The sequence below is a fragment of the Stigmatopora argus genome, chromosome 14 (assembly GCF_051989625.1).
Source record: "Stigmatopora argus isolate UIUO_Sarg chromosome 14, RoL_Sarg_1.0, whole genome shotgun sequence".
Lineage (NCBI taxonomy): Eukaryota > Metazoa > Chordata > Actinopteri > Syngnathiformes > Syngnathidae > Stigmatopora > Stigmatopora argus.
The window spans coordinates 5,602,343-5,746,521 of NC_135400.1; the positions used below are offsets into that span (position 1 = coordinate 5,602,343).

The window sequence follows — 144,179 nt, forward strand, 5'->3', positions numbered from 1 at the left end:
ACAATGTCCTTGTCTTTTTCTCTCTCATATTTGGATCCCTCGCTTCACTCCTGCCTGATTTGCTCCAAATTACCCAGAGACATTTTGCTTGACTGCACTGTTGCCGTCCTTCCCAGGCTTCTTCACATCATTTCTCTCTTTTGCCTTCTCAACCCAGACTTTCCCACTTCTACCATTTGTCATCATTCATTTTGCTTCCAAGTCATAATGGAAAAATCCTTCTGCAATGTTTCTTTTGATGAGCGCCTTGAGCACCCATCATGTAATAGTTCTTTTGTTTTCCGGTCACATTTTATTCTTTTCAATTGTAAGATGTTTGCCCTAACGCAGAGCAAGATTGGTGCTTAAGTGATCATTTGAGTGTTCGTTGACTTGTATTGTGAGGCTGGGCCATTTCAAACTTGAAGAGACAAAGTCAAAGTCACACTTGATTTTATTTTGGTGACTACTTCTTCATTGAATCCAGAGCCTGTCTAAGTATGTCCGCCAACCTGCTGGGGACAGCCAACAACCTGGCCGGGTCACCCATTTGGAATCACTTATGCTAACATCTGCTGTGAGCTCCTTATCTTTGTCAAGCCAAAGCCACGACCTTGCATATTAAATACATAGATGCATAAATAAAGAGAGAAATGTGAACTGTCCTCGAGACCTTCTGCCGCATCACTCGGCATTCACTCTTATTTGCCAGAATGCCCTTGGCTCGGCCCATCTGGACGCTGCTGGTGAGGGTGCGTGTGTGCATCTGCCTGACTGTTCGTACTTGCGTTTGTTTGAGTTTGTGTGCTTGGAAGACAAGATCTATGTATTGTAGTTGTAGGAACCCTGCCACTAATTTGATTAGTGTTGCAGCAGTACCGATACCAGATGATGTCATTCATCGGTATTTGGGGTGCTAAGAAATAAGGTGCCAATGCTGTAGAATGTGTAATTTTCGAAATCTAGCATCCAACCAGTGGTCGTCCTACTCAAGATGGTTGCTAGGTAGGACCAGGTGATGCCTTTCCCAAGACGACTATATGCTTATATATATATATATATATATATATATATATATATATATATATATATATATATATATATATATATATATATATATATATATATATGTATATATATATATATGTATATATATGTGTATGTATATATGTATATGTATATATGTATATATATGTATATGTATATATATGTATATGTATATATGTATATATATGTATATGTATATATATATATGTATATATATGTATATATATATATATATATATATATATGTATATATATGTATATATTTATGTATATATATGTATATCTTTATGTATATATATGTATATATTTATATATATATGTATATATATACTATATATAATTATATCTATATATACTTGGCTCAGCGGCTGACTGGTTAGCGCATTGGCCTCACAGCTCTGGGGTTCAAATCCAGGTTAGTCCATCTGTGTGTTCTCCCCGCGCCTGCGTGGGTTTCCTCGGGGTACTCTAGTTTCCTCCCACATTCCAAAAACATGCATGGTAGCCTGATTGGACACTCTAAATTGACCTTAGGTATGGGTGGGAGTTTGCATGGTTGTCCATCTCCTTGTGCCCTGCGATCGGCTGGCCGTCAATTCAGGATGCCCCCTGCCCCTGGCCCGGAGTCAGCCAGGATAGGCTCCAGCACTCCCTGTGACCCTAATGAGGATAAAGGTGTTCAGAAAATGAATATATATACAGAACACCCAGCCTGGTCGCCCACAATATATATATATATATATATATATATATATTTTTTTTTATAAAATATATATTTTTAAGTTGCAATGAGCCGTGCAATTGATCAGACAGCAAGAGTGATCCATCTGTCTGGCTAAATATTCCTCCAAACTTGAAAAACAATCAAATTTCATGGAAAACAAGATGTTTCTTGCCACAAGCTTCCTTTGATGCAATGTGAGAAATGTCAAAGACATGACAACAAAATAATCCTCCAATAGAAAGATACCTTGTGAATTGGGTCTGCATCCTAATGTTATTCCTCATTAGTGGGCACTGTTGTGCTACCCCAAGCATTGAGCAAAGCAAGTTGAGGTCCAGAGAGGTGAAAAGGAAACATTGAGCTGAGGTAGTAATAAATTGCATAAAACTGGAACACTTTCGGATCACGTAGTAGCTGGTCAAAACAACATTACAATTACATGACGACTGATTGCCGTGCACAAATGGCCTACTGTGACAAAAGCCTTGCATGTCATGGTTTTAACAAGGCTGATAGGCACTGCTTTTAGGGAGCTTCTGCCCTGCCGTTATAGAGGCTGTTTTGATTCAGACTGTGACACACTAAAATTAGAACAAGCCTGGGAGCTTTAAATTCCTCCAGAGCAGCAGAACTATTCCACTTTGTTTGATCCCACTTTCTGCACTGGATGGCGCTATTTTGGGGTATCATTTAAACGTACACATTATCCATGAAAAATATGGATGGCTCTGAATATGAATTCTTCTTGAAATACATCACGGAAATGCAACCCTAAAAAAAATCAATTGAAATGGAGGACAACAAAATATTTTTGTTGTTGCTGTTAATATAGATATGTTTTTGTCATACCCAAGCATACCGTAATTTATTCATGCAACTTTACTCGTTGATTGCCATTGACGTTTATAGACAATTTGACATAAGGAGAGGCTAGCAATTTTGACTCGTAATTAGATTCTGCAGGTGCCAGCTATAGATGAGGTGAAATGTGCCTGATTGAAAAGCAGGAATGCATGATGAGTGGGAAGAGTTTAAGTATCTTCTAATGTTCTCGCATCAAGAGACTAAATGGAAGTGTATTTAGAATTTACTGATATTCGAAATTTGTCTGAAGCAAGTCAAGTTAGGAGTCATATTTTCACAAATATTGTTTTGGATCTTCTAAAGGAGGGTTGCCTGGTGGACGAGTGGTTAGTGCATTGGCCTCACAGTTCTGGGTTCGAATCCAGGTCGGTCCTCTTGTGTGGAGTTTACATGTTCTTCCTGGGCCTGCGTGGGTTTTCTCCAGGTCCTCCGATTTCCTCCCACATTCCATAAACATGCATTTTTAGGTGGATTTCTAATTCTAAATTGCTCCTGGAAATAAGTGAGTGTGAATGGTTGTCCGTCTCCTCGTGACCTGCGATCGGCTGACCACCGATTCTGGATGTCCCTCGCCTCCGGCTTGAAGTCAGCTGGGATAGCTCTAGCACCCCCCACAGCCCTGTGAGGATAAGCGGTTCAGAAAATGAATGAATGAATCTTCTATGAATTCTGAGATTTCCTTCCCCCAAATTTGGGATGGATTTTTAACCTAAGATGAGATGTGCTTCATGGAAGTGGGAAAATTGATATGGAATGGATGGATATGTGTGGCCTTGCACTTTATAGTGTGATGAAGTTATTCAATGTAACTTATTGTAACTTATTCGTAAGGCCCTTAGTTGTTTGTTTTCAAATAAATTATGCAAAGAATAAACCGGTGATGCAAAAAAGAAACATGTGCTCCATGGAGTGATCGTGTAAATGACAAAAAAACACAATGAGCAAATGCATTAGTATTAATATTACATTTTATGTTATTTGTGTTTTTGTTGGCTCCTATAAAGTACTTTAATATCATCTTCAGTGTAGCTTCATTAGAATGATTGCATAAGTAAGAATAATTAGTCAAGCTAAGCAGTTGCCATCAGCAGTATGAAAACAGATAAATATAGCTAATTGACTGGAACGTGCAGATTCCACAGCTGCGAGATACCCTAGTGAGGTTTTATCTTATTAGAACTGATGTGATAGAACTCAAGATATTATTATTATTATAATATTATCTCTCTCTTGCCACATATATATATATATATATATATATATATATATATATATATATATATATATATATATATATATATATATATATATATATATATATATATATACATACCTTGAGTGTCCCAACATACGAGATATTTGAGATACGAGCATACGAGACAGTTCCCGATATAGCCGCCAAGTGGGGGAGTATGTGAGAGGCTGCTTATGAGAACAGCATCACTCTGTCTCTCTCGCCGCATTTCCCTCACGTAAAGATATCTACGAGCACCGGCCGTACAGGTTGCATTTTTTTGCACTAATAAGTGCAAATTTAAGGAAAAAACAGATTATAACCACTAAATCGGTATTTGTTACTTTGTGAGTAGGGTGGTGAATTAGAACACATAAAAAGATGTTTTTCCTTTGTAATATCCTGTTTTTGGTGTTTTTCTCAGAGGCTGGGAATGGGTAAGTTTGTATTTAGTTCATTTCTATTGGAAAAATTGATTTGAGATACGAGTAAATTGACATACGGTCTCGGTCTCAGAAGGCATTTAGCTCGTATCTCAAGGTTTTACAATATATACATACATATATTATATGGAATAAACTGATAGAATAATCAGATCCAATAATAGCTTTAAATACATAGAACATCAAATCTATTTACTGCACTTTATATTACAGCTGCTGGATTCTTTTGTGTCATATTATTGGTTGTCTTCTTTTTGAAAATCGGGTCTCTCAGCTCTTGACAAATCAAGATGTGAAAAAATGTAGGCGTGCATGGTCAGCGAAACGCTAACAAAATGTGTATAGAGTGAAAGCCCTCTCAGCTGATTGATGGTGCTGAGTTTGGAGGTCATTTTAGGTGACTGCCCAACAGTACAGAATGAGCACCCTGTTTACTCCAGACTGAATCTTTTCCTTTTTTTTTTTTTTTTTTTTAAATAACTTTCTGGCTTTGCTTACAAATGGTTTGCACCCACATACTCACACTAATTATGGACCTGTCAAATAAGTATGGACTTCCGTACATAAGTTTAATTAATTTGGAGTGGTCTGTCTTGGCTGTACCTATCCATTAGCTTTATGTCCTATCTGCTGTCCAGCGCTCTACTGCTGATCAGTTCGACTTCAAGCAGCCATATTGATTGGGTTTTGTCTTCCTTTTATGAAGATGCTACTGCTCTCTCTAGATCAAGGGTGTCAGACTCGGGTTGGTTCGCGGGCCGCTTTAACGTCAACTCGATTTCATGTGGGCCGGACCATTTTAGATATAATATTTAGATTTTTTTTAAATAAATTGATTAATTGAACTGGATTAAAGGGCCTGAATATTCAGTTTTTTATAGATCTAAAACAATGTTTATTTTAGCTATTTTATATATTTTTAGATTTTACAAAATGATTTTTTAACTAAAAACAAAGAAAATATGGATTAAAAAATAGCAATTATCGATTTAAAAGGGGGAAAATCAGGAAATGTAATATACATCTATACGCTTCATTTTAATTTGATCCTAAAACAGAAAGTCGGCACTCATGATTGACTTTCCCGGGCCACACAAAATGATGCGGCGGGCCAGATTTGGCCCCCGGGCCACCACTTTGACACCTGTGCTCTAGATTGATAACATCTTTGTTACTCTGAAGCGAGAATTGTAATTTCCACTCAAGACATTTGCCTGTGTATGGCTTTAATAAAATAAAGGTAAAATTGCCTGTCTAAACAATAACAGTAACCCATCTTTCACCCACTGTTAACATGCATTACAATAATCTATACAATAAATTGCATGAAAATTATTGACCCCTCTCACTACCATTGACAATGATAGTGGCCTTTAAAAACTAAATTAAGTCTTTTAGAACTAAACTTTTAACGTGGATCACTGGGGAATGACTGGAACGTCTTTGGGACATTTATGGGGATTTTTGTGAGAAAATCAATTTTTGCACCTCTACCTCATTCTCGTCTCCATCGATGGAGCACCACTTTCGGTTTAGAACCAGGGGTAACAGCAATAAAATAATAAAAAGTGTTGTTTCTAAACTCTCTTCATTAAGGGTAACTGACAAAACAGAAGAACATACAAAAGGCAGAATAAAAGGATTTTAATGTGTGCTAATAAAGCCAACTATAGGAATGTACTGCAGCATGGAAAGGGAAAGCATGGAAAGAAATTTCTTTTTCATTCATTCATTCATTCCTCTTCCGTACCGCACATCCTCGTAAGGGTTGCTGGAGCCTATCCCAGCTGACTTTGGTCGAAAGGCAGACTACACCCTAGACTGGTCAGCGGTAGGATAAATAGAGAGAAAGACAACCATTCCCACTCACAATCATACCGCCACTAGCGGAAATCGAGCCCCCGCCTGCCCGCACCGAAGTGAGGCGAATAAACCACTACAGACTACACCATCACCTTCTTTGTTCTAACGTGGCAAAAAGACACACAGCAATGAATAATGATCTCTTTGCTACCTGGAAGAAATATAGTCTCTTTTTAATGCTTCAATGACTCTATCGTCAAAATATTCTCTTGCATCAAATTTCTGACCTTTTAGACTGAAAGAGGTGATCTTTACACTAGTCAGTGGTTCTCATATTCCTGCATCAAGTCAATACACTTCTCACCAAATAGCTTTCAGAGGCTATGTAACAGTTTCTGATCATTAATCTAAGTTATTTTGCTACGGGATTTGCGCAACTTTAACATTAGTTTTAATTCATTTTCAACATTGCATGTCATCATTTTTTTAACTGAACATTTTTAACTTGAAGTTAATTTCCAAAAATGCTTAATCATGTTGCCTTTACAGAACTAACAAACACACACCAATAAAAACAATGCACTCTTTTTCATGATTGCCTATGTGCATTCACCACAAGATTTCTAACATTTTCCCCATGAATTTAAAAAAAAAGGTCTGCAAGTAAAAATTATCTAAAATTTCCCCACAAAATGGGACTCTGTTTTGGCCCACAGGATGTATGGTTGATACCGCTATATTGTATAACAAGTAACTGGTGTGGAATGTGTTGCATTGTGCTGAAAGAGGGATGTTTAATCCTTTCTGTTATATTTGTGAGACCGTAGAGAAATTTGCGATGTTGTTAATTGCAGAATGATTCACAATGAGCTTCAGAAAGATGGGGAGTGCTTTTCTATTGAGTTTATGAAGCGTTGAATGGTGCAGATTGACAGGAATCATTTATTTGAAAGTACCCTGTATGGCAAGATTACAGGAGCACTCACCTCATCTTCTCACCCTTCCTCCTTCAAGGTCATTCAAATTTCTTGTAAACTGCACTTCCCCCAGTTATTCCCACCCAAAGTCATCATTTGATATGTCCCTTTCTCCAACTATTGTTTTAGTCTATGGTTTCCCACCCATCTTGTATCTGTGACATGCTAGAGTATTTGATTTATTGGCGATCGCGTGTTGAGGATGTGCGGCTGGTTTGGATTGGATGTGTGTCGATGTTCGATTGTTGATGCCTTGATCCACATGGCAAGTGTGACGTGTTAAAGTGTATGTCGGTGTTCGATTATTGATGCCTTGTTGCACATAGCTTGGAACACGGGAGATTTGCCTCACAACAGTAAAGTTGGATTGAGAAGCAACAACGAATCACCGTTCTGATTATTTCTCCCTGTGTTTCAAGGTATGCTGGTTGTTGTCGAGGCCGGTTGAGTTTGTGGTTTGCAATATACACTGTTTAGCGTGTGAGAAAGAAAATAATGTTTAGTATTGTTTATTTACTTTTGAATTGCGAGCGTGAATGTGCGAGTCTCAGGTCATGCACATGGCTATAACATTCAGCACACTACCTTCGGCCACCATTATTGTTTATGACGGTCATAGCAAGGAAGTTATGTTATTGATATTTAATTTTTTGCCCTGTTGAATAGTTGAGAAGGACTTCTCGAAGTTGTGAAAAGAAAAGATAAAACAAGTTATGACCGTATATTGAACGGGTGTAATTGTATATTATGTTTTGGGTTCTTATATCTATATATATATATATATATATATATATATATATATATATATATATATATATATATATATATATATATATATATATATATATATATATATATATATATGGGTGTAATTGTATATTATGGGATTTTGTGTTGATAACTGTTCTGATTATTTCTCCCTGTGTTTCAAGATAAAATGCAGGGTGTAACATAACTTTAGGGGAAACATTTTTGGATTATTTGTACACACGCGTGGAAGAAGCACAACGCTTTAGTGCTAGTTGACTGTCACTAGCAGAACCTCCAGCTTTCATCTGCATTTGTGTGTTGTCAGTATACTTGTCTGTACACTTCTCTGTGTGCACAGAGGCAAAGGACCAGAGGGAAGGAATCAAAGAAACTTTTGATTTCATATAGGGAAAATGCTAATTAATGCATGTGGGAATCAAACTGCTGAGTCTGATTATGTGTACACATACTATAAAGAGGGGAGGACGTTAGTTTCTTTTCGTGTTCTCATAAATTGATAGGCTCCTTCAGAGGCGGTGTCAATGTGCACAGGGGGGCCCGGGTGCATGAAAATTAATGGGCCTCTCAAATGGACTGTCGGACGGGGGGGAGGGTCAGTCGCTAGTGGTAGATTTTTCTTGGACGAAGTCCAATCCAATTGAATTTAGGGAGTGTCAGCGATCACATGATAACTGCAAGTCCTCCAAGTCAAAATGAATTGGACGTCTATCACTGCCAATGCTCGCTAATGAGTTGATACATAAAATAAATGAATACATGCATTTTGAAATCCCTATCTATGTTACCCGATGATGATGGTCTAAACATTAAATGTTTGGTTCCTGATTATCAAGTAATGGGAATGGGGACATCCCGACTTCTTTTTAAATGGTGTTAACTTGGTATTGAACAGTTCGGTACTCGGTCGTTTTGTCGTCGGTCTTTTGGTCGCCAGTCTTTTGGTCGCCAGTCTTTTGGTCGCCCGGAAGGTTATTGATAATTACCATTTAAATCGTTGCTCAAATTCCCTAAATACAAACTGCGAATTATTATTTAGTCATACTTAATGCCCTATTAATTATTAGGCTAAAGAAAAGCTCCAAATTTCCCGTACTTTTATTGTGTTTTGTTGGAGAACTTGTTAAGACCCTGACTGACGTCCCTTCCTAAGGGGACAACTCATGTACATACAAACTCTTATACACTCATGTACGCCCAGTGAAACTGCTCAGGGCCATTGTTGGCTTTTATTGATGCGTAGACCATGTTGTTTTACCTTGTTTTGTCGCCGGTCTTTTGGTCGCCCGTTGTTTGGGTCCGGGTGACCAAAAGACGGCGACCAAAAGTCCGGCGACCAAAAGATGGCGACCAAAAGACCGGCGACCAAAAGACCGGCGACCAAACGACCGCACACGGAACAGTTCAGTGCTCAGAATTCACATTTGCTGCTATGAACTTTTTATCAACAATAAGAAAAACAAGATGAACCATCACCCTAGCTGTCTTACCCTGTTTGTGCACCCTCTTTGCAGTAACAAACATGCATATGCCCTTTGGTTCTTCCTGCCTCTTTGCCTTTGGATGCTTTATGTCTGCACCTTTTGCAAAATGTGCACATCTCCCGTCTTCCTCCTTTCGGCCCCATGCAGCTTGAAATGTCATCTCCTTTTTCTCTCAAGTCTTTTGTCTTGCCCTTATTCTTCCTGTATTATCTGGGACAGTCTTATTCATGCCAGCATTCTCCATTTGACAATGTTTCTTCAGAGAATTCATACACCCCCTTACGTCCTCTTTTCCCCTCCTCCTCTTTGTCTATTATTTTCTTTTTCTGTCTGCTGTCTGTAGTTGAATGGCTTTGTGTGGCAGCCCGTCTTATCTAGCTTTGTCAGGTGACAGTTAAAATCCAATCATAGCCAGGGTGCATAGGGTGAGCTGGTAAAATGCCATATTTTTCTCTATTTTGTTGCATTAGGAAAATATTTTTGGGGGGGGATACAATGGTTGGTTGATCTACCCTTCTGGTAGCGCAACGTCGGAATTAGGTATATTTTATTGTTACTGGGTTGGTTTAGGTGAGAAGTTCTAGAGATGAAGTAACTTTGGTAGTGACCAGTAACTCTATGTTCAATTCCACATTGGATTCTAAATGACATATTTTGACACAAGTGGAAATTTAAGTGTTTGAAATAATTAGTTTTGATTGATTATCCTAGTTATTTCCATTGACACAGCTTCCACAGTCACCACAAAGAGATACACTATTGAATATGATAGATTGGACTTCACTACCTGTTGTCCATTTATTTGTAAATTAAACAAAAAAAACCTCATGGAGTTATTATTACCATTTTGCTCTTTGCCAGAGTCATTAACTGGAAGTGATTTAAGCAAAGGGAAGCTTTTTCATGTGCAGCACCCTCATCTGTGTATTTTTGCTGTTATGTTTTTTGGGTCTTATACTTACTCCTGCAATCCACTTTTAATATCGCATTTCGACTCAACACAATTTTAAAGTCAATGAGTCCCAAATACTGTTTTCTATTTATATTTTATATCCTCCCTGCCTGAATCCTTCCTAATGATACAAAATTGGTTTCAACCCTAACCCATTTTTCATAGCACAATTTGAATTATTTTGGAGGTGTGTGAGTCTCGGTAATTCATTTTTTTAACTTACTTTTGACAAAAATCAATGTTGTGGGGAAAAAACAGTAACAGTAGACTTTAAAAGAATAGTCATATATGTATATATATACACATACATATATATATATATATACATATATATATATAAATATATATATATATATATATGTGTATATATATATATATATATATATATATATATATATATATATATATATATATATATATATATATATATATATATATATATATATATATATATATATTGTGCCCTGCGATTGGCTGGCCACCAATTCAGGGTGTCCAGCACCCCCATGTCCCTAGTGAGGATAAAGTGGTTCAGAAAATGAGATGAGATGAGATGAGATGAGAACCTTCATGTGAAAGAATATGAAAAAGCAAATCAGGAATTCATTTTAAAATATGATTATAGAGAAAATAATGTTCATACACAGAAACTGTCAATCTAGGGTCTTAACTATTGGGCCAATTTTGACCTCCAATCGGCTCAAACTCCTTTTTATGTGACTTAATTAATGGATTGTCAGCCAGGATGTCAGAACACTAGAAAAGAATTATTAGTTTTGGGCCGAGAGGCAAATTATATATGGAATATAATAGCGGCCTGACAGTTAGAGCAAACCCAAGACAACCATTGGATTAAGCATCTTTATTGGGAGAAGAAACATCATTGAAATGGTGGGGACCAATCGTTTATCATACTTCCATACTTCTACACATATCAATTACAATTATTATGATTTTTTTTCACAATGTTAGCAGGCATTGTTAGCCGACAGCACATAAATGTTGATTGCCTCAAACATGGGTATGAAACAAGCAAAAATAATGAGGTTTTTCTTCACTATTATACAAAGTAGAAACATTTTGTATAAAACAAAATTCTGGGATGCACTTGATCAAAAAGTTTTCAATTCCTTTGTATAACTTGACTACAAAAAATGCCTCTGTGACAATTCTGGTTCTGGTGTGCCATCTGCTAATAGGCCACAACTTTATTTTACACATCACAAATCAAATGGATTCCATCAAATATCCGAAAAGCATCATACTGTGTTTTGAATAATGAATTAATACATGAAAGACTGATATTAATGGCTTTCCACTCCCTTTTTCATCTACAGTTTTGCTGAGACGAATTTCTTATTTGATATACTGCATTAGTAGAAGTGCAAAGAAAGCTGAATAAGTAATGACTATGTAATATTGCAGAATTCTTTGACCTGAATAAGAGCATTTATTTATTGCAACTTTTTAATGGTCCATAAAAAACTCACTATGGCCATCATAGACCAAATCTTTTCCATATGCCTTTTTTTGCATTAGACTATGAGCCCAATAGGATTAGGTCGAACCCCTTAAAAAACAAATATAAACCAATGACAGATGCATAGTTCACCGACATTTCACCTTTTAACTATTTCACCGCCATTGACAATGATAGACATCCAACAATGTGACTTTTTCCTGTCTTCTGGTGTGAATTTAAATGAGTTTATCACTAGCAGATGTCCAATCCATTTGAACTGGGAGGGTTCTGTGCCAAGGTTATTTAATTCTCTGCTAATCCTCCTGCTTCAAACGATATGATGTCTTTTGCTGTCAATGACTGCCACTGAATTAAGAATGCATTTGATATGTTTTGAACAATTGAATTAAGATAACAGGAATAATCATTGCCTCAAATCTGAGCTTTATCCACACTAGGGTCGCGGGGGGTGCTGGAGCCTATCCCAGCTGTCCCCGGGCCAGAGGAGGGGGACACCCTGAATCGGTGGCCAGTCAATCCCAGGGCACAAGGAGACAAACAACCATTCACGCTCACACTCATAACCAGGGAAATTTAGAGTGTCCAATCAGCCTACCATGCATGTTTTTGGAATTTTGGAGGAAACTGGTCTACCCGGAAGAAACCCACACAGGCCCGTGGAGAACATGCAAACTCCACACAGATGGACCGACCTGGACTTGAACCCAGGACCCCAGAGCTGTGCTAACCACTCGCGCCCCACCGGGCCGAGTTGGAAATGATTGCTGATTGAAAATATACTGAGAACATATGAACAACAAAACAAAACCATTTGGCTCGTTTTGTAATCCTTGACAAAACTATTGTCTCTTCACCTCTCACTGTTTTGTTTTAGATGTAGATACTAAAGGACTTGACAATACACAGTGCCAGCTCATAAACCACAGGAAGCACATCCCGTCGAATCCCACATTATGTCAGAACAAATCAAGAAGCAACATGCCTCTTTTTACACTCAATACCCACGGCTATACATTACAAAGAGAGAGAGAGAGAGAGTGAAAGGACAATAAGGATGCAAAATAAACATGAGGAAGTGCAATGTTTTCATGGTTTTATTTCAGAGGCATTATTAAAATTACTACATCCCCTTCTTATCGCTTTTTATGCAATACATCAGGAAGCCAGAACATTAAATCGGTCTCAGAGAATCTTAACATTGCCTGAAGTCATAAAAAAATAATCGCTAAAAGACCTAAAAGATGAAAAAAAAAGAATATTTTCACTCTGCTGATAAGATGATATACTGTACATTACTGCTTGAAATATCAACATTATCAATATGCATTTTGATCCGAGAATCAATTTTAGAGCATACATGTCTGGTGTTGGAGGAATCAATATTTTAGTGTCAACCCAAACAACAGCTGCAGTATTGAACTGCGTGCAAACTACATTAAAATCTGCCTTATCACGTGTGGCTCCAGGAGCTATATTTAGTAGTAGAGGGCAAAATATTAACCCTTTCTTGCACAGTTTTTTTTAAATAACACATACAATGCACTATATATATATATATATATATATATATATATATATATATATATATATACATATATATATATATATATTCAGTTTCATTGACGGTACTATATTTGCAGTCAATGACTGCCACTGAATTAAGAATGCATTTGATATGTTTGAACAATTGAATTAAGACGACAGGAATGATTATTGCCTCAAATCTGAGCTTTATCCTCACTAGGGTCGTATATATATAGTATATATATGTATATATGTATATATATGTATATATGTATATATGTATATATTATATATATATATATATATACACACACTCTGGTTAGATACTTGTGCTCGTAACCAGTAGGTATGTCTGTTTTAATTGATTGTAATTTCAATAACTTAGTCTTGTATTCATGTATCAATTTCGTTATAACAAAGTAATAATAAAATACAATCATTATTAATACAAAAAATAAATTATATTTCATATTATATTCACTAATATTTCACTTTTTTTAATAAATGACCAAAAATACTTGCCCCACAAAAGGGAAAAGGTCTAGAGTGTCAAAACAGTTATACATGTATATAATGTTGTTGTATATGTAAACACAAAAAAATATAATATTTTGTGTTGCATATGCAAAAATGTTGGCTGAAGAACAGCATGCTGAGAAATGTTTGTATGACTATAAACATGGAGGTATTGCATAAAATCACAAACCAAAAAACAGCAGCACAGTATTACAGCTGTATTTCACAAAGATTTATTCAAACAGGATACACAGGCCATAGCCATTTGAAATTTGTTTTAGAATTTTGTATGCATGAAAATTCTTTTAATATCTCTCCATCCTTACAAAAACCACCAAAGATTTTTAACTTCAGTTATAGTGTTTGACATCATATTACCCAGTCTTCTTTAATATCTATAAAAAGCCCTTATTTATATACTGTAAGCTGAGTACTCAACACATTTCACGGCAGACAAGTGGTACAGCATACATACTGTATATACACATTTAGTACATAGCAATCAAAGCCAACCTACTGCTGCCCGTTAAGATGTATCATTAAATAATGCACAATATTATTTTATTATTACATTTTTTTTACTTTTTTGCAGATAAAAATCCGAATCCATCTCCCACTTTCCAGCTAATGTGTTGGCAAAGCACTTTGATACAATGCAATATGTTATCACATTAATTACATAAAGACGCGTGTACCATACAATGTCAAAAGATCACAAGCTTCAAAAATTTGACATCCTCTAGTAAGATTGGAATGCGAATCGGTACGGGTGGAAGAAGGTCGTGCAGCCATGAAACTAAAATCTGGAAGCACTTCTAACTTTCATTGGTCTGATGGGCATATATATTTTTGTTGTTGTTTCAATTCTTGAAAAACACAATACAAAACAACTCAAAATAAAGAAAGTAAAACAGACAAAAAACAAAAAGAAACCACACACCATATTCTATATATTGCTAGGGATCATGTAGCTAAAGTATGTCTACCAGGTCGCATTCATAAAAACCTGAAGTAGAATACTTTTATTCTTGTTTTATTATTTTTTTTATTTTTTTTTAAATTTACGAACAACAGTCTGTTAGCTCCAAGCTGTATCAGCATAGCCAAGTTTTCCATTCATAAGGAGAAATTACACTCTAAACTGATGATCCAAAACTATCTCGCCACTCCCTTTTCTCCCATTGAATGCGTTTGGCCCAACGCTGCGAACAAATATGGAAGATATTATTAGTATTGCACCCCAAGTATTTACATTGTCTTATCCTTTACAGGCCTTAAAAGGGTGTGTCCAGCAGTGTTTTTTTTCTTTTTCTTTTTTCCAAATCAGTCCAACATTGAAGAAGATTAAACATGCTGCAGTACTTCCTAGATCCTTGTTGGAACTACCAAATCTTCTCTTTTTCGGTAGTACATCACATATCCAGTGACATGGTAGGATAAAGGTCTTCCTCTGCAATAAAATCACCTTGAAAAAGGGAGGAGGAGCCCCCTCTCAGCCCTAAAGGGCACTGAGTTTGCTGCAGGTTCAAATCCGTAGAGGTAAGCTTATTCCAAGGTCCACGTTTTTAGCTCCAGTGTCCAAACCTCAGCGGTCAGCGTTGTTTGAAAGACTTTGCTTCCAACAATTGATAGAAATGCAGAAAATGTGCAGGTATAGTCACAATGTGTCATTGGTGGCTGTTTAGAGAGAAGGAACCAAGACATCATAAAGGTAAAATCAAGAATGTCCCTTTTATTCATGACACCCCCTTTTTAATGTTTTCTTGCAAACCCTCATTAACCAACTAAACTCTAATGATGCCAATCGTGCTAGGACTTATTGCTTCCCTGGCATATATTGCTTGTTTGCTTGCTGTCATTCCGTGTTTGGTCTAAACCTCCAAAGCAGCCGGTTTAGGACAGATCTCAGCAGGATGTTTTGGCGAGGGCTATTTCCTATGGAGTGACCCACTACGAGAATGGCGCCTAATGGGAATAAGAGTCAGTTAGAAGGGGAGGCCTTGACAAAGGAACCTGCAGTATGGTGGTTACATAGTGCGCGTCGTTGGCAAGAGCACAAGCGGAAATGTGTTTGATGCACATCCCGTTGATGCTTTTGTATTCATGATCCCATTCTCAGCTGATCCCTTATTACAAAAGCATGCCAGCAACACTGAGCACCACTCTAACAGCTTGCCTAACAGGTTTTTCACGTCTTCGACTGGTACAGTGTAAGAGCCATTGCTGGTGCACAAGCAGGACATTATATTGCTAATTTATTCTCTCGCATTAAAGTTTAACTCTGTTGCTCCTCCACTCACTCGTGTACATTTGTGGCTCCTTAATACAGAGATGCAAATTGGAGAATCTGGCTGACTTACTTCGGCAACACCAAGCAGTATGTACACTAGAAATGTGGGGTTCTAGTAAAAAAATGACATATCCCTCATGGTATCGCAACAATCAGGATCCAATAATTAGGTTTGTTCAAAATAAGTGAATTGTTTTGTTAGTAACACTAAATGTTTGAGAAATCATAATATTGTCATGACAATTATTAAAAATAGTTTTTTGGGGGGGGGGGGAATTCTGGGTACATACAAAGATACCACATGTTGGCCGTGATATGCTGAAAATTTCATATTGATTCAGTCTAGGAAATTATTATTATTTTTCTCGAATAAATGTCATTAAAGGATGCAGGTACATTAAATTCACATTTACTCACAGTTCATGCACAGAACATAGGTTGCAGTTTTATTTGGCCCATGCTAAAATGAGTGCGTAAATGAATGAATTACATATTTAAGAGGGAGATTATGGGGGTGCGAAGTGAAACAGGTGCTCAATTGAATTTAAAACAGCTAAGGATCCTGTTCGAATATGGACCAATGTGATGTATCTACTAGCATGTAGCAGCCATATGGGATGCTGTGTAGCCCCAGGGTTGGCAAACTATTCCACAAAGGGCTGCAGTGTGTGCGGGTTTCGTTCCAAACCATCAGGAGGACACATTTTCACCAATCTGGTGTTCTGCAAGTGCAATCAGTGGATTGGAATTAGGTGCTTCTTGTTTGTGTAGAAACCTAATTGGTTAAACTGTCTGTGCTGGAAGGGAACAAAAACCTGCAAGTAAATTCATGTAATAAGTTGGAAATAAGCGGATTGTTTGTCTGTAGTGTGAAGTTCATTTGGATTGTGTAGCTGCTAAGAGGCTTGGTAAAGCTTTGGTTGCGGCGCAATAAAGTGCTCAACTGCATCTTCACTAGGAGAGTATGCATCACTAGAGTCTTTTGACAAGGACAAAGTCATGATTTTATCATCAGTGCTGATGAAGAGTTCTCTGGAAATGTCTGTTGACCTCAAACGCAATTTTGTAGATTTGCGCATGGTTTATTTCAGGGTTGTTATTGTTTATGGTTGACCTCAAGGTAAGAGTTTTATTGAAAGTAAAATATGGATTTTTTAATACATTTCAAGATTAAATTATTCATGCCATTACTACTGCATCTATTATTTGGACAAGTATGTATTTAAATGGATTTAGTGGTTCTCCTCCCCCAAAAGAGAATATATTAACGGGTGTTTCAATTCAAACATTCTACATGTTTTAAAAAAGTACAATAGTATAGTTACTGATGTGAATACATTTTACTGTTAACCTCTGGTGTTGATTAACGCTTTGGGCTGCCATTTATGTTCATTCGCTCCTCAGTAAAAAACGGGTTGAATTTCTGGTGCCGTCAATGGCACAGAAACATAAGCATCCACAGCTGTTCTTCCCAGTTTAAATGAAATGGATGTCTATCGTTTAATTTAATAATAATAACTTTAAAAATACTTGATACTTACTTTTGTATTCCTCAGCCATTGTGGAACAGTCTAGACCACATGTGTCAAAGTGACGGCCTGCGGACCAAATGTGGCCTGCCGCATCATTTTGTGTGGCCCGAGAAAGTAAATGTTGAGTGCCAACTTTCTGTTTTATGATGAAATTCAAATGAAGATTGTAGATCATTTCCTGTTTCCTCATTTTAAATCAATAATTGCAAACAATTTGTACTAATTTGAATGTCCTAAAAATGATCTATCGATTAGCACGATCGAGAAAGCTGTCAATTTATTAATCGATTAATTTTGCCAGCCTAGTTGGAAGACATAACGGCCCTCCAGATGTAATTGAAACTACCACGTGGCCCGCGACAAAAAATGAGTTTGACACCCCTGGTCTTGACTCTAGAGTATGTTTAACAATATCAGGAACACGAGGGAGGTTGACACAGCTAAACACAGTCTTATTATTCCTGTGCACAGTTTCTGAGGTTGTGTGATGAGAAGAGAATATTGTGTTTTAATCTGCTTTAGGGATGGAGAGAAATGTGGTCTCTGGTGCTCCTGGGAACCCTCTGTAATTTTTGACATTTACTCTGTACCATTGTTGTGGTTCACATCCCTTACATCCTTCTATTTGCCCCTGGAATCAAGCAAATAACGCTCATGCTCCTCTGGTATGAATTCCCAGCCTGATCTCCCACCCTTGCAGAGGGCTAGAGGGTGGTGAGAACTGACAACATGATGGGATTGTCTCTGGTGATGGGAAGCTACAGTCTGGGAGAGGGGGATACTAGCCCTAGCAGCCTATGTGATGCTGTTGTCATGATACTTACATTTTCAACTAGATATTGATACTCAAGAAATAATGGATGTATTTTTGATACAGTATAAATGAGAACCCCCCAAATTTAAATAATTTCCTTTTTTTTAAATTTCCTTCAGTGCCATTGACTCTTAAAAATAACTTTAAAACACTTAAAATAACTACATTACTACTGGACATCCAATTCATTTTAACGGGAAGGTGGCAGCAAATGTTTGCGCGTTCATTCGCTGCGAACCATTCTACTTCAGATTGGAAATCTATTGGCGTCAATGGCCGAAAAAGGATTAAAAAATTAAATTTGTTCTTCTTCTTACCAAGATGACCCATCTCATCAATTGGTTTATCACTAAAAGGCATCCAATACATTTAAAGTGGGAGGTTGACACCAACTAAACAAATGTTAATTTCCACCCTCCCACTTTAAATAGATTGAAGGTTTAGCGCCATTAATGACATCTACAAATATAATTTGTAAATATTCGTACTATAAAGCATAGTGTAAAATCAAATTTACCCCATGAAGATACATTTCTGGTGACAAAACTAATAAATAACTGAGTATCAATACTTTTTTCAATCAAATATGCCAACATTTCAGTATCGATACTTTGATACTTAACTCTAAACTTTTAACAATCAAGCTCTCCGGGGAGGGGAAAAAGGTCTAGTTTTAGCTGGTGCATGCTGGGTAACTATAGCCATCACGAGTAAGATGAAACGATGTTGAGCGCTATGCCAACACACTGACAAGCCGATCAATTATTTACATTACTTCTCAGGTAATCTGCTGTTTTGATTCAGTCATCATCTAAAGTACACCCATTGACAATATTAATATTATCAACAATGATAAGGAAAAGGCAGTTCTTAAAAAAAATCTTATCTTACACGATATTTGCCTGCCCCTCCTGCAGTTAGGCCATGGATATAAAAGATATCGGAGCACATCTTTTAAAGTGTATTTTTACCCCCTAATCTTTTCATGTTCAAACAGTGACTTCTGTCTTGCTGTTGGTTGGCAGACCCTTGTGCTTGGGATGCACGTGTGGCGAGTGGCCGTAGCCAAGCGGCTGGGAGAAGAGCTCGGGCAGCGTTTCAATGCTGAACTGCCTTTTGTTGGAGTAGGCTTGGCGTCGGCTGTTGGGCTGATGGTGCAGCGGTTGGTGATGCTGCTGCTGGATAGTGTGGTGATGCTGCGGGGCCTGAAGTACCATGTGGGACGCGGCCGGACGCTGGACATGGCTCTTGGCGGGGTCCCAGGCTTTGAAAGCCGAGCCTGACGTCAGCGGGTGGGTGTTGGTTTTCGATATCTTGGGCTTGGGCACCTGCGAGGCATTGATCGTAATGGCCAGCGGCGCATGGATGTCGGGTGGTGGGAGGAAGGATTTTTCTTTTGGGTGAAAGTTGATTGGCTGGAAAGTGGGAGGAGACTGGCGGTGGGTGTAATCTACCATTGGGTAGCTCTTGTAGTAGTCTCTAGGCGTTGTCTCTGGATTAAGAGGAGACAGAAAAAGCCAGGAACATCATGAACAGAAGTTTTAATGTGACTTTTTTTCTATTCTATCTGTTTTTGTTTGAGATGTAAAGAGCACAGATTTACTCATGACCGGATGTTTCGTCGAAAGAGGTTTGGTCCCCGGACGTTTGGTCCACGGACGTGTGGTCGACCGGACGTTTGGTCGACCGTCGGGTTCGCTCGCTGTCAAATTATGACGGAATTTACTGTTGATATTTTGATATTAGATATTTAGATATTAAACTCACCCTCTCTCTCATGATTATAATTTTGAGAGCTGGTTTCAACAGTAACAACCCGGCGACCAACCATCCGTTCTACCAAACGTCCGGTCGACCAAACGTCCGGTAGACCAAACGTCCGGTTGACCAAACGTCCAGGGACCAAACGTCTGGGGACCAAACGTCTTTCGACGAAACGTCCGAGTACCAAGTTACTTAGTGTTGAATTGTGCCATACAATTTTACCTTGCCTTTGGTTTATGAGTTGAATTTCTTCTTTGACCCAATTTAATTCAAATAATAAATAGGGTGCCCTGGTAGACAAATCTGACGTGGGGTTATGCCATCAACCCTACAGCGCTGAGATTGAGGGTTCCATCCCAGGTTCGAATCTTCCTGTGGTATGTTCGCATGATCTCCGCGAGTTTGCGTGGGTTTTCTCCGGGGACTCCGGTTTCCTCCCACATCCCCAAAACATGAATGAAAGGCAGGTTGAACACCCTAAATTGCCCCTGGGTATGAGTGGGATTGGAAATGGTTGTCTGTCTCCTTGTGGCCTGCGATTGGCTGGGCACCAATTCAGGGTGTCCCTTGTCTGATGCCTGAAGTCAGCTGGGATAGGCTCCAGCACTGACCATGACCCTTGTGAGGATAAGCGGTATGGAAAATGAATGAATGATTATAAATGCTATGAATTAATCCTAGCACCAAAAACTAACTGTAACATACTTTTATCTGGAGCGTCAATGAGGCACACCGCGCAGTGAGCTGCGGAGATGATTTGCAGCCCTTACATCAGAAGCAGAATTGAAAAAAATCCAGTCTGCCATTTTTTTAAAGGGCCCCGATGAATTTGAGTGTGTTTTAAGAGAGAATGAAAATAAGAGAAACATGAAACAGGGCAAAGAGCCACAGTATATATACAAAATATGAAAAGAAGCAAAAAGCCGCATTCATTTTGGCAGGGAGCCGCACACGGCTCGAGAGTTACATGTTTGTCACCCCTGCCCTAGACCGAAACATGCCTTTAATGATGAATAATTGTTTAATTCAAACAAAATAAAACATAAACGATAATGCAATTAAAATCATTGCATTGTGTGTATTACTGTATTTAGTGGAGTAAACTTCTGTATTGGAAATGTGTGATTACTCAGTGGCTGCCATTGTCAGAGCTAGACGTCCAATGTATTTGGAGTGGGAGGGTTGTCAGTTAGTAATGAACGAACATTATTTCACCGCAACCCTTCAACTTCAAATGCATTGGATGTCTACATGTGATTAACTCATTTAAAGAGTTTTTATTTAGATTTTAAGAGCCACATGGTGGTATACACAACAAACAAAACAAGATAAAATATAATGAACAAACATTAATTTTCTGCCTCCCTCCCAGTTTGAAATGGATTGTCTGTATACCAGTGCTGAATTCCCAAAAATTAACAGCAGGATGAAAAATGCAAACAGCATGAAGAAAAAATTGAGACAATCGCTTCTTAAGAAAACAGCACCCCCCAAAAAATGATGTAGAACATGATGATGAGGGAGTAATGCACAAAACTGTAGGGATTGAAAGTAGAACGGGTTCATCGTGTCATGTTGGATTAGCGCAAGTTCTCTGAGAAGAACGCAACTCTGCTGCTGTTTGGTCATCACCGCTTCGGCCCCTTCACCCGGCAACACACACATGTGCATCGCACGCAGGCACAAACACCCACTTGCCTAAAGACACCATCAACCTTGTTTTCCCCTTTTATGAATAATTTCCTTCCTCAAGAAAAACAAGCAGTTAGAAAAAAAGGTGTAAAATGTCACTATCCTAATACACAATGCTGCAGTGTGATTTTGTGTAACCATCTTGTTGTTCTTATATTACACTGTATTGTAAAATATTAATATTCTGATATAAAATGGACCGTATACAGCACTACCGTGTGCATAGTGCACGTGTTTGTGACTTTGTCTGCACAACCTGCAACTCTCAACTCAATGGAAGCCATTGTTCATTTTGTAGCTATTCATCTTATGTAGTAAATAATTTAAACGTGTGTCCAGAACTGTTCATTGGTCTTCTTGGCACATTTTTTAGTGGGGAGTATTTTCTTCCTTCCTCACTCTGTACTTTTTCTCATGATATATTTATATATTTTATTATAGTTGCTCTATAAGTGCATGTGTAAGTCTGCTTATATGATCGTATGTTTAGTTTTAAATAAACCTTTGCACAATGCGCAGGAGCGTCTCGTTTGTCCCTCCTGGCTTGCCGTTAGGTTAGAGCAGCTGCAAGTGATCCTTGATTACTTCCGGATGTGTGTATTTAAGCACCACGGAAGTGGTTAGTCATGGTCGGATCGACCTGCGTGACACTGGTGCGTGACATCGCCGCAAAAATACAGTTCTCCCTGCTCCGGTTTTGTTTCGTTTTGGGACGTACAAGTCCTTGTTATTTTGTAAAACTTTTGAGTCATTAAAGTTACTGTCATGAGCTCAGTTCGTCTCGCCTACTCCTGCTTCCCCGCTACTGGGTCCAAATCCCTCCGATCACGCCACAACGTCTCGGCGCGATCGTAACAGGTGAAGCCAGAGGGGGAGTTGCAGGATACCCGCCTCACCCTAATGCTGTCTAGTCTGCTGTTATTCACCATTAATACCTCACCTGAGCATACATGCAAAGTTTTGTTGCAGTGGCACAAACAGTATGCAATGATTTGTTTCTGAATTGATTATGTGAGTAGTATGTTTTTATTTATTTATTTTTTCAAATAAATCCATTTTGTCATTGTTGTTTCCTTTTTTTTCTTTTTCCCAGGCTCACGTTTCTATTTAGAGAAAGGTCAGCTGTCAATAACTGTCAGCGTTACAGTGGCTGAGCTCAGGACAGATGAGTGTAACCCATCTATAAATATGTGTTGATCCCAGTTGTAATCAATGCTGGACATCCTTGGTTTCATAATGCTAATGGACTATTAATGCAGTTCAATGTTATGCATCACCAAATTTATAAAAAGAGAAATTACAGTGGATATAAAAAGTCCACCCACCACTGTTTCACTGCCATGTTTAATAATAATTTCCAAACCCATTTGTTCATTTAGATGACATAAAAAAATCATTTTTAATTACTTTGCTGCTTATCTCGTGTACAGTATGTTCTTTCCATTTGTATGATTAGTATGCATCATTTACTATTTCAGCTTGTCATGCATGCAAATATCTCAGTCTGACAGCCTACGAATTTAAAGCCAGTGAGCAAAAAATACTTACCTACACCCTTGAGTGAAGAGTACTTATTGAAACCAATTCCCAGGTTGTTATGAGGGTGAGACAAGGCCATGGCTGGACCCAGAGGAGACAGGGCTGCATTATTCAAATGGTTATGATCTAAGAGAAAAACACAATCAGAGAAAATAATTACTACATAAAGTTAATGTACCATGTATTTTTAGTTATGACTTGAGAAAGCTTGGTCACTGTATTGTACTGCTACAAGAAAAGAGCTTTATTGTTGGCATGTCTAAAATGATGATCTAAGGCTCCATAGCCATTTGTACTTGTGTGTCAAGCCTATTACATCATTCATCTGGAAATGATAAAATATAGGCAAACAGCCTTTGGAGTTGAAAACAACCAAGGACATAATAAGAACACGTCACACACTTTGACAACTGAGAGGCAAAATGATGACTGTGTCATCATTGTCAAGAGGCTTCACAGATATTTGACCAATGTTTGTAAGTAAATAATAAGCACTGTCACGATTTCTGTTTTTGTTTTAGTTTTTGTAAATGTTTTTTTCTTTTTTTGGGATGCTGCAAGGGTGATGACTCCTCAGAGTCTCCGAGAGTTCAACCCCTGGTGGGTTCCGACCCTCCGGTGTGGAGTTTACATGTTCTCCCGGGGCCTCTGTGTGTTTTCTCCGGGAACTCTGAACACTCTAAATTGGTTCTAGGTATGAGTGTGATCATAACACCTTGTGTGCTACCCATAGTCCCCTGGGAGAGGTTCCAGCACCCCACCATGAAGCTTGTGAGAATACGGTACGGAAAATGAATGAAGGATAAAGGTTTTTAATGTGTCAAGAAAAGATGTGGATCCCACAGAGGTACACATTCATCTTTTGCGATCTGCTAAATATTACATTGCTTTGATGAGCTAAGTCTATTATTTTTAATCAACACATGCTGGAACTGATAGAATTTAAGCATGATCTTAATATGACACTGAAAAGTGCACATTTTTTCCAATTTTACCCATTCTCAACTTTTGAACCTTGTTGCTAATGTTCACTATAGCTGTTTTCATCAGTTGTTTTACAACCACGACAAGCAGCTGTTACCACCAATAAAGCTCTCAAAGTCTCCGCATGCTACCTGCACATCACCAAACACTCGGAAAACAAATGCAGGGACTATTTCATGGACATTTATGGAGCATATAATAGGTAAAAAGCTCTGGGGCAAGAATTGAATTAAAATGACACAGAATGTTGTAACCCATGAAATGATGTTACGAGCAGTTGTCATAGGCAAAATCGAAATAAGGTGTATTTAATTTAGTTTTTTTTATTTAATTGTAAATTAATGAAAGTGGAAAAAGTTACTTCCAAGAGAATGATTCACATTTTCAATACACATTGTGGCTGTTTTCTAGTTGCCTGTACTTGCAGCTTGTAACATGCAATGCCACACACGCTAAACTATTGTGGGGGGGAGGTACTACGAAATAGTGCTCCTGGCCCGAATTTAATTGTCTTTGACAATCTTTGTGCAGTCTAAGGTGCAGGACTTAACAGTAGGATAAGAGCAGTAAAATAAGATTGAGTATAAAACTATGGTTGGTTGTTTTCATGCTCTGTTGGAAATTACATATCACACAGGATCAGCATGTCATTTATTACTAGTACTCCAAACTATGTCATTTTTGTGCTATACAGGTACCGATAGTAGTATCGGTGAAACACAACTTGTAGATAAAGCAAATAGAAATGATTAAATATTCCTTTTAATCCCTTATTCCTTCTAATTGGTCTCACTAGAGGCCTCTGGTTGGCCCATCCTAAAGAAATAAATATTTACCAAATCTGTTATCATTAAACCTGTGATTGAACCCATCAATTTCAGAAATGTGAGGCAGAGAAAAACAAGGAGTTAATTAAACCATAAATGTTGCGAGTGACCGAGTTGCAAAATTCTCAGATGATATGCTGATGTAGCATTACTAATATTAACAAGTTTTCTGAAACATTCATGTTACTATCTTCATGAACATTTTAGTGTAGGTCAGAACTGCAGAAACATTGGGGAAAATAACCTTAGCTTATTCCACTTTATTCTCTACATTTATAGACCCATAAACCTAAAACCTATGTTCACCTTCAGCACAGAGCCTCAAAATCATATTGTTTGGAAAAGTGGTAGGGCACAGGTGTCAAAGTGGCGGCCCGGGGGCCAAATCTGGCCCGCCGCATCATTTTGTGTGGCCCGAGAAAGTAAATCATGAGTGCCGACTTTCTGTTTTAGGATCAAATTAAAATGAAGAGTATAGGTGTATCTCAAATTTCCTGATTTTCCCCCTTTTAAATTAATAATTTTAATTTTTTAATCATTTTTTTCCTGTTTTTAGTTCAAAAATCATTTTGTAAAATCTAAAAATATATATATAAAAAGCTAAAATAAACATCATTTTAGATCTATAAAAAACTAAATATTCAGGGCTTTTAATCCACTTCTTTAAATTCATTTATTAAAAAAAATCTGATTATTATATCTAAAATGGTCTGGCCCACATGAACCCGAGTTGACATTAATGTGGCCCGTGAACCAACCCGAGTCTGACACCCTGGGTAGGAGGAGATGCAGGAAAACTCCATAGAGCGAGCAATGTGACACCAATACTGACTGATTGAATTCAAAACTCAACTTCTCGTGTAATTGATATGCAGTGATGACACGCGGTGTGTGGCGCACTGAGCTGCGGGGCACAACTGTGTGATGTAATTTTCTGTATAGCTTGTTGTGTGGGTAGTGGGACCTGCTCTTCCAAAATACTAGGCATTTAGCATCCACAAATGAAGTACTATAACAAAAAAGTTATATCTGACTGCAGTAAGAGCTCTTTGAGTGCTTTTAATACCAGTCATGGAAGGAAAGGATGGGCTTTTTGCTCTCTAACTGTTCTACATTCTCAAGCATTCTTCAAGTAAGCCAGGAGTGGAAATAATGGGACAGAGGAAAAGACAAAGATGAACAGAATCAGAGCGGGGTTTAGTAAGAGCGAGAGAATACAGGGGAAAAAAATCAACTAATTGATGGAAAGATCCTTGGCTAGTCTCCAGTTTGACCACAGGGCTGTTCCCAGCCACCAGAGAGCTTTAGAAAGTGTGGCAGAGTTATGTACGGGTCTTTTTTTTTTGTGTTTCCGGTTCTAGGTGCTCCTACATTCTCTTTTATTTTTTATACATCTGTTGAATTATTTCACTACAACTAGTTTTGCAGCAGTGCACTTTAATATAGTCAAGCTAAAAGCCAGAAAAGACAAGCTAATGATTTGACTGTGCAATAAGCATCTTGTGTGAAGTCATTTGAGTTAAATATGTTATGACATGCCATGTTTTAAGCATTTATATTTTTATGTGTGTGTGCTTAAATGTATCTACGGAGTCTTACATTTTAAGCATGCTTTTAACACTCACCTGATAGCAATCTACCAAAAATTACACTAGGGGACACACAAGAGTTTCTGATGTAGAGCAGTAAGAAGTCTTATCATGTACAAAATATAGGCAAAAATAGGATTCAATTATAGAGGCTGTGACATCATTCAATGTCTTTAAACGTATTGGCACACCAAATTATAAGAACACGTGCAGGATGATTTGTCACTACCAAGTAGCAAAATAAAGTTTATCATGATTATGATATATAACATTATTGTTCCCACTACTATAATGACAAAAACTAACCATACTAACTATAGTTTAGCTAATATTAAAGCACTTTAATTGAGTAATTACAACTTACACATGGCATCACTACATCTGCACTTTTGGAGCATAGACACATTTTACACAAATTTGAATTACAATATAAAAATTTGAAGTAATATGAATTAACTGTCAGTCAATATGATCAAGACTGTTCATTGGAAAAACCTTTGTGGTTTTATTTATTCAATAATGTGAGCTTTTAGTCATTATTTGCAACATCAAAATAAAAAAAAGGAAGTTAATCATTTAGATTTTCATTAGAAAGATAATAAGTAAGCAGTGTCTTCATTTTCTGATCGTAATACATCTTAAGCTTCTTCTACATTTCTTGTGCTTTAAAGTGTATTTCCAGATGCCTCCCTACTGTTTTTGTCAGTGTGGTACCACTGTAGAAATAATGTAGAAGTAAGAGAGGGCAAAAGAGAAAGAGGAGATTGAAAGGAAACTGTTTCCTGTGTTTTGTATTCTTGCATACATTTTCTGCAATGCCCCATTTTTTATTGTATGTGTGTTGGTGAGTGTGCGCCTCCTTTTTGATGTGCTATAAAGTATAGGAGCCCTCCAAGGAAAACACTCATACTTATTCAAATTTATGTTCATTAAAAAGAGGCAGAGAGGCCAATGAGAAATTAATCAGTGTATGAATGTGATTCACAAATTACGCAGGGCATGGACAAAAGAAGAAACAGCCATTTGGGAACATGTTTTAGTACAGAATAGATGTGTCCCAATTCAGGGTCTTCACCCTTTTTGACGTGGGTGACAGATGAAAAAGATTACAGTCTAACTTTGATGTGTTTCATGGTCACATCGTGTAAAAATGAAATTCATGTTCTTTTGGATGAAATAAAATCTAATAAAATAGCGTAAACTTATGAAACAACCTCTGAACTTCGAACATTTTTATTGTATCAAGCTAACCTTTACAAAGCACAGTGACAATTTAGTATAAATTTATACCTTTGATTCAATACATGGCACTGGACATTTAAAATGAATGGGAAAACTAGCGTTAAAAATACATTTTTACTTTCATTTATAAGTTATGTCATGGGTATATTCTGCCATTTTTAATATGATTCCTTTTCGCCATTAAAGTAGCAAAAAAAACATTTGGCTGTTAGCCGAGTTGAATTGTGCGGCAGAGTCCGAAATTGGCTCAAAATGTCCCACAAGGAGGACCTGTTCTAAATGTGTAACAGGCGCACCTTTGAATGGATTTGGACAGTTCTTCACGCAGTCTTGACACACTCTGAGTGTGCAGACCCTGAATCGGGACACAGCTAATGACATCATTTACATAAAGCACTGTGAAGGTAAATGTGACTGCCGAACTACGTGAGTTGGATTTTGAATGCTTTGCAAATGCATGCACTTCAACCTGCATGCATGTGTGTAGACCAGCAGGGTTCACCATCAAAGATGAGGACTGCTGCAAGGGCTCCTATTAGCCTCACTCTGACATGATAACTGAGATGCAGACATATACGGGACGCAAAGAGGAAGATAGATGCATGAGGGTTGAAATGCGTAGGTGGCATCGAGATGGAAAGAGCGACCTGCACTGTTTAATGCATTAGAAATGAAGAGATGAGCCCTGCTCTCCTCGCACTCATGACCACCATTGATAATAAGTCAAGTGGCTTTTATCGTATACAGTTGGAAAGTGGAAGCTCTCAGACTGAAAACATTCCGTGGCTTATCTCTGCAAAATAAAAGAATAAAATAAATAATATTGATCGTTTTGTGGTATCACAATAAACCCAATCTTGATTTTCAAAATATATGGCACCATATTTTGCGCCATTTTTACACAATACACCACATAAATGTCGAAAGAGGTTCATCTGTGGCAAACATAAAAACAGAACAAAAATCCAAAAGGTAGAAGTTGCCGTTTTTCGATGTTGATTGGGGAAAGGTCACACAGTGGAACAAAACAACAAAACCAATCCGTAACAAGATACATACATTCATTCATTTATTCATCTTCCATGCCGCCCATCCTCGAAAGGGTTACGGGGTTTGCTGGAGCCTAACCCAACTGTCTTCGGGTGAAAGGCAGACTATACATTAGACTGGTCGCCAATTAGTCGTAGGGCACATAAGGTACATAACATACATTTGAATACATATTTCGTAAAAAAATACATTTAAAAAAAGGCACGGCGGATGAGTGGTTAGCACGTCGGCCTCAGAGTTCTGGGTTCTGTCAGGAGCGGCTCGCTTGTCCCTCCTGGCTTGCCGTTAAGTTATAGCAGCTGCAAGTGATCCTTGATTACTTCCTGATGTGTGTATTTAAGCACCACAGAAGTGGTTAGTCATTGTGGGATCGTCCTGCGTGACACTGCATACATCGCCGCAAAGGTACAGTTCTCCCTGCTCCGGTTTAGTTTAGTTTTGGGACATACAAGTCCTTGTTATTTTGTAAAGCTTTTGAGTCATTAAAGTTACTGTCATGAGCTCAGTGTGTCTCGCCTCCTCCTGCTTCCCTGCTACTGGGTCCAAATTCCTCCGATCGCGCCACGACGTCTCGGTGCGATCGTAACAAGTTCCTGGGTTTGAATCCAGGTCGGTCCACCTGTGTGGAGTTAGGTTACAACTGCATAGATTTTTGGATGGGAAATGTTTTGTTAGAATAGTTTTTGACACAAATTTAATTCTATACCAACCCTCTCATTTCAAATTGATTGGACATCTAGCACCTTGGATGGCAGCCAAAGAGTTAACTACCGCACTATATTTACTACTCATTAATGAGTAGTATAATAATATATTATAAATATGCTTTGTACCGAGTGCTGGTGCTGTATTTTAGTCACCTCTGGGCGAGTTTGAGTACAGCGTTGTCCACAAGTTATTTAAATTCTCCAGGGACATACTAATCAGAGAGACTGAATGCAACGCAATATTTCTTCCATATTTATGTTCAGGCAGCAATGCCTCCAGTGAAACACGGAATTTACGTAATTCAAAAGGCAACCTGAGTTTACCTTGCACGTCGACAGATTTCTTATTCTCTATTACTTCCTTTGCTTCTGGATACATACTTCCACCATTTTTAATACATCTGACCATCTCACTGTTTAAGTGCGTCAAATAGAGTTAATGGAGTCTTTTTAGAAACTTTGCTTTTTTTGTGTTTTCATGTGATGATTAAAGGCATAACCATATGACTTACAATGAGATACTCTACTCTTTTGATTTCACCGCTGACGTTCACAAATCCGCCCAATGCAGGTTTTTGACAAAACAGGGCAAAAATGTAAACTTCCATCAGAATTTGACAAAATATTTTGCATGCCTCAATGGCCCCATTCACATTCCTCTCAATCATGACCATCTCAGACCAGGTGCGGCTTAAAAATTGGTGTGCCTTATAGTGTGGAAAATACAGTAAGAGAAAGTGACTACAATCAACAGGAAGTGAGAAAGCATCCCCATACATTTTTTCACCCATAAATTCCATCTTGTAGTTGGAATTTATTCATTTTAATTAAGTACAGTTGCACCCCTACTTACAAAATAAATTCATTCTGGAAGTGGCAAATGGGAAAGCAACCCTATCATGACGATTTCAAAATAAAATACAGGATTTTTTAAAATTTCACCTTTAGTAACTTTGAATTAATTTTATATCTAAAGACTAAATATTTCCGTTGAGGCTTTCATAACCTGAATATTTTGTCTGTAGAGACATTCGTAAGTCGTGGCACCACTATATTACATTATTGTTCCTGTTAAAAAATAGCCCAGGTAAGCAACAATCTTATTTTAAGACTACTACAAAGGGTGGTATTTTTTATGTACTCTGCATAAATTAATTCTTGACTGTCACTTCTCATTCTTGATGTACAAAGAGGTACCAAAGTCCCGGTTGTTTTCCTCAAAGGAATCCTGACTTTTTATTTCTCCCTCCTGCTCTTTTCTTTACTCTTTAATTCTCCATAACCAAACAACAAAGTGATCCTATATAGACCAAAGCCTCTAATCTCCAAATTCAATTGGTCAACAAGGAAACATTCCAGTATCGTCATTCGCAAAAGTACATTATGTTTAAGCATGCATAAATTATTGGAAGTTTATATCAGCGTCATATGTAGTGTCTACACGAGTGTATATATAAGCCAGTGTTGTATAATCACCGTGTAATCATCTCTTGCTCACTATAACAGCTGCAGATATTTCAAAGGGGGGTGGGGGGGACCCTATGTTATGCAACAGGGCTCAATTTGGGCCCAAAATTCATAAGCCTCATTTGCCCCGATTAGTTTGCTAGGAAGGACAATGACTTAAGATTTCTGATAGAATGGCACCATTTCTATCTACAAAACTATTATGCAAGCTATCTCACTAAAATTTGCCCATATGTGTAAACTTCCCTAAAGTGTAGCTTTTTCAGGGTCTTGTCTCCTACAGACTTTTGGTGCACATCCAAATAGATAAAATTATATATTATTATCTATCATATTTTACACTACACTGAACATGATATTGGTCAAGCTGTATTATAAATGTGCTGACTATGGGGGCTTGTGTAGATTTAAAATGTCTTCTTTACAAGGAACATATGGGCAGCACTAATAAAGAGTTTTCTGAGTCACATTATATATAGTCTTTATGTATTCAAACAAGGGTTGACAAGGAATTTAAGATTAACGTTCTACATGTACATAAATTAATTCCACTCACTTTAAATTTTGCTTGTAACATTTACGGATGAGACAAAAAATCCCTATTCATGTCCAATGTAAAAAACAAAGTATATTGCCCTATGTTATGTATTAAATTCACATAAAATCCTCAAAAATTCTGAAGACCTAGCTTGACAAATATTGTCTACAGATTTTGCAATATATTTCCACCAAAAACATCCCACTTATTTCCATTTAAATGAATGGGGAAATTGGAAATTTTCCAATGTCCCCATTCATTTAAAATGGGAAGAAATTATATATGAACAGAATGTTACCTGAAAACCCCCCCACAAAATCTATAAAAAGTGACCCAGATTACCAGAAAGTGACATTTAAGTAGCCTAAAATGCCCCAAAATGTATAGTCATTTCCCAACATTGGTGACAGGTAATTTATTGAAACTAGAACGTCGTATTAAGGTGGCCTATGAGTTAACAAGTAACCCCAAAATGCCATAGAAATTTAATACAAAGTGTGTTAAAATCAACAGGAAGTAATCAATGAGTAAGAGACTAATGCATCCTGACACAATTTCTCAAGAAATTGCACCTTTTTGGTGCAAAGTACTTTATTTTGAACGCTATTTGTAAATTATGACCAGTGCCAGGGATTAAAAGCCTCCTTGTTCACAAACCCACCCAAGCTTTGACCAGAGGCGTGTATTGTATCCATAAAAGATGTGAGCAAAAAACTAATTGAGGACTATTGCCTATTCATATAGTCTCTTTCATTTTTCTTCAACTAGGTTTCTCCATATTCATGGATGTAAGGACTGTTGAAGAGAGATAAAGCAGTTTGGCATAATTTTCTGCAAGTTTGCTTCATTTTTCAACCAGCATAATTCCTGAAATTGAAGTTTATGACAATAAATTGTCATATTTTGTTATACAATTATAAAAAATACCAATGAACATTAATCCAACAATAAAATAAAACCAAAATAAATACATTTGGTTGTCTCATGAATATCAAATGTGTTGAATGGCAACTTTGAAAGATTATTAAACAGGAAATTTTAATTTATAAGTCAATGATATTTGTGTCCTCCTCCATAATCTGTTAATTTTGTGTAGCTAAAAACAAATAATATTATAACAACAACAAATGTCTAATTAAACTAGATCTTCTTTGGACAGAAAATAGTTTCTTATCCATTTTAAATGAAGTGTTTTTAACAGCAATGAAACTTTTGAATATTACTGTTGACATGATATGAAAATGTTCAAGTAGATGTCGATAAAAAAATGTCAATGCCACATCTGATACTACATAAAAAATAAAAATAAATCACTGTTCTGTAAATTAAAACTTTAAATTAGTTCATCACTGGTAGACATCCAACCCATTTGAACTAGTAGAGTGGCAATGTTATGAACCATTCCAGTCAAAATGGATTGGATGCCTAGCACCAACAAGGAGAGCTAGTGAGTTAAAAAGGGAAAAAAACAATCCTCTTTCTGGTGATCTGTGGTCATACAAAATATATAATGGTGTTTTAATACGTTTGTAATCAAATATCGTATTCGGATACAACATTCTAGTATAGATACTATTCGACAACCTTATTGACCATACCAGTTCATAATATTGATGATTTCATCACATTGTTTAAATATGTTTTACCGTGCTATCCATTTAACCGAAAGAAGGTGGAAATTATATGCATCTCCTCATTCCAACACAGACGTTTTGAACAAGTCTGCTTCAACATTTATCAACGAGATGTAAAATCATGGAGTCATTTTCCCCCATTTTACGAAAGTAAGAGGCTAGAGTGGTTTTATTTATGTATTCCTTCAGACAAGAGATAAGGTCGTGGGGTGAGCACATTACGTTTCCTATGAAAAATTACAGTAAAGACCTTTGATGCAGCCAATGGATTGCAATAAAGTAGTAAAAGTAATGTCTAGACCAGGGGTGTCAGGCTCGGGTTGGTTAGCGGGCTGTGTTAATGTCAACTCGATTTCATGTGGGCCGGACCATTTTAGATATAATATTTAGATTTTTTTAAATAAATGGATTAAAAGGACTGGATTAAAAACCCTGAATATTCAGTTTTTTATAGATCGAAAACAATGTTTATTTGAGCTTTTTTTAAATATATTTTTAGATTTTACAAAATGATTTTTGAACTAACAACACAAACAGAAAAATTGATTAAAAATTATAATTATTGATGTAAAAGGGGGAAAATCAGGAAATTTAATATACATCTATAGTCTTCATTTTAATTTGATCCTAAAACAGAAAGTCGGCACTCATGATTTACTTTCCAGGGCCACACAAAATGATGCGGCGGGCCAGATTTGGCCCCCGGACCGCCACTTTGACACAAGTGATCTAGACGAATGAAAATTGAGTAATAACAAAGGAAGAGGGTCACTAAAAGACAAAAGAATATATACTAAAATAAATGCATTGCATGTTATACGTAGTTTTTGAGTTACACAATAGTCTTACCTCAGTGCCGCTTTGATAGTTTTGAAGTGGGAGCAATCTTGTGTAATGTAATTTGATGTGTAACACCCAATGACAGTGACACTATACTGTCTATGGGTGTGTGCGTGTGTGTGTGAGAGAGAGAGAGAGAGAGAGAGAGAGAGAGAGAGAGAGAGAGAGAGAGAGAGAGAGAGCGAGAGAGAGAGAGAAAGTCTGAGAGAGATAGATGGAGAGAGAGCAGAGAGAGAGAGAGAGAGAGAGAGAGAGATAGCAGTGTAAAAAGTAAGCCAACATACAGATACAAGCTCGAATCAAGACAATCATTGTCATGCTTGAAATGTTCTTCAATTTAGGACTCTACATAAAATCACTCTTTCTACAAGCCAGACTTGAATGAGTGTAATGAGTCCATGCATGTGCACCTGTATGAGTAGGGGTGGTCTCATTCGTATTCTTGCGATGAACCACAGCGGCTCAGCTGGCTGACTTTGCAAAGGCCCATAAAGCCCTCCTTTGGCCTTCCAACATTGTCTCCCATAACAAAACTTGGCAAGGTTTATAGCAGATATTAAGTGATTAAGTGTGAGCATCAGTGGGGAAATATTCGTTCAACTTCACAAAATCAAAATTCAAAAGACACTGAATAACACCAACTTCTGTTTTCTGTTACAAACCTGTTGTTGTGGAATCAAGTTTAAAAGCTAAAATATGTACAAGTAGAAAATGTAAGTGTCAGTGGCCCAACATTTTTGGAATTTCAAATTTCCAATGGAAGGGGACTTTTAGACATATTAGGAATCACAGGCAATTTACAGTCTTCCATATATGTTTTGGGAATTGAGTAGGAAAAACATGAAGACTCCACACATCCAACTTCAGAACTTTAAGACAGATGTGACATCCACTAGGTCGCCATGCTGCATCACAAATATCAGTCTGCCTTTGTGTCTGTCCCTTTTTTGGATCAAGAGCTCTGCTTTTGAGTTTTTAAAGTATAAATCTCTCTCCAGTCTGCCCACATACCATGTCTAACAGAGATTTATGCTACACAGACATAAACTATGTGGGCGAGATTTCGGTGTTATATGTGTGTTTGACCTTCAGATCATTTCCCAGCCCCTGTTACCACCTTTCAACACCCATATTTTTGCTTCCATTTTGTGAAGAATACCTGATTATCATGGTGGTTTGGATTTGTCATGTAAAAGGCTATCTGGGACTGTCGCCTAAGGGTGTGTCAAGGGGGAAAAAGCTGATTGATCGATTCTCTGGGTCCAACTTTGAAATGTTTCAAAAATTCATGCGATGCAAGCACTCTTGCGATTTTGTGTCTTACGTCAAAATGTAGGTTCTGGCAAAATGTAACAAAAACATCCCTTTGTTTCCAATGGCCATATTCATTTATAAGAAAAATGACCCAATATAAATGGAAATGCCCTGATATCTACAGGAAGTCACAAAAACATTGGAAATTTTAGTAATTTCATTGACAAAAGCTATCAAAAGTATTTTTTACAGTGCACATAAACCTGAAGTGCTTGACCACACTTCTAAAAATAAAAATGAATATTAGTACATTTAAAACCCATTTTTTTGTCCATCCGATTCTGACCCTCTAAAAAGGATGTGATCGGACGTTATTTTCGATCATGTGATTAGATAAGGGAGTGGGTAAAATAGGAAGAAAGATCAAGGAAGGAGTGGAAGACAAATTTCTTTTAATAACAAGACGTCTAAGAGTGTTTTTAAGGCAGCAAATGACTTAGAATAATGGTGTCAAACATATGGCCTGCACTAACTTCAGCAAGAGGCTGGGGTTGCGTAGAGGTCATACTCAGACGCAAATGATCCAGGTGGAAGGTGGTCTTCCAGTGCTCACATAGTAGTGTCCATTAAGTCTGGTTATAATCCCTAATGCCAAACTCAGGTTAATCTTCCGCTGAGAAATCTAGTGTAACCTTCGGTCACGTAGAGGATAAGCGTTGCTACAAACGTGAAGGGATTGTAAATGAACTTGCTCACTGTGGCGGAAGAGTCACGGGTGTTTAGTCCACTATGCATTTTGCATAGTGATTTTGCATTGATGAAAAAGGATCTAAGTGTATGTCATAATCATACAATATTGAAAATTTCCCCAAAATTGAACTATATATTTCAATCTAACGTCAACTCGATTTCATGTGAGCCGGACCATTTTAGATATAATATTTAGATTTTTTTTAATAAATGGATTAAAAGAACTTGATTAAAATCCCTGAATATTCAGTTTTTTTATAGATCTAAAACAATGTTTATTTTAGCTTTTTTAATTATATATTTTTAGATTTTACAAAATGATTTTTGAACTAAAAACACAGAAAAAAATTGATTAAAAATTACATTTATTGATTTAAAAGGGGGAAAATTAGAAAATTTAATATACTTCTATACTCTTCATTTTAATTTGATCCTTAAACAGAAATTCGGAACTCATGATTTACTTTCCCAGGCCACACAAAATGATGCGGCGGGCCAGATTTGGCCCCCGGGCCGCCACTTTGACACGTGATCCAAACCAACACAATACCTCACTTTAACCTGAATTAAATGTATTCATTCATAAATTTTATGAACTCTCACAATGGTCGCGTAGAGTGCTGGAGCCTATCCCAGCTAACTATGGGCACCAGGTGGGGGGGCCACCCTGAATTGGTGGCCTGCCAATGACAGGGCACAAGGAGACAGACAACCATTCGCGCTCACAAATAAATATATAAATGTATTCATGTACACATGTATTTGTGACAAGCCTGGAGATTTTTTTTAGATGGCCCAGTGACACACACTCAAGCAGTGTACGGACACGCACGCTGTGTGAAGGACGTCAGCTGTTTTTCCATGCTTGACATTTCTGTTGCTCTGCAGCCAACACATGGACGCTGTCCACTGACATTTTCTTTTTGTCTGTCTCTCTCTGTCTGTCCTGTCTCACTATCTGTCTCTGCACACAAAATAATTACGTTGTTTATTTATTTTTACACTTTCTCTACTACCAGACTCTCGCCATCTGGCATCCCCAGTATCATGCTTCAAACCTATTTAAGATTTTATTCCCTAATTCCCAAAATGTTTCTCACCTGGTTGTAGGGTTGTCAAAAGTGTGTAAAAGTATGTTACAGAAATGTATCCGGATATGGTATTTGATTGCTAAAGTATTGTATACTCAGCCATTTATTTTTGCACAGCAGCAAGTCAACAAAAATGTTTTCACATAGGGTAAATTTGATTTTGCATTACTCTTGATATTAAGGAAAAATATTTTGTCCTGGGGGCCCAGCGACTTGAGTGGTTAGCACGTCGGCTTGACAGCTCTGGGGTTCTGGGTTCAAATCCAGGTCGGCCCACCTTTTTGGAGTTTGCATGTTCCCCCGGGCCTGCGTGGGTTTTCTCCGTGTACTCTGGTTACCTCCATCATTCCAAAGACATGCATGGTAGGCCGATTCGCCGTAGGTTTGAGTGTGAGAGTGAATGGTTGCCCGTCTCCTCGTGCCCTGCGATTGGCTGGCCACCAATTCAGGGTGTCCCCCGCCTATGGCCCGAAGTCAGCTGGGATAGGCTCCAGCACCCCCTGTGAGCCTAGTGAGGATAAAGCGGTTCAGAAAATGAATGAATAAATGAATATTTTTGTACTTCCCTTGTTAACTAATTGGCTGCCATTGACGATACTAAAAGTCCAATCCATTTAAAGTAGGAGGGTTGTCAGCATATGAACGAATGATTGTTCGCCGCCACAATAACACTTCAAATGAATAGACCTCTAATAATGATAAAGTATTTTAAAGAGTTTTAATTTTGTTTTCACATGATTGTCTGTCAATGGTCCCCATACATTTACAAGTTCCCCTATGTCTTCTCAGAATGAGACATCACAGCGAGTGACTGGCTGTGATTGAAAATCCTGTTTAGCCATGTTTCATTGAGCGCCTCTATTAGCCCCTGTCCCATTTTCTCTTCCCTCCATTTTTTCTCTATTCCCGCGGGCGTCAAAGTTCCTGCGTGGTGGCCAACACTGGCCTCTCTTTGATCCCACATAATGCATTGTGATGGCTGTGTCAGCACTGGCCCTGATCTCACAGAAACTCTCCAAGAAACAAGCTAAGATCAATAGAGCAGTGCCTCTTGGGAAAAAGACTCTCTTCTCTATCCGTGTTATTATCATTATTTTAATATGTATTCTTTTCTTTTGTCATAAACTTTTTTTTCTAGCTCTTTTTTTCAGATCTCTGGTCCTTTTTTCCACTTTTTTTTTTTTACAATTTACTTTAAGACTTTGTTTGCGCTCATACTTGTAACTGGAGAAGTCCCCGATCGTTATAGAACAAGGTCCACTTACTTAAGGAGCAATAGTATAGAAAATACTTTTGTGAATTGCTTTTAAACAAAAAATTGTATCCATGCTTTTATAACCACCAGGTGTGAAATTGAACAACCCCGGAGCTGTTTGCACACCAACCTTAATAGTATTGTCTGGCCTGGACAAAATGCACATACACACCCAGAAAACTTTCCTAGATTTCCATAGCATTGACAGAGATTCTGTTTTGGAGGTCTGAAAACACATACATCTGTAAATTATCCCCAGAGTGGAAATCTTCACAACACTCCCCCCTGTTTTCACCATCTAAATAATTGAAAATGCAAAAATTTGTTTTGATGGCAGCAGGCTTGGCAGAACCTAAAGATTCTCTGAGGCCCAATCAAACTCAGTTCAATAAGTAACAGTCCAAATTACAACTTTCCATCCAAGATAAGACTTTGTTATAGTAGCCAAAATTTTATCAACCCAATGGATTTTCCTTTTGTCCAAGTTTTTTAAAATAACCCAATTTGGAGGGAACCCACTCAATCTGCCACACTGGCTGTCTCCATACTTGAACTGGAGCAGAAGGGATACAAGCAAGAATCCAGTTTTGGTGGTCCTGCCACGTAAAAACTGAGCCTGCATATCTCGTATACAAACTGGAAATTTGACTTTTGGATCTCCACGTGCACGCAGATTTCCCCAACCACAAAAATAACAACAGGATGGCACTTTTGCGTTTTTGCTTCAGACCGTTGTCGTCCAAGTGTGGCTAAAATTGAATAATTCTTAGACAAACTACTCTTTAGTACCGTGTGACTGTGAGAGGCGTGTACATATATGCAAGTCGTTGGCTTCATAGATGAATTTACCACTTAACACTAGTTTCATTCAACTCATACAATCCCAAGCACTAATTACATGATGAATCTTGTCCTTGAATGTGAAAAGGAGCTTGATATCATTGTGTGGGATTCTCTCAACTGGGAGCTTTATACAAAAGGGACCACAGAGACCAGTGTCAAACAACTTCCCCGAGTTAGTTTTTACTAAAGAACACGTGACTCCCCGCCTAGGTGGCCTGCATACTGAAACAGATCCCAGCACTGAGAATACTTACTCGGTTTAAATAAATAGTTTATGGGTGCTTTCAAGGTTTCTTTTGAAAAAAAAGCAATCCAACATTCATTAGATTTGAGGATGAAGACTGAAAAACTGTTTTACATTGTAATAATTCTACTTGAATTAAATTGAATTTGGATAGATAAAATGTGAAACAATGTTATCTATAAAATATTATCTACATTTTACTCTGCATGTTAACAGCCTCATGTCTCTTCAATGTTGTGGTATTGCTGAATCATTTACATACTGTATGCACATAGAATGCAATCTTATATTTTTAGACCTTCGTTTTTCTTTATAGGCAAAGTTAGCAAAGTCTTTTCTGTTTGTTTGAAATCCCGAGTGAGACTAGTTTGGTAAAGCTTTTATTTTTTTATTTTTTTTTACCATATCATATGATTAGTAGAGAAAACACGTCAAATAGTATAGGCTTTATCTCACCTGTCACCTCCAGTGTAGTCGGTTGAATAACAAACTCCACATTCTCATGTCATCTCATTTTCTGAACCGTTTTCAAGGAGGGTCGCGGGGGGGCTGGAGCCTATCCCAGCTGACTCCGGGCCAGAGGCGGGGGGTTAGGGTTATTGCTAGGGGCGATTTAGAGTGTCCAATCACCCTACCATGCATGTCTTTGGAATGTGGGAGGAAACCTGAGTACCCGGAGAAAACCCACATAGGCCCTGGGAGAACACGCAAACTCCACACAGGTGACCGACCTGGATTTGAAGCCACGTCCCCCACTGTGAGGCCAACGCGCTAACCACTCACCCGCCTGGCCGCCCTATTGGGAAATGATTGTAGAGAATTAAAAACATTGAAGATTTCAACTGGGATGACTGGCTTTGAATGCTCAAGTTCGCTCAAGGCTTTGAAGTGTGACTGATGGGTCAAGACGTCCAATTCATTTTGACTAGAGGGGCCGAGTGAACATTTGCCCTCTCCCATGTATCGTGATACTTTGTATCACGAAAGGTTATCTATATGCTCCCGCCGAGAAATGATTAGTTTAAAAAGATGTCACTGTTTAATGTAGGAAATAACTGCTTGCTCCCAAAATGGCAAATTTGTTATTTCCTTGGCTGCCTTTGACAGCACTATACGATTACAATTACATCTTTTTAAAACAATCAATTCTCGGCAAGAGCGAATCAATTACCAATTTTGAAACATAGTGTCCCGATATATCACTATACTGTCATACCCCTTTTCTGTACATAGTATGTATATGACAACACTCGTTTGCTCACTGTTACACTAACAATTTAGCTAGACACAAAGTATTTTACTAAAAGCTTTTCAAACGAAAAATATATATAGCATTCAGGGACCTGGATCAAATTCTGTGTCTGCTCACCATTTTCCATTGTACAAATGGAACATATAATTAGTCACTCTGTGTGCCTTTACGTCTTGACTCCCTGCTTCTACCCACATCTCCGCCTGTTTCGTTGTCGTGTGCGAGTTTTGTGTTTTACGTAGAGTTCAACCCTGTACATTAAAAAGCAGGCTGTCGGTCGGTGCTCTCAAAAGCCTGTGGCCGTCACACAGCACATTGGCTGTCATAACAGACCTGACTCCCCCATCTGAGGTTCACGCATGGCTGAGTGTGATTAGGTTAAACACGCTTGCTGAGATGATTTGATGTGATGTCGCGTTGTGCGTGTGCCTGACAGATAGAGAAACGAGAGAGCGCGGATGTGGGTTTGCGTCATATGAGTCCATGGGCTGCTCACGTGTGCACAGATTGCGGAATGTTGGGCAGTACCCAGCAATAATATTAGATACAACTGAGTACTCCAAAGAAGTTTTTTTCTATAATATATTTTACCTGTTTTCTGACTGGCAAAATATTCCCATTTTAGAGAACTAGATTCACCGATGCCATTTTTGTGCATATTGATTGTAAATCTAACAATTGTATATATATATATATATATATATATATATATATATATATATATATATATATATATATATATATATATATATATATATATGAATCAGTGGCCAGCCGATTGCAGGACACAAGGAGACGGACAACCATGCACACTCACACCCATTCCTAGGGGCAATTTAGAGTGTCCAATCAGCCTACCATGTATGTTTTTGGAATGTAGGAGGAAACTGGAGTACCCGGAAGAAACCCATGCAAGCCCGGGGAGAACATGCAAACTCCACACAGTTGGACTTAACCTGGATTTCAACCCAGGACCCCAGAGCTAACCACTCAGCTATATATGTGTGTCTATATATATATATATATATATATATATATATATATATATATATATATATATATATATATATATATATATATATATATATATATATATGCATATATATGTATATATATATGCATATTAATGTATATATATATATATATATATATATATATATATATATATATATATATACACAAATATATAGAGATTGTAGATGTACTCATTATCCTTTTAACGATTTTTCATTTCTTTTAATAGCACATTATTTGTTGGAATTCGCCTTAATGTGCCTGTCTTCCCTCCAACTCTTCATCATCCCGCTTTTCTGCAAATCAGCACATTGGCCACCCTTGGCCTGATGCATTAAGTGGGAAGTCGTTGAGTCGTCAATGAGTGTGGTTATAGCTCATTATAGCTTGATAACGATGCCAGAATGGAGCTCTATCCCACCCCTTCCCTCCATAACATTAACACTATCAGTAGGCCTGCAGCAGCGGATAATCCTGGCAGTTTAATGTATCACCACATGCTGCACTGCTCAGAAGCTCATATTGGTGTCCATGCGCACACACTCATGCACACCCCTCTTGTATATGCTGTCTTGCCCGTGACACGGATCACCTGCCTGCACGTGCAGTATGTGAGGGACATAATTCAAGCTTACCTGAAGCACACACTACTGACATTTTTTTTTGCTCACCCAAGCACTTTTTCACAGGCAAAACTGAAATTCTCCCAAGACCTTTTTCATACTGTAGTGTACTGGTGTTTATCACATTTTTCTGAAATCATCGAACCAAACCCTTTCCAGTTGGATGTGCCCTCTATCTTACTGGATGGATGGATGGATGGATGGCTGGATGGAAGGCATTCCATCATTGAGCCCTTGCTGCATTAAGGAGTGGGTTTTTATGAAAAGGCTTTTACACATCATACCCATATGTGCTTAGAAGATCCACATTATTCTGAAATATGCACGTAATATACAGTGGTCAAATTGTATTCTTTTTTAGAGTTTGTAGACCATTTTTGCAAAGCATAAAAGGGTTACTTTTGTTCTATCCCCATTTTCAGTTTTCTTTGACTGATTCACACAGCTGCAACCTCTGTGAAGATAAATGCAACGGAAAGGGAATGATTCTCAAGAGCTAAGAAACGTAAAAAAAATCCATGCGATATATATTTTTAATGTACTTTTTTTTCCACAAGAAAGCCACGTTCATTTCAAATGGCAAAACATTTCCAATTTCAATTAAATTGGTGATCATTCTGGCAAAAAAGTCTGCCTCTAGATCAACAGGCATTGACCCAAATTGTATAGGAATTGAGATGGAAAAGCTCAAACATCATCAAAGAGTCAGCAAAAAAGTAACAAAGCTTGATAGGTAAGTGTCCCAGAATAACCAGGAAGTGACCTGTAATGGCCCAAAACCAAAAGGAAATGATCCAAAAGAAGTGTAACCCGTATGCCTCTAAAATGTACAGAAAGTGACCCAAAATTAACAGAGGAAAAATGAGTAACAAGAAAGTGGCCCACAATTAACAAAATGCCTGCCATTCGATAGAAGTCCAATTCATTTAAACTTAAGAATTTTGGCTGTGAATGCTCACCTTTAAGTGGTATTGACGGCACCACACGTACAGTTTTAATTTGTACCTGGATGGAGGACAGAATGACTGATCATTTGTCGCTCACAGTTGAAGTGGTTTCTATTGCCGCCAATGGTAGCCACTGCGTTAACAAAAGAGTGACCTGAAAATGCTCCAAAATTAATAGGGAGTCACTGAAGAAGTGATCCATACGAAATTAAGGCATTCCCAATGCAATTTCTCCAGAAATAGCTTTCTAGTGAAAGTATAAGAGAGTTTTGGTAGTTTGCATGAGAGCATTTTGGCAGTGACTCTGAGCAAAAGTATTTCACTAGTTTGTGTCAGAATGTTTTAGCCAAATGGAATTGGGATGAAAATCTTGAGCGGGTGAGAGCGTTTCAGTAGTGCAATCCTGCATTTTGTCTTTGATGGGTTTTTACATTGAAGCTAAGTGCCATTGTGTGTGTGCACACACATCATTCATCATTGTCAAATGTGCTGTCAATGTAAGGTTCTGAACTCTCAAGATTAATGGCATTGTTGGAGATTCACAAAGTCTCTCTCCTATACGAACAAATTGTGTATTAGACGATGTGCAACCATCTCGTGTGTCAAGATAGTTGCTGACCAAGTGTGTCCTCTATGCTGTCATTTGTCTCTATTGAGCTTCATTTGTCCACTTTCTATCATGGCTGTCAATGGATGTGTCGCAGGTGTCTGGCTATACCGCATAATGTCTGTGGCAGTAGAGTGAAGTCTTGGTCCTTGACATGCGTGTAGAAAATAGACAATCAATACTTTCACATAACATACTACAAGTAACTTTTGTTTTGCTTTTCTATTATTTTGTTTTCTTTATCCTCCAATAAAATCCCGTTTACTCTTAAATTAGAATTTTTATGATGTTTTAACAATAGTGTTGCTATTTTGATTGGCCCAACATATTACATTGCAAATTGCAGTTAATATAAAGTATAATAGAATTATACTGCATTTTTCAGACTATAAAGCGATATTGTTCATCAAACAGTATTGTGATTTTAAGAGGGCTCTCGCTGCTGCAAGCTAAGAAGCAAACTGGATTAGATTTTTTTTTCCTTCTTTGCAATTGTAGTGACCTGGTTTTTAAAGATAAGTGCTTTTGTGGATCTACACTGACTGTCAACAGACCAGTAGGATTTAATATATAACATTGTCTGCATTTGAATGATGATGTTGCTATACTGCATTTAGATTAATAACTTTATTAATAAAAAGATTTCTATCTATCAAACATTTCTGGGTAAACACTTATTTGGGCCTCAGTCTTGTTCAAGTTATGTTTGAAAAGTAAATGTTTATAGGTATTATTCTCTGGAAAAGTAACCAAATTATGTTACTAGTTACTCAAGTATGACAGTAACTATGGTATTTTACTTAATATAAAAAAAGAATTAAATTATTTATTATGTGTCTGGTCACCAATTCAGGATGGCCCTTGCCTGGTCCCCATAGATGGCTGGGATAGGTTCCAGCACCCTCATTAATGTGTGTATTTTCACCCTGAAAAGCATTTGTTTATACAGAGTATTGTGTGTGTGTGTGTGCCTAAACCGGGTTTGTGCGTCGGTTAGTAAACCATACTGGTAAGACCCTCCCAGCTCTGTCAAACTGTTTCTGATTGGCTTACTCTGAGATTTTGCCCTATTTTAGCCAATCATTAAGCTCTTCCATGACGTGATTCATTTACATTAGAATGAGAAGAGGCGTGTGCACTCTGGAGGGTTGTACAAGAGCCCAATGCTGCCAACTGAGACACCATGAAGAGAGAAAGCAGCAGAGACGTCTGGAAATGACAGATAGACTCATGTGCCAGTGCACATGTGGCCTTGAACATTCCCTGCAGGCTGAGGGATTGGGATCATTGAGGTTTGGGGAAGATCCTTTCATTCATTCATTTTCTCAACCGTTTCATCCTCACAAGGGTTACGGGGGGTGCTGGAGCCTATCCCGGCTGACTTTCAGGCACGAGGCGGGGTCACCCTGAGTCGGTGGCCAGCTGATCTCAGGGGCACGAGGAGACAGACAACCATTTACGATTACACTCATACCTGTCCAGTCAGCCTACCATGCATGTCTTTGGAATGGGGGAGGAAACGGAATGCACAGAGGAAACCCACATGCAAACTCCACACAGGTGGACCGACTTGGATTTGAACCCAGAACTGTGACGGGGCCGCCCAGTTTGGGGAAGATGTTCATTTGAATAAAAGTTAATTGTGTTTACTGACAGTGTGTTTCACGTTCTTTCCTAAGTACAGATATACGTAGATATTTTGTTTTGGATCATGCGAGGAACAAGGTAACGCTTGTAGAATAACTATAGGGCCATTATAGGTTAAAAATGTAAGGCATTACTTTAGAAGTTATACCAAAAAGTAGTCTCGTTATATGTAAAGTAATACATGTAACGCCGTTCGTTCCCGTGACCGGACGTTTCGTCGAAAGACGTTTGGTCCCCAGACGTTTGGTCCCCGGACGTTTGGTCGACCGGACTTTTGGTCGACCGGACGTATGGTAGCACGGACGTTTGGTAGAACAGACGTTTGGTAGAACGGACGTTTGGTCGCCGGGTTCGCTCGCTGTCAAATTATGACAGAGTTTACTGTTGATATTTTGATATTAGATATTTAGATATTAAACTCACTCTCTCGCTCATGATTATAATTTTGAGAGCTGGTTTCAACAGTAACAACCCGGCGACCAAACGCCCGTTCTACCAAACGTCCGTTCTACCAAACGTTTGTTCTACCAAACGTCCGGTCTACCAAACGTCCGGTCGACCAAACGTCCGGTCGACCAAACGTCCGGTCGACCAAACGTCCGGTCGACCAAACATCCGGGGACCAAACGTCCAGCGACCAAACGTCCAGGGACCAAACGTCTTTCGACGAAACGTCCGAGTACCGTTAGTTCCAATACTGATTGTACTTCCTTGAATGTTTTAAAATTTCACACAAAATTCCATTACATTCTCATGAGAACAGAGTTTGTATTTTGCATTTAATATGGAGAATTACAAAAATGACGAGATGGGAAAGGACACTCAGAAAATGAACAGAATAATGAAATATACACCAATTGTACAAAGTATGCTAAACAAAACTAGTTTCCATTTGACTGCAGTATGCAGTAATGCGATTATGTGGGGATGCTATCTCAATAACAACAAAAGTTTTCTTTGAAATCTCATTCATATTGAGAGTCATCAGACCTATTCATCGTAGCGCTGTAATCATTTCTGGGCGACCTTGGCGTTCCCTCAGAGTGAGAGATCAGACAGATCGGTCTCAGTCAGACAATGAGCGAGAGAAGAGGAGAGTTGGGAGCAGCGGGAAAAGAGCCATGCCAGTAAAAGAGAAAAGTATGCAGCAAATGCCTGCCAGTGAAAAGCAGAGGCAGAGGAGTGATGAAGGGGTTGCTAACGAGAAGGGAGTGGTGAGGGCAAAATGAAACATGAAAGAGTAGGAGAAAAGAGCGAGTGATGGATACTAACAGGATTGCAATTCTGATTTACACCTTATTTAACTATTCGTCAGCATGTAGTTGACATCCCTGTAGCACTGTGCTCTTCAGCTATAGTAAGTAGTGATCACACATTGATCTAGTCAATAGTGCAACAAAAAGACCAGAGACACCATCAACTGAGATGAGCTGTGTGTTTGAGATCATATAAACAAGCGGGACGGCACTTATCCTTGCAAATTCATCTCAATTGCAGAAAAATATTTACTGTTAATGAAAATGCATTTACACAATGTAGACTTCCAGTATACCTAATAACAATATGTTGTTGGCATTGTGTTGCGGCTTCCATCTTCATTTAAGCATAATACACTTGAAAACGACACCAATTAGCACACCAATTAAACGAACAATTTACTTTGAGTAAAAGAAGGCATTATTATTGATTATTGATATTTTTAGTTTGTTTTTAAAAATGTAATTTTACTCTTAAATTCTCGTTTATATTGATTTATTTTATAAATATATAGTTTTTATTTTTTAGTATTTGCATTCTATTCTTCATTTGTTTCGTGACAATACCATAGCATATGTTATATGCCTATTGAAGTGCAGGACATCCAATTCCAATTCCAATACTACTATCGGTATTGGTGCAACACTAGTAACATTTTTTTTCTAAATGACAATACAGTAATACTTTGCGATATGAGCGTAATGCTCGTATATCAATTTACTCGTATCTCATATCAATTTTTCCCATGTAAAATGACAAAATACAAATTAATCCGTTCCCACCACAGGATAATACAATGGAAAAACATCATTTTATTTTGCATAATTCACTACCTACTTACGTAGTAACAAATACCTATCTTATGATCTTCAATACCAAAATGTGATATTACTAAGTACCGATTTAGTGAGGAGTGCGCGGACAAGAGAGAGAGAGTGAGAGCGAGAGAGAGGGAGAGAGAGAGAAAGACAGAGAGAGAGAGAGAGAGAGAGAGAGAGAGAGAGAGAGAGAGAGAGAGAGAGAGAGAGAGAGAGAGAGAGACGAAGGAAGAGGAGAGGGACTTGGTGGAATGCAACGTGTTCGTAACATAACATAAAATTTAAATGTAACTTACATGATGTTAGATTACTATACACACACTTAAAAATAAGTTTTAATCTTACGTTACACTAAATTTAAACTTTCTTGTGCGATTACCAAGGAAAATATTTTAATGTGTTCCACGGCAGTTTTCGGCTTCTTGATTCTACTGCGTAATGTGTATCTGATGCTATAATTACATCCAGAGACTCAGATACACTTCCTGGTTGTACTGCTCATGTGACTTCCTTTTTGAATTCGTCCACATACAGGCAACACTCTTTCAGAATGTGTAATCCAGCAGATGATCCTTTTGATTCATACAGTATCTCAGAAATACCACGTGCGATGATTTTTCCTAAGATTTTCCTTTTAAAGTAGCACATTTGTACTCCCTATTAAAACCATAAATATGGAAGTGAAAATTGTGAATCAGGGGGTGTCTTATATGAGAGAAATCGTAAAATTCAACAATTTTAAGTACATTTTAAGGGTATGTCTTAAACGTGGAGCTGGTCAATATGCGAGAAAACACGATAATACACATGCTGTACATGGAGAAATAATATATTAGTGCTTGGTTTGATTGTCATTCTTTTCAATCTCAAGCTGTCTCTACGGCAGGGTGTCATTGACAAGCTCACAGAGGATATAATTGGCACCGGCCCCATGTGGCATTCTGATGACACTCCATGGTATTCAAGGGCGCACAGATGTAAACAAACACTCTAATGCTTTACCACACAATAACCCCCTATGTCTTTTCACTTAATAGCCGCTCTCTGGGATCCCATAATAGTCATTTTCTTATCACACTGGTTTCTAGCTCAAATTTCCCCCTCCTGGTCCTCTGACAAACGCATATGCCCACCAGTTCTTTTCCTCATGTTTCTTTCATGTGTTTTGTACTAACATTCCAATCTTTCTCCCATTTTAACTGGGATTGTATGCAAATTATGCCCCACAAATGCAAATCTGTCTTAAAAGAGTTTTTCCAGTGAAGAAGTGGAGCACATCTTTTCACACCGTGACAGAGGCGGAGTTTTGTTTCATTTTGAAGGTTACTGGCAAGAACATCTGAAAAGGGAATATCAGGTGCACGCTACCTTATAAACAGCCGCATGACGGTTGAAACAAAAACATGCAGCGATTCAAATTACCATTATGCAATTATTCATGTTTTATTTGTAGAAAACAATGGCTATGTTTAATTGGTTTACCATGGCGTGACTGTTATTCATGTTGTCTGCTAGATGACGTTTTCCCATTTTAGACAGAAACAACATGTTGCACAAAGAATATCACATTTTAAAGGCCTTTTAGACAAAGGCCGACTCAATGATTTACACATTATTTTAGTATAGCCTCACCTTTGCCTCCAATTCCATTGCTTACACCTATCTTGTACAGCCAAGGGGATAAATCCACCGTGTGCGGTCGATTGGTTGCCGGTCTTTTGGTCGCCATCTTTTGTTCGCCGGTCTTTTGGTCGCCGGTCTTTTGGTCGGGGCAACCAAAAGACCGCGACCAAAAGTCCATCGACAAAACAAGGTAAAACAACACGGTCTACACATCAATAAAAGCCAACAATGGCCATGAGCAGTTTAACTGAGCCGATGTGTGAGTGTATAAGAGTGTGTATGTACATGCGTTGTCCCTTTAAGAAGCTACGTCAGTCAGGGTCTTAACAAGTTCTCCAACAAAAAACAATAAAAGTCCGGGAAATTTGGAGCTTTTCTTTATCCTAATAATTACTAGGGCATTAAGTATGACTAAATAGTAATTCGCAGTTTGTATTTAGGGAATTTGAGCAACGATTTAAATGGTAATTATCACTTACCCTCCGGCGACCAAAAGACTGGCGACCAATCGACCGTGTACCAAAAGACCGGCGACCAATCGACCGTGTACCAAATCCACTAAACTAACCAGCAATGAGCCATTCTGTTCCCTCAGTATTCCACACATAATTACAACAGCGTTCAAATAAGAGGAAAGTTTGATTTTCAATGTTTATGCGCAAGTTTTTAAGAGTTGTGTCATTTTTAGGTCATAATTTGTTCATTCCATTTTACACTGAACCCTTCTGAAAAGGCCATGTTTACGCTGCAGCTGTGGACGGCTGCATTTCCTCCAAAAAAGGAGAAAGGAGTGCTATCCGTGGTGCTGAAACGATTAGAACTGGGTGAATTTAAGTTGGAGTGTCGCAAAATATATCAATTTGGAGTTTTAAAAAAAGCTAAATGTAGAATAATTTCAGCACTGTCCAAATGTAGTATAATTTCAGCACTGTCATTTTTTTAATTTCACCATGTTTGTATGGCAACTAGGATGCCCTCCTCCCACCTACTTTCCCCTCAAACTCTCCATTGGAACCCCGTTACCTTTCCATTTACCCAATATCTCCTTGCAATTTATCTACACAAATCTGCTCTGTTATAACCCTCGTTTTACCTGAAGGCAAACTTTCACCTCACGCAATTATTTCTCTGATAAGTTAAAAGTAGTGCGTGCGCTTCTGTACCCTTGTTTGTGATGTGACGCAAGCTTGACTGCCGTTTGTTTGTAAGTATACATGCAACCATCTGTGAATGTAGGACTGTGTTAAAAATGTGAGAGCAGGTGTGTCTGCTTGTGTGTGTATGTGTGTGTGTGCATGTGTGTAGAACAGGGTGGCTGTCCTGAGGGCAGCTCTCCCTAGTAGAAGCGAGTGCAGTAGCAGCTGACCAGCTGTCCCCCTCGCAGCTAGCAGCATGTTGGCTCTTCTATCTGTTCTCTCTTTACTTGTCTCTCTTCACCTCTCCTGCTTGACCCTCTCTATAAAAGTCCCTTTTTTGCCACCTTCATCATATCTGTCCTGCTTCAATCCAATCAGGATATCACATAACCTTTTCCTTTCCCCGCTTTCTTCGTCTTATCACTCGCCCCTTCCTGTCTCTTGGAAAACATTAATCAAATTTTACATCCTGCAGGTTTCAAGATTCCTGTCATCTTTTAAGCAGTATCAAAAATATATAAGCCTCAAAATGAGCTCAGCAGAGATTGAGAGGGAGAAGAGGAGGATTTGGCTGTAATTAAAACTTGTGGGGAAAAAAAATAGGTTCATTTTGTTTATCGTATGGTTCTTGTGTCAGCCATGAAAACATCCCACCTAAATCATCAGATATGGTCATTCCATCATGAGAGATGGCTGTAAATGTTATCTTTTGGTTATTTGCATTCACTATAATGTACAGTGTGCAGAATTATAATGATAATAAGTGGTAATATTCATGTCAAGTCAGGAAAATAATTTCTGGGGAATGCTTTTCCTGTAGATTTTCAATCACTTCCTATTAATTTTGGGGCATTTTATGGTCACTTCCTTGTTAACTAAGCAGGTCTCATTGAGGGCGCTAGATGTCTAATCTATTTTTTAATCAGGGATGGGCAAATTAACAAATTCAGTTGATCATCATAGTGTGCTTCAATCTTATTGCTTTTCAGTTACCTTAAATGACAATCTCCAAAATAGTAATAAATTGTGTGTGTGTGTGTGTGTGTGTGTGTGTGTGTGTGCGTGTGCGTGTGGGTGTGTTACTCCATCACCCTCCATCTCTTTACTCTGGAGATTTAAATTAGTTTAATTAAGAGGTAATTATGCATGGACAGCTGACACAGCATGATCTTGAAGACTTCTTGCCCTCACTGTCATCACTGTGAAATTCCATTACTGCTACCAACAAGCTTCCATTCTTGCTCCTCTATATTACCAGGGTTTCCCAACCACTGCGCGGCACAGTGGTGTACCATAAGCGATGGTTAGGTGTGCCACAGGAAATTACCTTCCAAGAAGTTATATATTATAATATTCCGAGAGAAAAATGTTAATATTACAATATTCAAATTGTAATATGACAAGATTCAAGTTTTTGAGCCTATCCCAGCTGACTCCGGGCCAGAGGCGGGGGACACCCTGAATCAGGCAGCCAATCGCAGGGCACAAGAAGAAAAACAACCATTCACGCTCACTCTCATACCTAGAGTTTCCAATTAGCCTACCATGCATGTCTTTGGAATGTGGGAGGAAACCGGAGTACCCGGAGGAAACCCACGCAGGCCCGGGGAGAACATGCAAACTCCACACAGATGGACATGACCTGGATTTGAACCTAGGACCCCAGAGGTGTGAGGCCGACGCGCTAACCACTAACTCCACCGGGCCGCCTGACCACAAAACATTTTTTTAAAATACAATATTAAGAGATTGAAGTAATCTTGTGAGGAAATAATTCAATCAATATACATTTTTACATCATGTGAACTGGAACTTGTGGGACGTAAGGTCGGTGTAAAAGCCCGGTGAACGAGTTTTTAGCATGTCAGCCTCACAGCTCTGGAGTCGAGGGTTCAATCCCAGGTGGGTTCTCATTTTGAGGAGTTTCCTTTCACCCAAAGTCAGCTGGGATAGGCTCTGGCAAATGACACAACTATTTAAAGGATGTGTGGAATGGATGATGAATGCATGACTGAATGAAGTGGGAGGATTGGCAGCCCCCCACTTCAAATGGATTGGAGATCTACTTGAGACAACCTTATTTAGAGAATTTAGGTTTTAAGATTATATGGCACTGAAAGAGATCATAAAACAATAACATCATTTGGGATTATCGAAAATGGCATACGGAATAATTGGGGTATCAAAATCAATAAAAATAAATTGCACGTCATGAAGGTTTCTCGTGGTATCATTATCCACCCCCATTTTCTTGACTTATTGAATAAACAAATAAGAGAAAAATCAGGCTGTCGTCCTAATGGGAAAATGCGCAATGCTGAACTTTTTTTCTTCTAACAAGATAAAAATAATACAACAAATTGGTGTGAGAGAGCGGGGGAAATAAAGAGGGTAGGATTTAATCGCTGAGGAAGAAAAAATAGACCCACAAAATGGAGGAGCGCTAATAAGCGCAGTATGGGGTGAAAATGAGGCCAAAATGTTTTTATAGCCATGATGGGAAGATGAAAGTAAAGTAAGTCTTCTTTTTTCATTGTCTGTATGCACAAGTAAACATTGCATGTGGTTTTGTGATCATGTGAAGTGGAAAAATAATACTACAATTATTTATAGATGAATCACCGTAATATACAGTTTCTGTATGAATCATTTTCTGTGCGTTGGTGTTTGAGTATGAACTACCTTTGGAGTGAAATGCACTATGATCCGTTTTTCTGGCACTTACCATACAAGCCGAACATTCAACAAAAAACACATTTACATGCAGCAAATAGCTCATATTCTAATGCGTATGAAAATACGGGCAGATGTGACACAGCATGGAGCTTTTGTCCTTTAAATAAACATGTCAACAGTTATTGCAAATGAGTCCTAGGGCAATCTACTATACTAATGTATGTGTGTGTGTGTGTGTTTGTGTGTGTGTCTGGAGCAGGGTGCGTATGTATGGCGTCAAGCAGTCAAAATAAAGAAAGAAAAGATAGGTTACCCTGCAGAGCCGCCTCTAACTACTGAGGAGACTACGGTCCTCTGGAGTGTGCAGGACACTGCTGAGGACTTTTTACGACACTGTGGTGGCATCTACAGTGTTTTATGCAGTGGTCTCTTGGGGATGCGGGAGCACGGAGAGGGACAGGAACAGGCTGAATAAGCTGGTCAGGAGGGCCAGCTCTGTTCTGGGCTGTCCTTTGGACTCTGTAGAGGAAGTGGGAGAGCGGAGGATGCTGACCAGGATGATGTCCATCATGGACAGCACCTCCCACCCCCTGCATGAGTCTGTGGAGTCCCTCCAAAGCTCTTTCAGCAATAGACTGCTGCACCCTCATTGCAGGAAGGAGCGCTTCCGCAGATCCTTCCTCCCATCACCTGTCAGGCTCTTTAACAAAACACATGCCTGAGTGTTACGACCTATCGTATGCATGCATGTACATCTTAGTGCATGTATGTATATGTGTATGTACACGTATGTGTATATGTATGTATATATACGTATATTGGACAGTTTTTTCCCAACATCCATCAGAACTCTAAATTGCGGTAACACAACACACATTCCCTTCTGAGGTATTATGAAAAGATGTTTGGGTGGTGATCTGCCTCCTACTAGCTGACTCAAGGTAAGTGAAAGACAGTGAGAGGTAAGTGACCTGTATCCATAACAGCAGAATGCCAATTACAAGTCCGTAACTATCACTTATTTAGGTCTTTTGCCGAGTAAACGTAGCTTATGGAGAAGCACCACCAATTTCGTCACACGCAGTTTCTGGGTGTGATGAGAAGTAGGCTTTTTTTGTTGTTGATAATGACGACAGGGCCTATGTCCGATTATTATTATTATTATTGTATTTCAGCAACACGCTTATTTATTCATATATTTATTCATGTATTCATTTATTAACTTACTTATTACCTATCTATTTATGTCTATAATGCCTTCTGCATCCTCACCCTCTTGCTACTGTGACAACGAAATTTCCCGAATACGGGATGAACAAAGTTATCCAATCCAATCCAATTCACTATGTGAGTAGGAGAGAAAGATAACCTGTCTGGTGGTCTTTTGTGTGTGTGTAATCAGACATATTTGTGAGTGACACCTGTGGGTTTATTTTCATGACGAGTACCAAGATATACTGTCGCATTGTGACTCCTGGTGAGAAGCCATTTTAGACTATGTTGGTTATTTGGTTGGTAATTTAAGGAGTCAAATTACAACTTGCCGTATACATTTACCACTGTCTTATTTTTGTTATTATTCAACTACCTGTAGTTGTCTTTACATTGACCTGAGTTTGAGTAGAACCATGGCTTTTCATGCCACTTTGTGACAAAAGCATTACTCATGCTATTTCTGGACACATTCAGTGTATGTTTTGTTCTTAACTCTCATTTTTCTGCTCTTAACACCCATTGTTGTTCTTTTTTATTCTCACCTAAATGTCCTATTTGAATTTCAAATCTTTGCTTTGCGTGTATGAGTTGTTCCATTTTGGTGTCTAAATTTGTGACACCAAATTTATAGCAATACAGAAAAATGCCACACTCTATCTTGTCAGTTTGAGGGTAAGCTTTAGTGTGAGGACTGACCGTTGTTGGAGCGTAACGCCCTAGCCGAGATACCGTTGGTCCCTATAGGGTGATGTATTCCGATCCCATCCACAACTCCTGCCTCGCCTGGCTGCTTCAGCAACTCTGTCAAAGTCCTGCAGAAAAGAAGAAGAGCGCTGCATAAAGCAAAGTGGAAAAACAAAGGAAAACGTGACAATTACTGTGTCTGCTAACTTGCAGGTCATTGTAAAATTCCAGGGCAGTGAACCTGAAGCTAAAATGAGGAGTCCTCTTACCATGTACATAGTAGTATTAGCAAAAATTCTGTATAACTGCAAACAGTGTTTATATAAGCAGATCACTTTTCATGTGCAAAAAAACTAACAGAGAACTCTTTTGAGTTTTCATTACAGAAGTGAACTCAAAGATGAAAACTAATATGTCGGTGGAAGTTTGCCAACGGGGATGTCGAACAATGAGTTTTCCCTACTTGCCAACTTTTATTGTTTGATGCCTTTGATCAACTTCGGATGCCTCAAAAGTAAACAATTTGACGAGAAAAATCTAAAATCTGTGCCAGATGGTAAAAGCTGATTTTTAACAGAAAGTTCTAATTTTATAAAAGCATTTTCATTTTCTTAGTGTGCTCCTTTTTCAAGTTATATTTATGGAAATAAACAGATCTTTAAAAACCATTGCGTCTTTCCCCTGTCTACTTTAGTCGAATGATAGAACTCCGGTGGTAAACCATGTTATTTTCACATACTATCTTTAAATGTAATTTATAAGATGGTAATATTGTATTTAACAAGGTTTAGAAGAAAAGACTCCCATATAAGTTATCAGATGGCTTTTCTAACTATAATATATAACGTTGTTATATATCAGAATATTATTTTCTAGAATAATGTGCTTTTTTTAAATTCCCAAATTGAATTTTGTTGTGGTTGTTGTTGTTGTTGTTTTTTAAACCCATCCACTAATTTAACTCATTGGCTGCCATTGATGGCACTAAAAGTCCATTAATTTTACCGACCCTGTCAAAATTGATTGGACATCTAGCGGTGTCAATGGCACTGAAACGTCTTCCCGATTTTAATTAATTAGACGTCTGGCGCATCAGGCGTCAGGCAATGAGTTAAATACTAAAAAATAAATTAACTTTAAGTTACTTGGGTCCGTAACCAGTGTGTAATTTAGTTTTTTTTCTTTTAATTTCGTTAATTTATTTTTTATTAACATTCTAATAATTTATAAAGTAATTTGTAATTAACATAATATATGGAAAAAACTGCAATAATAATGATTTCAGTAAATGCAGTATAGGGCAGCCCAGTAGTCAAGTGGTTAGTGCATAGGCCTCACAGTTCTGAAATCGAGGTTTGAATCCCAGGTGGGTTCCTATATGGAATTTTCTCCCAGTACTCCGGTTTCCCCTCACATCCACAAAACATATATGGTAGGCTGGTTGAACACTCTAAATTGCCCCTATGTATGAGTGTGTTGAATGTATGGTTGTCCGTCTCCTTGTGCCCTGCGATTGAATGAGTGGCCACCAATTCAGGGAGTCCCCTGCCTGTTGCCCATACTTGGCTGGGATTGGCTCCATACCCCCCACAACCCTAGTGAGGACAAGTGGTATGGATAATGAATGAATATTTGCAGTATATTGCCATTCATCCTCTTTTTTCCTGTTTGTCTTATATCCCATGTTATATTTTTATATAAGACCTTTTTTCTACTAAACCTAAAGTATGTACCGCTTCAACTGACAATTTATACCCGTAATTGCCACAATATTCTAATCCCACTATCAAAAGTTAGGTAACCTCCTGTAAAAAACAAAGACTAACTAACCCTAACTCCTCCCCTAAAATGAGACCTGTGGTTATGAGAGTCCTAACAATAAAACATGAGCAACCACAGCAGTTAACTGCTGTCACAACAGTGAGATCTCTCTTAGGTAGCCTTGCTCTCACGCCAGGATGCAATAGTTGCATGCTTTGTCCCACATACACACAGGCGGCCTGTGGTATTTTAAATGCACAAAGTGCAGAATACTTTTAAAGATGGACCAGTAGACCTTTTCCTTTCCAACATGTATGTGTATTTATTTATCAGTTCGTTCATTCGTTCGTTTCGTTCCTTCCTTCCTTCCTTCCTTCCTTCCTTCCTTCATTAGTTCGTTCGTTCGTTCGTTCGTTCGTTCATTCGTTCCTTCCTTCTTTCCTTCCTACCTTACTTTCTTCCTTTGTTCCTTTGTTCGTTCCTTCCTTCTTTCCTTCCTACCTTACTTTCTTCCTTTGTTCGTTCATTCGTTCCTTCCTTCTTTCCTTCCTACCTTACTTTCTTCCTTTGTTCCTTTGTTCGTTCATTCGTTCCTTCCTTCTTTCCTTCCTACCTTACTTCCTTTGTTTGTTCCTTCATTCATTCATTTATTCATTCATATTTGGAACCGCATAATTCTCACAAAGGTAGTGGGGTGCTTTAACCTATCCCAGCTAATTATGGGAAGAAGGCAGGAGACACTGAATTGGTTACCAGCTAATCGCAAGGCACACGAAGACGAACAACCATTCATGCTCGCACTCATACCTTGAGACAATTTAGAGTGTTGAGTCAGCCTGCCATAAAAGTACAAAAAAAATCAAACAGTTGCGGCATGTCAACAAAATATACAGTTAGAATCGGCATGAAAGCATGATTCCAATGATGCCAAGATCATTATTGTATTTCAAGTAATAGGAAGTGAGATGGGTGTCTTTTGAACTGTCAGATTTGCAGTGATATTAACATAGTAAATAAGCTTTTTCGGTCGCCTGGAAAAAAAAAAGAAATAATAGATCATGGGAGGTGGGATTCATGAAAAGTAGATCTTGGAGCAAATAGTTTGTGCACCCCTGCTTTAAATCATAAACGATCTATTGTTTTTTTTTCCTGGAAGCTTGAATGCCAAAAATTTTACCCACTCAATAATTGTTCTGGCAGGTCAGAGGTCATTGTGTCCTTCCTCTCACTTGATGTAGTTGAGTGATGGATGCATATAAGCACAGCAAATGAACACACTATTTCTATCACAAATACATTTGACATTTTGTCATAATTCATTTAATTGACTTTCTCCCCGACTACTACTTCTCAGGTTTTTTTGGGCCCATAATTAATTTTATCCAACAGCCTTCCACTGATCTCCTGATGGATGGCTAAATTATGTATTAATTTCCCGAATACGGGATGAAATAAAGTTCTAACCAAACCTATTCACCATTGTATATATTATAATAAAGATGGAAATTCACATCTTAAAACGGGCAAAGCGAGATGTGCAGGCAGAGACTAATGTGTATTGATAATGCAGGCTGCATTAATGTAAAATGAGAGAAAGACAAAGAAACACGCATCTCCTTCATAATTGTATTTTGACTTGTATGGTTCAAACATGCACAATTATAATGACAGATTAAACATATTATTTGAAATAGCATCAATTCTAGCAACTGCCAGTAGTATTATTGACAGTCGGCATGGACATGCCAACAGAATCCTAATACTGACAAGGCAACTCATTTTTCTCCCTTTTAAAAGCCTTATTCAATGAAATATGTCGGAATTGTTAACACCAGTCTTTACTTTCGGCCAATCCAACAATTTATTAATTTTTCCTTTGACTTTACAGCACCTTAAACCTAGTAAGAATTTGTCACGTGCCAACAAATCTTTCTTACTTGTTCGCTGACATATCAATAAATAGACAAGAAGAAAATCACTAATGACAGAACTGACAAAAAAGGCCGCAAAAACATCCTGTTTTAGACAGAAGGGATGATGGATTACTTAAGAATTTGGTTGATGGGACATACATCAATTATTTAAGGCTGAAATCTGCAGTGATTTAACAATTAATAATAACAACCTTTCACTTCAGTGTCAAACAGAGTTCATCATAAAATTAATATGAACTGAAAAGGAGCCTTTTAATCCCACTTTAATGTTTGTGATACATTTCATTATATGGTAGCTGATTCCGAGGTACCAGTTGGTAATTGAGACAATTATGTGAAAGTTTGCAGTTAACAAGGTCTGATGAAGCCAAATGTTGGCGGCAACAGTTATGAGGGAAATACGTGCAAGGAACTATGAATCTAATCTGCCAATTAATTTGATTAATTAGATGTTCAGCCAACCATTTCATCCTCAGTGGAAGAAAGTGGACGTGAGGTAGCCAATTTATACATAGATAACTAAAAATAGAATACAGACCAAAGGTTGACTAAGCATTATAAAATGCTATTGTGTCTCAAAGACCTGTGGAAAATTTCAGTCTATCCCTTCTGTGAAATAATTTATACACTGTATTCACAATTTAACAATTTTAAACTGTACCTCAGGTATCATTTTCATTAAGCTATCAGAAAAACAAATACAACATTCATTCGTTTTCCGCACAACTCAGCATCATAATAGTGCTGGACCCAATCCCAGCCAACTATGAGCACCAGGTGGAGGACATGTAGACAGCCTTTCACACTCATACCTAGGAGTAATTTAGAGTATTAAACAAGCCTACCATACATATTTTAGAATGTAGGAGGAAACCGGACCACCTAGAGAAAACACACACAAACCCAGGAGAACAAGCAAACTCCACATAGGAAGGTCGCAACACACCTGGAAATGAACTCTCGATCTCAGAATTGTGAGGCCAACGCACTAACCACTTCTTCAACCCTCGCAACAAATACACATATACAAGGGTGGCCAACAAGCTAGACACGAAGAGCAAAAACGTTAAACTAAGGCAGAGAAATAGCATCTAAATGCTACTTAAGTTGTTTGTAGTTTTTAGGACGTGACCTGCACAATTAATTCATCGTGACCGGACGTTTCGTCGAAAGACGTTTGGTCCCTGGACGTTTGGTCGACCGGACATTTGGTCGACCGGCCGTTTGGTAGAACGGACGTTTGGTAGAACGGACGTTTGGTCGCCGGGTTCGCTCGCTGTCAAATTATGACAGAGAGTTTACTGTTGATATTTTGATATTAGATATTTAGATATTAAACTCACTCTCTCTCTCTCATGATTATGATTTTGAGAGCTGGTTTCAACAGTAACAACCCGGCGACCAAACGTCAGTTCTACCAAACGTCCGTTCTACCAAACGTCCATTCTACAAAACGTCCATTCTACCAAACGTCCGGTCAACCAAACGTCCGGTCGACCAAACGTCCGATCGACCGAACGTCTGGGGACCAAACGTCTTTCGACGAAACGTCCGAGTACCTTAATTCATTTACCCACATTGCCTCCTCCCATTGACGAGTAGAGGAGGCAAGACAAACACACTTTTGTTTTTAAAATACCTATTAGAGAGGCTGAAGGAGTCAACCACTGTGAAAACAAACAGCTGCAGCATTGCAAGTTGCACATTATTCCAAGATTGTGGCAGCACAGTGCTTATTTGGTAACTAAATAGGCTTCCCTTTTACAATTTCTAAAGATGCTAAAAATAAAGTGAGAACATCCCCCTCTGGCCATTGAATAAGAGATTCACTATTGTACACACTTATACCATTTCCAAGGGGGCGCCTAATATTCGTAACACAGTATTTTGGAGCTGAATCACTCCTCACTGTCACAGCAGGTTAGTGTGGAATAAACACCACCCACAGATCATTCCAAGGGCCACTAAAGTAATCTGAATGGAAACATGGAGGCAGAAACAGTCCTGCTGGTTTTCTATAAAACAGTCAACTCTCTAAGGTCCAACACAATCTGTTCTGGGACACTGGTCACCACCGAGTTCTTCAGATTTTAAAACCATTTAAAAAATGGTGGAAAGGCCTTGTTATGGTATATTAGATAATTGTTGATTAGAGAGAGGATATCCGCAGACATATTTCAGTTGACAGCAGTTATTAACAACTCATTTAATGAGGGTGCCTGCTTATGTTGGCTGTTGACACACCAGCTAAGCGCACTGACAACGTTCTAGTTATCCACGGGTTGCTGTGTCCTTGTACGAAGAAATTTTGTCATGCGACGTGATTTTGCCATTTTTAAAGGGAATGATATGTCTTTCTTTTATTTATGCCAAATAGAATGGTGAGTGGTTAGCACATGGGCCTCACAGCTCTGGGGTCCTGGGTTCAAATCCAGCGTGGGTTTTCTATATCTATATCGGACAGTATCAGATTTGGTCACACGATTTGATTCGAGACAGTATTCACATGTGTTTTCAGCACCATCACACTTTTCCTTACTGTAAGTCAAACCACTAGGAGAACATATTCGCTATGTGGGACTACTTCTCTTATAAAAATAATAATAATAAAAGAATAACAAATAATGTTTGTCAACATAGCATTTTTTAGAGCTCACCAACACAAAACATGATTTGTCATTTACTGGTTACATTATTTTTTCCAGTCTAAAAATATGGCTATCAAATCAGAAGTGGTAAAACATTTCGAAAAATCGGAAAAAAACATCAGCGAAACAGCCCTACTTTTTAGCCAAACACTGTCATCCGAGCAAGACCTACAAACACAACCATATGTAGTTTGCACACACAAGGTTAATTTAAAAAAAGTAGGTTAAATAAACACTCATCTTGGAAGGTTTGATACACTGGTCTCTTGGGGCAAACCAACATTTTTACACAAACACACGCACACAGACACCCCACGTCTATGCAGCCGACACAGTTGTGCTATAGCTGCCAGATAGTGCGCCCTTTTAGGCTTGGTACAGAGCCTGAATCTGTCTCCCACCCTGCTGAATTCCTATTAGAGCTGACAGCTGCCAAATAATGTCCCTTGGCATGGCTGAATGGCCGCCATGCCAGGGCCTGTTTGTGTTCATGCACTGTCTCTGAGCCATTTACATGATGCACTAAAAGAGATGCCAAAGCATGGTCTTCCTTTGGGAATCAAATGGTTAAATTAATAGAACATTAACAAACAAAATAGTTTAAACATGCATTAATTCAAGTGAAAGTGTATTGCTAAATTGATCACATCGCTTAATTCATTCTGACCTGTCATAAAAGCATAAAAAATGTTAATTATTACAAATAAATATTGCTAAACATTCAATCAATCGCACAGTAATTAACAATCACTGTAAATTTTAGACTATAAAGCACACCTGGCTATAGGCTACATTATTCACTCCTAACGGTCAAGATGATACTTAAGTTTTCAACAACAAATACTACATATGTACTTTTTTTTAATACTACATAAATGAAAAACCCTAAATTAAATGTTATTTTTCAATTAACTCTTTCAGTGCCATTGATATTGAGATATACCCAGTCATAAAACCTCTTAAAACTAAAATAAAGTGCTTTGAGTGAGTTAGTTTATCACTAGTAGATGCCCAATCCAATTGAAGTGGGTGAATGGCAGAAAATCAATAGTGCAAAATCAAATTCATACCACGACAACAAATTTATGGTGACCTCAGCTGTGGCCGCGTGAAAACAAATAAAAAAATAAATATTGATATTTGATCGATAATTTCTTGTATCCACCCGTGACACTTGTGAGGATAAGAGGTTTGGAAAATGAATGACTGAATGAATGACGTATCCAAATGAAACAATTCTATATCGAAACCACAATGAGTTAACACGGAAAATATCCTTCACTACTATCAAAAAGAGTGCAAAATCAAATTTACCCCATGCCAACAATTTTTCAGGCATTATTAAATAAATAACTGAGTACTAACTAATTTAGTGTATATTCAGTATTTTTTTTAACTACAATACTTTTGACATATTAACTAAAGACATCCAGCTCTACAGCCTGTAAAAATCTATATATACGCAACAACTGTCCATCCATCCATCAATTTCAACACCGCATATCCTTGTTAGATCTGCGGGGTGCCGGAGTTTATTTCAGCAGAATACACCCTCAACTGGTCACCTGTCAGTTGCAGGACACGGACAGAGATAGACAACGCTACCCACAATTAAATCAGCTGGGATAGGATCCAGAACCCCACGACCATGACAAGGCTAAGTTTTGAAAATGGATGGATGAACTACAACCTGCAGGGTTCATTGTTGGAAATGATGGTAAATCTCAAACCCAGTCAAGGGTGAGCATTTCACTCTCTTATTGAATTTCATTACAATATTGTCACGAGCAGCTCGTTTGTCCCTCCTGCCTTGCTGTCAGGTTCGAGCAGCTGCGAGTGATTCATGATTACTTCTGGATGTGTGTATTTAAACAAAATTGGTATTCATTTGTCGGATCGTACTGCGTGATACTGCATACATCGCTGCAAAGGTACTGTTCTCCATGCTCCGGTTTTGTTTCGTTTTGGGATGTACAAGTCCTTGTTATTTTGTAAGGCGTTTTGAGTCATTAAAGTTACTATCATGAGCACAGTTCGTCTCGTCCCCTCCTGCTTCCCCGCTACTGGGTCCAAATCCCTCTGATCGCGCCACGACGTCTCGGCGCAATCGTAACAAATATAGATGGGGTGTCCTGTTGTGGGCAATGGTGTCAAGGAGTGATTTTTCAAATCAATGTTCCTAAAGTTACAAATGTTGCTAAGATAACTTTTCTGCAGTTTAAACCAATGTTTTTTTATTTTTTATGATGCTTGCATCGTGTTGTGACAAATTTCCGAAAGAAAGCCAGCATACTGCGGGCCTAGTAAACCAGTTACTGGCAGGCTTTCACTGCAGAGAAGGCAGTGTTGAAGATGATGTCATAGAAAATACCATATGTCATATTCTGAGTCACTGCCCCATCTCATTATTTTTAGGGTATAGGCTTATTTTAGAAATGACCAAAAGCACTTGCAAATATTCATTTTGCTCAAGGGAATTATTCTCAAACACGCAGCATGACACACACACAGCCCGCACATAAATATGCCTACACGTAGACACAAACGTAATCCTAGACACGCACAAAATATACCTACATAGGTGCACACATACACATTTGTTAAAGGGCAATCAGTCATATTGCTATTCTATTAGTAGTTTTAAGATAATCAACAATGATATCATGATGCTCTGGTGCAGCATCATCCATTGTATTGTATTGATCATTTTTCATCGTTTATTAATGTTTTAACGACTTAAATAACTCACTGAAAATCGCCGATATCCATACTGTTGGATGTTAAATGCCAGTACACACTGACCTTTTCTAGCCATCATCTATATTTCCATTCATTCATTTTATTTCGTCTGTCATCCTGGTAAGACAATGAAACTAAGGCCACGTTGAGCCAGAAATAGTCCAGATATCCATATGGAGATGCCGAAGTGCATGAAACTTTCAATTTGGCGATGTAATATGTACATGCCCTATCTATAAGTGGCAGCACCATGAAAACCCCATTTCTGCACGTAACGCCTTTGCTCTTGCTGGGAAGTACGGGAGGCAGATAGTGTTGCACAATTGAGCTTTTTCCAGACGTAAGAAAAATATATTGGACAGGCTGATAAAGGTTTGGGCTACGTTTAACAACATGTTATCTTGGAGACGAGGTTGTATTTTTTTTTCATTGAAAAGGGTTGTTTTAAATATGTCATTGTGCTGGAGATCATCTTATCTACTCTGAAAATACTGGAGACAGACGCTAATAAAATTCAGTTTTGTGTCTTCAATTGAGAGGCCTGGTGGAAAGTGCACCGGCCTCGCAGTTCTGAGATCGAGGGTTCGGTCCCGAGTCTTGACCTTCCTGTGTGGAATTTGCATGTTCTTCCCGGGCGTTTGTGGGCTTTCTCCGGGTACTCCGGTTTCCTCCCACATCCCCAAAACATGCAGGGTAGGCTTGTTGAACTTTCTAAATTGCCCCTAGGTAGCACATATGGTTGTCTGTCTCTTTGTGCTCTGCGATTGGCTAGCCTTCAATTGAGGATGTCCCCCGCCTGGGGCCCGTAGTTAGCTGTGATCCAGCACCCCCTCTGGCCCTTGTAAGGATAAGCTGTATGGAAATTGAATGAATGAATGGATGAATGTTTTTAATTGTTTAGTGGTGATGACAGGGATATGCGTTTTTAAAATTTCCACCCTGGAACCAATATTTAGGTTTTTGCAGTTTTAGCACCCCAAAATGTCATCTCGTTTAAAATAATCTGGACATCAGAGAAAATGTTATGCACTTCCTCCGTTACAGTTGTCATGTAAACATTCCCTGAATAAATCTAGCTACAAATGTAGTGCTTAGGGGATCATTCACATAGTGGTCACATTTATGTCTCGGTAGCCACTAACTTTTTGAAAATCTAGTTTTTGGCCATAACGCGGTTATACAGAGCCATGTAAACATCTTTCAAACCGTAATATATTTGTATTCTGTTTTTGAAAATCTGATTATTCTTCCTGAGTTAATGGTTTTGTAATGCGAATACCTTTTTATGTAAACACGTTTCAAGTCGCTGGCACTCTCTAATACATTATGAAAAATGAGGACTGAAGAGAAACACATGATTTCATTAGTGTAGCGAGTGTTGGAGAATGTTATGTACAGTAAAGAGTACCATGAGAGCAAGATTTCAAAATTTTGACTTTAACCCAAATATTAGTTGCACGTAAACATACCCAATAAAAATACAGATAATTTTGACTGGGAGGGCCAAATAAACGTACACTCATTCGCCCCTCCCTGTCAAGATCAATTAGATGCCCAGCATCCACAAAGTTAATAGGAGCCTAATTGATAAATATGTTAAAAAATAAGTGCTGTTGAATTCTAAGTATCCTTACTGGCATATTTTAATTTAATGGTACCACATGTCTATTAGAAGGAGTCCAGTAGATTTCTGTAAGCATGTGCGCTTTGATTCTGATTCTAATGAGAGAAGTGACTTTTGGCTCTATCTTAACCAGCCTATGACTGGTCAGCCTTACTACATGTACTACTTCTTTTACTAATACTAGTTTTAGTTTTTAAGGGCAAATTTTGTTTTCATGCAGGGGTTAATAAAACAGGGGAAATGTCCATGTAATTGGATTACAACACCACTTTTGGTAACGTTTAGAAAGGAAACAAGAAAAAAAATCACAATTTTCTCTCACTTGTGAGGGTCATCATCGCAACCATTCATCGTTTTCACAAGACTTCAAAAGATCATTTCCCTCTTTCAATCCATTTATGAAGGCAAATTGTTGACCCTCACAGACAGGCTGTACATGTCATGTGAAATGTTTCAAAGTCAGGGTCACAATAATAAATTAATAGCCACACAACACTCTGTCATCGGTGCACTACAGAATACAGTGGATTGTGAAATGCAGAGAGTTAAATGACCTTGGATGACAACCGCTGGCGCCGATTCATGTGACCCACACGTGGCGAGCGCTTTGATGGTTATTAACCAAGGGTGCATTTTTTAAATCCTCAGGCATGGCTTTATTCTTAATGTAAAAAGAATGTCAAATCTGTTTGGTACAATTCATTCATTCATTTTTTATACAGCTTATCATCACAAGGGTCACGGAGGGTGCTGGAGCCTATCCCAGCCAACTATGGGCACTACACGGGGGACAGCCTGAATTGGTGGCCAGCCGATCGCAGGGCACAGACAAGCATTTACGATCACACTCATACCTAGGGACAAAGTGTTGAACCAGCCAACCCCGCATGTTTTTGGGATGTGGGAGGTACTCTGAAGAAACCCACGTAAGCCCAGGGAGAACATTCATACTCAACACAGGAAGGTTCCAACCTGGGATTGAATCTTCGATCTCTTAACTTTGAGGCCGACACGCTTACCACTGCCCCACAGTGCCGCCTGGTACATTATTATTCTTTTTAATTCTGGATCCTCGAGCGAAGGAATATGGCAGTCACCCAGAGTGCTTCTATTTGAGGTTGGGGAGAGGCAGCTGGTTAGCAGGCAATGTGAACTAAAAGTGAACTTTCAAGCAGCTTTGCTAGTATTCCCAAAGAGTTCAACTCATGATTTGAAACAAAGTACTATGTCACTTTTTTGTCACAAGTATCTCCAGCAAATTCAAAATATTGCTCAAGCTTTTCTCTAGTTGACACTGTAAGAAACATTAGATGATACGCAATGTGGTGAAACTAAGAGCAACCTCGCGAAGGGGAGGCCCAACTGACTCAACAGCCAACCCCTGTTTAACTCATAGCACACATTCACATACGCACACATTGCTTTCACAGTGCATTTACCTCACAGTTCTGTAAAGGCGCAAGAGATGATAAATAAAGAAATAGAAGTTAGTAAGGTAAGCAAGTAAGTAAGATAGACACACACACAATGCAGGGAAATTGCAGTGTAACATTTTGTTGGATCATCAGGGGATATCCCCGATTTGATCACATCACTAGAAATCGGCCCCGATAACGTAATTTTTAGAGGAATGAATCAGCAATTGTTTAATTACTGTCAGCCCCCCATTCATATTGGATTGGATGTCTATCTTCTGTCAATGGCAGTTAATGTGTTAAGAGAGGCAAGCAAGAACAGAATCCATGCCACCTGATGGTGTGGTAGTTCACTAGCCTGATATTTTTGCAGAAAGGCGTGAGATCGATTCCCAAATGTGGCGGTTTGAGTGAGTGTGAATGGTTGTTTGCCTCTATGGGTGCCCTATGACTGACTGGGGGTCAGTCCAGGGCAGCGGTTCTTAACCTTGTTGAAGCTACGGAACCCCACCAGTTCCATATGCGCATTCACCAACCCTACTTTACTGTAAAATAAATTAATGTTTTTTTTTTTAATTCAAGATATATAAATTCCTCGCAGTACTGATTGACCAAGCAATGTCATGTGATCATCTGCAGCCAGTGATGGTCAAGCGCGGCATGTTGTCGTGTATAGACATGATGAGTCGATGTGTCTTGACCTCTGCGGCAGAGGCTCCACCGAACCCCTGAGACCAACTCACCGAACCCCTACGGTTCAATCGAACCCAGGTTAAGAACCACTGATATAAGGTGCAGTCTGCCTTTCGCCCAAAGTTGAATGTTATAGACTCCAGCACCTCACAAGCCTGATCTGATATATATATATATATATATATATATATATATATATATATATATATATATATATATATATACAAGTACATATTCATATTATGCCGCATAACTCATTTGCCAAAACAAAGTAAAGTTAATTTTTCGATTCATTGAAACCACTGTACATTTTTAAAAGACATTTTGAATAATTTCTTTTATATGGCTACAATGTAGGGCTAGCTTTGTTCAAATAGTAAATTATGTTATTGAACCCTCCCTTATTACATCTATGAGGAATTGACAAATCCTCAGAATCACTTGGTTTAAGAGGCCTTGAAAATTAATTAACATCATCCAGACATGCACAGCAAGTGTTGTCTCCCACTCCTCACATAGACACGTAGAATCATTGCAATCCCTCAACCTGCTCATTCAATTGCTCCCTACTGCACAGTTCTCCCATATTTAGCCTCGCTCTTTACTTTCGTTCCATCTGTTCAGCTGGACTTACATTTTCACAGCCACAATCGAGCTTGAGCCACCCTTCAAAATATATCACCTGATGAAAGGGATTCATCTTTTGACTGAGATAATGTAGATGAAGTTGCTGTATGTGTCATTCTAAGCCATTCACAGGAGTTTTCAGCTCTACATTGGGCATTTAGCCTTTTGGTCGAGCAACGGTCTGTGGCTTTCTCATAGCAGGCAAAACATTTTCAATTAAGAATGGCTAAAATGGGTTGGGATTGTATTGTTTACTGCATATTGTGACCGTTGATTGATTATGCAACTGGATGAATTACCAAAACATTAAAGTCTATAGTAAGTATTCCAAAGTGGCCTCCTGTGAGTCCTGATCTAAATCCAACAGAACATCTAAAAAGGAGGTAAATGGTCAATTGAATTGAATCTTGGGAAAATGACTCTTTTCACTTTATTCAAAATTTCTTTTAAAATTGTGTTTCATATTCAACTGGTACCATGTTGCGCAAGCACATATGAGAGCGACTGCTAATTGAGTTAGAGTGGATAAAGTGGCGAGTGATAGTGCTATATTAATGGACAAATACAAAATGTAGCCACTGGGTTCTCCTCTTTTTGATAAAATGCCCATTTTGGGCAATCTTTTCTTCTGTCCGTCAATTTAAATCTTTTTATTTCAACAGATTTCTGTTTTTTGCTTCTTTCCCTCCCAATATGATAGTCCTCTTTGTTCTCTATTTAATTGCACGCTAAGTCTGATACTGCGATTTCTCCTTTTCTCACACATTTGTCTCTCTTTGCTTGTCTCCCACACTATCCTATTGTGTCACTTCTTTGTGTCTTGTTTTCTATTCTCTCTCTTCTGTCTCTGTCTCTCTATCACTCTCTCCCCTGTTACGTGTGCTGTTTAGCTGCGCTTAGCTTCACCTGTCAGCTCAGATCAGAGCTGTGGAGCAGCAACATGACAAACTGCCCTCTGATTCACTCACACACTCATAGACAACACACTCAAGTCCACGTACACTTGTAGGATACATACTTGAGTCATTCATTCATTTTCTCAACCGCTTATCCTCACAAGGGTCGCAGGGGGTGCTGGAGCATATCCCAGCTAGCTATGAGCACCAGGCAGGGGACACCCAGGGGCTAGCCAGTCGGAGGGCACGAGGAGACGGACAGCCACACGCTCACACTCATAAGTAGGGGCAAATTAGAGTGTTCAACCATCTTGCGATGCATGTTCTTGGGATGTGGGCAGAAAGCAGAGTACCCGGATAAAATGCACGCAAGCCTGGGGAGAACATGCAAACTCCACACAATGAGGACCTACCTGGAATCGAACACTCGATCCCAGAACTGTGAGGCCAACGTCCTAACGATTTAGCTGCCGGTTCCGCAGACATACTTGATGCTTTACTGACTTTTACCGTGGCTTATTACTACTGAGCATGGATGCATGCACTACACCAAAGACGCCCAATAAGTCAATCCTGAGCGACTAGTTGATTATTTCAAAGATAGTATCAGTTGAGAATGGCATTCCTCATTTGGAAGGAGAAAAAAATGATAGTCCATGGAGAAAGCTATGTATTATTTTATTATCTTTTAATTGACAAACTGGTAAAACAGTGAAGTTCCAGCAGAAGAACTAATGTCAGCGCACCTTACGCCTCTCAACGACCCCTGGGAGTAGTTGGAAATGATTAAATTGAGGCTTCAAACCCTTCCCAGATTAAATGTATTGGGCTATCAATAGGAGTTTTCAATACCAATTTCCCTGTTTGACTAACTACCACTACACATACTCTGTGAATAGGCTGGCAGGCAGTGAGTTTAGCTAATGAAAACTTTTAAGAGATGTTTACTGTAGTGACCACAGTCCCTGAAAGGGTTAATGGCAAAGTATTTTATTGAATTATTCCCATTTCTCATTTAAAGAAGGAGACAGACGTGTATCAAGAGAATGAAATAGGCTCTTTGCAATGTTCTTATAGCTGTCACTGAGGGGAAACCTCATAAATCCACTTAATGGCTGCAGCTCGGCTGGTTGGAAGCTCATCACGTAAAGGGATACGGGAAGCTGGGGTAAATAGTGAGAGACAGATGGCGGCATAAAAAGATTTATAGGCAAAGTGAACAGTAAACAACAGCTCATGATATGCTGCATGCGTATGTGAATGTGTAAATAGTGTGACATAATATGACTGAAGATGTAACCCTTACTCACAAAACAAACTCAACCAGGTAGGCACATTTATTAAATTATTTGGGTTATCCATCGAGTTCTTCTCTAGACACTAACAGGATTGGTAAAACGTTTTTAATGACCAAAAATAGTCACTTGTCTCATCAAGGGTTAAAGCTCTTAAGTTTCAACTATAAATAGCTGTGACCACTGTCCCTGAAAAGGTTGAATAATAGGAAAGGAATTTTACTAAAAAGTATATTTACCATATATTTGAGATTATAAGTCACACTGGCCAAACAATGCACACTAAAGAGGAAAAATATGTATATACCAGTGGCGGGCCGTCAGGGCCTTCAAGGCCTTCTCTGCTGGCCTAAGAAATATCTGAATCATATATTATATTTTGTCCATCAATACTTATTAAATAATTCCAAATTGTCTGTTAGCTTCCTTTCATTGCTTTTCCCCCTGGTTGCACTGCTTCCAGATGTCTGTTTTCATATTGAAGCATTTAACCAATCACATTTCAGCCATTATTTGTTGCCAGGGTTAGAAATCTGCCTCAAGGCCTTCACAAGCAGTTTTGCAGGCTCTGCGGCATTAAACAAGCGTCAATAAGACTGTTGCTTTAACCAATCAGATTTCAAGTTGGCAACACCACAATGCCTTGTCGCAGGCGTAAGGATACGTCATTGCCTTGTCGCAGGCGTAGGGATACATCATCGCTTTCACCAACTATGATTGGCTAGGGATTAGCCAGAGCTACCAAACTGTATTTGGAGCAAGCTGCACAAGCAAATATATTGTTGTGTTGATTTAAAGCCATTTTCAAGACGGACTATGCCAGAAATACGACAGGACAGGCTCGACTTTCAGCATTAGCTTCGATGGCGATAGAAAAGGAGGAAAGAAAGGAGGATGGATATTGTGTACAGTTAAAAAGGATTTTTGGTGAGTAAAATATGGCTATATTCCTAAATAATATTTCAATTGTATAAGGTTATTATTGATGATTTTTTATGTGTCGCAGTTGTAGCTGCCGTAGAGGTTTTATAGCCATAAAATAGTTTTGGAGGGTTGGATTGATTCCGATAGCTGAAGGCGTCACTAGGAAATTCACGGACCTCCACTGGTATATACATTGCACTGGAGTATAAATCAGATTTTTGGGAGGGCAAATTATTAAAAATTGATACTTGTTGGGTTTAAATTGACAGACATGGGTTGACGAGACAATCAGAAACACCTGGGTCACAAAAGAGGCAGCAAGCAGGACATATACAAGCTGCGGGGAAACAACAGGTGAACTCAATAAGCAATCACAGGGACAGGTCACACGGGGAAAAAAACACAACAAAACCAATCCCTAAAGAAATAAAAGTGCCTGTCCATTTGCAAAAACTTTAGGACATCATCCAGCCTAAATGAGAGGTATTCTATCGTGAATTGGGTTCAGAAAGTTGCATTCTAAGGTCACGCTAATCCTCTCCTGCCACTAAATGGAAGCAGTTAACATCTGTTGGAACATCCACTGCCTTTGAGCCACAATGTGTGTTCAGCATACAGAGAGGAGTGCATCCTTCTTAAGATTTATCACGGTCATTTGTGCAAAGAGAGGCAGGAGCATTTGTATATGGGTAGAATGCAAAAGCAAAGGGAGGAACAAACAGGTGAAATGAGGCACATATGAGGGTCAAAAGAGTACAGACCGCAGACTTTGACCAAGGTTGAAATCGGAGCAAAAGAGTAAAAGCAGTTGAAAATATTAGACTGTGACATTCATTTCATTCTGGGGCAGTGGAAATATTTTAAACTATTTTTTGAAAGAAATCAGATTTTTTCAGTGGCAAAAATCAACAACTTTAATTTCCTTAATTTACCAATCTATCAACATTTTCAACTGAAACGTTTGATTCATCTTGTTTTGATCCTGAAGTGAAAGTTAAAGTACCTTTCTTGTCAATTCTACACAAATGTGTGGACTGAAATATATTTTATTTCAAACCATAAGTCCAAAAAACATTAGATAGCATTAAATACACGATGCTGCAATTTTTTTTAAAATGGTCAGAAACTATTTATAAATTAAGAATACAGTGGTAACTCTACATACAAAATTAATTTGTTCTAAAAGTGTTTTTGTAACTTGGATTTTTTTTGTAAGTGGAAATGCTTTTTACATGGAAAACCCCTAATTCATTCCAATTATTTTAAGATCCCCAATACTACTAATTCACTCGATTTCTCCACCCTTGCTATGGCACTGCTTTGCTGAATGATAAATATAGGTCATTAAAATAAGTTTTGTGATTCTTTGGAGAAATAGCATACCTATAGCAATGAGGATGTCAACAAGACACAATGCCCCAATTTCTGTTGGTACTCTGCATTTTCTTCATCACCATATGTTGTCCTTATTCCCTTGTCTTCCATGGCACCTCTCTATGAGCTTATTTGTCTTCAGCGTGTTTTCATGCCAGCTGTCTCTGCCTGGCTTACTTCCGCACATCTATCTTTTAACAGCCGAGGCCCATTAATAAGCTAGATTACTTTGTTATGGTGAGAGTAGGCAGTTTCTAAATCATATTTTTGCAGCCTATAGAATATTCTGTACGAGTGATTCATGCTACTTTTAACATCAAATGGAGCAGTGATTGGCCTAATAAATTGATAATTGTGGTGATGTTTTACAAAATAAAGCTCCCCATAGATACTGTTTTTCCCCGTCTGCTTTTTGGTCGCGCTTCACCGCCTCCATTCTTTGACCAATTCACACCGTTGCAACTTTAAAATGTTACAAAAATTCATGCAACAGAGACAATTCGGCATCTGGTGTTTTAGTTGATAAATATACTTGGCTTATTAAAAAAATAAACAACTTTAATTTCCTAAAGTTAAATATTTAAATTTTAAAATTTCTACATTTATTTCATCTTACATTTTCAATTCCAATAATTTACAATTACTTAACAAAAAAAAGGAAATAAAGCCGTGCAAAAGTTGTATACAGTTTTTGCCCAAAACATATTGTTCAGCCTAAATTTGACATAAAACATGCCTGCTTATTTCAAAAGGCCTAATTCTTTTGCATTGGGAAAAATGAATAGGAGGTGATCTGAAAAAGTCCTGAAATCAAAGGAGGTGACCCAGAAATATATATTTTACTGGAAATGCACTCAAATCAGCTCAGGAAGTGATATTGAAATACCCCAAAATGTGTCGGATGTGATTCATAATCAGCATGAATCTGTAAGCACCATAAAATTAACTATTCCAAAATTAACTCATTGCCTGTCGTTGACAAGGATGGACATCCAATCAATTTTTAACTGTTAGGACTAGCTGTGAATTCTCATTTTTCAGTGTCATTAACGGCTCTAGTCATCCAATCCATTTTGATTCAAAATGGATTATATGTCAAGCGCCTTTCAGTGGCAGCCAATGAGTTAAACGAACAAATGTTCGTTCTTCTCTCGGAAAATGGATTGAACGTCCTGTGATTTTCTTTTGTTTCCACGTTATTTCACTCATTTTTCACAGGAGTCCATTTGTTCCCATTCTATCTCAAGGCTGTGCCATCGCACTAGTTCTTCAATTTATCTCTTTCCTACTTTGCTTTTTCCGTCCTTCTGCCTGCGTAAGACTTGACATTGAGTTATTGGCTTGATTAGAATACGGATGAAGAACTTCCGTCCACATTTGGAGTTTCTCTTTTGTACAAAGGCTGTAATGCCAACCTATAATTACTTTGGACATCACTCTTCGAGAGAAAAACCTTTGCTATTTGTAGTGTAGCAACAATAGCATATACTGACCAATACCATGTTTTCATTTTTTTTTAAATATCGTATTATATATTTCAATACTTATTACTGCATACTCATTTGAATATAAAGTCAATGCTACCATGACTTCTTCAGACACTGATTACCCCATTGGCTGCCATTCATGGTGCTAGGCGTCCAATCCATGTGAGGTGGGATGTTTGCATGAATGGTTGTCCACTAGTGATAAACTAATTGAAATATAGGGCAGATGATATTTGGATGCCACACAATTAGACATCTCTTATTTCACTGGGCGTACGTTACACTGACATTGGCAAATATTGTTCAATACCTCAGTTACTCTTGTCAAAATATTTAAAATTAATAGCAAATATGCTGTAGGTGCCACTTTCATCTTCAATATCTGCGTATGGAGGCGTAAATGGGACAAAGTGGCAGAGAAAGTGCAGAAATGATCAAAAATACAACAATAGGGGAATATGAACAATGGATGGAAGCACAGCACAGGCAGGAGGATGAAACAAGAGAGAAAAATAAAGATTTCAATTTCCCCTTTTCTGTCTTCTCTGTTATGGCACACTAGTTTGAACTTGAAAGTATAGTTATTTTTGAGTTAGTATAAAATAAGAATATGAACGCTGGAAAAAGGGATGGTAGAAAGATAATCCCCAATTGAATGTAGGTTACTTTGTAGAAGTGAGAGAGCCAGCCAACGGTAAAAACAAGTGTTAAGAATTATGCAAACATTTTCATTGCAAGTAGATGAGCGCCATTCAAGAGAAGAGTCAATATTGCAGCAATCTGGTTTGCATCTCAAAAGACACCTAAAACAATGATGAATAAGAAACTTGACATTTAACAAAAAGATGCATGTTTATCATTAGGCCTACAGGAGGCTGTTATTCTCTTCTAGTCTGATGTGTGTCATCATCCAGCTGTCTTAAAGGCTCAGCTAGTAGCCAAACAAGCAAGACAGAAGATTATGCATTTAAAAAGTCATTCATTTGACATTGACAATTGTATTTGTTCAATTGATCAGATTTGTAGATAGTGCTACTGAAATGCCACAACTGAATTGGTTATTTAAGATACGTGACAGTTAAAGGAGGACATGCGTTAACAAATATTTGTGCACTAAATTTACTAGGATCTTCTGTCATACTATTTGAGAAAAATGAAAGGAACCTTTCAAATCCCTCTGTATGTTCATTCATGAACACATCAATAGGAAACACCATTTCCTGCAAACTTCGACTCCATCACTGTCAAATGTATTCCTTAATTTTAACAAGCCAATCATAATAAATTCAGCTGTCAGGCTCTTTAACAAAACAAATGGCTGAGTGTTAAGACCTACCGTATGCACATCTATGTGTATGTATGTATATATGTGCTTATATATATGTATGTATGTATATATGTGCTTATATATATGTATGTATGTATATATGTGCTTATATGTATGTATGTATGCGTATATATATATATATATATATATATATATATATATATATATATGTGCGTGTATGTACACGTGTGTATATGTATATATATATATTTCAGCAACACGCTTATTTATTTATATATTTATTCATGGATTTATTTATTTATTAACTTACTTATTACCTATCTATTTATGTCTAAAATGCCTTTCCTATTTCTGCATCCTCACCCTCTTGCTACTGTGACAACGAAATTTCCCGAATACGGGATGAATAAAGTTATCCAATCCAATAACCATGTTTTCACAACTTATTGTTGAAGCCAGACCAGAGTATGCAAGACTGAGTAACAATAGTGTGAGCAATGTACTCTATATTAGCTATCAGTTGCTTTTTTTAGCTTTGAAAAAGCATCCAAAGATAAATTTTTGCAAATTTTACTTGAATATTTCTAACCATCCATTTTAGCTATTAACAAAATTTCAACATGACTAAATGTGATCAAACATCCAATGTTTTTCTACTGTTTAATATTTATCATATTTTTGTTTTTAAACTTCTTGAGCAATTTTAGAATTAAAGCACCCCATTCCTCATTGATCAAGTTACTATCAGATGTGTTGTAGTGTTCAGTTTTGTGTGATATGCTTTGAAGCATCCATAGACTAGAAGTTATATGGCACACAGACAGTCATGATGCTTTCCACTGTGCATGGTCCAGCAAGCAGCTCCATGTAAGCAGTTGATTTTCTGTCACTGCGACTTGTACCCAATGTCAATCTCCTCTGGAACAAGACCATTATCAGGATAACTGGAGTGCAAATGGAACCCTCGTCGGATGTCGTGCTCCTAAAGTTACGCTACACATCTAGTACATATAGTAAAACCCAGGACACAATCCGATATATCAAGCAAGAAGGCATCATTTTGGTATGTAAAATATTCTTCCAATATGTGATAACCTGTCCAAGGTACGAGGAGGTAGGTATTGCATATAATTGAAATGCTGCAGTAGACTTCACTTTCTGCAGCCAGCATTTAAGGCACACACACTAGCTATACTCCTTCTTTAAGCGAGTTAGCAAGCAAGTGAGTTAGAGAGATTTGAGCTAGACCAGAGTCTCAAACCAAAGTGGAACATGGTCTTTGTAACCAAACGGTTTAACTAATTAGGTTTGTCCTAAAATCCACTTGCACAAGGTGTCCTCTTGTTTGGTTTGAATGACAACCTGCACCAACTGCTGCCCTTTGAGGACCGATTTGAGACCCCTGAGCTAGACGAACACCTTCAGAGACTGCATGTTTGAACTGAAATGCTGTCGGTTTTGTATTTGCCTGGTTCAGTGTTGTGGCATCATTTTAATGGCTCAAAAATGAGTTTTTCTATATTTTTTACTTTTTTTTGCATACATACGTACATTTGCACACATATTTCATACAAAACTGGTATACTTTTTTAATTTTTAAAGGTTTTATAGTGCCTAGTATTAAAGACTGTGGAACAAAGTATGGTAAAATATGTCTCTACTTACAAAAGATCTAAGCTACAAAACAAGTTCTAGAACCAATTAATTTCGTAAATAGAGGTACCACTGCTTTCGTAATGTAAATATTTGTCTGACCTTTTATTTTTTTTAAATGGCAGTATTGTGCCCATGTTTTCATTTTAGAGGTACAACTGTATAAGTACAGTGGAAGAGGGGTTAGCACTTCCGCCTCACAGTGTTGAGATCAAGGGGTCACTCCCTGGTGGGTTCTGACCTTCCTGTGTACAAATTGCATGTTCTCCTCCTCCCTGCGTGAGGTTTCTCATAGGTTCTCTGTCTATGATAAAATGAGAGCAGCAACCTTGATTGAGCTACTGAAAAAAAAGATGAAATAGAATTCTCATAGGAATAGACAAAAAAAAGTTTTATCTTTATATGCTGCAGAGAGCTACTGAAGGGTTGTCTGCAGCATATTCCGCCGCCCTTCGGGATAGTTTCCACAGTTAGTCCTACATGACATTACTAATTAACCTCTTAGATATAAAACTTTATCCAAGATACATTTGAACGTGTGAGATTTTAATTCAAAATTCGTATAACTGTTTAGAGGTTGGTAGCCCAGTAGGGAAGTGGTTAGCACGTCAGCCTCACAGTTCTGGGGTTGACGGTTATATCCCAGGTGGGCCCTCACAGTGTGGAGTTTGCATGTTCTCTCCAGGATTGTGTGGATTTTCTCCGGGTTTCCTCCCACATTGCAAAAACATGCATGTAGGCTGGTTGAACACTCTAAATTGCACCTACGAAAGAATGTGAACGTGAATGGTTGTCCATCTCCCCGTGCCCTGCGATTGGTTGGCCACCAATTCAGGGTGTTTTCCGCTTGGTGCCCGAAGTAAGCTGGGTTAGGAGCCAATAACCCCCACGACCCGTGTGAGTAGTTCAGAAAATGAATACTTATAATTGACAACATTAGTCATTTAATTCATAAACTGGGAGTACTGGCTTTGAGTGCTCAGGTTCGAGTGCCATTGACAGCGGTAGACATACTCCAGCTCAAAATGTGTTCCATTTTCAGTTGATAAGGGAGTCAAACATTTGTATAGAAAATGCAATGAGAATGTTCAACTGGGTACACTATAATCAATTTGGAGCTATTTGTGAATTCAGTTTTAATTATTTATCATTCAAGGAAAGCAGTCTCTTCATTTTTATGACAATGATTTATTAAGCACTTCTTGAAAATAGCTTGTCCCTCGTGTGGATGTGTTTTCAAGAAACTGAGGGCTTAAAAACATCACAGGGTGAAAATAATCATAGTTATCATCCGCTCCCAAATCCCTGTAGAATTATGAAGGAATGACCAAATTATTATCACAGTAAGAGTTTGGAAATGTATTTTCTTGACCGCTGTGCCTTAAAAAATGTGTTCGAACAATGACTAGTGCATACTGGGAAATAAATGTATTTTTTGTTTGAGACAGCTGTTCAAAAGTTCGCACTTAAGAGCTTTAAATCTGTAAAGGGCATGTGACTACTTTTAGTTAAATATTAGCAATTATGGGAGGATTGGCCATGAATGCCTTTCAGTGCCATTGATGGTGCTAGATCTCCAATCCATTTTGACTGGGAAGGACAAACAAACATTTATTTGGCCAACCCAATTAAAATTGATTATACGTCTTGTCCTGTAAATTGCAGCCAAAGAGTTAAAAAAGTGAGATTTTTTTTTAAAAAGGATAAAAACAACAACAAATGGAATAATTTGTGCATGGAAGGGTGAAAGTATCCAAATATTTCAACTTAAATATCCCATGAAAATAAAGAAGGAAAGTGGGGAATAATCATTTTTTAAATTAAATTATTATTGTTAATGTGTTACTAAGGCCAATATCATGTCATGTTTGACGTAAGTTTGAGATATTTTGCCACACCAATACCATATTCAGTATGAGTATTTGAATGTGATTGTGCTAGCGTGTTTGTCCTTGATGTTTTCCAGATATTCTTCTGCTCAATTCACATAAAGATGGGAATTAGCCCTCAGCTACAATCTTACATATTTACATATATGGTTCATTAACATGAATATAAATATGTTCATTAATATGTGCTGTCCCTCATTAAATACATCAAACTCAAACTTTTATTTGTTGTCATCAAACAAATGTTTTACTCCAAACCGCTATTAAACGATAACCGGATAGATATACAAGATGTGAATCTGTTGGTTTCAATGCCATTTGGAAAACAAAAACGTCCAGTAATGTAATGCCCAACACTTTCCATTAATAGCATTACCCAACTCATCAAAAGTCATTCCCCAGAAGAGCTTTGCATTCAAGGGCACAACCAATTGAATGATTCACAAGGGATCCAAACAGCCATTTCCATGGGCCATTCTATTGCTATACTGTATTGTATTTCATCCTCAATGCTTTCTATTTCCTTTATTGTTCAGCCGCAGTGGCACTTTTCATCATCGCCTGTGACAGGTGTTTACAACAACAGCAATGAGCGGTCACACAACTCCGCTTTTTGTCAAACTGTTAAAGCCCCAGTTCGAATCTCAGCCCTCATGGTTTTGTTTTCCAAAATTTATCGGTACAGTTAATCAACGGATCAGAAACAAGTTGTTATGTCCAAAAATATCATCCATCGCATCAATGTGGATTCATTCCTGAGTACAAATATACCAGTCAAATAATTTGCAAAGTATTTCAGTAAAATTCTGAACTCCCACATTTAAACAAATAATTTAAGAGAAAGTTGTTGGCAACAAGTTTGGAAAATATTTGGTGTATTTACTTCCTTCTACGCAATCATTTATCAAAGCTTGTGTTTTGTTTTGAATGTTGTTTTACCGTAGAATCAAACATTGCAGAATAAGACATGACGACAAAAACAGACTCTTGAGAGATGAAGAGCCGCGCGATGGAGGAAGACAGATTACGCACAGTTATAATGAGAGGTGTGCAGGTGTTTTGGTGTGTTGTGCTGCACATCATTGAGAGTTGTGATTGCGTGACCCAAGCTTTCTACACATTGCCACCTTTAACAGCTTTGTGGCTAGATTTATTTTTGTCTTCTGCCACTATGTTGTAAAAACACACATGTCACAACGCACTGACGACCGGATTCCTTCTTGCTGGCAGCTGCGTGAAAGAGCTTTACAATCTAAGGCTGAGAATGAATTTGGAAATGTGATTGCTGTGCAAAGATAACCTCAGCCTTTCAGAATGGAAAAAAATAATTGTTCATCAGACAACATCTGTTGGCAACATTTGACATTCCTTTCTGTCTTGATTTAAAAATGGTTCCTCAAGTGTTTTAGGTATATCACGTGACATTCTTCCATGTAAATGCCACAAGGAGCAAGAATTAAGTCACACTTAACATTCCCCTTTTAAGGGCGTAGTCTGGTCTAATGAAAATGAAACACTTCCTGCTCCCTTTATATGGAAGGTTAAATGCTAATGGGTTTTGTTTGCACGGTGCCTCAGACTGAGCTGGAGAGCAGGTGTTTGTGGACAGTCGCATATAAGAAAGAAAATGTTAATATCTAGATGCAAACCTAAAAGGCAGCATTCGTTAGATTTTCTACAAGACAATGCTATACTATCACCATCTGGGAACACTCATCAAAGGCACATGAAATATACCCGATTGTATTTCACACAGGCATTCCTGAGAACTAACTATTTACTCCAGATAAAACACCAATGCATCAATGTAGCATCCACAGAAACAACTGTTAAACTGTTAATGTGCACACATGCACGCTGCATAGATACAGCCAATGGCAATTCCTTATATTTGCTGATGGAGGTTCTTCAAAAGCAGGTTTAGGAGATACAGTGGTACGTTTTTTTTCATTCAGTTTCCAAAGCGCTTATCCTTTCAAGAGTCGCGGGGGTGCTGGAGCCTATCCCAGCCAACTACAGGCCCAAGGCCGCGGACAACCATTCATGCTCACGCTTATACCGAGGGATAATTTTGAGTGTTCAACCAGCCTACCATGCATGTTTTTGGAATTTGGGAAGAAACCGGAGTACCCAGAGAACATCCAAACTCAACACAGGAAGGTATGACCTAGGATCGAAACCTTGATCCCGGGAGTGTGAGGCCAATGTGCTAATCACTCTTTCACAGGTCTTCACAGTGGTACCTCTAATTTGTTGCAACCGTTCTAAATCCCTCATATCCCCCAATTAGGGTCATGCATGTTTTTGGAATGTGGGAGGAAACCAGAGTACCCAGAGAAAGCCCACGCAGTGATGGAGAACATGCAAACTCCACACAGGTGGACCGACCTGGATTTGAACCAAAGACCCCAGAGCTGTGAGGCCGACGCGCTAACCACTCGCACCACCGGGCCGCCTCAAGGTGTTACTGTATTGTGGTAACTATGAAGGTGGAATTTTATTTTGACAGGTGACCGCAAATCAAAAGAATCATCTGAGCAATTGCTTCATTTACCTTATTCAATGTCATTGAGGGCGTCTTCTTCAGTTTGAATTCGAGACTGATATCGATCGTTTTTTACAAAAGTTGTCCAGTTTTTGCCAAAACCGACAGCTCCAGCATAATTCATCAAAAACTTCCTCATTTATTTCCAATGGTTGTATTCTTTTGCAATTACAAAAAAGAAAAAAAAAACTGACCTCAAATGAACAAGAAGTTTTGTTAAAAAAAATCTCCAAGAAGACAATTTCCTAAGACCAGCAATAAATGACCAGAAATATACAAGAAATTCCTCCCTAATGCCCCGAAATGTGCAGGAATCATCCTACAATGAACAGGAAGTGACTCTAAAAACCCTAAAATAACCAAGGAAGTGACCAAAAACTAACACATGGCCTGTCATCGCTAATGATAAACATCTAGTTGATGTGTGCATTGAAAACTGGCTGTGAAAGCTCATCCATTGGTGCCATTAATGACGCTAGATGTCCAATCCGATTATGGGCGTCATGAGTGAACGCACAACATTAACGGCATGACAATGAGTTAAATGAAAGAATGTGCATTCGCTCCTCCCAATCTAAATAGATTGCATATATGTTGCCATCAATAGCACCCAATGAGTGAGTAACTACACATATCCGAGGCTAACATGTACAAGAGCTGCCAGAATTCATCATGTCCTGGGTGCCGCAAGGCCGTATTCATTTGCTGGTGTCCACTATTCCACTCCATCGTCTTACTCATATACTGAGTAGGCTTCCAGATCTAGTAAGGACGCCTTTTCAAAGGGGTCCGCCTGGTACAATTTTTAACATTCAACATGCTGGCTGATCAAACCCAACACACTGACACACACCCTGTGTCTCTCCCTCGCCCTCGCTGCTCTGTACGCTAGAATTAACTGTTGGCCCCTCTCCACTCACATCCAGTCAATATTCCAGCAGTCCCAAAACCACCCGCTCTCTTTGGATCATTCACTGGAGGCTAAACATTGGCAGAGTCACAGTTGTGTCACAGCAATCAATCCAGCATCCATGTGAAATGGCTATACCACCAGTATGCAAGCAAAACACAACAAAACTCCATGTTTTGTCAAATTCTTATCCAGTAAAATGGACTATAAGGTTATAATCCAAGTGAAAAATTGGCTATATCTTAATATTTTATGATCCATCTTTCGGACGAAGTAACATCATACTAAATAAATATGCACGTAAAATATGATTTTAGCTAATTGAGGTTTTATTCCGAGATTAAATAAGAGCTAATTGTAGTATATCATAGGAAAAATAATATCTTATCTACAGTAAATGATGAAAGATATATATTTACAGTGGTAGCTCTACTTACAAAATTTACTTAGACCCAGAACTAGTTTTGTAACTTGGCTCTTTTGTATGTAGCACAGTATTTTATATGTAAATTCTCTAACTTGTTTCATGGTCCTAAAAAAAACTATCAATTAAACCGTTAAAAATGATCCAATTTTCCCAATATTGTATGAAAGATAAGGAAACACAAACCTGAGGGAAAATATCAAGAAAATTATTATGTATATATATATACATATATATACGTATATATATGTGTATATATACGTATATATACATATATACGTACATATATTTATATATATATATACATATATACACATATATATATACGTATATATATATATATATATATATATATATATATATATATATATATATATATATATGTATATATATGTGTGTGTGGGTTTGCTTTGTCCTTTGTCTGTTGCCCAACGTTAACTTCCACCTTACACTGTTTTTGCATCCTATATATATATATATATATTGATTTATTGATTATTTTTTATGTGTCGCAGCTGTAGCTGCAGTAGAGGTTTTATAACCATAACATAGTTTTTGAGGGTTGGATTGATACGTTGAAGACGCTACGAGAAAATGCACGGACCGCCAATGATATATATATATATATATATATATATATATATATATATATATATATATATATATATATATATACATGAATTAATATATGAAGTCACAATATAGAATTAATCAAATGTTGATTTGACATTAATGCATTGAGAATCAGACTCAATCTCCTTTGCTTAGGTCATACCTGGAATTGGTCATGTCTGTTTGTCCGCCTCGACTCTTCTCCAGCCCCAACTTGGTGAAAATCCCGATGAGCACCATGATGGCGACCACGCCACAAATAATATACACGATCATGTGTGTTCGATCGCGGTCTGGTTCCTCTTGGACCTCTGTGACCGGGTCCTCCGGTCGGCCGGTATTTGCCCAGACGGGTGTATCGTAATTTGAACAGGAAGTCTGATCCAAACTGTGGATTAGGAATTGGCAGCAGAAACGGTAGAAGCAGGAGCCACAACAAAAGCTATAAATTCCTGCGTTGCAATTGAAGGGTGGGTCCCACTGCCCCATGACATCGTAGTAACCCCAGCAACGATTTCCAATGCCTGCCGCCGTTTTATCCTCGCTGTCCGGAGTTGGTGTTGCCAGGGCAGCTTCTGGTAAAACTGAGGGCTCAGTTGTGAGGTTATTTGGAATAGCTTGGGCTGAAACCTGGCCCAAAGGTTGATGGCTCAACCCACACAAAGACGTCAAACCTAAAAGAATGGCCACTGAGAAGCTGACCAATATTGGTTGCATGGAGGCAGACATCTTTTATCCTTCGTCTTGATGCTTCAGTGTTGATGTGTAATTTATAGACCCAACATTGAAGAACCTAGGTTTGAGGGAAAAAATAAATAAAAATCCATCTCATCCAACAACAATATACAATCACCAAACCAAAATTATTCATTTCAAGATGGGGCTTTTATGGTTCCCATTGACTCAACATAAAAGTGAGGTGAGAATCATTTTGCACCTAGAAGAAAATCATTGACACCAGGTGAGTGAAAGAAATCAATTTCCTATCTTTGTGAGTTTAAGAATTGTGAATGAGTCCTTTGCGAATAACCAATCATATTTATTGCCACACAGAGGGACCTCTAGATTGTACACTTCATAATTTAACAATAACGTCTGAGAAAATTGCACTTCTAATGTCTGGCAATGGTTCAGAGTGGCTTTGCATGTATTATTATTATTATTTTTGTGGGGATGATCTTTTCTCATCGTTCCAACTCTAAAATGTTCTGAAAATGCATGTGATGCAGAATATCTTTCAATTGAGATCTTAAATTTTACATAAACCTAGCATAAACATATTTAAATTTTCAAATTTCAAAATGTACCTTGTCCTGCAGTTTTAAAATTTCCATTTTAATTATTTACTTATCACAAATATTTCGCAATGGTTACAAATTCAGGAAATCAAGTTGCACAAAAATTACATACTGTTCTGCAAATTCATAAAATTCCACCAAAATTTGACCAAAACGGCCCTTTTATTTGCAATGTCTCTATTAATTTTAGTGACCCGGTATTAATAGATACTAATACTATTAATAGATTACTAAGCGACCTGAAAAACAAACCAAAATCTACAAGAGGTGACGAAGAAATAAAAGTGAACTGGACATATTCCGTCATTATTAGCAGACAATTGTTTTATTGTTGAATTTACATGTAGAATTGTTAAAGGTTTTATGATGATGAAAGGTGGAACCCCACATTATTTTTCATTGGCAATCAATAGGGTTGCACCAATCACATTTTTGCACAAAAGTTTAACTCTGAGTCTCCCAATTTTAAGGATTTTTATCTTTATCAGAACAATGCACATATTAAGTTGGGGGGAAAAACGCATCCAAATGTAAAATATTTCTATATCAATGAAATGATTGCTCTTACTTGAAGCTTTCTTACTTAGAATCCCACGACAGCTAGCATAAATTACACCTGCCATCGGTGTGAGCTATGGATTTTGCTGTGTTACTGCAAACATTTTTTTGTGTTTATTTTGACATTGAGCTTGTACATCTTGATAATTTAATTTGTCTGTAGACCTTAAAAAATAAATGTCAATAAATACATCTTAAAAACCTAATCTTTTTTCCACTCAATTCTAATCCCAGAAAGAAGATGTTATCGAGGTCAATTTCTAATCTTATGATCGGAATTGTAGATAATAGTATTATAGAATTATACAGTGTGTTCACATCCCAGAATGTATTTTTTAACCTATATATATTCTAGCAATAGCTACAAAGAGTGGTCTGAAATAATGGAAAAGTTACCTTTCATAAAGTTGGAAACAAATCTGAATCTGCCAGATTTTGGAGGATCCAGTTTAGGATTGCTTGTTGTCCACAAATAAACGTGCCAGTAGCATTTCCAGCATTCAGTTTCCCACTTTGCGCAGTCAAACAACAGGCTGTGAAAATGTCTGCTGTCAAAAAAGAATTGGGGATTCTTCTAAGACAGACAGTCCCAAGCCCCCATCTTGGAGGATTTCTCAATCCTGAGACATGCTGGTATTCCTGAGTGAGTAACACATTTGATGCGTAGCACCAAATCACTTCTGACGTCCCAAGGAAAACTCACCGGAGTGTGTTGTTTCCCAAAGGATTTGTCTGCCTCCTCCACTTAACTTGCATCTTTCATGCTGCCGTAGACTCCGTCACTGCACAATGGGTGCACTTTTATTTTAGTAGTGGGCATCTTTTTTTTATTCTTTCAGGTATTATACTTTCTTCTCTCAGTCAATGAGCCAACAGGTAAACGCAGCTGTTCTTTAAAAGAAAACTCTGGGCACTCATCCAACTGGAATTCTCAGATAATGAATGTCCAGAAGCGCTTCTCCTCTTGCATGTGTGGTGTCTTTTCCTCTCACGCATGCACACACACACACACGCATACACACATACAAAAACACACGCACACACACACACTCACGCACACACTCACTTATAGCTTCAATTCCCCTGGTGCTCTTTCTTTGTCAGCAGCTTCCAGTCACCACACAGGGAGTCCAGTGGCTTTTTGCACCCAGTTCGCTGTTGATTGACTCCCCCCTCCCTCCACCCTTCTCCGAAACCTTTCCTATCACTGGATCCTACGATCTGTAACAGAGCCTGGAAACCGGCTAAGTATTTTTCTATTTATCCTTGTCCTACTTGACGAGGGATGGGCGGGGGGAACAGAGGAGAACTGGCGTTGTGATGTTAGGTCTCAACATCTTAAGGATGCTGAACCAGAGAAGCTGTTGTAAAAAAAGATGCTGGATTTACTAACGGAGAATACCACATAATGGATTGCTCTTTGTTTTCCGTTTTTTTTGCCAAATTCTTGCTTAAACTGACGCAACTTCTCCCTACCCTTAATTTGAAATGCCCCACTTTGATCCTCTCCCGCAAAAATATTCCTGACCTGTTTCCAAGCTGGACAGATGGATTTTTGTCAACGGTAACGAAATATCAGCATGGGGTCAAGAAAGACTTGATCTCTTTGCGCTCGGGAAGAATGCCTGGCACAAGTTTAGCCGTAATAAATCTCCAAGCTTGTTGATGGCGAAGTGGAGATGCGACAACCCCAAACAGCAGCAGCATGCCACCATCGGCACATCAAAACATGTCCTGTTTTCAAAGGAAGCTCTCTTGGACTGTAGCAGATGGTCTTTTGTTGTTATTGGGCCAGTTTCAGAAGCGAGTCTGTGGAATTTTTTTGTTGTTGCGAAAAATTGGCCCCAAAGAATCTTAACCTATCAATATGCAACAGCTTCTGCAAATTTGTTGCCTTTTTTAAATCATATAAATACAGATAGTTGTTAATTCTCTCCTTGTTCAGCTGCAGCTTCTTTGAAAACAGGCATAATTTGATATATATGTATAGGAATTTTATATATATATCATATGTATGTGTTTTCACAGTGGGATGCCCCAAACTGAAGTGGGAAGACAGAGGAAAGCCAGCAAGAACCAAAATGCTTTCTCTTTTTTTATGTCATTCCATCCCTTCTGTAAATCTTCATCCATGTGTATTCCTTTAGTCCTGTGTTGTTCCTCTTTTATCGCTGCGTCTGTATCCCATCACTTGGTGATGCTTCCACCGCTGTTCTCTACTGTTCTCTGACAGGACTGGATGACAATATCTCAAACACTCCTCCCTTTTCTGCTCACTCCTCCCTCTCCTGCTCTCTCTCTCTCTCTCTCTCTCTCTCTCTCTCTCTCTCTCTCTCTCTCTCTCTCTCTCTCTCTCTCTCTCTCTTCTCTCCCCTCACAGAATTTTTGTTGGCAAATGAGCACAGGGTCTTTCTTGCTGACTCTCATCTGCCCCTCCTATGTATCACTACTGTCATTGTACCACATATGCAGTAGCCTTGCTTTTTAACACATTCACTGCCATTGACAGTGATCCCTCAAATTCATTTCAACTTTAATGGCTGTCATTGAGTGATCATATTTCATTGCCATTGAATAATAGATGTTCATTCCAATTTAACTGTCAAAATGCATTGGAAGTTTATTGCTGTCAATGGGAGCCAATGAGTGACTTAAAAAATGTTGTCAGCACTCTCAGTGAAAACAGATTGGGCATCAATCACCAACATTGGCACCCAATGTATTAATTCATTAATTCATATTTTTTCCGAACCACTTCTCCCCCCCAAGGGTTGTGGAAGGTGCCGAAGCCTATCCCAGCCGACTACGGAATTAGGGGCCAGCCAATCGTAAGGGACAAAGCGGTGAAAGACCATTCATGTTCACACAGATACGTAGGGGCAATTTAGAGTGTTCAAACAGCTTACCATGCATGTTTTTGGGTTGTGGGAGGAAACTGGCGGAGAAAACCCTCGCAAGCCCGGGGGAAACATCCAAACGCCACACAATGAGGACCAACATGGGATCGAATCCTTGACCACAGAACTGTGAGGCTGGCGCACTAAAAACTCAGTCACTGGGCCGCCTTCATAAAAAAAATGTATTTCATCATGGAATACAAAATTGAAAGTTGTTTGTCAGACCCAACAATAGGAGATTGTACCGTACAAGTTCAAACCAGAGGCTGAGGCACAATAAAATTCTCCCAGGTGTGAGCGTGAATGGCTGTCTGTACCTTGCGATTGGCTGGCAACCAACCCAGGGTGTCCTGCAACTGCTGCTCATAGTTGGCTGGGATAAGCTCCAGCACCCCCATGTCTCATGTGAGGAAAAGCGTTACAGAAAATGAGTGAATGTATAAATAAATAATTCATAGATAATATTGTGTGTCTCCTTTTCATCTCATTCTTTCCTCACTCATCTTTTTTCTTCTTCAAACAACTCCTTGACAGTGTCTCCTCCCCTCTTTATTAAGTCTAGCTTTATTAACGTGTACATCCAATTTTCCAAATTACTTGACATTCCAACCAAGGTAAACGGTGGCACTGACTGAGATAGCAGTTTGTGTGTGTAGTGTGTGTTTATGCTTAATTACTGCGCTATAATACCACTGCACACCCTTGCCTCGACATGAGCATGTGTGGTGCTGGAGTCTATCAGGAATGATTTAGAAAGCAAGATCACAGGGATAGATGGCAAAGCAGGAAGAGTGAGATAAACAGTGTATGGGGAGGAATGCCAGGATAGAGGCAGGGTAAGGAGAATGGCAGTATGCCTGCCAGAAAGAGAGAGAGAAGTAGAAGAGGTAAAGAAATGAGGAATTATCACCAGGGAGGGAGTGTGAGGATTATAAATATGGGGATAGGGAGTGACAGAGGAAGACTGGGATGGATTTTGGGAGTGATATATGGGAAGGGCATGAGGGTAGGTTGTGAGGGGGGGGGGGGGGGGGGGGGGGGGGGGGGGGGGGGGGAAGAAAGAATCCGTCACGGGAAAATGACATTTTTGGCCTATAGAGAGCGAAAGAGAGACAAATGGGAGAAGTCAGCATGCAATGTGTTTGCTTGTTCATAGGATGGAAGGCAGTAAAGAAAGCTGGATGGCATTTAAAAAAACAACTACAAAAAACATACAGTGCATATATTCTCAAAAGCAGGCTGTTGCTGTGACCTTGACTTTGAGAGAATTTACTGATAGTAGTTTATAATAATAATAGTTGACAAATAAAGCGTAATAATTTTCCCATTACATCAACATTGCTCTAAATGTCCAATGTAATTGATTTGGAAGGGCTGGTACCAATTGAACAAATGTAGAATATTCTGTGGGAAAAACGGATTGAATATGACTAACTAGTGGATGAAATGAAAGTTTTTCATTTTTTATTTTTATTTTTTGAGTCACATCCATCTTCACATGGGTCGCTGTTGTGCTGGAGCCTATCCTACCCATCAATGGTCAGTAGGTACACCCAGCAATCACAGGGAATAGTTAGACAAACAACCATTCACACTCACAATCACACCTATTGGAAATTTAGATCCATTATCCTACTATGCATGTTTTTTGGAATGTGTTGGGATGAGAGAACATACAGACTCTACACTAGAAAGCCAAAAACCACTGTGCCACCCTAGAAATGCATCTATTTAGAAAATAAAAAAATCATTAGAAATAATGGAAGAAGAATGATGAAGAGTGAACAACCACAAAGCGAAGAAAAACTTTTTTTTTTTAGCTCTGACGAGAATAATGTACTTTTCTCTGAACTGGAATCTCTCACAGGTTAAGTCTCAACAGATTACAAATGACCCCAAAAGACAAAACAAAACAAAAAAACGGACTTCTATTTATTATAATCCCGATATTATACTGTAATTTTAATAAGGCACAATTTTTTTCCCTTAACTTTTAACCTTGTGGCCCACTTTGCAGTTTGGCTTATAAATGGGTTTTTACAGTTCGGCAGTTGGTTTGTCTTAGTAAGGCTACTGCAAGTATACATACTAAAATGTATACAAATCGGATATTTATTTGCAAAAGAATCAGAACTCTTATTTATTTATTTTAAACCAAAAATGTGTTTTCGTGGGGTATTCTGTACAACTCTGGAAAGTAAAGAGGGTATTTTTGCATTTTCCTTGTTAGCTCATTGATTGCCATTGATATCACTGGATGTCGAATCCATTTGAAGTTGGAGGCTTCCGCCCTCCCGCTTCAAATGGATTGGACATCTACTAGCGATAAACTCATTTAAATCATTTTATTTTGGTTTTTAAGCACCACATGAATGAACATCTATCATCTTACTTGAAGTGTTATAACTACAAAAACCTCTCATTATGTTTCTTGTCTGTGTGACCTTTGAGGGGTTGAGCTGTTTCCCACAAACATTGTTCTTGTCTCAACCACATAAGGCATTTGTTTGTACTGATCTCGTTTTGGCTTCAGCTCCTGCACTATGTGCGTCTGGAGTTGTCTTAAAATAAACACACAGGCACACATTATAAATGTGCAGCTTCAGACAAATGCAAATGCGAACATTCATGACGCCATGCTGCGTGCTGCGCCACAAATCAGCTAATCCGTTTCTGCCGTGCATCCAATTTAGAGCCTGACATTAAAGTGCCCCCTGTTAAATTTGAGTCATGTCATTCTCTCAGGATAAAAATGCTGATAAGGTTTGGCCCACTATCAAATACTCCATCATTTCAACGGGACAATGTTTGCGAGGTCTATAACAGGAAACGGTGTGGGTGAAAGGTGCTGAAGGAAGGTATAATGGGGAGGAAGCAAGGAAAGAAGGAAGGAAGGAAGGAACAATGAGGCGGATGGCGAGGGAGGCAGACGGATGGAAAGAATCCCAGTGGAGGGATAAAGACGAGAGAGACTGAATGGCAGATGAGTCTCGATTGCTGTAGTGCAACATTGCATTCTAAATTTAAATGTATTCAGACTTGCAAGGTTTTTTACTGTTCAGATTGATTTCCATGTACACACACACACACACACACACACACACACAAACACTTTATTGGGCTTACTGCACGAGCTAATGGGAATCAATACAAGAGCTGTATCAAAAAATGACTGCACGAGACGTCCAATTCATTTGAAGTACTAAAGATGGCAGCAAATGAATGAATGGTCATTTGCTACCAACTTCCCACTTCCAATAGATTGGACCACTACTAATATTTAAGAGTCATGTGACTGGAAGTCTAACACTCTCAATAACAATGGAAGAGTTTAAATTATTTGGTCTTTTGACATTTATTCCCTTCATTGTTTAAAATATATAAATTGACGATTTTAAAATTTGTAAAGAAGATTTGTACAACACTTGTAGAGTGCAAATAGCAAATAGCTCAATTGGTTCAATTTTTGGCATACAAGGGAATATACTGGTGTCCTACTACTAGTAGTTTTCTATTTGTACTCTTTGACAGCTTGGGGAATTACCATAGCCTTTTTCATTTTGAAAAGCCAAGTAAACAAACAGTCTCATAGGACTACAACAATTCACTTTATAAATGGTGTGATCGAAAAATGGAATCTGTCTGTACAGTACATCAAATTCTGACTGTGTAGAAAACTCTTAAAATGTAATTTATTGGATCTTGTAAAGAAGATTTGTAGAATTATCTATGAAAACAGATCCGTGTAGAGTGAGGACATGCATTTGTCTAGGGCAGTGTTTCCATAACTGTGCCCCAGCACACTGGTGTGGCATGAGCAGCGGTCAGGTGCCTCGCGAAAATATCATAAATTGTACAATTCAGATGGAAAATTCTTAAGATTACGAGATTAAAATCAAAATAGTTTGATATTAAAATTGAAACATGATGAACAGTAAATCATAGATTGTACTATTGCAGGATTTAAATTGTAATATTAAGAGATTAAAGTCATTTTTGTCTGCTTGGCAATTTCTACTAGCCCTTTCCAGTCTTGTGGAGGTGTACAATCTTGTCTCTTGTGTCTTTGGACAGCTCTGGTCTTGGTTATGTTTCATGTCTGACTTACTGATTGTACGTATGGGGTGGACAGGTGTCCGTATGCAGCTAACAATCTCCAATAGGTACATCTGAATCAAGATAATTCATGGAGTGGAGGTGGACTTTTAAAGGCGAACTAAAAGGTCTTAGAGCAAATGTGTCAAAGTGGCGGCCCAGGGGCCAAATCTGGCCCACCGCATCATTTTGTGTGGCCCGGGAAAGTAAATCATGAGTGCCGACTTTCTGTTTTAGGATCAAATTAAAATGAAGAGTATAGATGTATATTACATTTCCTGATTTTCCCCCTTTTAAATCAATAATTGTAATTTTTTAATCATTTTTGTCTGTGTTTTTAGTTCAAAAATCATTTTGTAAAATCTAAAAATATATTTTAAAAAAAGCTAAAATAAACATTGTTTTAGATATATAACAAACTGAATATTCAGGGCTTTTAATACAGTTCTTTTAATCCATTTATTTAAAAAAATCTAAATATTATATCTAAAATGGTCAAGTCAAAAAATCAAGTTGACGTTAAAGCGCCCCGCGAACCAACCTGAGTCTGACACCCTTGTCTTAGAGGGTCAGAATTCAAGCTGATAGACAGATGTTCAAATACTTATTTGAAGATGTATCACACAAATAAATAATTAAATGAAAACCTTCTATGGTGACTTCTGTATTTTTCTTTGTAGATTATCTCTTTCACAGTGACATGCACTTTCAATGAAAATTTCAGACCCCTCCATGATTTCTAAGTGGGAGAACTTGTAATATAGCAGGGTGTTCAAATACTACCATGTATGTATATAGATAGCATATACCGCGCGTACGATTGTCACAATTGGTATTGAGAGCTAAAAAATTGCAATCCTTATCAAATAAAATTAGCACATTTCCATGCTTCTGCACTGGATTCATGCTTAAATTGATTCATAAGTGGTAGAGTATTTGGATGTACGGCATAGTCTAACTGTATGTAAGTAATGTCAAAAGATTTAATCGACTGACCTCTGCTGATTAAATTTATAATTGGTTTCTACAGTGCTACATGTGTACTCTGGGAACTCTGAACTGTGCTGTAGGTGGTTTCAAGTGCCCGTCAGTCATAGCACATCAGTTACAGAAATCTGTCCCTTCTAGCATCATTTCTCATCATCTTAGCTTACTCTCCAAAGCCCTTCACCTCTTTATACCTTGACTCCCTTTTTTGGCCAGTACCCCTATTTCTCAACTCATTTCCCCATCCTTTCAAATAAATGTCTGCTGAATTTGAGTGTATGCCACACCACACCACGACACGCCTGTCACTCCTACTCCGTTTTCACTCGAGGGAGCGGAGACTTTTCCTCGCTACGTGTCACTCCCTTTCGCTCGCTTAGTTGCTCATCAGTCCTGTACTCTCTGACTGTCACTCTCAGTAGATTAGTTCAGGGTGGAGACAAAGAACTCTAATAAGGCCACAAGAGGACATTTGGTACCAGGGAAAAGTGCCATCAAAGGGAAGAAAGGAAGACAACCCGCACCCAAAGGCCAAAAGGCTGTGGTAAAAATATTGGGGTTATACTATACAATTTTCAGATTTGATTGTCCGAGTCAGTATACAATTTTTGCATACTCCATTTATTTTCTGGACAGTTCATCCTCACAAAGGTCACGGGGGTGCTGGAGCACATCCTAGCTAACTATAGGCACCAGGCAGGAGAAACACTGAACCGGTGGCCAGCACCGGGGGTTGGCAATAGAAAGGACAAACATTCATATACCCTTCAATGTCAAATGGAATGGAATAGGGGGGTGGACCTTAAGCTTATCCCCCCTAGGGGTTGCCATAGTGAATCCGTAGAATCGTCCATAGTAAACTCATTTAATTAAATCCGCAGCAGAAAAATGATTGGACACCGCACTATTGAATGTCTATCACTGTTTTAGGAAGTGGTCTAAGCAGTGTTTCCCTTTTTTTTTTTTTTTTTCTTATACAGTGGCATGCGTGGCTGATGCCATCTTGTGAAAGGTGTTTTTTTTCAATTAGAAGTAAACCTATGAATTATTTTAATATATAAAGTCACACAAATTAAAAATTACATCTTTCTTAATCATTGTGATTTTGTATTTTTTTGACAAAGTTCAGAAGTATTGATGTTTAACATGCTTTTCATCAATTCAATATAATAATCGAAGGAATGATGTATTTTCTCCCTGAGAATGCTGGTGGTGTAGTTGTGGGGCTCAATTCCATTTCAGTGGCGGTGTGATTGTGAGTGATAATGTTTATCTGTCTCTGCGGGTGCATTATGAGCGACTGTCGACCTGTTTAGGGTGTGGTCTGCCTTTCATTTATCTTGGCACGCCAGATTGATTGCTCCCTATGTCCTCTTCGAATACATTACTCAGATCAATCTGGGAAAGATCCAAATGAGACCTTTTCATGGGAGGACAAAGTGAAGCTCGAAAACATTAGGATTAAAAAAACTTTTAGTGACATTCTTTACTCCATTTAAGGAGGAAATTTGTGTTTTCTGACGAAACAGAAATGGACCTATCTATAAGAACCGCTTTGCACTCTGACATTGTACTTATTCAACCAGATATACTAGTTGCGGCATGGTCATGTCTGCAGTTCCTGCCTCTTTATTCTATTGGCTAGGTCATCAGATGGCCGCAACGTAGTCAGACACTTGAGGATTTCAAGACTGCATGTGAATCAGTTTAATCAAACAGGGATAAGTTACACCTTTTACTATAGTCTAGCAATCATAGGAAAAATAAGTGGTATTGAAAATAGATGGATGGGATTTTCTCCCACAAGTTCCAATGGAAAATATACTGTAAATTTTTTACAGTTGTCAAGTATCGATACTAGACTCATGTATATCTGCATCCAACACTTGATAGCAAAAATTTCGGTGTGTTACGATCGCGCCGAGACGTCTTGGCGCGATCGGAGGGATTGGACCCAGTAGCGGGGAAGCAGGAGGAGGCGAGACGCACTAAGCTCATGACAGTAACTTTAATGACTCAAAAGCTTTACAAAATTACAAGGACTTGTACATCCCAAAACGAAACAAAACCGGAGCAGGGAGAACTGTAACTTTGCGGTGATGTATGCAGTGTCACGCAGGATGATCCGACAATGACTAACCACTTCCGTGGTGCTTAAATACACACATCAGGAAGTAATCAAGGATCACTTGCAGCTGCTCTAACCTAACAGCAAGCCATGAGGGACAAACGAGTCGCTCCTGACACGGTGCTCTGTTTTTTGTTTTGTCACCATAATTTTGTTGTCATGGGTTTGATTTTAGAGTGGCCTAGCGGTTGAGTGGTTAGCGCGTCGGCCTCACAGCTCTGGGGTTCTGGGTTGAAATCCAGGTCAGTCCACCCAGGTACTCTGGTTTCTTCGTAAATTCTAAAAACATGCATGGTAGGCTAGATTGAGAATATAAAGTACCCCTAGGTATGAGTGTGAGTGTGAAAAGTTGTTTGTCTCCTCGTGGCCTGCAATTGGCTGGCCACCAATTCAGGGTGTCCCCTGCCTCGCGCCTGAAGTCAGCTCCAGCACCATTCACGACCCTGGTAAGGATAAAGCGGTTCAGAAAATGAATGGATAAATGGGTTTGACTTTGCATTACTTTAGTAACGGAGGATTTAAAAATATATATTTTCCTTGTAAACTCATTGGCTGCCATTGACGGCACTCGAAGTCCAATCCATTTGAAGTGGGAAGGCTTAATGAACAAACGTTTATTCGCTGCCAACCTGCAAGCACACCATGACCCTGACAAGGATAAGCAGTGTTGAAAATGGATGGCTGGATAAAGAAATCAAAAGGAGAAATCAAGCAAGTATCTTAACAAATCTAACTAGTCATGCTTTCCATTAGACATCAATAGTGGATAATCCTACCACTTCTCGGTGGGAGCTCTTTGTCATTATTAGCCGACTGGCTGTTTCATTCTAATGCAGTATCAGCCCGCTTCCTCCCCTCCTCTATAAGCCTTCACAGTGTGCGCGCTGTGTGCCTGTGTGTTTCTGTGCGCGTGACAGCAGGCACAACTGCAGTAACTCAATCAGTTGGCCTGAGATGGCTTCTATCCTCACTCGAGCCAAGCAAAAGGGGCTGAACGCAGACTGATGGCGGTGGACCAGATAGACCAGAAGGTCATCTAAAGGTGAAGAAGAAATGATGCTTTGAGTAGAAATTTTAGAACAAAGCAAGAGATGGAAGAGCTAAGAGAAATGACTGTCTCCTCCACACACGGGGGAGATTGAAATGTTGAGAGAGAGAGAAGAAAAATACGCTTGTTGATGCAGAGACCCTCCCTGACTTGCTCTCCATGATTCATGCACTCCTTCTGCTGAAGTTTTTGACACAAAGCCGATTTGTAAAATCCTGTAGAAAGCAATGGCGGCATGCCAAGCTCACACACATGTGCAATGTGTCATGTCATACTTGTGGCATTAGGCTTGGCATTTGCTTTACATGATCAGTGCATTCACTCGCTCACAATTCTGCACGGAACTAATGGATTTCAATGGATTAGCCTTGTTTCTATCTGATATTTTCATCAGAGAACTTTCGAAACTGGTGGGTGAGTCATTATTTGCTGGTGACGTTATGTTGCATTTCACAGCGCTTCACCCCGCAGCTAATTATTCAAGTCTATATTTATCAGCTTCTTGCACTTAGAGAAAGACTTTGAACTGGGGCAGATTACCTAGCATAGGAAGCCAGACTTTCACCAAGATACATAGCAAGTTAGTCTGGTTTTCAGTGGTTTGAACTGGTTCAAAACCTATCCTACAGATGGGACTAACAAACAAAAACGGAATTGAAAAGAACCAGTTACAGAAGCATGGCTCTGGCAAAAACTGTTATTTTATGTGTGGAAAATCTAAGAGTAGTACATTGTATTTTGTTGTGTACAGTACTTGTTTTGAAACAATTTGAAATAATGTTGCAATTTCCAAGACTTTACGTTGAACGAACGAAAGCGCGTCACCAAAAAAAGTACCATTGTGTCTTCTACTGCAGGGTTTCCAACCATTGTATCAGGTCACACTAGGGTGCCCTGAGAGATGGTCAAGTGTGCTTCAGGAAAAGTCATACATTGTAATATTTTGAGAGTAAAATCATAATATTCCAAGATTAAAGTTGTAATATGACGTGAAATATGCCATGTACTCTATTATCACAAAATCAAAATCCTGCTAATATGAGATTAAAGTCATCTGTTGCTTATTTTTACATTTACTTTTAAACCTCAAGTTTGGTTTCAGTCTGTGTGAACACAAAACTGCTTATTGTACATGATTAGTAAAGAAAATATGTAAAATTACAAAATTGAAATCCTTACAGTAGGTTCCCAACTTCCAAACACAATTATTTTCAGGCCCACGAATGAGGCGCTTTGACTCAATGGGCACAATATTACGATAATGCTAACCTGAAACATACGCTAGCATGATTTTAAAAACAGCAGCACAAGCAAAACTCAGTTTGATTGTGCTTTATTGATGTAATATGCACACATATTAATATAATTCAAAGCACTCAAAAATCTACAAAGAGTCAGAGTTGTCGGCATGGGCTTTCGTAAAAGTCATGCCGACCAGCTTAGACGAAAGCTCGCCTAAGCCCAGGCTTCAAATTCACAAATTGTCACGTAACTCGCCCAATGCTGCCTGCCAGTCTTTGTATAATTATACTATACTATTATTTCTATACTAATAATGCAGGCGACTGAGTTTTACTATTGAAGATTTTCAGATGATGGTGCACTTTAAGATTTCAATGCAAAAAAAATCTGTCTTGGCTCAATATAGGTTGGGAAACATTGCTCTACTGCAATCCCTCCATCAAATATATGAGAAAAACACCTTCTGAAACTCCCTTGGTGACGCAAATCCTCCATTCCTTGCTGTGATTACAGGGTCGACATTGGATCGGACTGGAAATCCAATTCAAACCAAGAAATACCACACTGACTTGCCATGTAGCTTGAGGACATCATAAATTAGGCTATGGGGCTAAGGATTACCTGCTGTTGACCCTAGAGAGGCTCAAAACATCATAAATCTCATATGTTTGATGTCTAAATATGGGCCATAGACTGGCAAGTGAGGCTAGTTATACTGATCTTATCTAAAATGCTCCAACTGAGATATGCAGCATATATCAAAGTCTGAGCTTCTTCTGATTTGGTGTTGAGACTTGTTTGAAAAGAGGAAGTCAAGTCATTGATGCTAAGCAATGCCAGAGATACTTTTTTGCTCAAAGGACTTCTGTGTGAACTCTAAAGCACCCAAAAGGAATTCAAACAATTCCAGGATGACCTCCAATATTTTCTAATCACATTTCACTGTAATAAATAATGTAAAATTCAAGATTTTATAAACTTGCCATCCAAACCTTTATTAACAAAAATACAAGATTTAAAGTGGTAAGCCGTTCTAGGAATAAATGTGATCAATCCAAATTGAATAAGTGTAAGTGACCGCTGCTGTAACACAGTTGATTCAAATGCCTTAATGTCCAATCCACATTTTGGATATAACACTTTATAAAAATAAAAAAACATTCATTCAAGCATTTCTAATGTTATAGCAACAAAATAGTCCAAAACATCAACATTGCTTTATATTTTCATTGCTTTATCTTAAATGAAACATTTAATTTAATGTGTAAATAAAATGATATTAAATTGAACAATAGTCCATAAACCGAATTGAATCATGGATTTCAATGAAATAACGGCAGACATCATATGATTGTTCATTCATTCATTTTTAAATTAATTTCCAACACCGCTTATCCTTGTCTGGGCCATCAGGTTTTGGTGAATGTCCCAGCTGATGTCAAGCATAAGGCTGACTATACCGTAAACAAGGGTTGGCCAAATCCGGTCCTCGAGAGCCCCTATCCAATCTGTTTTGCATATCTCCCTAATCTACCACACCTGAATTAATTGATCAACTAATCAGCAAGCTGTCCAGAAGCTTCATACCGATTCAATTATTTGATTCAGGTGTGTTGGTGGAGGAAGACATGGAAAACAGACTGGATAGGGACTCTTGAGGACCGGACTTGGCCACCCCTGCGCCCAACCCTAACTCTAACCCTAACCCTAAACATAACCATAAACATAACCCTAAATATAACCCTAAACATAACCCTAAACATAACCCTAAACATAACCCTAAACATAACCCTAACATAACCCTAAACATAACCCTATTCATAACCCTAAACATAACCCTATTCATAACCCTAAACATAACCCTAAACATCACCCTAACGCGAACATTTGCGCCTTCCTTCTAAATTCATTTTAAGAGCCAATGTTTTAAAATCACTTTCATATATTAAGCATATTTTAGTGTGTTGTGTGATTTGTTTACTTGGCTTGGTTATATTATTATTATTTTTTAAATATTTTAATTGTAGTGGGCACTTATTTTTTACCCTTGGCACTTAATTTTACCCAAACATTTAGCACTTACCTGGAGGGTGTCCGAGCTTCTCCCTGGCACCCGTTAGATGCCTCTCCGGATGACGCTGCCATTGACGTGCCTGTCCGTCCAAATAAAAAAAAAAAATAGAATGATAATAAAGATGGCCCCGTTAACCAGATGCTAGTCTCCTGGCCTACGTATAGATTATTCCCTCTGTGCTGGCAGTATTTTTTTAGTTTTTTTTTAAATTATTTTGGGGATAGTAATGCGGTGGGAGTCCCTGCCATGTACCAAACGAGCCTTGTAATAAGGCCTTCATTTACATTATTATTATATAAAGGAGAAATAATGCCTACCAATGAGAAGATGGAAAAAGAAACATAAAAACATATATTTTGACTTGTTGCCCTTTTTTAAACATTCGCTCTTTAAACACCTAACTCTAACCCTAACACTAAACCTGACCCTAACCCTAACTGTAACCATATCCCTAACTCTAACCCTAACACTAAACCTAACCCTAACCCAGCGCGGTAAAGAAACCCTAACAGTCAGGGTGGCTTTACGATATTGTACTCAAAGCCAAAATGAGATATGTACAGTTTTTTTGGTTTGTTTGTTTATTTTTTATAATTCTTGAACGTCATTGAGCCAGTGATTACATTTATTGTAATGACTCATTTATGGCTCATATATTGTATTTTTAAATTGAATGTCTTCCATGCATCCATAAAAGGATGCATCAAAAATTAACACAGGAGCTGTTAAATTTTATACTGTGCTTAAATTATATGATCCCCTTGTGCCATCAACACTTAAGAATGTGCCACAGGAGCCATACAACTCTACTTCCAGCAGAGCAAATTCGGTTAGGCCTCAAAGGACCATTCACTCCGGATACTCTCCAATATAAACCCTGGGTGGCAGCCAGTTGTGTGCATTAGAGATTTACTGGCACCAAAAGTGATCTTGCAGTCCCTCTAAAATCCTTGATGTTGTCAACAAGCTTGCAGCACATTTCTCTTTTCTAAACGTAGCTTTATACTTCACAAGAAGACTCTACTGCAGACCTGATTGAAATGCAGCTTAATATTCTAAACGTGTGTATTTTAGACTGAGGTTGTTAGTTAGTCAGTCAGCCAGTCACTCAGTTGGTTTGTTTGTTTTTCTCCATTGCCAAGGTGCACCTTCAGTGACATTTTGTGTGGATTGCAATCGCCTGATAGCAAATATGAATGTCTTGCTTCGGAATGTTCGGTCCACAAAAACTGATTTTGGTGCATTGCTAAGCAAAGTCTAACAAGAACGAGCCCCATGATTTATGATAGTCCTCTAATGCTGTTTATATGGTTGTTTTTTGTTGCTTACTTTTGATTGCCATGTCTCCAAGATAATATGCTCAATGCCACACTCCAACACACACAGGTTGGTTAGCATTTGCTTCCAGTTAACCATTATGTCATGTAGCGGCATCAGCTCCAATCCCCTTACTTTTAATTTTTTATTTACCCTCTGCCTTCTTTGTAAAGCCCAAAGCTGAAAACTATGGTGTACTAACAATCTTTTTCGTCCGGTCGTTTTTCTGAGTAAAATGTTTGAAACGACTATATAACTATATAAAACATCCTGTAGAAAAGTAACTTACAAAAACTAAATACACAACAAATTATTTTTGTTATAAAATCGGTATATTCGTATAGCCCAAATGAATAGGCCACTGTCAGTGGCACTGACGCATGATTATTTAATGTCAGCCATCCCAAAGAAAATGAAGTTTGTCTATCGCTGTCAATTGCAGCAAATGATTTACATTAAGTTTAATGACCGTTTAAAGCGACAAATACTGACATCCACTTTCTCCTGTAAGAGGATCCGATTTTTTACATAACCAAAAACGTTTTGTCAGAGATGTAATCAATACAGTTTGACTTCATTAGCTTTGCAGATTGCATTACGATCATATTATAACCGCTGAGAATTGCAGCCTTATCTTTTAATGCCTTCATCACTTGTCTAAAGTGTGTTATTGATGGTAATAGAATGGATATTGTGCAGAAGAGCCAGCAATTGGAGGAAGTGCAGCAAAGGAACAACATTCAATCCATTGAGAGACATGTTCTTTCACAAAAGTTGAGCATTATTTTACACTGGTAGAACGTTTTCCCCTGATTTGAGTCCACTTTGTTTGGGATAGTCTCCCAGTCTCTAGTGACTTGGGTTGGGTATCATAGGAATAGGAATGAATGGCAATATTTTCCAACATTGGTGAGCGATATTTGAACAAAATTTACAATTACATTTTTGACCATGTAATAGCATAAAATTAAAAATATATGTCATTTTGCTTGCTCGTAGTGTAGAGGTCCACTTGTCTCACTTTGTTGCGGGCAGGCACGGACTCGACTCCTGCTGGTGGTGGTATGATTGTGAGGGTGTATACTCATTTGTCTCTCTATGTGCCCTATAGCTGACTGGCGACCAGTCTAGGGTATAGTCTGCCTTTTGCCCCAAGTCAGCTGGTTTAGGCCCCAGGAATCCCCGCAACCCTTTCAAGGATGAGCGGTATGGAAGATGAATGAATGAATATTTGTCATTTCTGGGCGGGCCGGTGGCTGATTGGTTAGCGCGTCGGCCTCAAAGTTCTTGGGTTGTGGGTTCAAATACAGGTGGGTCCACATGTGTGGAGTTTGCATGTTGTCCATGCATTCTCCATCCTCCTGGTACTCCGGTTTCCTCCCCCATTCCAAAAACATGCATGGTAGGCTGGTTGAAAACTCTAAATTAATAATAATAATAATAATGATAATAATAATAATAATAATAATAATAATAATAATAATAATAATAATAATAATAATAATAATAATAATAATAATAATAATAATAATAATAATAATAATAATAATAATAATAATCGTATATAGGCTTTGTCATCATCATTGACTCGACAAAATGCCCAATTGTCATCATACCCAGAAACTGCGTATGACGAAATTGGTAGTGCTTCTCCATAAGGTGCGTTTTCCCGACAAAAGACCCAAATAAGTGATAATTTCGGACTCGTAATTTGGCATTCTGCCGTAATGGATACATCGCATCACCCCCCGAGCGGATCACTTACCTCTCACTGTCTTTCACTTACCTTCAGTCAGCCAGTAAGAGGCAGATCACCGCCCAACGTCTATTCATATTACCTCACCCCGAAGTTATTATGCAGAAAGGATTGTGTGTCGTGTTACCGCAAGTTTAGAGTCCTGCTAGATTGCTAGGTAATCTAGCTATGAGTGTGAGCGTGAATGGTTGTCCGTCTCCTTGTGCCCTGCACTTGTCTGGCCACCAATTCAGGGTGTCCCCTGCCACGTGCCCAAAGTCAGCTGGGATAGGCTGTGGCACCCCCCGCGAGCCTAGTGAGGATAAAGTGGTTCAAGAAATGAATGAATGACTGAATATGTCCTTTCTGACGCTCGATGAGTGATCACCTTATCGTAGTGGTCGAGATTGTGTGTCACAAAGATCCTAGGAGGTATGTTGTCTGGGACATTGTGCCCCTGGTGGGGTCACCCATGCCAAACTGATCATTGCACCGTTCTCTATAGGCTTGATTCAGCGTCATTGTCCTACTGGTTTCCTACCAAATTGTTGTATATAAGAACAACAACCTTACAGGCTAATAATATGGGGTCTTGAGCTGTTGTGTTGTACATTTGTCAGTATGGCAGTGATCAGGTTGAAACGTATCAACAGTAGAGTCATCTTGACTGTGATTGTATTTGACGACCTGTTAACAATCCTCCATTTAAAAGGTAGAAACAGCAAGATGCTTGTCATTTAGCTCGGGGCATATCACACAACACAATAATAGCATCAGCAGTGAGCCGTGAAGCCACTGTTAAGGAGGCTATTGCTAAGATGTTGTATCAAGGGAGGCCTAAACCCTAAAGATAGAAAAACAGGAGGAAAGAGATAAAGGTGTATTTCAGTTTATTTAATGAACACACAAATAATTAGCATCAGAAACTGAATTAATTAATGTTTGGAGGGCACTGACATAAATACCTGGTTTATTTCAGTCCGCATTTTACAGCCTTTTAATTATTAAAAATAATCCTCTGGATTTTTTGTTATCAACTTTGGATTTTGTTATCTAATTGCTTAACCCTTTATGCACATTAGAATATCCTCATGAGACAGAAGTGTAAGCCCTGCTGGCATTTATTTTTTTCTTGCATTACTACTCCAAGCATATTTTTTCCTCCATTAGTGGAAGAGAACAGTGTGGAACGCAGGTGCCAAATTTAGAGCCCAGGGGCAGATTTAGCCTTTTGCATCATTTAATAAAGAAAATAATGTCTTTTCACGTCATGCTTCTTGCAAAATAAAAAAATAAAATCTTGACCAAAATTACAGATTATTTTCACTTGTAGCCTAATACTGAAAAAAGTCTGCAATTACAAAAGATAATCAGCAGTTAATGTCCCATCCACTTTAAATCAAAGATCCATTATAGCACAAAAAAAGCTGTGGATTTGGCTGCTGGAGTGGAATTTTAAAAGGCAACAAAAATGCACAGTTACAAATTTAATAAAAACATTTTAAAGGGAGTCTTGCATTTGGCATGGTTCTTTTAATCTGTGTCTAGAAAATAAATTGTTTCAGTGACAAAAGAAGAAGTCTCATCACACCAACATATTGTTCTTATTTGTTCCTATTAATATTTCAATAGCTGCCACTATATATATATATATATATATATATATATATATATATATATATATATATATATATATATATATATATATATATAATTGTCCAAAAATTCCTATGTACTGTGGAGTAGGGATTGTTTTTTATATAGCCACTTATTCTGTACACTATACAGTGTTGCAGTGTGTTTGGGAAGAGGAAGAGGTTGATAAAAGATTGATGAAAAATATTAAATATAAATGAGTCTGTGCATGTATGTTGTGATAGTGTCAGGTTACCTGCAAAAAACTTGCTTTTGAAATGGTAATTTCTCCACACGTGTTTGTTGGTCTTAGTGTCTCTATTCTCTATTAAAGGGTATAGATGTGTAAAATGAGGCATTCATTCATTAATTTTCAAGACAACTTATCCTGGTGAGTGTTGCGGGTTGCTGGGGGCAATGCCAAATGACTTTGATAGGTTCACTACACCCTAAACTGGTCTCCAGTCATTCATAGAGAACACAGACAGATAGAAAACCATTCATACTCACAATCAAACCACCATTGTGTGGGAATCGATCCCATGCTTCCCAAAAAGCGAGGCGAACGAAACACCACCGTCGGGTGGCCTAAAATGTAACAGTACGTATGTGTTAATAATGAGGCTGCAACAGAGCTGGCACCAATTCACAATTTTATAAGGTCAATGTCAGAATAATGATCATAATGTGATCATAATAATTGAACAATGAGCCAACGGGAACATTTTCTTGGAAACTAATAAAGTGAATGATTCGCGTAGTGGGTGTTTGTGTTGTGGATGCACATCAGCCTCGGGGCGTAATCATCGAACATCCAAAACTATCACTTCAAGAAAACAAAAATATGCATTTGTTGAACTATTAACTCTTTCAGGGCCATTTTAAATGATTGACATCCAATCATAGAACCCTTAAAAACTAAATTAAAACTTAAAATTAGTTAATCACCAGATGTCCTATCCATCCGAAATGGCTGGTTGTCAGTGACTGAGGGTCCTCCCACTTCAAATGGATTGGTTATATACCGCTTTACATGATTTACTGAATTAGAACATAAAGTTTAGCGTAATGCTAGTTTTATTAAATTCCATTTTGTCTTTTGAACATTTTAAATTTCTCCACAAGTCAGGATAAATACTTGCCTTTGCAATTTTTACTTCCAGTGTCTTTTGTAGTAAAGTAACGAGCACCGTGACCGGACGATTCGCCAAAAGACGTTTCGCCGACGGACAAATCCCCAGCTTTGATAAATTACATTGCGTGTCCAAATGGCTTCTACTTTAAACGCAAGGATAAAATAAAAAATATAAAAAATTGGCAGCACATTGTAGTACGTACTTGTATTTAGAAATATGTCCAGCGGGGGGCAGTACATGCCCTTGTTATTCCTAAATGAATGTTATCTGTAACACCGGCCGTATATGGCCCGTGGGCTGAGGTTGAAAAACATGTACACACACGATCCGGGGGCGGGGCGAGCGCACGAATCCCGTTTAGGCGAAACGTCCGTTCGGCGAACTGTCCATCGGCCAAATGTCCGTCGGCGAAACGTCCGTCGGCGAACCGTCCGTCGGCGAACCGTCTTTCGGCGAATCGTCCGAGTACCAACAAGCACAACATGTGGTACCCAAAATGATTTAAACATACATCAACATATTATTCTCTATATTATATCTAATGGGAGTATGCTTGGTCTTGTTCCTAGAAGACCATGTAGCAAATCTCATCATAATACTGTCTGATGTCAGTAAACAATATTTTAAATGGCCAAAGTGAATAGTCATTGATGAAAAGATAATTAGCTCCATAGCTGTCTACGAGGTAAGCACTGGGTCAAGTATGCACGGTGCATCAAACTAATATAATTATTTTCTAAAGATTAATGATTGCATCTCTATTGTATTGAATTGCTTTCAAATGGAGAAGAACCCTCATCCTTATTAATGTGAATCCTCAATCAGACGCACTATACATGCTTAATTTGAGCTACCCTTCCAGTCGTGACTGCAAGTCCGAGAAGTGGAGGTGAGTGCAGATCAGGTTTACGGGAGTTAATACGTGCATTGTTAAACTTGTGTGCCCAAATAAAATTCTGTCCCATCCACATTAAATCAAAGATCCATTATAGCACAAAAAGCTGTGGATTTGGCTGCTGGAGTGGAATTTTAAAAGGCAACAAAAATGCACAGTTACAAATTTAATCAGGACATTTTAAAGGGTGTATTGCATTTGGCATGGTTCTTTTAATCTGTGTCTAGAAAATAAATTGTTTCAGTGACAAAAGAAGTCTCATCACACCAACATATTGTTCTTATTTGTTTCTATTAATATTTCAATAGCTGCCACTGGGACAGAATAAAATTCACAAATGGAGCACGAGTGTGGAAACAGTGTTCCCATCCTTTGCTTTGCTGACACATTGGTTTTATTCATCTAGCTTGATTTCTTTGCTAGTAGGCACAAACCTCCCTAACTAATTTAAAACATGACAGCAGCAGTTTTCCGGGCAGTTTCTGGGATATTCTGACGCCGTGATGGTAATCAAGATAACAAGCAGAGAGACTAAAGTGTCCATAGAGAGAGAAAGGGAAAAAAACAATTTAAGGCAAATCTCTTGGTTACTTAACACAGCAATTTACCCTGAAGAAAAACATGACATCTGTGAGGATGAAGTTATAATTTTTAATTTGTTTATGTACAAATTAATATTCCAGTGCCCATTTTGTGAAGTGATATAATTTCATGAAGCCCGAGGGTTATTACCTACCCCAATTTTGATATTAATAACTGACTACAATTTTAGAACAAACAACACATTTCTTGATCATAAATGAAAAATGTGTTAAAAGAGTGTGCGTGAGCTGGCTGTGTAGCAGATGTGAAAATCTTGCATGGTAAAATAGGTATACTATCCTTAGTCCAAATGGGCCGCAGGGATACTTAAACTATTCACTAGTTTGATGTGATTTTTTTTGTATAAACCAAATTTTTCTTTAATAATTAATTATGGCATACTCAATTGACTGTTAAGTATTTCCTATCATGGTTTTGGTCGGTGACCGGACGTTTGGTCGCCCGGACCCAAACGTCCAGCGACCAAACGTCCGAGTACCAAACAAGGTAAAACAACACGGTCTTCGCATCAATCAAAGCCAACAATGGCCCTGAGCAGTTTCACTGAGTGGACGTGTGAGTGTATAAGAGTGTGCATGTACATGAGTTGTCCCCTTAGGAAGGGACATCAGTTAGGGTCTTAACAAGTTCTCCAACAAAACACAATAAAAGTACGGGAAATTTGGAGCTTTTCTTTAGCCTAATAATTAATAGGGCATTAAGTATGACTAAATAATAATTCACAGTTTGTATTTAGGGAATTTGAGCAAATATTTTAAATGGTAATTATCAATAACCTTCCAGGCGACCAAACGTCCGGCAACCAAACGTCCGAGTACCGTTTTGGTCAGACACTGCTTAACATGAAAGAATGAATAAATGTTAGTCAATTGCCACCACCCTATGTATACTTCATATGGAATGGACGTCCTCTATCGATAAACCAATTCACAGCGGCCATTTTGAGTTTGACGATAAGTTGGTGGCACACTAGATCTGGAAAGTCTTGCGCAGCATTGGCATGCAATTTCTGAGTATTCCCTGTAAAGGATGACATCATTTTAGTGCCGTATTGGTATCGGTGCAACAATACTTGTTACATAACATAATTCATTAATTCATTTTGCATACATTTATCCACACAAGAATTGCAGGGGGTTCCGAAGCCTATCCTAGCCTATTACGAGCAACAGGCGGCGAACACACTGAATTGTTGGCCAGCCAATCGCATGGCACAAGGAGATGGACAAATATTCCAGTTTAACCAGCCTAGCATACCTATTTCCCAATCATACCACAACCAAATGGGAGTCAATCCCATGTTTTCCTACACCGAAGCTGTCTGAGTGAACCTCTACCCCATCTGGTGGCCCACATTACATCAGTTTCAGTTAATTGAAAATGTAGCACAGAGGAAACTTTGTTACTTTGCACAGATGTAATCATCATTTTTTAATGTGTACATCCAGAGTTATTGAATAGAAAGTGAGTAACAACATCCCTGTGGAATACTACTCTCAAATTGGACACATCTCTCAACAGAAATACTCGCTTTGAGGAATTTCTATTCTTTGGTATGAAAGTAGAAGATCTGACAGACTCTCTGTGGTCAAACCAGCATACTGCCTATTGTGCTGACGCACATAATGGAATTCAATTGTGTGCGGACAAACTATACAGGCAGCGCAGTAGTGGTGCTTTCCATTGTGCTTATTTTGCCTTTTGTGCTAATGACTTAAGCCATGCCTGAATAAAAATGTCTCGCCACGAGAATGTCTATTTTTCAATGTTCTGTTCTCAGGTAGCAGAACTTATACTGTGTAAATTGAGCAAACAGAGACTGTAGTCATTTTAATAAAAACTGACGCATATCCCCATGCGGGAAATAATGTTTGACATGAACAATACCAGTTTCTTACCTAGCATTTTAGTTCTCCCTATATTTGATATAGTTTGGTCACTGGCTATCGTTGATCCATCATTCGATAGAGTATTCACAGTTTGAATTATTTTTTACTCATTCGATTTGAAGTGATACATTCAAAACAATTAGGAAAATAACTGGCAGAAATTGCAATCATTTATTCACTGATGACACTAACTAGTGGGAAAATCATATCATATTCATCCATCATAGTTGTCCTATGAGTAATTTTTTGGATGCCCATTAATCTTAAAATGTAGTCACTATGGCAATACATAATTTTATACATGTAAAATGTACATCTAAAATGGTACTCTATCACAATCCTCTTCCATCTACGCCTATTGTGACGGTTTTAGAGTTTATCCAGACTGAGAGGAATTAACACATTGAGTGTCTCTGTTCTTGTGTAAAACAGTAATGGTTTAATTAACAGAATTATTTATATTCACAAGCAAGGAAGATGTTGCCCGAAGCTCCATCTCATAATTATTTTTTCCTCTTGTTTGTTTCACCTTCCCCTCATCACAATCATTCGCACCTTCGCATATCCCTGTGATCTAACTGCTGCCAAAGTCCTATCCTAATGAGCACAAAACATTCCCCTACATGACTTTAAAGCACATATAATTGAAGTAGCCACCATGGTTGTTGTTGCATAGTTGTAAATTATTCCTTGTAAAAAAACAAACATAGTCATGTTGTCTCTCACACCATGTCTAATCTTGGCCTGATCTGTGGGAAATGTGTTAAAACAGGTTTACGTATGTTTCACATGAGAAAGAGAAGCAATTATATTTAGAAAATGAACTAGTGAGAAATAATGTGTGAATGATGTTGAAGGAACATATGACAAGAATGTGAAGAAACACTTTTTTAATGGTAACTGGGATAATATACACAACGGAAAGTGGTTTTCGAGTCGGAATCTCACTTATTAAATCTAGGACCGATTACAGGAGGATAAAATAAGAAGAAAAATACATTTATAATCATCACAATAATAACCTACCATCCTTATTAGCTCAATAACCACTATTTTTTTCCTTCCCTTCTCCTCGTGCAACGCAATTGGCAGGTCGCCAATTCAGGATGTGCCCAGCCTGGTGCCCTATCAGCTGGGATAGCACCCTCTTGCCCATGAGTGTAAAATAACATGTAAAATTATATAATAAGTTGTGAATAATTTCACACAGAAGTTGTACTTTTAGCCTGGAAATTATGGCATTACTGTTATTTCACCTCAACAACAAACTAGACTGGTCCACAAACATAGATGCCCAGTATAAAAGGGGCCAGAGCCACCTCTACCTACTGAGGAGTCTACGGTCTTCTGGAGTGTGCAGGACACTGCTGAGGACTTTCTACGGCACTGTGGTGGCATCTACAGTGTTTTATGCAGTGGTCTGTTGGGGGTGCGGGAGCACGGAGAGGGACAGGAACAGGCTGAATAAGCTGGTCAGGAGGGCCAGCTCTGTTTTGGGCTGTCCTTTGGACTCTGTGGAGGAAGTGGGAGAGCGGAGGATGCTGACCAGGATGATGTCCATCATGGACAGCACCTCCCACCCCCTGCATGAGTCTGTGGAGTCCCTCCGAAGCTCTTTCAGCAATTGACTGCTGCACCCTCATTGCAGGAAGGAACGCTTCCGCAGATCCTTCCTCCCATCAGCTGTCAGGCTCTTTAACAAAAAAATGGCTGTGTTAAGACCTACCGTATGCATGCATGGACATCTATGTGTATGTATATATGTGTCTGTACACGTATATGTATATATATATATATATATATATATATATATATATATATATATATATATATATATATATATCAGCAACACGCTTATTTATTTATATATTTATTCATGTATTTATTTATTAACTTACTTATTACCTAGCTATTTATGTCTAAAATGTCTTTCCTATATCTGTATCCTCACCCTCTTGTTACTGTGACAACGAAATTTCCCGAATACGGGATGAATAAAGTTATCCAATCCAATCCAATTTAGATGTTTACGTATGTGTTATGTTTTGCACCTCTTGTGCATCTCGTTTAGATAACCAAGTGCAGTGGTACTCTGTGCAATATGGCAAAATGGATAACAATGCTGTTTTCTTGTTCAGTGTAATCAAAAGCACTGAACGCACATGGGCCAGCCTGAGTTTGCAACAGCTTGCCTCAATACATTTTACAAACAGCCTGAAGCTCAGTTACAGGCCTAAGGGGGGAAGGCTCATGTCTTGATCAGTGAGAACATATTTCCTTTGTGCAAGTTAATGGGAATGTGAGGGATTAATTGATGGACATAAAAACAGGCAGATGGGCAGACAGACTCATGAGATCAAACATATAAAGGTGATGAATACCTCGACAAGAAGGGCTGCACATCATTTTTACCAGATGGGAACCGTGCAGAGTACAAACACTGTGTGTGTATTCGAGTGTGTAATCTCTCACACATGCAGGAGTTCAGCAGTTAGTTCAGCATAGGGAAGATGTGTGTGAACTGTTAAAGCCCATATGATGCTGCCTCTGCATTTTAAATACAAAGAAATGGAGGGTACATACACTCATAGACTCTAACAAGAGAGCAGTGTGCCTTTCAAGAATAAGGAACAACATTACATGGAAATGTATCATGTATATTCACTGATTTACAAAAAGAAAACACATTCCCTTTCCAATGTTCATCCAGTTATTGCAGCCATTATTTACAAGATAAATACATTTAAAAGAGCGCTCTCCGAATAGGAAATTCTCTCAGTGATAGACAATTGTAATTCTAATTAACCCTCACTGTTTTATATTTTGTGTTTAGTTAGGGGGGAAGATTAACCACGTCAACACCCTCTATATCCCGATAACGAACAAAAAAGATTAGTGTGAATTACGTAATTTTAATGTTATATCAGTTGGAATCGTTTATGGGAAATGTCAGTTCTGCTTTTTGGGCCCCGTGAATATGTGGACTTATTCTGCAGGCAAGGAATTGCTTTGTTTGTGTTAATAATTTGGTTGACATGCTTAGCCAGTTGCATTTTAAAGCCGGTGTTTTGTGTTCTGTGTCTGCGCATGAATATCCATTCACAGCCAGTTACCTTCACATTCCCTTTAGATATGGCATGCTTGAGGAGAACACTACTGGTACTTGATGTCACTGAAATTTCTGAAAATAGAACTCATTATATTGAGTTGTTGTGGTCACTCCTGACTCGTGTGCGGTCGATTGGTCGCCGGTCTTTTGGTCGCGGTCTTTTGGTCGCGGTCTTTTGGTCGTGGTCTTTTGGTCGCGGTCTTTTGGTCGCCCCGACCGCGACAACGGGCGACCAAAAGACCGGCGACAAAACAAGGTAAAACAACACGGTCTACGCATCAATAAAAGCCAACAATGGCCATGAGCAGTTTCACTGAGCCGACGTGTGAGTGTATAAGAGTTTGTATGTACATGCGTTGCCCCTTTAAGAAGCTACGTCAGTCAGGGTCTTAACAAGTTCTCCAACAAAAAACAATAAAAGTCCAGGAAATTTTGAGCTTTTCTTTAGCCTAATAATTACTAGGGCATTAAGTATGACTAAATAGTAATTGGCAGTTTGCATTTAGGGAATTTGAGCAACGATTTAAATGGTAATTATCACTTAACTTCCGGGCGACCAAAAGACCGGCGACCAAAAGATCGGCGACCAAAAGACCGGCAACCAATCGACCGTGTACCCTCCTGACTAGTACAACTGCAAGGTTTCTCCAGGCAAGCAGCAAAGAATGATAATTTATTCATTCATCTTCCATACCAAGCATCCTTGAAAGGATTGCAGGGGTTGATGGAGTCTAACCCAGCTGACTTTGGGAGAAAGGCAGACTACACCCTAGACTGGTAGCCAGTCAATCGTAGGACACACAGAGAGACAAATGATAATACGCCATAATACCGACACCAGAATCAGAATCGAACCCGCGCCTGTCCGCAGCGAAGTCAGGCGAGTGAACCTATACAGGACAAGGCGATTCACAAAGATAACCGCATGAATAAAATGCATGTAAAATAATATGGTACACTATTTCACAGTTTTAGTATTATATCATTTCTAAGTATTACAGTTAGTTAATGTTTACTCTTTTGATTTTAATGTTCAATTAGTACTGTGTAGAAGACCATTTCATAAAGACAGCAGCAATATAATTCAGCTACACAATGTTCATAATTTATTTGTTTGTTAAGTGATATTATACAATTAGGATCACCTGATGGTGTAGTCGTTTCATCTCCTGCTTTTAGTGCAGGCAACTATAAGATCGACTCCCATAAGGTGGCAGGTGACTGTGAATGGTTGTAAGTTTCTATGTAACAACTATGTAACTATAAGAAAAAATGAAGAAACAAAAAAAATTACCACACAAATAAAATAATATATAAAATTCACATTAAAATGAGCAAGGCAGTTCAAAATCAAGCAATTAAAACAGGAAATAAAAACACAAATAAATTGACAAAAAGCAAAAGTTAACCACTTGGGGCAAGTGATGATTTAATTGTATTTATTTTATTGTATTTATAAGGAATCTATTTATTAATTAGCTTCATAAGGCTGTGGGATGTATTATAAATAGTGGTCACAATTTTTCACTTCTTACCTGGACTGTAAGTCTCATCAATCATTTTTAGATGAAATTAAAAAAACTTTTTTCAACAATATATCGAATGACCCTCACTTAATGCATTCCTTTCTTTGGTAAAAGTCGTGTCTAACATTGCTCCTCTGAACCTAAGATTCAAGAATCTTGGGGTTTGATTCTGCATTTAGTGATATATACATTAATGAAGGCTTGTGGAGAATGCCCTGCTGCTGTTGGTCCATAATCCCCCAGTAGCCCTCGCTTTCAGCAGAAATCTAATAACTGCCAGGGACTTAGTTTGCAGCATACGCCTGACCTACATCAGCTGTGCACATTGTGCTTAAGTCGCACTTGGCGTATCTGCAAAATGTCTTTTTTCAAGGGCACCGTGTGCTTATATTTCTCTGGCAAACACACACACACACACACACACACACACACATCCACAAGGAACAAGGCTCAACAGTTTAGTGAGGATGCTCCTGTCACATTACAGCATGGATCGGTTTACTCTTAAGCTTTCCACACTTGCAGGTGGTTAAAAGGAGAACCATAATCTGCACATATTGCATCTTCATATATATATATATATATATATATATATATATATATATATATATATATATATATATATATATATATATATATATATATATATATATATATATATGTATATATATATATATATATATATATATATGTATATATATATATATATATTCATCAAAGTATCCCCTGAGGTGATAATGGGACTTAAAGTCGTAACTAGTTAATAACTAATCAATTTAACAAGTGTAAATTTGCACCCCAGTCTAAGCGACTCTCTTCTGCCTGTTCAATTGTAACTGCCTTCATATATATATATATATATATATATATATATATATATATATATATATATATATATATATATATATATATATATATATATATATATATATATATATATATTATATATAATATATATATATATAATATATATATTATATATATATATATATATATATATATATAATATATAATATATATATTATATAATATATATATATAATATATACAGTGGTACCTCGTCATACGACCGTTCGTCACACGGAATGCTCGTCTTACGGGGGAAATTTCGATCGAATAATTCGCCCGTGATGCGGTCAAAATTTCGTTATGCGACCAAGCCAGGTGGCCATGGCATTTTTTTTTGCATATCTTTCGTGTACGTATAACAATATTTACGAGCACCGGATGAGCTATTCAGACCAGGAAACGCACAACGCCCATGCGCGGGGAAAAGAGGGCTTTCTGGGTAATGAAGTATACTCGTGCTCGCAACAGCATCCCCGGGGATGCGAACACAGATGCTACAAGCTAAAAGGAGCCGCTAGCCAGCGCCCCTGTAAGCTCCCATGAGAAATCCGACTCGGATCGCTGCCGCCTGTGCGACGAGGAAACAGAGTCGTCTGAACACTTATGGCTCCGCTGTCCGGCCTTAATGACCGAACGCTACCATCGCGGCTTGGGCAACTCCCTGGATGAACTTATCCGTGTTCCAGTGGCAGCCCTAGCGCTGCTGAGGGTAATCCTCAGGCGCCTGAGGTGAAAAAGAAGAAGAAGAAGAAGAAGAAGATGAGCAGCGGGGCGATCGCTGATAAGACTGCTTGCTGCTCGTTGGCAAGTGGTCGTGCGTTCTCCGATTGTGAGGACATTTGTGTGCATCATTTTCGGAATATTTTGAAGGGAATAGTACGACAGCAAACAGCCCATGGATAGCGAACGTGAGGGTGGAGTGTTTGTTCTGTTTACGAGTGCGTCATGTTGAAAACAAACCGAACCCCCCGCCCCTTTTGTGCGTCTCTCTCTCCCCTCGGCGAAATCCGCCCAATTTTAGTTAGATTAAACACTTTATTTCTATTAAACCACTCGTTATTTATTACTTTGTCAATATATGGCGAATTATAAGAAATAAAACATTTTTTTCAATCCAATATCCTGTTTTTGGTGTTTTTTTCAGAGAGTTGGAACGAATTAATTTGTTTCCCATTCATTTCAATGGGAAACGTTACCTCGAGTTACGAGAAACTTGTCATACGAGCTCAGTCCCGGAACGGATTAAGATCGTATGTCGAGGTACCACTGTATATTATATATATATATATATATATATATATATATATATATATATATATATATATATATATATATATATATATATATATATATATATATATATATATATATATATATATATATATGAAGGCAGTTACAATTGAACAGGCAGAAGAGAGTCGCTTAGAATGGGGTGCAAATTTACACTTGTTAAATTGATTAGTTATTAACTAGTTACGACTTTAAGTCCCATTATCACCTCAGGGGATACTTTGATGAAATTGACAGATTGGATGTCACTGAGTCACAGCCCGTTTTCCTTATATCATAAGCCAAAAAAGAAAAAAAGAGTTTGAATCAGTTTTAATCCTATTTTGCTGTTGTCCAGGAAGCCATAGTCAGGTACTGGATTGATGGAAGGGATTTTTTCGTATTAGTTCCATTGCTATAGCAGACAGCGTTTTTATGTATTTTTTTTCTTCAAGAAATTCAATAGTTTTTATTGGGAAAATTGATCAAATTTGATGTGCAGGGCACAATCGTCAATAAAGCCTCTTTTTTTTCCCTATCACACCAAGTGGTGAGCTGATTGAGCTCACAGATTTGGACCAGCCAGTAAATATTCTGTTGTTTTGATAAAAACAACAGAATTATGGAAAATGTCTTTAACCAATTTCAAAAAGTGCTCCAGTAATTTAAAATATTTTCAGATTACACAATTTTAATGAATATAAATAGAGTAAGACCTCGATTATCGCAGTTAATGTAGACCAGAGATGGCCGCGATAATCGAAAAATCATGCAGTACGATCACCTCTATAATTACTTCATACCGTACTACATGTTTTTGCACTTATACGAAAATCCAAGTACACAAGCACAATTAATTCCTCAGAAAAAATTGCAATGTAGTGAAGCTGTGTCCTGGGATCAAAGGCTCAGCAGTTCAAATCCAGGCTAAGAATGCCCACTGTCGAAGTGCCTTTGGGCAAGGCACTGAACCCTGACTTGCCTACAGTGAATTGGCAGCACCATGCATGGCAGTAGCACCATTGATGTGTGAATGTGTAGGTATATGCGCTTTGGGCATGGTAAAAAAAGTATAATAATGTGCTATATTAGTACTCAACGTTACTATGTAGTCATAAATGTAAGGTATTTGCCACTTGGCACCTACTATTCAATGCTAATGAAGCCCAAGATAATTCGGATTCAGGCGCTCTCTTACTCACTTGAGTGATGTTGTGGTGATTCTGCCTCCGGTTTGAACCTCCCTGCTAAAATCTCCTGGGAATCATGACCCACTTTCAGTTTTGTATTTTGACTTATCACACGATATTGTCAACAAGTTTCGGTTTACGGTTTTCCATTGAGTCATATGTTGGAATCTGTACCTCTGAACCAGTCACCGGTTTTAACGATGCAGAGGTAAAACATTCCCCAAATTATTTTGAATTGCAAAATTTTAATTGTTTTGGATTAGTGTCAGCCCTGATAATTTATTTGGTTTAAGGGTGTGCTTGTGATTGTGTGACTTTGAATCTCTATGTATAGGCAATTGAAAAAAAACCTGTTTGTAATATACATATTAAGGACGTGGGTGTTCCAGTCTTAGCGCGTTGGCATCACAGTTCTGGGATTGAGGGTTTTATCCCAGGTTCCTCTCTGTGTGAAATTTGCATTTTCTCCCCAGGCTTGTGTAGTTTTTTTCCATGGTACAAGGGTTTCCTCCCAAATCTCAAAAACATACATGGTAAGTTGGTTGAATACTCAAAATTTCCCCTGGGTATGAGTGTGAGCGTAAATGGTTGTCCGTCTCCTTGTGCCCTGCGGTTGGCTGGCCACCAATTCATGGTGTGCCCCGCCTGGTGCCCATAGTTGCCTGGGTTGGCCTCGAGCACTTCCCACGACCATCGTGAGGATAAGCGGTTTGGAAAACGAATGAATGAATATTAAGAATGTGACAACATATTGATATGGTGGTATTCTTTATGTCCTGATAAGTTATCAATGTGTTTCTGCCAGGAAACCATATATGTCATTTAAGGAAAAAACAGGTTGCCACCAAAATTGTCCTCTAGAATTATGTCTATGTTAACACATTGGTTGCCTATGATGGCATTAGACATCCAATTTATTTTGACTGAGAGTTCCAATCAAAATGAATAGGACGTCTAGAGCTGTCAATGGCAGGAAAACTTAGCCACTCCTCCCAGTTTAAATAAGTTGGACATCTATTGCTGTCAATGGCAGCTAACGAGTTCATACTTAAAGCCATACGTTTGCTTGTTGGGATTGTTGCACCCTGCATTTTCGCTTGAAACACAGGGAGAAATAATCACAATTGTGATTCGTTGTTACTTCCTCAATCCAACTTTACTGGTATCAAGAAATTCTCCCGTGTTGGCCAAAGTATGCTCATCAAGGCATCAATAATCGAATACCGATATACATCCAGTCAAAACTAGTGGTATGCACATCAAGGCATCAATAATCGAAAATCGATATACATCCAATCCAAACTAGTTGCACATCCCCAACATGCAATCGTTAATGGAGTGTAAATTAAACACTTTAACATGTTCCATGATAATATAGTGTTGCTGAAAAAAAGTAATTATTTTTCACATTTACTACAAGTTTTTTTCAGTGTTCCAGGTATTAGTTTAAAACATTATACGCTACCTAAAATATAAACCACAAGGATATTCTAAACTGAGGCAAAATTGATCAAAGAATACATGTTCATTAGTAATGAACAATGGCTTGTGTTGTTATCATTATCATAACCTGGAATGTGATAAAACGTAGATTCCTTAAGGCTTGTACTTTTTTATTCTAGTAGTCTTACATTTGCTTTGCCCAAATTGTATTGATCAAAATTAATTCCATTACTCATTGTGCGTTCTCCAGGACACATTTTAATTTGGTTGGCGTCGCAAAAAAAGACCGCATATGCCCAAGTATGAACTCAAAGCATACTTGTAGAATTAATGCCTTTGAAAGTCACAGAGCTATTCACACGTTTTCCTGATCGTGTCTGTACTATTTGCAGCAACATGGCAGTGCTAATTAGAGGTGAGACAGCCAGACGGGTACCTGTGAAGATAAAGGGACACCTCTATTTTGGTTCTATTCTCATCATTTCTAAACCTCTCTATGTTGTCCGCTTTTTTTTCTTGCAATATAATGTATTAGGCGGCCCGGCGGATGAGTGGTTAGCGCGTCGACCTCAGAGTTTTGGGGTCAAATTTTCCCATATCAAATAACTAAACACAAATTACTGTATTTTCACGACTATACGGTGCATCGTATTTTTAGCCGCAGTGTCAATAACGAGTGCTATTTCTGTATTTTACACACACAAAGGACGCACCGTTTTTATAGACGCAGCCAGGCATGGCAAAACATACACCAGCTTAAACATACACGCTACACCCACACGCTAAAAAGACGTTTTTAAAAAGGCAACGGAAGCAAAACTGAGTTTGGTTGTACTTTATTTAGCCATTTTACAATGTACTCACGTCATCATCACCCACAAATCCATCAAAGTTCTCATTTTCTGTGTCCGAATTGAACAATTGTCCAAATGAGTCATCGAAAACGCTGAGTTTTATACGTTCGTCCAGGCGGCCACAATCCATTCGCAAATAGTAGCTAGCTTGTAGCTAGCTAGTAGCTAGCGTAACTATTCCAACGCTCCTTTCCATGTTTCGTAAAGCTGTGTTGATGTCGATGTATAAAGGCCACAAACCATTGGGTGTATTGACAAAAGAACTACATATCCCGGCAGTCACTGCGCAGTACTTTTTCTACGGGGAAAATAGTAGAGTCGGGGGCTGCTTGCCGTAGTTGTGAGAGCTGTAGAGGATGGTGTACCCTATCGACTGATTTATTTTATTTTATCGAGATAACAATTTCAGTATTGGTCCATATATAAAGCGCACTGGATTATAAGGCGCCCTGTCTATTTTGGAGAAAATTTAAGACTTTTATGTGCGCCTTATAGTCGTGAAAATACGGTAATCCATTCGCACCCTCTGAAAAAACACCGAAATAAGGTTATTACAATTTGTTCTAATTCACCACCTACTCACAAAGCAACAAATACCTTATAGTGGTTATGATCTTCATTACCAAAAATGTGACATTATTCTGTACAGACAAGGTAGTGGCTTACGGCAGAGCTCGCGGAGGAGAGAGAGAGAAAAGGCAGAAGAGAGACTTGACGACAACCCACTCGGAACATAACAATGAGGTTCTATTGGACTGATGTGCCATGTAATTAGAATTATTCATTTATTAATTTTAAACACCACTTATCCTTGTCAAGCTTTCGGGGTGGTGAAGCCTATCTCAGCAGACAAAGGCACACTCCACTGTAGATTGGTCACCAGTCAATAATAAGGCACACATGTAGAGAAAGACAACCATACACACACTCACAATCACACTGCCACTGAGTGAGAATTGATCCCACACTGCACCAAAGTCAGGCGAAAGAACCACTGCACTATCGGGTGGTCATCATCAGAATTAGTTCAGTTCTATTAAACAGGTCAGACTTGACCTATTCCAATCTGCATTTTGATTGTCCATTTCTCCTTGCAGTCATTCTTTATTATTGAATCACATTTTGATTTTCTCTCATTCAGTAGGTTAGGACTTTGAATATATTTTATTTTTATAGCAGAAATGCTCTCTGATTTCTATTATTTACAAAGTGCACATAGACACTGTTAGGAATCAGTGTAAGAAAAGATCTATTGATAAAGAGGGGGAGAGTGGGGCAGATAGAGAGAGTGAGACAGGATTCATGGGATGAGATCAAAGAGTCTGTCATGTGGACTTAAAACTACTTTGACCTTGACTGGCTGATTAAGAATACATGTTGTATCAATGCTTCTCAAGTTAGGGGGTGCGAAGCAATGCCTCCGAACATCTGACTTAGAAAAACATACTTTTTTTCACTACAATAAATGTAATTGCACGTTGACTCAGTGGATGGCAGTGGCACGCTCCCTGTCAGTGTTGTTAATTTTAACAAGGAGACAATCTATAATGCAGAAGTGTACATGACATTTTCAACAAAAAGTATACTATTTACAGTGATGGCAAAGAGTTTGGGGCCACAAAATAAATGAGAAGCATAGCATTATATGTATTTTTTGTCCACTCTGTAGCTTTAAAAAAAAATCACCATGCTAGTTCATAGGGAAAAAACAATCAAAATATTCAAATAATTCCAAATAACTAATTTTTGTGTTTGACCGATTCTCACCATTGCAACTTTGAAACGTTTGGAAAACACCCATCATGAAGGCTATATTCCGATTTCACTCCCTAAAGTTTCCGGTTATCCAGTAAAATCGTGGGTTTTTCGGGGGGGGGGGGGGGAAGCCGCATTCATTTACAAAACGAAAATCATTAAAAAAAAAATCATTTCACACAATTTACATGTTAAAAATGTGGGTAATTCAAGGCAGACAAATTTACAGCCAATTTCTCTCCACTATTTCTTAGAAGGATATCATCAAGCAAATCTGAGGTTTCCAATTCGAGAATGAATCCTGCTGTGCAGGAGAGCATGGTTAATCTTAGAAATGTGTGATAAATCACAAATTTGATAACGTGCTGTCAAATTTATAGTTTTACATAAATGGTTTGGCCATAAAATGTGCACTCCATTCGGGCTCTGTTACTTTAAGATGCCATCAATTCCACAATTTTGCACAATGAACAGAATCTTTAATGATCAATTAAACGACTTCATGCATCATTCACTTCCCTACTGAAAGCAATATTTTAGATATATTTACAATTACAACAGTCCATTGAGATGATTCCTTTTGACCTGCTGTTGATACTGCTGTTTTGTGAGAAGCATAGAAATCAAGACAGACTCAAATGGTCACTCATATCAGTATGACAGTCTCATATATAATTTAAAAATTCATGCACCAAATTCTTTTTATATTTGACACTTCAAGTTCAAGCCTGCAGCACAATACAGTGCAGTTTAGCATAAAAGCAAATATTTTCATTTTCTTTATGATGAGAGTAGATAAACAAAGATTCAATAATGTAACATTAAAGCCATAATTGTGGAGATATTTTGCAAAGCAAAGCTCCCCTTCATATAATATTATCACTATTTTCTCCTCAATTTTTTTGCCACGCCAGAAAGCCCACACATTTAGACAGATTTTCACTTTTTTAACTTTTCAAAACTTCCCAACAATATAATTTAATTTTTTCAACATAGAAATAAAAAGGGGGGAATGCAGCTTCTGATTTGGCTCGCCATAAAAATTAATTACCCACCCACGATAGGGCTCTCTGGAAAGTCTTTTGCGCATTCACGCCTGTTACTCTTGTCGTGTAAAAGGTCCCAAAGTCATGCTTACATGTGCCATTTGCTGTGTTAATTAAGCAGCATCACAGGATACCTTGTCTTGTCTGAACACAACACACTTCAATCAACTGTAAATGATTTGCCACTCTTACTTTTACTGGACATTGCTGCTGAAAAGGAGCTCACATCCTAATTACACAATGGTCAATGCATCAAAGTGGTGTCAATGACAAAGAAAATATACAATTACTGTAACCACCCACTGATGTCTTTCCAACCCAAATCCAAAGTGACTCTAATCTATTTAACGACAGCTTCCAAAGAAATAATGAGCTGCAGTGCGGACGAAAATCAATGTGACAATTTGTAAATAGAGCAAATATAGGTCACATTGCTCAAAGATTCAATTCACCAGAGTACCAATGGGAAGGTGCTACTCAGGTTGGAGTCATCATATGTTTGAAGCTCTCAGTTAAACAATATGCTGTTTGTGAAATGGTTGTTTTCATATTTTTTAAATCAGGTGTCAGATAAGTCACACCTGTGCAGAAAGCCTTTGTTAAATTTCCAGAGGAAAGACTTTTTTTCCTCCCCTGAGGTCCAACCAATACAACAGTGCTATTAGGAAGGTCTCCCATATTTGAGATATCCATGGTAGTAGTTGAGGTATGACCAGAATTACTAGGATTCATACTGGACCATGGAGATCAAATTAATAAACCACTTGCTACCGCCCTTACATAGGACATTCTATAGTAGAACGTGATAAACCACCACAAATAAACTTTTTAAAAAATCTCTAGAGGTTTTATCAGATATACTGAGGTTAAATGCATTCATGTATCCAGTATGTGTACCATGAATAACAGTTGTCTTTATTGGGTAGCATGAAAAAAATTACTTTTCGCAACTAACAAAAAGTGCCACCTGATGGTGTGGTGGTTCACTCGCCTGACTTCAGTGCGAGCAAGCGTGGGATCATTTGGCTCTCGTCGGCGGTATGATCGTGAGTGCGAATGGTTGTCTGTCTCTCTGTGTGCCTTACAACTGACTGGCGACCAGTCTAGGTTGTAGTCTGCCTTTCGCCCAAAGTCAGCTGGGATAGGCTCCAGCAAGCTTTACGAGGATACACAGTGCAGATGATGAATGAATGAATGAACTATTAAAAATGCTCTGATGCCAACCACTGTGAAGTTCACATAATAAAACTGAAGATGCACACAGTATATCAAGGGTCGGGAACCCCAGAACTGTGAGGCTGACGTTCTAACCCCTCATCCGCCGAGCCTATTATTATTAATATTATTTTTAATGCCATTCAAGATGACGTCTGTTCTTTGTTTTGGATTGTATCAAATAAAATTCCCCACAAAATGGGACCAATGCGACTTGTGTTATTTTCCGCTTTGTTCAGCATTTTTTTGCTAGTGCGACTTATATGGTTTTTTTCCCTTTCATTTAGCATGTTTTGGCTAGTGCAAGTCAGGTGTCAAAAATATGTATGGTAAAAATTGCTATAATCATATCAAGAATGTGCAGACAGCACAAATTATTTGCATGTATATCTATAGAGTGAATGACTAGATGAGTATATTATTGTTTTAAGTACTGTCAATATGGCGGCCCGGTGGCTTGAGTGGTTAGCGCGTCGGCCTCACAGTTCTGTGGTCCTGGTTTCAGATCCAGGTCGGTCCACCTTTGTGGAGTTTGCATGTTCCCTCCAGGCTTGGGTAGGTTTTCTCTGGGTACTCCGGTTTCCTCCCACATTCCAAAAACATGCATGGTAGGCTGATTGAACTCTCTAAATTGCCCCTAGGTATGAGTGGGACCGTGAATGGTTGTCCGTCTCCTTGTGCCCTCCAAATAGCTAGCCACCAATTTAGGGTGTCCCCTGCCTCTGGCCCGGAGTCAGCTGGGATAGGCTCCAGCACCCTCTGCGACCCTAATGAGGATGAAGCGGTTCAAAAAATGACAGATGAGAGAGTACTGTCAATTTCTGGCATGGTATTTTAAACCAGATATACACAGAGAAAAGGCCAGCTGTCCTTGGGGCATTAGTCTTCAGCTTGGCTCTCAAACACAGGGCAACTCCCCTGCTGAGGTTGATCTAAAGATACCTGAACTCATCCATTGTGTTACTTCAATTCGTTAGACAGAGTGGGGAAAGGATGTCATGAATAATAAATTAGTCTGAATCATTACGTTGCCTTGACTCTGACAAAAGGGCACTCATTTATTTTCTACCAATGAATTTTGGGTGGCTCATTTCTATTTTGTAAACTATTCCCCCATGCTTTCATGCGTGGGAAGTAGGGCATATCACAGTGCCCCAACAAATTGTCATCTTTTGGTACGCTTTGTCCAGACACACTTTTTTTAGAGACCCATAAAAGATATGCATTTACGTATGTATTGATGTCCTGTTGACAGGAAACACTCCCCCCTTGCCAATTATTTGGTTGAAGGTATACCATGCACTTCAACCAAAGCCAGCTGAAAAATGCAATAGTCCCCTATCTCATCTTAAAATATAGATATTTAAATGACATTGGTAGGTGCTGTATGTCATGCCCATACATATTGCAAAACAATAGCAGACTTTCCATTCACATTTTCACCTCAATAGTCATTGTAAACATAAATAGATCTGTGTCTGTAATGCCCAATTTTGGCCAGCAAGGGGGAAAACTGTCATACTTGTTGTATAATTTCTCACCAACTATAATTATAAATGTATTACATTGTGGCAGACTGATAGCAAGCATAATGTCATAACGTTATATGAGATTTGTTCATTCTTGCAAAGCATGGGGAATTGGTAATATTTTATTATTATTATTGTTTTAGGTGGCTCGGTGAACGAGTGGTTAGCGCGTCAGCCTCTGATTTGCCGATAGGTAGGATTGTGAGCGTGAATGGTTGTCCATCTCCTTGTGTCCTGCGATTGGCTGGTCACCAATTCAGTGTATCTCATGCCTGGTGCCCATGGTTTGCTGGGATATGCTCCAGCACCCCCACGACCCTTGTATAAGCGGTTCAGAAAATGAATATATGAATGAATATTTTACATGTACTGTTAATTTGACAATCAGTCAAGCACTTACAAAAATTTGTTAATTGCTGGCCAAAAATATGTTCGTTATTGACTTAAAATTATCTAAAACCTTGATCAATTCATGTTCTTTAGCAACTTTACCCATTATCCTTATCACTTATTTAACTTATTCACTGCCAATTGGAGTGATAAACAATCAAATCCTCATTGAAAATGTAAAAAGATGAAAAGAATTTTTTAATTTAAATTAAATTAATTGGGAAATAATACACTAAATGAGTACATTTAGTAATACATATAATTTTCATTTAGATTCAAAATAACACATTTATATCACATAACATGGAATATCAGATTCTATATAATTACAATGCTTTTAATTCAAGCTTTAATGAAGTTTAGTTTTTAACAAATGATTAACTTAGGCAGCAGTTTATACGTGCCAAATGGATTACGTCATTGGCTAGCACGAGGTCCAGGAGCATGAGTGCAGGTGGCAGTGTTATAACTACAGCATAGCTCTCAGGGATTAAAAGAGATAATTGGGTCAGAACGTTCAAGTTCATACATTATCTGTATTGTTTACTTTTATTTTTAACTTTTTTCTTGAGGCTAAGCAATCAAGAGATTGGAACATTATTGTTTTACTTTGTTTAGGTCAACTACAAAATTGCACTGCTTTGGAGTTCATGATAAATCATTGGTGATGCCCGACTACCTTTGCATTATATAGCCTCAGCCATTATTAGAGTAGGTGTAGAATTGTATTGCTCTAGCAGTGAATTTCAATAATTTTATTCATATACCATCATTTCATTATCATGCACACGTTTGAACAGTACATATAGGGATTTTAAGAAGGAACATATCTGCTGGATTGGATTGAGGATAGAATTTGCTGCTCATTTAATTACAGAATTCATGTGATCTAATCTAAAAGTAGTGATGGCTGCACGGCTGAGCAGTAAGTGGTCCATGATGAAAAGAGAACATGGGGCTGCTTTTTATTCTATGTGATTCAATCATGTAATGACTTTCCTTTTGCTGGTGAGTGGTGGAGTGTCACTTCCCTGTAACTTTGTACTGTATTCCCAGTGACATTAACACAATAATATTTTATTATGTCGTGATGACAGAGATAGATAATTATTTCATAAAATATCTGATTGAATCTTGCAGTTGCCCTCTCAACACATATCGAACATCTGGTCGAACGCTGTCTGGCTTGAATTTATACAATTAGACAGAGATGACATGGAAGTGGGGCGAAACGATAAAAATGTATTGTATAAACCCATTTATTAAACTTTCTCAATGTTGAATTCAATCATGTCAGTATTTCAGCTGTGAATCGGTTCATCATTAATTATTGTCCAATAGTATTGGCGGGCCGGCAAGGCCTTCAAGGCCTTCTCTGTTGGCCTAAGAAATATCTGAATCATATATTATATTTTGTCCATCAATACTTATTAAATAATTCCAAATTGTCTGTTAGCTTCATTTCATTGCTTTTTCCCCTGGTTGCACTGCTTCCAGATGTGTGTTTTCATATTGAAGCATTTAACCAATCACATTTCAGCCATTATTTGTTGCCAGGGTCAGAAATCTGCCTCAAGGCCTTCACAATCAGTTCTGCGGGCTCTGCTGCATTAAACAAGCGTCGATAAGACTGTTGCTTTAACCAATCAGATTTCGAGTTGGCAACACCACAATGCATTGTCGCAGGCGTAGGGACAAGTCATTGCCTTATCGCAGGCGTAGGGATACGTCATCACTTTCACCAACTATGATTGGCTAGTGATTAGCCAGAGCTACCAAACTGTATCTGGAGCTAGCTGCACAAGCAAATATATTGTTGTGTTGATTTAAAGCCATTTTCAAGACGGACTATGCTAGAAATATGACAAGACAGGCTCAACTTTCAGCATTAGCTTCGGTGGCGATATAAAAGAAGGAAGAACGAAAGGAGGATGGATATTGTGTACAGTTAAAAAGGATTTTTGGTGAGTAAAATATGGCTATATTCCTAAATAATATTTCAATTGTGGGCCAAGTTCTGATATCTGAAAAGCTCCAGTGTTTGTATTTAATCACTAAATGCTGCTAGGAAGTGGATTTTACCCCATTTTAGTGCAATTTTTGCCGTTTCGCCATTGACGTCCATCGCTGTCTTTTCCCGGGGAAATCACCCCCCTGGCCGGGTTGTAATGTCTGAAAAGCTCCAGTATTTGCATTTAATCATTAAATGCTGCTAGGGAGTGGATTTTGCCCGTTGAAGGCGCTACGAGAAAATGCACGGACCGCCACTGTCCAATACATTTGAAGTGTTCATATGGAATGGAGGTCTGTTGCCATCGATGGCAGCCCAATCATCCTTCTCGTTTGATTGATTGATTTGAAAGAGATCATCCCTGGTAGACGTCCACTTAATTTCAAGTGGGACAGCTGACACCGTATGGACATTGGATTGGAAAATGGAAACATAATAGAGAACATTTAGGGACTCATTTTGTTTACCTGTAAATAAAGAAGACTGCTTTGGTGGCACATAGTGACACATTTGTTTCACGTGTCATGAAAGTGAATTAGGGGTTTCATTTCGACATTAGTAGTACTTTACCACGACCTTGTGGCATCTGAAGACAAACATAAACCTTTGTAAGGGTCTCACCATTTAAACCTGGATTTTATTGTTTTACAACAGGGATTGGTCAATCCGCCGTGAAATTGGTGTTGTCTATTTTAAACTGAAGTTGCATGCCCTTGGTGTCAAGATTCTACATAGAATGGTTGAACTTTCTTTCTAAAAATCCTGAGCACGATGTCATAAAAACAAGGGATCCATGCAGTCTAAAACGTGCCACAGTTGTAATAGTTTTTGACTTTATAGTAGACGTCCACGTCAGTGGCTTGAGTGGATTAGCAGCCCCGGAGCAAGACTGATGGTACCTGCTCAAGCCTCAGTTCACATCAGTGAGCATTGTCACACCACTGGTATACTCTCTCCTGCACCCCCAGGGGAGGTCAACCCTCTTAAACCATTGCTGACCCACAGAAGAGGGTCATTTGGCCCTTTCAGCTATGAACCTCAACATATATACAATATCAAGGGGATGGATGGATGGGCAAAAGAATGAAAAATCAATAGAAAGAGGATGAAGTGTCAGAAAGTGTGAGGGGGTAGATAAATAAGGGGTGGCAGCACAAAGAAAAATTGGACAACAAACCATGGAGCTAGATGAAATGAAAATGTAAACATTTATGAGGGGGTCTATTTCAGAAATATAAATGATAGCTTGCTTCTGACAATAATGATTTCTTCTGCTGACCAAAGCATTTTAAGTCTTACTGTAATAATTTGATTCAATGAGTGGTCACTGAAATCCAATTATGAATTTGTGCATGGACTTGTGTGGATCAGCACTTCTATGACATAATTTAAGCATTATACATTGTACCTTGTCATCTGCAAATTTAGCTATGGTGTTGCCATAGTGTGAGGAGGAAAGTACTTTGGTACTTGCTGGTAAAATTTTAAAAAATAGTTTATATCGCCAACATCCTTCAGACAAATGTTTTATGGATGGATGCAAAACCTGTTACGTCCACAAGAGACGTTGTGGCGAGGTAGGAGGGATTAGGACCCAATCGCGGGGAAGAAGGTGAGGACGAGGCAAATGGTGCTCATAACCAAAACTTTAATAACTTAGGAGGGCCCTTAAAAAATAACAAAGACTTGAAACATGAAACCAAACAGGATTAGGGAAAACACATGGAATCGAGGAGCAAGGTAGCGTGGATGCATGGTAAAGGAATTTAAGCAGACGAGCCGACAATGGCAATAAACTCAGTGGGGTTTAAATAGACAATTCAGGGACTAATTCCGAATCACGCGCAGCTGTGCGAACACAACGGCAAGGGAGGAGGGACAAACGAGAGTCGGGAAAAACAATAGCAGGCTGCTCCTAAAGTCAAAACAAGACTAGCCAATTAGTCTCTGCTTGTTCTAACAATTCAACGTTATTTACTAAAATCTTCATCTAGTACCAGATTCTCATGTTCAATGCAAAACTACAGTACAAATAAACCCTCCACTCTTTTATCCCCCGTGCCTGACTTGCTACCTTCAATTCCAGTGTTTAGTTACTTTGCACTCCCAGCTCTGGAACCTTCAAACCCCTTATCTTCGCCAATTTCCCCCCCATTTTACCAATCCAGACTCAAGTGTATATCTGTTTTAAATATCACATCTATCTGATGCTGTGTTTGGTTTTGTATTAAGAGGTTTTTCCTGTTGATCTGATGTTGCTTTTAATCTGTGCTTCTGTCTACTTTAATTTACATCTCATACCTGTCAACTTGTACGTTTTATACGTATTTTATACGTTTTTTTACCATTTCAAATTATGTACGCCGTACACCGACTTTTGTACGGGGAAAAAAAAATCGCCAATATTTATGAAAAACGATCTCAACAAGACCGTTTTGGCTAAAATCCAGATAGTCTCGTAGGCTGGTAGCCAACGACGCTACTGTCATCGATCGTTACTATTGTCATGGTATACCAGCAAAAAATATCCTCAATCGTATGTATTTTTTTAGCGGTGCGTACGGCAATATCGATAAAGGATGACATGCGCATGCGTAGATATACGGTTTTTGGGGGGTTTGTAAGGGGAATCATAATCATTTATAAGGGCAGTTATCGGGAGAGGTTGACAGGTATGACATCTCTTGTAGATTCCATTGTAAGATGTCCTTGAGAGTTTTGAAAAGCATTTTAAAATTTAAATAAAGTAGTATTATTAGTGAACAAATTACTGTCAAATGGTTTATAAAGTATGCTTAATAGAAACAACTTGTATAATAAACAGTTCAGTCAATTTGTAATGACCAAACCAAATTTATGTGGAATGCATACTATACATTGTGTGTAATAAATATTTTGACAAGCCAAGATAGTTAAAAAAAATGTGTAGAAAAATGTAATTTCAGGCCATTTTAATTCATTCTACTAGTTTGTTTTGAAGGAAAGTTTATTGCCCCGAGTGCCAGAAAGTTGAAATCCCATTAAAGTGTCCATGCCATAAATGCAGCGTGTGCACATTTGCCTCTTGTTTGCCCTGGTCTTAAACTATTCCCGAAACTGGCATCAATGGCTTTTTTACTCAGATGAATTTTAACTCAGTCACTTTGTTCTCGACCTGGGATGCCAAACTCATTTTTGTCACAAGCCATGTAGTTGTTATCGTTTCCAACAGAAGGAAAGACATTGTGTTTTCCAAACTATATACACCTTGATCACATTTGGCTGGCATTGAGAGTTCCGTGCATCCAATCCATTTTGAGTGGGAGAGTGCAAATGAAACCTTGTTTATTTACCCCTCCTTGTCAAAATGAATTAGACATCTATTGGCGCCAATAGCAGGTAAACTAGCGCTCACATAATTGATTGACTAAACAATTAGAAAATGAATCATTTTCTATTTTGATAGTGTATACACCATTTATAGACATTGGGGATCTCAAAGGAGTCCAAATATTTGTGCCTCTAAATTATTAATTCATTCTGTTGTGGGGGTCATGGGGGGTGCTGGAGACGATCCCAGCTAAATACGGGAACCAGGCCAAGGGCACCCTGAATTGGTGGCCATCCAATTGCACAAGGGTATAAGGACATTCACACTCATACATACGTAGGGGTAATTTAAAGTGTTCAACCAGCCTACCATGCATGTTTTTGGGGTTTGGGAGGAAACCATAGTAGCCGGAGAAAACCCACGCAAACGCAGGCAGAACATGCAAACTCCCCACTGTCAGGACACACCTGGGATCGAATCTTTGACACCAGAACAGTGAGGCCGACACGCTAACCACTCGTCCACCGAGCTGCCTCGCCTCTGAATAATACACTAAATATGACGTGACATTGAAAAGTGAGCTGGAAAATGAGATCCTCTGTCAAACTTGTCATTATGCATTACAGTAAAGCCAACATAAACCACCTGATGGTGCAGTGGTTCTTCCGTCTGACTTTAGTGTGGACAGTCTGGGTTCGATTCCCACTCGGTGGCAGTGTGATTGTGTGAGTGAGTGATTGTCTGTCTCTCTGTGTGACCTGTGAGTGACTGGCGACCAATCTAGGGTGTAGTCTGCCGTGTGCGGTCGATTGGTCGCCGGCATTAAGTATGACTAAATAGTAATTCGCAGTTTGTATTTAGGGAATTTGAGCAACGATTTAAATGGTAATTATCAATAACCTTCCGGGCGACCAAAAGACCGGCGACCAAAAGACCGGCGACCAAAAGATCGGCGACCAAAAGACCGGCGACCAATCGACCGTGTACCGTAGTCTGCCTTTCGCCCGAAGACAGCTGGGTTAAGCTCCAGCAACCACTGCAACCCCTTCGAGGATGGGTGTTATGGAAGATGAAAAAACAACAACAACATATGGTGCATGTTCATAATGTGTATTAGTTGAGCAATACAAGAGGCAACACAATGCATGCACTGCGTCAACTAGCAAAAAACAGTGAGATCCATTTAGTGTGCATGTTATAATAGTATGTTTTTCTCTGATGATGTTTGTATGCAAGATGATGGCGGTGTTGTTGTCCCCAGGCAAAGAACTTGAAAGTCTAAAAAGAGAGAGGGGAACGAATCAGGACCTAAATACACCATTACCCACGGTAAAGCCACAGCCAAAGAGCTGGCACTGAATATCTCACTTCTCTACAATATTTCTGCAACAACAGTTTAAAATTGAATTGTACACTTGTATGTATCTTAATTAATGAAACTCTCACTCAAATAAACAAAGACCTTTATGAATAGAGGAAAAGGGGCCATTTTTGTAATTAAAAACAATGACTGTTAATTACTTTTTTTGAGTGTAAAAATAAATGTCGTAGGGCTAAATGTGGTTTAGAAAGTGTGCTCACACTTATAAATGGGAATGTGCTTGTATTCCTTTCAGTGTTGTGTGATATGAAGATTATGCAAATAACTATTTGGTCATTCATCATTTGTTTAAGTTCTGCTGCTTAAATTGAATAAATATGCCGGTAAGTTTCATCCATAGGGTTACCTTAACCATGAGAGATAAAATGTTCGGATGACCGAACTTCTCACCTTATCTTTTAGGGAGAGTCCGGACATTTTTGGAGGAAATTTGAGCCGCTAGTATCTGGGATCTCGTTTTTGTAATATGTATTTTTTCCCCTCAGAAATACTGTTTTTTTGCACATTATTCACCTTTCTCTTTGATATCTCGCAATTACTACTGGCATCCTTCCTTCATTTGTTAGATCAGGTAGTATATAGTAAAGTGGAAGTACATAGTAGTAGAAAGTATTTTTAATTCTCATGCAGCCCAAGAATACAGCAATGTATAATAAATACTAGTGTGCCGCATTTTGTATTTACACAAAACCACCAGCAGAGGGCAGTTGGATGAAAATCTGTGACTTCTCGAGACTTCCGGGGACAGAAAACAGTGACGGACCAATACGGCGGTGCACCATAACAGCGATTTAGGCGGTTCATGTAAAATTGAGATGTTGTCAACTATTATCTTTTACAGTAGTACATCAAAAGTCAACGCCTTACGTTAGCTCAGCAGAGCTCGAACGAACCCTCTAGCTATGTGGGGTGAAATCGAACCTCGTGGTAAAATACTACCCAAAGCGTCCGATGAATCTGCAAAGGACAACCAGCCCGCAATACACCACAATCCGGTGATATTACCGTGTATTCCCTATATCGAGTATCCAAAACCACCGCAAAATACACAGGTGAGCCTAAATGCTTAACTTTCTATAAATGGCAAAAGTGTTTCCATTAAATATAAATTAATTGTCACGCTGTAAATTTGATTTCACACTACTCTTGATAAAACAGAGGATCTCATCTCATTTTCTGAACCGCTTTATCCTTACTATGGTCGTGGGGGGTGCTCGAGCCTAGTCCAGCTGACTTCGGGCCAGAGGAGGGGGACACCCTGATTTGGTGTCCAGCCAATCGCAGGGCACAAGGAGACAAGCAACCATTCACGCTCACACATATCCAATCAGTCTACCATGCATGTCTTTGGAATGTGGGAGGAAACTGGAACACCCGGAGGAAACCCACGCAGGCCCGGGGAGAACATGCAAACTCCACACCGGTGGACCGACCTGGATTTGAACCCAGGTCCCCCACTGTGAGGCCGACACGCTAACCACCCACATACCGGGCCGCCCTCGTGTGATAAAATCATTCAAGCTATTTTAATTCAGTTTTAAGGAACTACATGATTGAAAGTCTATCATTGTCAATGGTACTGAAAGACGTGCACTGCTTCTACCGTATTTAACTCAGCGCTATTATATGGTCTTTTGCAACCAGGTATTCCAAGATGACCCTACTGATGTCACCCCTGATGTCCACACCTTGTTGGATGCTGTAGTTGCAAGTGGAATCCCAGTAAAAAGTCAGCAAGTGGGAGATGCTGAATTGACATCAGAGGAGTGTAGAAAAGAACTACTGCATCAGTACAGGAGCAAACCACTGGTGTTTTTGGAGCGCTACCATGTAAGTGTACTATTCTTTATTTAAAAATGATCAAGCCATTAGAGCAAAGGTGATAAAAGTACTTGCTATCTACTCTGGTAGAAGTGCCGTGTATTTAAACAACAAAACGAGTAGTAAGACAGTCCTGCCTTTTCTAATGGGGTATTTTTTTTCCTGGGAGCACCTACACTGAAAAGCAAAAACACATTTTTTGCTGTCAAATGACATACATTGTCATACCTTTGTAGTGTGAGGTATCTACAAGACAATACATGAACGTCAACTCGATTTCAACTGGGCCGGACCATTTTAGATATAATATTTAGATTTTTTTTTTTTATAAATGGATTAAAAGAACTGGATTAAAAGCCCTGAATATTCAGTTTTTTATAGATCTAAAACAATGTTTATTTTAGCTTTTTTAATATATTTTTAGATTTTACAAAATGATTTTTGAACTAAAAACAGAAAAAAAAATATTAAAAAATTACAATTATCGATTTAAAAGGGGGAAAATCAGGAAATTTAATATACATCTATACTCTTCATTTTATTTTGATCCTAAAACAGAAAGTCGGCACTCATGATTTACTTTCCCGGGCCACACAAAATGATGCGGCGGGCCAGATTTGGCCCCCGGGCCGCCACTTTGACACATGTGTTATATATTTGCCACTTTTTTTGTTTGAGCTGACAACACTAGGAATATTGTTTTTTGTTTTTCCTGAGGGGCATAAGGACTGAGCCCTGAGTTTGTAGTGTATACAAAGGAACAGGTGTGTTTCCTGTTTCCATTTGTCGAATTAGTAACTTTAGTAACATCTTTCCCTACATTTCCAGGGATGCCTTAAACCCATGCATCTACAAGCTTTTGTACATGTCAGTACTGACCCACGTGCTCAGCACTACAGTGAAGTGATCCAGAAGCAAGTGTCAGTAAGCACCCACAAAAAGCAAGTTCGAAATCAGCGTTATGCTGCACTAAGAGACCTACAGAAAGGTATTGGCATTTTCTTTTGTCTATACTGTTCAACCAGTGCATCTATCACTGGTACTGTAATCCACATTTAAGATATTAAGAAGAGTTAATGCTACTTTTTAAGACCAAGACAACATCATATTGCAAGATTGTAAATCATTTAATGCTCAATTTTATTTTTCATTCTTTTCTAGGGGGCCAGTATTTTAGTGATGAACAGATGCGAATGAGGGAGCCACTGCTGTATGAACAATATATTGGACAGTACCTAACTGATGACGAGGTAACATATACTCTATTTATTCACCTTTTTCTGATAGTTTGCTTTAACTGTTTCTCACTTTAAAATGCCATGTCATGTTATTGTGTATTTTCAAACAAAATATTTAGTGGCCTCACAGTGGGGGCTCCTGGGTTCAAATCCAGGTCGGTCCACCTGTGTGGAGTTTCCATGTTCTCCCTGGGCCTGTGTGGGTTTTCTCCAGGTACTCCAGTTTCCTCACACATTCCAAAGAGATGCATGGTAGGCTGATTGGACACTCTGAATTGCCCCTTGGCATGAGTGTGAGCATGAATGGTTGTCTGTCTCCTTGTGCCCTGTGATTGGCTAACCACATTAAATATTATTATTTTAATTCACTAAAGACACTTCTGAAGTGGTAAGGAAAAACTGAACTAGAATATTGGTTTTATCATTAACTGACTCAACTATTTATTCAATGATACAAATAATTGTGTAGATATTTGCCTCTATTCCCATATGAGTTTACTATATATCACCATCTATCTATCCATAGTGGATGGATGGGTAGATTTCCTAACATTTCTCAATTCAATGGCTGCCATTGACAGCAATAGCCATCAAACTATTGCTTTCAACCCCCCAGTCAAATTGAATTGGGTGACAAACATCATCAATGGCTGTAAAAGTTGACCACCAAATGCCAGCAATCCTACGTAGTTAAAATTGATCTGATAACCATCACTATTGTGGAGAAGGTTATTCCAGGCTCTTAGCTTTATTAAAAGAATTCCATTTCACACTCCAGGTGATAGAGCGCTCCCAAGAGGCCATGTTGGATGGTGCACAGAAAAGTACAGACGCATCTCAGGGTGCCACAGGAGGGCTGGCAAACCTCCTCCTTAACTCCTACCAAGAGCATCTTATCCAGATTCGTCTGGAGGAGGAGCAGATTAAAGAGGCTGGCGCAGAGGAGGAGGAAGAAGACGATGACTATGTGGAAAATGAAGGCAAGAAATGCTAACCTAAGTTGTAAAAGAAGACAAAGTCTTAGTGAGGATAACTGTTTTGTAATTTGCCATTACCGAAATTATATATTTTTTGTCTTTCCCTCTGTGTGTGTATAGACATGAACGGTAAAGAAGACAAAGTCCAGGAAAAGACTTGGGAGCCTACCTCTGAAGAGAAAGCGCTTCTTCGGGAAGAGTTCATCAGTCAAATGCACCAACTTTTTCTTGATGGCAAAGACAGGGACTTCAACTACAGGTGGGTGTACATGTGAAAAGCTTCATCAGATGTCATCAGTATTTCTACATTTATTTTAATTGTTTGACACCATAAAACCTCAGAATGTTAAGAAAGGTTTAAAATTCCTTGAAATTGAAGTCTTGTTGTTTAAAAAAATGCATTCTTCCAGTAGCATTGACAGGAGTTTAGTAGATTAGAAATGTTCCCACTCCATTATTTACTTGTGTTTTCACGATAGCGAAGTGGACGAGAATCCAGACTATGACAACCTTGACATCGTCAACAGAGATGCAGAGGAAAAGTACTTTGATGAAGATGATGAGGAAGAAGATGAACCGATGTCAGAGTAGTGACCACAGGGACAATAAATAACTATATATTTGCTCTATTTGTGTTGCATTGTACACAGATGCATTTAGCGTTCCTTTAAATTTGTAATAAATGTTTTTGGAATACACATTAGTTTCATTTTTCCTCATGAAAATAGGTGGATGTATGCCAAACAGTTTTTACTAATAATATGACCTAAAACCTGTAAAACAACTGAGGACAGATGACCATCGCACTTGGTGTGTAAACAAGGTGAAAAAAACAGGAACTTTTCAACAAAGTGAAAAAAACAGGAACTTTTCAACAATTTGCAAGGAAAATATTTTATTCATGGTAATGGGAACCTACAATTTGAAAAATGTTGGATTTTTCTTTTCTATTTTTAAATTACGTTCTTTAGATGGCATCTTCAATACAGATGCATTCTTGAAATCAGTAGAAATTTGTCATTGTTTGCTGATAAACCTCACCTGGGAACTTTTACCTGGATTAACGATGGTTATTAAACTAGCTCAAGGTTACTGTCTCCCAGTTCTCCCACTTGCTCATCCCTGCCAATAAATTACTTTTCATTTTTTTTAGGTCACCCTCTATAAGTTCATTTTCTGTACACTTGTACAATGATGGCCATATGTTGTTTAAACATTGAACATGATGACTTTAGTGCTGAATGTGGTTTCAGAAATGAATGGATAGAAATTTACTTTTAGGTCTAGTTTGATTATTTTTTTCCAAAGTGATATAGTACAAAATAATCATATTAAAGTGTTGTATTGGGATCAAATTTAGACCTGTGAATCATGTTACGAATCGTATCGGAAGATATGAGGCAATACACGCCTTGCATTCCTTCATTTTCTGAACTGCATTATCCTCTTAAGGGCCGTGGGGGGTGCTGGAGCCTATCCCAGATTTCGGGCACAAGGCGGGGGTCACTTTGAATTAGTGGTTAGCCAATCACAGGGCACGAGGAGACAGACAACCATTCATGCTCACACTCATGCCAAGGGGCAATTCAGAGTGTCCAACCAGCCTACCATGCATGTCTTTGTAATGTGGGAGGAAACCGGAGTACTCGGAGAAAACCCACGCTAGCCTGGGGAGAACTTGCCAACTCCACACTGGTGGACCGACCTGGATTTGAACCGAGGACCCCAGAACAGTGAGGCCGACGCGCTAAGCACTCATTCCCTGGACCGAAGGAGAAAAATATTTAGGCAGCCTTGATCTACTTGAAAGCAAAAACATAAATCTGAATTCCTTCATTGCCATTGACCCATTGACAGTAATAGGCATAAAATCCATTTTATCTGGAATGGCTGGCAATCAGTGATCATGTTTAATATTCTAAATTTTGGCGCCAAGTGGGTAAAATTTAAAGTTAAGCTTCTTGACTGAATATAAGCTTTTTCACTTTCTCTCAGCTATCCTCTGAAGTAGCGCAATTACTGTGTCCTGCTTGGAGGAGAGCAGTTCCAGTGCTGTAGCAATTCTGCACAGGGACTTGTCCATCCGCACCTCCCTTCTCTCACGTCGCTTTTCTCTGGCTTCTTTCTGGCCATGGGCCACGCCATCCAGGTCAGTCTGCTCCTTCCTTCGCTTTAATATCTCCTGGTAGAAGGAGGAGCCACTTTGGTCCTCATTTCCCTTGTGGGCTTCGAGTCCAGATGTGGCTGAGGTAGAGACAGAGGCTGAAAGACTAGAGGGGAAATTGGAAGCCAGGTTGTGGTTGTTGCCGCGTCGGAAGCATATGACATCAGTTGGGAATGATGGCGCTTTGCGGGACGCGTTCAGGTCTGTGTTGACGGTGGACACTAAAGAGGGGGAAGCGATTTGTGCCAAACAAGGTGAGGATATAAATGATTGTGATTGATCAGTGGAGGACAAATGGAGGTTGGTCGTAACAATTTCACTATTCAGGACTAGCAAGGGTTTGAGGTCCGGGCTTTCTGTTTGCCGAATGGCTGACATTGACGCAATGGCACCAGTGTTGCTGCTGGCAGTAATCAGACCTTTGACCCCTGATTCCATCTGAACAGATGTGGGTGAATTCTCATTAGGTCGGACAACATTGGTGGGCGGCGGGACGTGTAGTCTTGCTGCAACCTTTGCCGAAGCTTGCGAGATACTGGCCCCTCCTCCTTTGCTGCGTTTGTTGCTGCTGATGTAAGAACCCACGGTGTCACAGAGAGTAGCATCCATCAGCTGCAACGTAGTTACAAGTGTTAAAGCTCATGTAACTAACTGAATTTATTTATTAGTGAGTTCTTAACAGCTGCCTTAGCATTGCTGTCTTGACTAAGACTAATCAGGTTTAATCAACACACACCCTCACGTTGTAGCTATGATCAAATAAGTGCATGAAAATTATTATAGTGAAAAATATTTCTTCTACCTTTTCTTGGTAGATTTTGTTCTATATTTTCGGACTATAGGTTGCACTTGAGTACAAGTCGCACTAGCCAATGAAAAGGAAAAACTACATGGAGAACAATAGGCATTTGTTAGCATTACACTTGTTTAGATAACTGTAGCCTAAAAACAACATAACAGGCTGTCGGTCATCAGAGAGAAGAAAAAAGTACCATATTTTGGGCACTATAAGGCGCACCTAAAAGCCTTCAATTTTTTCAAAAGCTGACCGTGCGCCTTATATATGGATCAATATTGAGCCGCAGTACGGTAAGCGGTCCCCGACCCCATTTCCTCGTAGAAAAAGAGGTGCATGCTGGGATATATACTTCTTTTGTAAATCCACCCTAAATGACGTATTTTCCGCACTATAAGGCGCACCTAAAAGCATTCAATTTTTTCAAAAGCTGACCGTGCGCCTTATATATGGATCAATATTGAGCCGCAATACGGTAAGCAGTCCCCGACTCCATTTCCTCGTAGAAAAAGTGGTGCACGCTGGGATATATACTTCTTTTGTCAATCCACCTGGAATGACGGCGAGCACTCTAATTCAGTGCTCGCCGTCATTCAGGGTGGATTTACAAAAGAACTCTAGCGTGTTGGCGTCAACAGAGCATACAAACTCTATATATATTATATATGGATCAATATTGAGCCGCAACAGGTCGCGCAACTACGCCAAGCAGCCGCCGACTCCATAGTAGTAGTGCGCGGTGCACGCTGGGATATATAAAACGGGGTTTCATTTCGGTTGAACTCGATTTAGCACACAAATTCTATGCTTGCTGTCATTCCGGTTGGATTGACAAAAGAACTCCAGCCGCTAGAATCTAGCGGCTGGATGTTGGCGTCAACAGAACATTCAAAGCTAGACTGCGATCTGCGTGGGAGCAGTGGATAACAGGCAGGAATTGCTGACTTGATAAATGACGACTTTGATGGGTACTCGCAGTCGTTTGGTCGCCGGTCTTTTGGTCGCCCGGAAGGTTATTGATAATTACCATTTAAATCGTTGCTCAAATTCCCTAAATACAAACTGCGAATTATTATTTAGTCATACTTAATGCCCTATTAATTATTAGGCTAAAGAAAAGCTCAAAATTTCCGGTACTTTTATTGTGTTTTGTTGGAGAACATGTTAAGACCCTGACTGACGTCCCTTCCTGGGGGGACAACTCATGTACATACAAACTCTTATACACACACGTCTGCTCAGTGAAACTGCTCAGGGCCATTGTTGGCTTTTATTGATGCGTAGACCGTGTTGTTTTACCTTGTTTTGTCGCCAGTCTTTTGGTCGCCCGTTGTTTGGGTCCGGGCGACCAAAAGACCGGCGACCAAACGACCGCACACGCTTTGATGAGACTATTCAACATGAGTTATTATGCTATTGCGGTGTCACGAAAATACTAATACTTTACCTCGGATAAAATAATAAAACAGTTGTTCACGAAAATACTAATACTTTACCTCGGATAAAATAATAAAACAGTTGTTTATTCATGTTGGGAGTGAATGGAGAACGCTGATTTGTAATCTATTAATAAAGCTTGGCTGACCTATCTTGATAATTTTCTTATGGAGTCCTCTACTGCTTAATGTATATTTGTTACATGTTACAAATCAGGGGGCATCAGGGGTTAATACTCACATCAAAGAACTCCCAGGATGTTTTGGCATGTCCTGTCTCCCTGCTGCGATCTTTAACCCTTTTGTACGTGACGATCAGGTTGTTCCACTTGCGGCGGATCCTTTCAACAGGAAGGAAGTGCCCCTTAGCTGCCAACTCCTCCTGGACGCTCTGAAAGAGTTGTGAGCGCTCCCGGGTCTCATACAGACCCCAACGACGGCCGACTGCATCAATTAGAGACAAAACAGCCTTGGAGGAGAAATCAGAACTGAGGGGAGGGGCGGATGGCATCACTGTTGCTGGGAACAAAACACATAGCAGGGAAAATTGTTAAGAATTTAAAATATATACCAAAGAGTATTGATCACTCAGGTTTTGCTCTAATCCAATCAGAATTGTTAATGTTGTAAACCAACAACCTGTTTATTTTGGAACATCATGATCCCTGCTGGACTACTTTGCAGAATGAGCTACTTGTAAATGCAGATAGCGATCAATAACTGATGCGTTAGTAATGGACACCCAGTCAAGATTATAAATGGTTTTTAAGAATTACTCCAAAGAATATTTGATTCCAGTGATACTCATTCATTCAAAATACCAAAAATGGATACACAACTAATTAAAAAAAAAGAAAACTGAAAATAAAATAAATAAATGTTGGTCTCTGTATATACTACATTTTCACTAGGTATTGTTAACTTTGGTGCCATTATGCCATCCTTCTGTGAATTTAAATGTTTATTTAAAAAACAAACCCTGGGAAGGCAGTCCCCTTGCTCAAATTGGATTGGACATCTATCGCCATCAATATTCAATAATTATAATAATATAATATCGTGGTTAATGTAGACCAGACATGGCCGCGATAATCAAAAAATCGGAGTATAGTATAGTATAATCGGAGTAAATCGGAGTAAATATCAAAGTAGGGTCACTCCTATTATAACTATACCTTTTTCTCTTCAGTGCTGAGTCCTAGTAGCAAGAGTGGCCTCCGCTTACGAGTTTCAGCGTGGATTTTCACATTTTTATGAACTTAAAAATAATAATAATAATACAAAATAATAGCATAAAAAATCGCAAAGAAGTGAATTCGCCATAAGTGAAGTCGCGATAATCGAGGAAAGACTGTATATGATATAAAGGGCAGAAGGGAGTACTCACACAGATGTACTTTATTAGCAGTGTTGGTACCTGCGTGGAGCAGCGATGGTCCTCCTAGCTCGTCTGCAGTATGATCCAGTCCTCCTCCTCCTCCTCCGCATGCAAGCTCGCTGCAGGGCGCAGGCGAGCCTTGTCTGCCCAAAACCAGCGCAGATTGTTTTTCACCTCCCTCCTCGCTTTTGACGTGCACTGCAGCTGCGTCGCAGCTGCGTCGTTGTTGAAAAGTGGCCTCCATTGCGTGAACCTGTACACGCATACGTGCAGGCACACGATAAGCACAAACCTTAGAAGAAGGTGACTGCGCAGGCGTTCGATTCGGAGAAAGTTTCGAGAGTGCGGATTCCAGCTGAATCCAAAAGCGCTCAACAGCAATTGTATGCACACGTTACACGCGTTTGTGGAAGCGCATCACCTCAGTGCGTGTGAGATGTGCGTTCAGAGGGGGACCGAAATGGCTGCGTTGCGGCTGCCCACTATTCGCGGATGCGCAGAGCGGCTGCGCAGTCATCTCAGCCTCGCTGCGAGCTTCGACGTCACTGAAGTGCACGTCAACAGTCTACGCGACAGGATTTTGCAGATTCTAAACTTAGTCTGCATATCTCATCTCATTTTCTGAACCGCTTTGTCCTCATGGGGGTCGCAGGGGGTGCTGGAGCCAATTCTGGCTGACTTCCAGCCAGAGGAGGGGGACACCCTGAATTGGTGGCCAGCCAATCGCAGGGCACCAGGAGACAAACAACCATCCGTGTTCACACTCATACACAGGGGAAATTTTAGAGTGTCCGATCAGCCTATCATGCATGTCTTTGGAATGTGGGAGGAAACCGGAGTACCCGGAGAAAACACACGCAGAACAGGCAAACTCCACACAGGTGGACCGACCTGGATTTGAACCCAGGTCCCCCACTGTGAGGCCGACGCACCAACCACTCAGCCGCCAATGAGGTCGGGTGCATTGACTTTTGGGAGGCAGCCAAACGAGGGGGCCTTTTTACTTGTGTACATGTTTTTTTGTATAGGCGCGAAAACATAAAGTATGGTAGTAATGATCAGGGTGATCCTACTTCACAGGTTTTTGATTATTGTGGTCATGTTTGGTCCACATTATCTCCGAAATTCAACGGATTACTGTATTAGTTTTTATGTTTGTTTGTTTTCTTTAATGTTACCAAGGTATAGTGTTACATAATAACGGTGCTTGGCGTACATTCTTTATGACTGGGAGGGGTAAATGAATGAATGTTCTTTCCTCCCTATCAGTCAAAATGAATTGGGCATCGTGTGCCATCATTAGCAGCCAACTAGTTAACACTATACTTGTGGGAAATCTTGGCCCAGTGAAAAATTTTGGGAGCATTTATTCGTCGAAGATATAGATTATTGGTGGGAACATATCGGGAACCTTTTTGTAATGCAAAACATTGCAATATAACCAATATATTGCCACTGCCCCAAAAAATATTTATATATATATATATATATATATATATATATATATATATATATATATATATATATATATATATATATATATATATATATATATAATTTGGCTACAGCATTTAAAAACATAATAAACATGCAATAATAGATCACTACTTTATGGCTTTTATTGTAAACTAAAACTTTTCCGGAATCAATCGGCAATCCCTGAGCAGCCGTATGAACATGTGTGGGTTATCCAAGCACAACGCACAACATTTTAGTTCAGGAGCAATGGAAGAGCTGAAGCAGTCCCTTGTCTCTCTGTAATTCCATCAAGTTTCAATATGCCAACGTACAGGAAACTTCATATAGCCATGATACTGGCCAACACTATCATACCCTATAAAAAAAGCAACTCATGGCCTTTTCACTGATAAAACAGATTCATTCATTCATTTTCTGAACCACTTTATCCTCACTAGGGACGCGGGGGGTTCTGGAGCCTATCGCAGCTGGCCATTTAGAGTGTCCAATCAGCCT

The 144,179-nt window shown here is 38.6% G+C and overlaps 3 protein-coding genes across 5 annotated transcripts; 1 reads left to right on the forward strand and 2 right to left on the reverse strand.

Moving 5' to 3' along the window:
• Positions 1-18,546: 18,546 nt before the first annotated feature.
• Positions 18,547-88,059, reverse strand: LOC144088923 (protein shisa-8). The gene is made up of 5 exons (XM_077619663.1): positions 86,234-88,059; positions 84,145-84,774; positions 55,256-55,371; positions 23,439-23,555; positions 18,547-19,926 (listed from the first exon to the last, which is right to left on the reverse strand). The coding sequence occupies exons 2-5, from the start codon at positions 84,708-84,710 to the stop codon at positions 19,424-19,426; spliced, it is 1,302 nt and encodes a 433-aa protein (XP_077475789.1). The 5' UTR covers positions 84,711-84,774; positions 86,234-88,059; the 3' UTR covers positions 18,547-19,423.
• A 45,067-nt stretch (positions 88,060-133,126) lies between these two features.
• On the forward strand, positions 133,127-137,129 carry ccdc97 (coiled-coil domain containing 97). Its single transcript, XM_077619980.1, has 7 exons — positions 133,127-133,447; positions 134,040-134,225; positions 135,045-135,204; positions 135,378-135,466; positions 136,233-136,434; positions 136,552-136,690; positions 136,911-137,129. Exons 1-7 carry the CDS (start codon positions 133,298-133,300, stop codon positions 137,020-137,022), a joined length of 1,038 nt encoding a protein of 345 aa, XP_077476106.1. The 5' UTR covers positions 133,127-133,297; the 3' UTR covers positions 137,023-137,129.
• Positions 137,130-137,324: 195 nt separating this feature from the next.
• LOC144089101 (uncharacterized) lies at positions 137,325-142,679 on the reverse strand. 3 transcript variants are annotated; one of them, XM_077619979.1, is made up of 4 exons: positions 142,215-142,679; positions 141,069-141,346; positions 139,109-139,207; positions 137,325-139,033 (listed from the first exon to the last, which is right to left on the reverse strand). In XM_077619979.1, exons 1-4 carry the CDS (start codon positions 142,468-142,470, stop codon positions 138,413-138,415), a joined length of 1,254 nt encoding a protein of 417 aa, XP_077476105.1. In that variant the 5' UTR covers positions 142,471-142,679; the 3' UTR covers positions 137,325-138,412. The 3 variants fall into 3 exon arrangements, with proteins under 3 accessions (XP_077476105.1, XP_077476104.1, XP_077476103.1); XM_077619978.1 differs by having other exon boundaries at positions 137,325-139,207; positions 142,245-142,679; XM_077619977.1 differs by having other exon boundaries at positions 137,325-139,207.
• Between the last annotated feature and the right edge of the window lie 1,500 nt (positions 142,680-144,179).

What these genes read in the sequence shown, in the direction of transcription:
- ccdc97 (XM_077619980.1), top strand. Translation starts at nt 133,298, where the DNA reads ATGTGGGGTGAAATCGAACCTCGTGGTAAAATACTACCCAAAGCGTCC. An exon ending in TGACTATGTGGAAAATGAAG is followed by an intron (nt 136,435 to 136,551) that starts GCAAGAAATGCT and finishes GTGTGTGTATAG; the next exon opens with ACATGAACGGTAAAGAAGAC. An exon ending in GACAGGGACTTCAACTACAG is followed by an intron (nt 136,691 to 136,910) that starts GTGGGTGTACAT and finishes TTTTCACGATAG; the next exon opens with CGAAGTGGACGAGAATCCAG.
- LOC144088923 (XM_077619663.1), bottom strand. Translation starts at nt 84,710, where the DNA reads ATGTCTGCCTCCATGCAACCAATATTGGTCAGCTTCTCAGTGGCCATT. An exon ending in ACAGACATGACCAATTCCAG is followed by an intron (nt 55,372 to 84,144) that starts GTATGACCTAAG and finishes TCTTTTCTGCAG; the next exon opens with GACTTTGACAGAGTTGCTGA. An exon ending in CTCTTCACTCAAGGGTGTAG is followed by an intron (nt 19,927 to 23,438) that starts GTAAGTATTTTT and finishes CTCTTAATCCAG; the next exon opens with AGACAACGCCTAGAGACTAC.
- LOC144089101 (XM_077619977.1), bottom strand. Translation starts at nt 142,470, where the DNA reads ATGCGTGTACAGGTTCACGCAATGGAGGCCACTTTTCAACAACGACGC. An exon ending in TGCTAATAAAGTACATCTGT is followed by an intron (nt 141,347 to 142,214) that starts GTGAGTACTCCC and finishes TTTTGTTCCCAG; the next exon opens with CAACAGTGATGCCATCCGCC. An exon ending in CATCCTGGGAGTTCTTTGAT is followed by an intron (nt 139,208 to 141,068) that starts GTGAGTATTAAC and finishes ACTACGTTGCAG; the next exon opens with CTGATGGATGCTACTCTCTG.